The sequence below is a fragment of the Mauremys reevesii genome, linkage group 15 (assembly GCF_016161935.1).
Source record: "Mauremys reevesii isolate NIE-2019 linkage group 15, ASM1616193v1, whole genome shotgun sequence".
NCBI classification, from domain to species: Eukaryota; Metazoa; Chordata; order Testudines; family Geoemydidae; genus Mauremys; species Mauremys reevesii.
Genome location: NC_052637.1, coordinates 5,334,409 through 5,477,689, shown reverse-complemented (window position 1 = coordinate 5,477,689; position 143,281 = coordinate 5,334,409). Strand labels below are relative to the sequence as shown.

The 143,281-nt window shown below is 49.1% G+C and overlaps 3 protein-coding genes across 3 annotated transcripts in view; 2 read left to right on the top strand and 1 right to left on the bottom strand.

Moving 5' to 3' along the window:
• The window catches only part of LOC120383964 (E3 ubiquitin-protein ligase TRIM39-like), a 9,491-nt gene extending 3,645 nt beyond the window's left edge, over positions 1 to 5,846 (top strand). Inside the window, exons 4-6 of the mRNA XM_039502288.1 lie at positions 149 to 171; positions 271 to 374; positions 5,214 to 5,846. Coding sequence (XP_039358222.1) covers positions 149 to 171; positions 271 to 374; positions 5,214 to 5,773 — 687 coding nt within the window. The 3' untranslated portion in view covers positions 5,774 to 5,846. The remainder of the gene's footprint in view (positions 1 to 148; positions 172 to 270; positions 375 to 5,213) is intronic.
• Positions 5,847 to 27,718: 21,872 nt separating this feature from the next.
• On the bottom strand, positions 27,719 to 63,428 carry LOC120383954 (butyrophilin subfamily 1 member A1-like). Its single transcript, XM_039502277.1, has 9 exons — positions 63,409 to 63,428; positions 62,113 to 62,229; positions 44,984 to 45,331; positions 39,484 to 39,765; positions 33,875 to 33,979; positions 31,899 to 31,919; positions 31,294 to 31,314; positions 31,156 to 31,182; positions 27,719 to 28,266 (listed from the first exon to the last, which is right to left on the bottom strand). The coding sequence occupies exons 2-9, from the start codon at positions 62,216 to 62,218 to the stop codon at positions 27,740 to 27,742; spliced, it is 1,437 nt and encodes a 478-aa protein (XP_039358211.1). The 5' UTR covers positions 62,219 to 62,229; positions 63,409 to 63,428; the 3' UTR covers positions 27,719 to 27,739.
• Positions 63,429 to 69,652: 6,224 nt separating this feature from the next.
• LOC120383980 (butyrophilin subfamily 1 member A1-like) lies at positions 69,653 to 134,214 on the top strand. Its single transcript, XM_039502314.1, has 8 exons — positions 69,653 to 69,770; positions 101,857 to 101,973; positions 103,194 to 103,541; positions 110,956 to 111,237; positions 113,060 to 113,176; positions 119,441 to 119,461; positions 119,564 to 119,590; positions 133,541 to 134,214. Exons 2-8 carry the CDS (start codon positions 101,868 to 101,870, stop codon positions 134,089 to 134,091), a joined length of 1,452 nt encoding a protein of 483 aa, XP_039358248.1. The 5' UTR covers positions 69,653 to 69,770; positions 101,857 to 101,867; the 3' UTR covers positions 134,092 to 134,214.
• The last annotated feature ends 9,067 nt before the right edge of the window (positions 134,215 to 143,281 follow it).

The window sequence follows — 143,281 nt, the reverse complement described above, 5'->3', positions numbered from 1 at the left end:
AATAGTGTACGAGATTTTACCACAAAACAGTGAAGCCTGGGAGGGTTGATCTAGTTTCTAGATGAAAGTTTGATGCCCAGAGTGAAACTCACACAGTTTTATGCACATTGTATTAATACAGAACATTTATTCTCTTTTTTCCTTTCAGGCTGTGAAAAGCACATTGAGCAGGTGTGTTTCCTATGTTCATTGCACTTATATGCTTGGTGGTGGTTCTGGGATGATGTGTGTACAGAGCAGCTGAGTGATGATGGGACGTTTTCTTCATAGGAGTGAGAATGTGAAACTCCAGGAACCAGAAGCTGTTTCTACTGACCTGAAAAACGTGTATAAAATTTCCCTTGACATGAGGGAAGCGCTGCAGAGATTCGGAGGTGAGTGGATTCTACTGGGACATTCAGCTGTGTTGTGCCTGGGGCTCTGGACAGAGCCTGGGACCCCAGGACACGCTTGCACCCAGCTGACAGGCTTGTAGCTGTGATAGCTGGAGGCTGATGCGCTGAGTGCTGGTCAGTTTGCCTGCTACCTACAGCCACCTGCTGGTACTTGCCCAGGTGTCTGACCAGGCCCCGTCACTCTGACATCCTGACCCCTCCATGGCTGAGTTACTGGGTGTCCCTGAGACAGGTGCTGTGAGGCCTGGACTGGGCCCATTGTACTGGGAGCTGCAGAGACGGGTAACGGATGACGTGTCTGTGCCTCTCTCCTGGGACACATGAGGGCTGCATTGTGTGGCCACTGCTCAGCACTGCCTCAGCCCCCATTAGCCAAGGCTGGCCCAGCTTTCTGAGCTGGAGGAGGGGCTGGTCTGGCTGCTGTGGTCTGACCTGGGCCGTGTTACTGGGTAACAAGCTGAAGGTGCAGCTGCAGAGGGTCTGTGCCACTAGCAGCGTCCATGAGACAAATGGCTCTGGGCAGAGAGTTCAGGCTGGAGCCAAGTCTCCATTTTCAGCCTGATTTGTGGGGGTGAGATCAGGGGCCCAGGGGGCATTTGTCTGCAAAGGGCAAATTAAACAGCAGCTCTGGAGTGTTTCATAGCTGATGTCCTGAGCCTGGCCTGCCTGTAACTGCGTTTCCGGGAGATGTTGACAGTCTCTCCTTGCAAGTCACTGGGATTGGGGCTCCTAAGTTGCTCAGACAGTTGCTCAGACACGTTGGAGCTGGGTGAAATGTTTTGGACAAATAGTTTATTTGCTGCAAAATTATATTTCTGGTCAACAGAAATTATTCGTGACTCCATGTCGGGTTTGCTGACTGGTTTCAATGAACAGAAAAAGGTGCTGCCTCTTCCCTTGTAGCCTTTAGCCCAGTGGCTGGGCCCTCAGCTGGGAGCCCCAGGTTCAATCCCCCTGTGTGATGCCATGAGAGCTCGAACCGCTGGGCTCCATGTGTCTGATGACGTCCCCCTGTGTCTAAACACTGCCATGGGCACTGGGCCAGAGCGTGGGAGTGAGAATGACTCTGCAGCCCAGTGGGTCGGGCCCCCACCTGGGAGCCCAGAGTCCAGCTCCTCCGCTCCAGTGACCCTGTAATTATGGATCCATAACCCCAGTGTGGGGAGGTGTTACGGCCCCTGGCACAGCAGTGTCTCAGCCATGTCTGCCGGGGTTTCCTTGCACTGATGTAGCTGCACCGGTGCAAACCCCTAGTGCAGACACGCTGTGCAGGTGTGAACTGGGACTGGTCCCCGGTGCAGTTTCTCCCAGATGGAGGGAGCAGTAAGTGGGGAAATGCCCCCTCCTCTCCCCACTGCCCTGGCCTCATTAGCAACAGCCCATTAGTGCGCATTTATACCCCCCGAATCTTCCACTGTAATGCCCCCCAAGTGAGCCCAATCCAGACAACTGCCCCCGTGGGGGTAGGGCTGGGCCGGGCAATGGGAGGGGCTGGCTGTGGGGTTTTCCCGGCTGGAAGGTGGGGCCCGTGGGGCCTGCCAGCATGGAGAGTCCCAGCTGCTCCCCCTGGGGCAGGGCTGCACCCCCAGTGTGTGTGGGGACAGCACCGACCTGCTCTGAGCGAGAAACCAACCACACATGGCCCGAAAGCAGCAGAGATTCCCTGGGGCCTGCCTCTCCCTCCCCCTTCTCTGGCTCCCGCCCCTCCCTTACCCTTCTCCCACCCCTGTGAGGGACCCTGGACCCTGCGTCTATTCTGACCCCTCACCAACATCCCTCCCTCTCTTCTCACTCCCTTTCTGCTCCCCTGGGCCCCTGACCCTCTACTGCCACTTTGCCTCCCTGGCACATGCCCCTGCCCTCCACCCATCTCTGCCCCACTGGAACAGCCCATCCCTTCTCTCCCCCTGTCCTCCTGGCATCTGCCCCTCTCCCCCAAACATCCTCTGCACCCTGGAGCCCACCCATCACTTCACACCCCCACTATGTCCTGGCATCCACCTCTCCCCTTTCCCTCCTCTGTGCCATGTCTCCCACCCCTCCCCTCACCCTCCTCTGCTGTCCTGACTTTCGCCCTTCTTACTCCCCTCAGCCCTCCTGACACCTGCCCCTCTTCCCACCCTCTCTGACCCCTGGCACCCGCCCCTTCCCTCACCCCCCTGTGCCCACCCCTCCTCTAGCCCCACTCTGACCCCCTGGCACCTGCCTCTCCGCAATCCCCTCTGCTAACACCTCCCTCTGCTCACCTGCCCTGCCTCTCACCCCTCTCTGCCCCCCGGTGCTTGTCCCTCCCCTCCTCTGCCCTCCCTGTGCCTGCCCTTCTGCTCAACCCCCTCAGCCCCTGGCACCTGCCCTTTCCCTTCCCCCCGCACTCCCCTCTGCCTGCCCCCTACCGCCTCCTGCCCCCCAACACCTGACCCTCCCTCTTGCCCCTCTGCCACCATCACCCATGCCACCTTCTCTTTATTTGTCACCCCTGCTCCTCCCCTCCCCCTCTGACTCCGTGACTGTCATAAGTAGTTAGTTAAGGGTTAAGGTCTACCTGTAAAGGGTTAACACAGACCTGGTGAAACACCTGACCAAAGGACCAATCAGGGAAGAGAATTTGAAAATCCCAGAGAGCGGGAACTTGGGTCTCTGTGTTCTTTGTTCTGAGTTCTTAGCCGTCTGGACCTACACCAGTCCAGATGTTTAACCAAGTCTGCTCATCTTTCTGAACTAATTTCTTCTATTCAAGCTAGTGAGTATTAGAAGAACTGGGTAATTGCATATAAGAATCCTGTGTCTGCAATTCTGTGTGTTTGCATTGATTATTCGTAATTTTGCCTGTATTGTTTGTACTGAGGAAAAGGGAGAAATTTCTCCAGGGATTAATAAGATTAGACCCTATGAATGTCTATCTTGGATTCATAGAGATTGTGTATTTTTTCTCTTCTTTCTTTTATTCTTTTAATAAACTCTTTTAATTTCAGGACTTGGTTAAGTTCCTTACCTGTGGATTCAGGGGAAGGAAGCTAGGCGCCACTCTGGGGAGACAAGAGTTGTCTCCAAGCAGAGAGAGAGCAGGAGAGGGAGGGGGGAAGTGGGCTGCTTCCCTGTGTGTAGAGATTCAAGGGATTTGAATCTGGGTTCCCCAGGGGAAGCTTGGGGGACAGGCCGTGCGTCAGACACGTTAACCTGACTGGTGGCAGCGAGAAGGAATCCTACCCTAAGGGTTAGGGTGGGGGGAGAATACCTGCGGGTCCCCATCTTTGAACCCACAAGCTCAAAGTGGGGGTGAGATCCCATGACATGGTGGCAGCGGAGTTTCGAACCCATTGTTAGAAGAAATCTTCAGCCAGGTTGGCTGGAGGGAATTGAGTTTCCAACAGGCTTTGTAGAAGCAGTTTTTCTTTTGGGTTGCTTGGACAGGCAGCTTGAGGAAAAAGCAGTTTTCTTTCGGGTGGCATAGAAAAGCACCTTGGAGGAAAAGAAAGTGTGTGCATTCCTTAGGTGGGGGGAAGTGCCCTCACAGGTTTGCTGGGGAGATAAGGAATCTCAAGACAGAGGTTTTTAGCTCTGGTTGCAAGGAGGTGTGTCCCTCCTTTGTGTGATCAGGATTCCTTGGGTGGGGGGAGTGCTCCTCCGAGCTCATCCCGTCCAACAGGGAAAACAGGTTTGGTGAGGAGAGAAGCTCCTGAAGCCAGTTTTTTTTTCCTGTGACTTTTGAAATGCAGAAGCCAGGAAGCCATCACCCATGCCACCTTCTCTTTATTTGTCACCCCTGCTCCTCCCCTCCCCCTCTGACTCCGTGACACCTGCACCCCTCACCACCCCTCCAGTCCCCTGATGCCAGCTCCTCCTCTGCCCCTGGCCCCATCTGCCTCCCTGGTGCAAGTCTCTTCCCTCACGCCCCTTTGTAACGCCTGGTCTCAGCCCTTCCTCTCACCTCAGCACTGCCCCACCCCTCCCCTCACCCTCTCCTAACCTCTGGGCCCCACCCTCCTTTCATCCTCCCTCTGCCCCGCTGGTGCCCACATCTCCCTGCACACGCCTCTGCCCCCTAGGGCCTGCCCTTCTCCACACCCCTCTCTGCCCCCCTTCTGCTCACCTGCTCCTTCACCCCCCATTCTGTCCCTTTGGCACCCGTGCCTGTTAATTCGCCCCCCCCCCCCCCCATGGCTCCACCTCCCCACTCCTCATCTCACCCCCTGGCAGCTCACCCTGCCCTTGATTTCCCCTGCCCCATTGGCGCTCCCCCCTTCCCTCACACCCCTCTGCCCCCTGGGGCCTGCCCCGTCCCTTCCTTCCCTGTGCCCCCTGGGTCCATTGCCTTCTTCTGCCCTAGTGCCCACACCTCCCCTCTCCCCCTGCAGCCCACTGGAACCTGCCCTTCCCTTGACCCCCCTCTGCCTCATGGTGCCTGCCCCATCCCTTGGCCCCGCAGCCTCCTGGGGTCTGTCCCCTTCTGCTCCCATGGAACCCACCCCTCCCCCCACGCCTAGGGAACCTGCCCTTCATCCCCCTCTGTCCTCATGGTGCCTGCCCCTCTTCCCCTCCCTCCACCCCCTCTGCTCCTGTTTCCTCCCCCTCCCGTTTCCTCTCCCAGCATCAGCCTGTCCCCTCCCCTCCCCCCCCACCCCGGACACCTTCCCACCCCTTCCCCCCACCTCCGGCCCTTCCCCCTCATTGTCTCCTCACAGGCAGAGGGGCCCTGACTCCCCTCAGCTAACAACCCCCGTCTCCGCCCCAGTGATTAACCGGGACGCAGGTTAATTTCCCTTTGATCCCAGTGACCAGCCTCTGCCCCCGGCCCTGACTCTGTGACTCTCTCCCCAGTGGACGTGACTCTGGATCCAGACACGGCTCATCCCGACCTCGTCCTGTCTGAGGATTGCAAACGTGTGAGACACGGAGACAAACGCCAGGATCTGCCCAACAACGCTGAGAGATTTGATAGATATTTCGTTGTTCTGGGCGCTGAGGGGTTCACGGGCGGGAGGCGTTACTGGGAGGTGGAGGTGGGAGACAAGACAGGCTGGGACCTGGGGGTTTGTAGGGAATCTGTGGAAAGGAAAGGGGAGAGCACACTCACACCTCGGAATGGATTCTGGGTCGTGGGGCTCTGTGATGAGGGATACGAGGCAGGCACCTCCCCCCTAACCCCCCTCCCCGTGAGCGTCAGGCCCAGCCGGGTGGGGATTTTCCTGAACTATGAGGCGGGCGAGGTCTCGTTTTACAATGTGACTGATAGGTCCCATCTCTTCACTTTCACTGGCACCTTCTCCGGGAAGCTCCGCCCTTATTTCTGTCCCTGGAACAATGCTGGGGGTACAAACGCGGCTCCCCTGATAATCTGCCCGGTCCCAGCTCAGGCCGGAGGGAATCTCTGTCCCTGACAGTGACCCTGTGGCACAGACTGGCCCTTCCCAGCCCTGCTGCTCTTCCCACCCCCAGTGGTGGGGGCCAGTTACTGCAGCAACTGGACTTTCTGTGCTGACCGGACGCTGCCAGTTTCCCTTTTCGACTGGAGATTCCAGTTGAAAACCAGACACCTGGCAACCCCCAGCCCCCACCTTCCCCGTCCCCTGCCCCAGGGGTAGCAGGTGGTGGGGGATGGGGTCATTCACTCCTGTCAGAATTTTCTATCCCTGTGAAATCTCAGTGTAAAATATGAAAGGATAAAGATTATTCTAATTTAGAAAATATTATTGTAACAAGGTGTAAATACAAGAATATTTTAATTTACATTTCAACAGTATTTCAAAATCAAGCATCTAAACATATTTTTAGAAATTGAATTATTTACATTTATTTTTTTATTCTTCCCTCAAATCTATAGTGAAATTTAACTTCTCTAAATAACATCATTTGTATTTCAGCTGTGGAATGCAAGAAATGCAAAATATTTATCTTAACAAAATAAAGTATTAAATTATCAGACTGGGTTGTTCAGTTACTATGTATATGTGTTATTAACATCGCAACTACACACATGTGCAGCTGCTCTCTCTTCCCGCCCCACCTCTCCCCTTTATTGTCTTGACTGGTTCTCTCTGGCAGGCAGGGCACATACACCCACTTCCTGCACTTCATCTTTGAAAATTAATAGTTGAAAAAATGATAGAATTAATTAAGCAATATATTTAACTTAACTCACACAAGATTATATAATAGTCTTTGAACTTCTGTCAGCATTAATTCATGTGATTTTTAACTTTCTAGTTACATATAATCAGTAATCAAGATGTGACCCTTCCTTTCTTTTTCTCACATCAATTAACAAAACACAGACCCTGACATCAAATGCTCTCTTCCTGTTGATAGAAATCTCTTCTACAATCTCAATTTTTTTAGTTTATTTTTCTTTAGAAATATTATTTACAGGCAATGTACTGTCACTGTGCCCTATTGATTTCACTGTACTGCTGGGCTCTTCATGTTCTTGGTTATAAGGACACAACAAATGTAGTTTGATAAAGAAATAGAGAAGGGGTTGTGTTCCTTTACTGAATCTTCACAAATTAACTTAATTGTATTAAAGATGCCGCAGATAATGACACATAACATAAAATTTGGTGAAGCTTTTTGGCAAACCTTTCTTCTCGGCCATAAATCAGTTGGAAGGGTGATATTTTTGTTTTCACATGATGTTTAGAGTTAAAAAAAAATAAAAATAAAGTTACTCCAGGAAATTGATCATAATTCTTCTGGGTTCTGTCCACCACCTTCTGGAATGCTCTGTAAAAATAGTGACAGGTTGGTCTAATTCCTTGAAATTAGCAATTGAACCTAGTTTCTTGAAGAGCTAGCTGAGCAGAGTCTGAGGGAAGGCACATCACATGGCATTGCTAGGACTCCGTTTTGTTTTAAATGTGATGTGTTATGAACATTTTCAATGTAATAATTCAGTTTTAAAGATTTATTCACAAAATGCCATCCATGGCAGAGTGCCCTAAACTTACCTTGATTATTTGAAAATAAATACCCTGAAATTATCTTTTAATGGATTAATTTGTGCTTTTTATCCAGGCTACTGGTGTCTAGGTGGCATGGGATCCTGAAGCTATGTGTTTTTCCTAATTTTTAACACAGGGAAATATTAATCTAAAAATAAAAAATTGCCCCCTAAAATTTCCTTCAGAAATATCTGTCTTCCTTTCCTTGTTTCTCTCTTTATTATGTGTAATTACTGTGGTTTCTTATCTAATTTATTGTGTTATTACATGGTAAAATATATTAATATACAACATGGTTTTTACTATCTGGCGACATAAAAATGTGTTGTCACTCATGATTTACAGCATGAAGTGTCATGAAGAGATTGCAGGCAATGTTCATTTTTTAATTATTAACTATTAATGGGCTCCCCCATCAGTTCCTGCAACCCCTAGCTGGCAGATCTCTGTGTGAATGAAGCAGCCTGCAGTCCGCCAGGGAACCTCCACCAAGTGTCTTTATGACTTTTTTGGTACATTGCAACATAGCAGCAGTTACGAGGAGCCCCCTTCCTACTCCCTGAATCAGACTTTTATACTGCTGCTTTCTTCTCAGTGCTGAGCTATTGACCTCATCAGGCTCCGTACAGGTGCAAGTGATCCCCTCTGCCCTTCCAAACCCAACAGGGCCGCCCAGAGGGGGGGGGGGGGCAAAGGGGGCAATTTGCCCCGGGCTCCGCAGGGGCCCCAAGAGAACAGCGGAGGCTCCCGCCTCCGCCCCTCTCCTGGAGCCTCAGCGCATCAAGCGCCGAGTCTCCGCCGGGGCCCCTGAGCCCCGCCCCGCTCCGAGCCGCGTGGTCAGGGGGCGGGGCTGGGAGCTCCAATGGGGCCTGAGCTCCCTCCGCTCGGCGTGGAGCTCCCAGCCCCACCCCCTCACCACGCGGCTCTGAGCGGGACGGAGCTCAGGCCCCGGCGGCCACACGCTGCGGCTGTTCCGGCGAGGCGCTGAGACTCCGGGTGAGGAGGGAGTCGGGGGTAAGAAGCTGGGGCCGGGAGTGGGAGGGCCTGCGTTCCCCCTGCCACCCAACTCCTGGGTGGCAGACTCCCCCTCTCCCTGGCCTGAGGAGGCCGGAGCCTGTTGTTACTGCTCAGCCCTGCCCGAGGGCCCGAACCCAGACTTAGCGGGGTTGCCCCCCCTGAGCCAGGGCCAGGCTAACCGTAGTTCGGCCGGCTACAGCAAGGGCTGCCGAGGAAGGGACCCCCTGGCCGGGCCAATTCCCCGGAACCATTGGTGTGTAGTAAGCTGGTGTGGCTCCCCGCCACCCCGGAGAGGGTCGAGCCCTGGCGAACTCTTGTACACGTGGTACCAGAATTGGGGATCTCATCCCTTGAACCCTGTGAGAAGGGAGAGCCACCCCCAGAGAACCATGGAGATGGAGCCATGGGTGGCAAGTTTGTAGAAATTTTGGTGGTGCCCAGAACCCGCCCCCCTAACTCCGCCCCCTCAAACTCTGCTCCCACCTGCCTAAGGCTCTGGGCGGGGTTTCGGGGGGAGGTATGGGGTGCAGGTCCTGGGCTGGGGATTGGGGTGCAGGCTTTGGGATGGAGTTTGGGTGCTGGGTCGGGGGTGGGGGGGGGGGTGTTGGAGGGGGTGTGGGGTGCTGGCTCTGGGTGGGAGTTTGGGTGCTGGGTGCAGGCTCCGGGCTGGGGCAGGGCGTGGGTGTGCAGGAGGGGGTGAGGGGTGCAGGCTCTGGGCTGGGGGGGGGGGTGTCGGATGGGGGAGGTGGTGCACACTCTGGGAGGGAGTTTGGGGATAGGAGGGAGTGCAGGGTGCGGGCGGTGGGGCTGAGGATGAGGGGTTCATGCTGTGGGGGTCAGGGCTGGGGCTGAGGATTAGGGTGCGGGAGGATGAGGGCTCTGGCTGGGGCTGAGGATTAGGGTGCAGGGGGATGAGGGGTTCATGATGTGGGGGTGCTCAGGGCTGGGGCTGAGGATCAGGGTGTGGGAGGATGAGGGCTCTGGCTGGGGCTGAGGGGTTTGGGGCATTGGGGAGGCTCAGGGCGAGGGCGGAAGGGCAGGGTAAGGGCAGCCTGCCTTGCCATTAGTGAAGGGCAGGCGCTAGGACCCTGCGGCAGCAGACAGCAGTTCTGCCAGGAGCTGATCTCCGGCAGCACAGAGCAGGCAGGGGAGAGGCGCGTGCTGCTTTTTGTCAGGCAGGGATGCGGCGTGGCGGGGGGGGGGACGGGGAACACGCAGGGGGAGGGGTGGCAGGCAGGGGCTGGGACCTGCTCCAGGCAGGGACGCGGTGGGGCGGGGGACCCAGCTCCAAATATTGCTGGAGCAGGGCCCCCGGCCCTGAATATTGCTGGAGCCCGGACACCGCACACATATATAACCTGCCGCCCATGGATGGAGCGACTGTTTAAGCTGCTGACGGAGAATCAAGAGCAGCAGCAGCAGGCAGCTGCCCAGCTCCAACATCAACAACAGCGGGACACTGCCCAACTCCAGCAGCAGCAACAGCTCATTCAGCAGTTGAGAGTCCAGCTGCAACAGCTGGTGACAGCGTTACCGCAACCCATAGACCCAGCCCGGGGATGGGTATGGGTCACCACGCCCTGCCACCCCAGTGCGACTAACCAAGATGGGTCCCGACGATGACCCCGAGGCATTCTTGGGTGGGCCCAGGACCAATGGGCCACTCTTTTGACCCCATACCTAACAGGGACTGCCCAGACAGCATACCGGGGGCTGGCGACGGAAGAGGCAAGGGATTAGAGCCGGGTAAAGGCCACAATCTTGAATGCTTTAGATGTCAGCCCACAGACTTTTCGGCAGCAGTTCCGGAACCAGACATACCCCACGGGCACCAGACCCCAGCTGGTGGCCCAAGCCCTGAAGGAGGTATGTAGGCAGTGATGAGCTGCCAAAATCTTAACAACCGGTTCCCTATAAAAAGTTCTGATTTAAGGGGGGGAGAGCGGGGGAAGGGCCAGGGGAGAGATCCTCGTGGGGCTGGGGGCCCCTGCAGGGCCTGGGCCAATTGCCCCACTTGCCCCCTCCCCTCCCTCTGGCCAGCTCTGGAGCTTGCAGCAGCCCCCTCCCCCCCCCCACACACACCTTGCTGGGCCATTCAAAAAGTGGCAGCAGGACGTCTCTGGAGCTCAGCTGAGCTGCCCAGCTGGTGCCGGCGGCTGGCCACGCTGCAGCTGGGGGGAAGCGGGGGAAGGGCCGGGGGAGCCTCAGCCTCCCCAGCTGGGAATCCTGGGAGCAACAGGATGGTCCAGCCTGCGGACCAGAGTTCTTTGCCCACCCCCTGGCCCTTTAACAACCGGTTCTCCAGGGATGTCTAATTTTAGCAACCGGTGCTTGGGAACCTGTGGGAACCTGCTCCAGCTCACCACTGCATGTAGGCGGTGGCTACAGCTGGAGACAAGGATGGCAGAGGAGGTTACGGAACAAGTCATCCTGGAACAGTTTGTGCACACCCTACTGGCCCGAGGATGGGCCTGGGTGCCCCGCCATCGGCCGGTGACGTTAGCCGTGGCTGTCTCGCTGATGGAGGACTTTCTCGCAGCTAAAACGCCCGTGGGGCCTGCCTTCCGAACTCAAAACCCAGGGCCCGAACGCCCTCATGCTGAAAGAAAAGGGGACGCTCTGACCGGGCCGCGGAGCCTTGGCTGTGGGCAGGAGGCCTGCCCGGAACCTCGGTTCAGGCATCCGGAACCTTCTCCTCAGCCTGGACCGGCGCCCCCCGTGCCGAGTGCCGCGAGGGTCCACCAGAGTCCCCCTAGGAGTCCGAGGGGAGCACCCTCCAGGGGCGGTTGCCCTGAACTCGGACCCTGTTTCCATTGTGGGAATTCAGGACACTTGCAGCGGGACTGCATGGAAATGGACTGCAGTTTCGGGAAGATCTGTGCAGGGGACACCAGGGCTCGGCTACCACAGGCTCCCAAGATCATGGTCCCGGTAGTGGTTGGGGACCATGCCACCCAGGCTCTGATCGACTCCAGCTGTGGCCAGATACTGATTCACCAGGCTTTGGGACCCCAGGCGGACCCCCACCTGGGAACAATTCACCTGCAATGCATCCATGGGGATGTCTGGCCTTACCCTAGTGCTTGGGTCCCGTTAACAGTGGCTGGCATCACCCGACGAATCGTTGTTGGCCTAGCTCCTCGACTTGCATAGCCGATGATCCTTGGCCGAGACTGGCCTGCCTTTGAGGAGGTCCTCCGGTCGACCCCGGTGCTGGAGGGGGAGTGCCAGGAGGCCCTACCGGAAGAGGAGTGCGGGACTCCAGGAAACAAAGCAGGGACCGAAGAAACCGACAATCCCCAGCTGGGGCCTGTGGTCAAACCCCTCCTCCATACGGATTTTTGCCATGACCAGAGGGCTCACCCTACCCTTAGCCAGGACTATGAACAGCTAGTGGCAGTCGATGGGACCATCATCGACCCCCAGCGCGCAACCCAGTGGCCCCACTTTGAACTACGCCAGGACCGCCTTTACCGGATCGACCGTGACCCCCGCGTAAAGGAACCCCAAACACAGCTGCTGGTACCGCAGTGTCACCGGCAAGCTGTAATGAAGCTGGCGCATGACATCCCAGCTGCCGGGCAGCTGGGCCATGAGAAGACCCTCACCCGGATTTTGACGTGGTTCTTCTGGCCCGGCGTTCACCAGGAGGTGAGGAACTATTGTAGCTCCTGCCTGGAGTACCAGTTAGCCACTCCCCCCGCGAGTGCCCAGGGCACGGCTTGTCCCCATTCCTATAATAGAGACGCCTTTTGAACGAGTGGCCATGGACCTGATGGGCCCGTTCCCAAAAAGGGCTTCAGGGTTCCAGTATGTACTGGTCATTGTCGACTACGCCACCCGTTTCCCCGAGGCCATTCCATTGCAGAGCACCACCGCCCGGACCATTGCCGGGGAACTGGTGAAGGTCTTTGCTTGGGTGGGCCTGCCCCGAGAAATCTTAACAGATCAAGGCACCAATTTCATCTCCAGGTTGTTACAGCAGGTCTGCGAGTTCCTGGGGGTTAAACAATTACGCACCTCCGTCTACCACCCGCAGACGGACGGGCTGGTGGAACGATTCAACCGGACCCTCAAGGAGATGCTGCGGAAGTTCCCCCCAGGAGAGTTACGCTAGTGGGACCAGTTTCTCCCTCCCCTGCTGCTAGCCATCAGTGAGGTACCCCAGTCATCAATCAAGTTTTCCCCATTTGAGCTGTTGTATGGGCACCGTCCGCGGGGCCTGTTGGACTTAATGCAGGAGATGGGAGCAATCCCCCTCTCCAGCCCAGGGACTCCTGAAGTATGTCCTCCAGCTGCAGGAGTACTTTGCTCAGGCAGGGGCCCTGGCTCGTGAAAACTTAAAGGCTGCACAGGACAGGCAGGAACAAACTTATAACCAGGAGGCGCAGGTGTGTGATTTTGAACCTGGGGATCAGGTCCTGCTCCTCCTGCCCTCAAGCGAGTCGAAGCTACTGGCCCGTTGGCAGGACCCTATGAGGTAGCTCGGAAGGTTGGGCCCGTCACTTACGAGATCCACCAACTCGACCGGCGGAAGAAGACCCAGCGATACCACGTGAATCTGATGAAACCGTGGTGGAAGCGGGAGGGCCTGCTGATTAACCCTTACCTGCCAGAGCCTGAACTGGGTCCCCGTGCACCCCAGACGGAGGGCCCTGCTGCTCTCCTGCTCGGCAACACCCTTACGGAAGAGCATCGCAAGCAGGCCAAATGTCTCCTGCAGGCTATCCAGGGAACCTTCACGGCCCTACCTGGATACACAACCCTAGTCTATCACTCTATTCAGACTGAGCCAGGGAAGGTAATCCGGGAAATGACCAGGCCACTGCCATACCGGATGCGACAAGAGGTGGAGGAAGAGGTACAGGCCATGCTGGCCTTAGGAGTCATTGAGCCGTCTCAGAGTGAGTGGCGTAGCCCAGTGGTCTTGTACCCAAGCCCGACAGCACCCGCCGGTTTTGTATAGACTTCCGGCGGGTGAATGCCATCTCACGGTTTGACACCTATTCTATGCCCCGCATGGATGAGCTGCTTGGCCGCCTACGAGAGGCCCGGTTCATCACCACCCTCGACCTCAGTAAAGGGTACTGGCAGATCCCGCTCGATGACCCCTATCATAGGTTTATTCCCCACTTTGAACTTTAGCGTCCAAAAGGTGGGGACCTGCATGTACTCTTCTAAGTTTAGATCCTAGCTTAGATCTGATAGTACTGCCACCAACCAAAAATATAGTGTTTTGGTACACTTTCTGTTCCCCCCAAAACTTTCCCTGGGGAACACAGATCCAAACTCCTTGGCTCTTAACACAAGGAGAAATTAACCCTTCCCCTCCTTCCCCGACTTTCCTCCCTGGGTTGCCTTGAGAGGCTCCACACGGATTCAAACTCCTTGAATCTAAAACAAAGAGGGATTCACCTTCCCCTCCTCTTTCCCCCCTCCCACCTATTCCTAGTGAGTCAGACTAATCCCCTGAGGTCTCAAACAAGGGAAAAAATCAATTAGGTTCTTAAAAAGAAAAGCTTTTAATTAAAGAAAGAAAAAGTAAAAACTATCTCTGTAATATCAGGATGGAAATGCTTACAGGGTATACAGCTTATAAAAACTAAAGGGACTCCCCCACCCCTTCTAGCATAAGCACAAGTAACAGCAAAAAAAAAAAAAAATTTCTCCAGCAAACACACATTTGCAAATACAGAAATCAATCAAAAGACTAATCCGCCTTTTCTAATACTCACTATATTGAACAGAAGAGAATATTTCAGGAAGCTTGGAGAGCCTGGATGTACGTCTGGCCTCTCTTAATCTCAAGAGAGAACAGCCCCCAAAACAAAGAACACAAAACAAAGACTTCCCTCCACCGAGATTTGAAAGTATCTTGTCCCCTTATTGGTCCTCTGGTCAGGTGTCAGCCAGGTCTACTGAGCTTGTTAACCCTTTACAGGTAAAAGAGACATTAACCCTTAACTATCTGTTTATGACAACCCCTCTAAGGAAAAGACGGCGTTCGCCACTCCGACGGAACTCTACCAGTTTACGCAGATGCCTTTCGGCCTCCATGGAGCCCCGGCGACATTCCAGCGGCTAATGGATTGCCTAATACGGCCCCATCGAGACTATACGGCAGCTTATCTGGACGATGTCGTGGTCTATAGCCGCCACTGGGAAGACCACCTGGATCGGGTATGTCATAGGTTTATTCCCCACTTTGAACTTTAGCATCCACAAGATGGGGACCTGCATGGACTCCTCTAAACTTAAATCCTAGTTTAGATCTGGTAAAGCTGCCACCAGCTAGAAATTCCAGTGTCTAACACACTCCCTGTTCCCCCCAAAACTTTCCCTGGGAAACACAGATCTCAACTTCCTTGGATCTTAACACAAAGGGAAATAAACCATTCCCCCCACCTCCTTCCCCCTCCCCTAGTCGTTGGGAGAGATTACATTGATTCAAACTCCTTGAATCAAAACAAAGAGGGATCCCCTATCCCCCTTCCCCTGAGATTCCAAACAAGGGAAGAAATCAATCAGGTTCTAAAAAGAAAAGGAAAAAAAAGAAAGTACACTATATCTGTAACACCAGGATGAAAAATATACAGGGTCTATCTTATAAACCTGGAGAGACTTCCCCCCCCCCCCCCCCCGCTCCTTTCTCAGAATAATCAAAGTAACAGCAAACAGAAATAAAGATATTTCTCCAGCATGTCTGACAGTTCCTGGGGCTCGTCGGGTACTATCGGCAGTTCATCCCCCAGTTTGCTTCCATCGCAGCGCCCTTAACAGGACTGTTGACAAAGAAGAGCCCCCGGCAGGTACGGTGGGCCCCGGAATGTGAAAATACCTTCCGGACACTCCAGACATGTCTCTGCCAAGAGCTGGTCCTATACAGCCCGGACTTCCGCCAGCGGTTCATCCTCCAGACGGATGCCTCAGAGGTGGGGCTGGGGGCCATCCTGTCCCAAGAAGTTGATGGAGAGGACCACACGGTTCTTTATCTCAGCCAGAAATTATTTCCCTGGGAGAAGAACTACGCTGTGGTTGAGAAAGAGGCACTGGCCGTGAAGTGGGCCTGTGACGCCCTACGCTACTACCTCCTTGGGGCTCCATTCACACTAGTCACAGACCACCCCCCCCTCCGATGGTTGATGAAAATGAAAAATAATAACAACCGATTACTGCAATGGTATCTGGCCTTACAACCCTATGTGTTCACCATCCAGCACAGGGCTGGTAAGGAACATGCGAATGCAGACTTTCTGTCCCGCCTCGGAGGGATGGAAGAGCCTGGCCCCGCCGAGCGGGAGCCAGACTTGAGAGGGGTGTGTGTGTGTAGTGAGGCGGTGTGGCTCCCCGCCGCCCCGGAGGAGAAAGAGCCCATCCAGAAGCCAGAGTGGGCGGAGCTAGGGAGCTCTGAGCCTGCCTCACAGAGGCTCAGGCGGTGACCCGGAACTACAAAGGCCGGCCCTCAGAGCTCAGTAGGAGCCCAGCCGCCAGAAAGAGCAGACGTCCCTAGTGGAGCCTGCGACTGGGAAACTCCTGTGGCCTGAGGCGGCTGCCCAGACTGGCCAGGCCTGCCCCACGCCCATTATCCAGAGGAGTTGCCGGAGCTACAGACCAACCCTGCCCCGATGAACCTATGCTCCTGGATCCTCCAGAGGCCAACACCAGGACCCAGGAAAGGCCCGAGGGGGAGTATGGAAGTAGCCTGGGGGCAGCTGACCCTGGTCTAGCTGCAGCACTACCAGAGCCTATGTCGGTCTATTGTGGCCAGGATCCCCACTGACTAAGCAGCGGATCTTCAGCCGCTGCTAGGGCCCCGGGCTGGGATGCAGTAGAGTGGGAGGGCCTGCGTCCCCACTGCCACCCAACTCCTGGGTGGCAGACTCCCCCTCTCCCTGGCCTGAGGAGGCCGGAGCCTGTTGTTACTGCTCAGCCCTGCCTGAGGGCCTGAGCCCCCTGACTCAGCATTTGTTGCCCTGCCCTGACCTAGGGCTGGGCTTAAGACTATTGTTACTGCTCAGCCCTGCCCAAGGGCCTGAACCCAGACTTCGCGGTGTCACCCTGCCCTGAGCCAGGGCCGGGCTAACCGCAGTTCGGCCGGCTACAGCAAGGACTGCCGAGGAAGGGACCCCCTGGCCTGGCCAATTCCCTGGAACCAACAGGGTGTAGTGAGCCGGCGTGGCTCCTCGCTGCCCCGGAGAGGGTTGAGCCCCGGCGAACTCTTGTACACCATATGCAAACTATTCAGCTGCGTAGGGCACCTGGAAATTTGGGGCACCAAATTGCCACAAATTTCCTGGTGCCCCACTGTCATGGACTTACAAATCGTGCCTACTCGTGGGCCTGTGCGGTTTGGGGTGGGGGGGGGAGGAATGCTCCTTCCAATGAGACAGCCCTTTTCCCAGGGGTCCGCTCTCTCTCAGGGTTGGCCCCTCCACCTCCTAGAGCTGCACCTCTCTGAGCCTTCGCACGTCTGTCTCTGTCGTGGGCCCACTCGGGGAGTCCACTCGCTCCGGACCCCCCAGGGTCTCCACCCTCCAAAGGGGATGATGCAACCCTGTTCTCTAGACCGGAGTGACTCTCAGCCAGTGTAAAAGAGGAAGGTTTATTGAGCATTGAACACAGCACAGGAAACTCTTTGACCCTCAGGCCTGGCCTCCCTCAGCACATCCCAGTCTCCCCTGCATTCAGGTGGACTCTGCTTGTTTCCCCTCTCCAGCCTGGAGCCCCTCTGCTTCCCAGCTGGGCATCTGATATCACCGGCCCCAGGCCCCGCTTCTGTCCATTGTCTTCTTTCCAGGTAAATAGAGTCATCTGGCCTCCTCTCCTCTCTGCCCTCCTCTGGCTGGAACCAGCGGGTTAGGTCATGGAGTCCTCTCTTTGCAGCCCATTGTCCTCCCACTGGCCAGAACCGGCTGTGTCGTCAGGTCACCAATCTCTGGGGTGTCCCTCCTCCAGGCCATTGGCTGGGGTCCCAAGTTCCCTCTCTGGTCCTCTGCCACAACAAACTCCCTCTCCCCTCACCTCGTTAAACCACTAACAGCCAGGGGCACTGAGTCCCGCTCCCTGTGCATGCAAACCATTGGAAAACCATGAAAATATAAGAAAATCCCCCATTTTGTCACACCTACGCAGCTGTGTGCTGCTCCAGAAGCCAGCCTGATCCCCTGGCCGGCTGAGCCAACCAGGAAAGCTGCCCCTACCCCCACTCCACCCCCGGCCTGACTCTTCCCCAAAGCCCCTGCCCCCACCCTGCCTCTTCCTGCCCCTGCTTCGCCCCAGCCCTGCCTTCATTCCACCCCTTCCCCTGAGCTACATCCCGGGCACAGCAGCAGGGGTCAGGCCCATCCTGCACTCAGCAGGTGCAGGGGCGGCTCTAGGAATTTGGCTGCCCCAAGCACGGCGGCATGCGGCAGGGGGCGCTCTGCCGGTCGCCGGTCCTGCGGCTCCGGGGGACCTCTTGCAGACTTGCCTGCGGAGGGTGCGCTGGTCCCGCGGCTCCAGTGGAGCATCCGCAGGCATGCCTGCGGGAGGTCCACCCGAGCCGCGGGACCAGCGCACCCTCCACTGTCGTGCCTGCGGGAGGTCCCCCGGAGCCGCAGGACCAACACACCCTCCGCAGTCATGCCTGCGGGAGGTCCGCTGGTCCCGCGGCTCCAGTGGACCTCCCGCAGGCATGACTGCGGAAGGTCCGCCGGTGCCGCCTGCCGCCCTCCCGGCAAAATGCCGCCCCAAGCTCGCGCTTGGCGCGTTGGGGTCTTGAGCCGGCCCTGAGCAGATGGCAGGAAGTGGAGTGACCCGGCCCCAGCCTGCTCCGCTCTGCCAGCTCCCAGCTGTGCTGCCGGTGAGTGCTTGGGAGTGGTTCCCTCCCACCCCCCAAGTCCCACTCCCCGGATGCTCAGAGCAGAAGCAGTGTTGCAAAAAAGAGCTTCATGAGACCAAAATACAGAAGAAAGAAATAATGGGGGTTGGGGCACTTGCTGAGCTGGAAACTTTGCCGAAGGATATTAAGGAGACGCCTGGGAAGGAGGGTGAGAATCACAGCTGCTGACTCCTACTGTGTCTTCCCTACCTGGTCTTTAGGCTCTTTAAGACTCATGTTTTTCTGGTGCTTGTGTAACCCACTGGTGTGTGTGTGTTACAGCTTCCCCGTGTGCTGATCTGTAGGTGATATGAGCTGTTACCGCTCTGAAGGGTTGAATATTTAACATAAACTGTGGTAGCCTGTGCTTTAAGCTCAAGGGGTCCCTGGTTCAATCCTGGGTATGTCAGCCAAGAAGGCAGCTGTCACACCTATTCTTAGCCTACTCCTTCTTTTTCCCTGAAGTCTCCCCAGCTGTAGTGGGCTCCTGGGTCTCTGCAGATGGCTGCGGGTGTTGGGGAGCTGGCGCTGGGGCTCCTGTGTTGTACAGGGGATGGGCTAACCAGATAACTTGTTTCCAAACCTCTCAGGCCACTTGTCCAGTCTGGCTGCAGGAGGGGATTTGATGACAGACTGAGGGGGCCTGGGAGAGTCTGGGGATCAGCCACCTGGGATCAGAAATGGAAATACAGCTGTGGTGTGACTGGGATCACAGAGGGAGGGGCATGGTGAGGTTGCTGAATTAGGGCAAATTGCAAAGAATGGGGCAGACAATCCCCCAAACTGGTGGATATTCCAATACTTAAGCCTGGTCTACACTAGGCGTTTAAACTGGTTTTAGGAGCGTAAAACCGATTTAACGCCACAACCGTCCACACTAGGAGGCACCATATATCGATTTTAATGGCTCTTTAAACCGGTTTCTGTACTCCTCCCTAACGAGAGGAGTAACGCTAGTATCGGTATTAAAATATCGGATTAGGGTTAGTGTGGACGCTGATCGACGGCATTGGCCTCCGGGAGCTATCCCACAGTGCACCAGTGACCGCTCTGGACAGCATTCTGAACTCGGATGCACTGGCCAGGTAGACAGGAAAAGCCCCGCGAACTTTTGAAATTCATTTCCTGCTTCCCCAGCGTGTAGATCTCATCAGCACAGGTGACCACGCACAGCTCATCAGCACAGTTAACAATGCAGTCTCCTGAGAATCGTAAAAGAGCCCCAGCATGGACTGCACGGGAGGTACTGGATCTGATCGCTATCTGGGGAGAGGATTCAGTGCTAACAGAACTGCGTTCCAAAAGACGAAATGAAAAAGTATTTGAAAGAATTTCTAAGGCTATGACGGATAAAGGCCACAGCCGGGACTCAGTGCAGTGCAGAGTGAAAGTTAAGGAGCTCAGACAAGGCTACCAGAAAACCAAAGAAGCAAATGGAAGGTCCGGGGCAGGTCGAAAAACATGCCGCTTCTATGCTGAGCTGCATGCAATTTTAGGGGGCTGTGCCACAAGTACCCCACCCCTGATCATGGATTCCGAGGTGGGGGTTGTAATCTCTGCCATGGCTGAGGATTATGCAGACGGGGAAGATGAAGATGAAGAAGAGGAGGAAGACCTAGCAGAGAGCACACAGCACTCCGTGAGCCCCAGCAGCCAGGAGCTTTTTATCACCCTGACGGAATTACTGTCCTCCCAGCCCTCACAAGCCACTATCCCAGACAATGACGCCATGGAAGGGAGCTCTGGTGAGTGTACCTTTGCAAATAGCAAACATTGTTTTTTAAGCAAGCCTTTTTTAATGATTGATTTGCCCTGAGGACTTGGGATGCATTCGCAGACAGTATAGTTACTTAGAAAAGTTTGTTAACATGTCCGGGGATTGAGAGGAAATCCTCCAGGGACATCTCGATGAAGCGCTCCTGTAGGTACTCCAGAAGCCTTTGCAGAAGGTTTCTGGGCAAGGCAGCCTTGTTCCGCCCACTGTGGTAGGACACTTTACCACGCCATGCATGTAGCAAGTAATCAGGTATCATTGCGTGGCAAAGCATAGCAGCGTATGGTCCCGGTGACTGCTGGCATTCAAGAAGCATCCGTTCTTTATCTTGTTCTGTTATCCTCAGCAAAGTGATATCGTTCAGGATAACCTGGTTAAAAATCAGGAATTTAAGTAAGGGGGGTGGCCATTTTTCTACTGAGTTCGTGGACTGCATCAGCTTAAAAAAAAAACTTTCCTGCACGTAGCGAAGCGGGGGGAGGGGAGGAGTGAAATGCCGATGATCTTTTCTGTGTTTGGTAACCGGCGATCTTCCCCAAGGTACCAGACACGCAGTGGGGGGGGGGTGGGAAGGTTGTTGATTAGCAGGGAGCTAGCGTGGTATTAGCCATGCGTTGGGGGGGAGGGGTAAATCACTACAGAAGCCGAAAGACAGTGGCTTACCATGGCCGCATGCAAGCTGAATTCTGATGCCTGGACCTGTGTCTGTGAGATCTGTAACTCCAGAGCTGCAGGCACTCACTATTAAGATGAAAAATGCGACCTTGTAGGGAAATCACATGTGCTAGGTGAATACTGCTTTTCACTGTGAAAGAGTATAACCATTGTTCTGTAAAATGTATCTTTCTAAATATTTATCTCCCTCATGCAGCTGCAAATTTTTCAACCATCCCTCCTCCATCCCAAAGGCTAGCACAGATAAGGCGGAGGAAAAAGAAGACGCGAGATGAGATGTTCTCGGATATTATGGAAGTTACACGCAATGAAAGAGCTCATCTGAATGAGTGGAAGGACGTGGTTTCAAATTACAGGAAAGAGGCCAGTGAACGTGAGGACAGGAGGGATGAACGTGAGGACAGGAGGGACAACCGAGATGAGAGGTGGCGGCAGGAAGACCGGCAGGAAAATCAGCGGTGGCGGCAGGAAGATCAGCGGTGGCGGGATGCAACTCTGGGGCTGCTGCGTGATCAAACTGACATGCTCCAGCGTCTTGTGGAGCTTCAGGAACGGCAGCAGGATCACAGAGTGCCGCTGCAGCCCCTGTATAACCACCCTCAACCCTCACCATGTTCCACATCCTCCTCACCCAGACGTGTAAGAACGCGTGGGGGGAGGCTCCGTGCACCCGCCCACTCCACCCCCGTGGACAGCCCAACCAGAAGGATGTCGTTACTGTGAATTTTTTTTTTAATGGCCTTCTCCATCCCTCCTTTCCTCCTCCCAAACCACACCCTTACTTCTCTCCCTCTTTTTATAATGAATCAATAAAGAATTCATGCTTTTTAAATGAGAGTGACTTTATTTGCATAAGTAAGCTGTACTCGAAGGGGGTGGGGGAGTTGCTTACAGGGACTGAGTCAATCAAGGGGGTTGGGTGTTCATCAACAAACACAGCAGTCACACTGTACCCTGGCCATTGATGAAGCTCGTTTTCAAAGCTTCTCTGATGCGCACCGCTTCCTGGTGTGCTCTTCTAATCTCCCTGGTGTCTGGCTGTGCATAATCAGCGGCCAGGTGATTTGCCTCAGCCTCCCACCCCGCCATAAAGGTCTCCCCCTTACTCTCACAGAGATTGTGGAGAATACAGCAAGCAGTAATAACATAGGGGACATTGGTTTGGCTGAGGTCTGAGCGAGTCAGTAATGTCCGCCAGTGCGCCTTTAAATGGCCAAATGCACATTCCACCACCATTCTGCACTTGCTCAGCCTGTAATTGAACAGATCCTGACCACTGTCCAGGCTGCCTGTGTATGGCTTCATGAGCCATGGCATCAAGGGGTAGGCTGGGTCCCCCAGGATAACGACAGGCATTTCAACATCCCCAACTGTTATTTTCTGGTCTGGGAAGTAATTCCCTTGCTGCAGCCGTTTAAACAGAGTAGTGCTTCTGAAGATGCGAGCGTCATGAACCCTCCCTGGCCATCCCACGTGGATGTTTGTGAAACGTCCCTTGTGATCTACCAGTGCTTGCAGCACCATTGAAAAGTACCCCTTGCAGTTTACGTACTGGGTGCCCTGGTGCTGCGGTGCCAAGATAGGGATATGGGTTCCATCTATCGCCCCCCCCAGTTAGGGAATCCCATTGCAGCAAAGCCATCCACTATGGCCTGCACGTTTCCCAGAGTCACAACCTTTCGTAGCAGCAGCTTAGTGATTGCTTTGGCTACTTGCATCACAGCAGCCCCCACAGTAGATTTTCCAACTCCAAATTGATTCCCGACTGACCGGTAGCTGTCTGGCATTGCAAGCTTCCACAGGGCTATCGCCACTCGCTTCTCTACTGTGAGGGCTGCTCTCATCTTGGTATTATGGCGTTTCAGGGCAGGGGCAAGCAAGTCACAAAGTTCCATGAAAGTGCCCTTACGCATGCGAAAGTTTCGCAGCCACTGGGAATCGTCCCACACCTGCAACACAATGCGGTCCCACCAGTCAGTGCTTGTTTCCCGGGCCCAAAATCGGCGTTCAATGGATAGAATCTGCCCCATTACCATCAGGATCTCCAAAGCGCAGGGGCCCGCGGTTTGAGAGAATTCTGTGTCTACGTCCTCATCACTGTCATCGCCGCGCTGCCGTATCCGCCTCCTCCTCGCCTCGGATTGAAGGTCCTGGTTCACCATAGACTGCACGAGAGTGCGCGAGGTGTTTAAAACATTCACGATTGCGGTATGGAGCTGAGCAGGGTCCATGCTTGCTGTGCTATGGCGTCTGCACAGTTCACCAAGCAAAAAAGGCGCGAAACGGTTGTCTGCTGCTCAGGGAGGGAGGGGTGAGGCTGTACCCAGAACCACCCGCGACAATGATTTTTGCCCCATCAGGCACTGGGATCTCAACCCGGAAATGCCAAGGGGCGGGGGAGGCTGCGGGAACTATGGGATAGCTACGGGATAGCTACCCACAGTGCAACGCTCCAGAAATCGACGCTAGCCTCGGACCATGGACGCACACCACCGATTTAATGTGTTTAGTGTGGCCGCGCGCACTCGATTTTATAAAATCTGTTTTACAAAACCGGTTTATGCAAATTCGGAATAGTCCCGTAGTGTAGACGTACCCTTAGATTTATCAAGCAAGCACAAAACAGATTCTACAATACCTTACTGGCTATGCAGAGGCCAAAGCACAATTCCCTTAAAGCAACCCACCCTTGGGCTCCCTCCCAGACAATCAAGTCAAATATGATGAAGATTACTGAAAATCTTGTTCATCATATTTAAAGTTCTATCAGTCCCAAAGGATCGGATACATCACCCACCAAGTCAATGAATGAATATTTCAGTTCTTACCCAAATACACACTTACAGCCAATTCTTTTAAAATTTATTAAAACAAAAGAGAAGAGAGAGAGTATTGGTTAAAAGATCAGTATGCATACAGACATGAGTACAGTTCTGAGATCAGTTTCATAGTAGAGATGGTAAGCTTCAGTGTTGCAAAGAGTTCTTTCAGAATTAGTCCATAGGTTCAGTCCAATATCCAATACCAGGGTGATCCAATACCTGCTGCTCTGAGGCCCCAGGCCCACTGCTCAGACACTCCCACTGCTCTGGTGCTCCCCAGGGCCTGTTGCTCAGGCGCTCCCAGGGGCCAGCTGCCTGGGGTTGCTAGAGCAGCAGCTGGTGTGGCTGGCCCCAGGGACAGCCTGAATGGCAGGCCCTGGGGCTGCTCCCGCAGCAGCCAATGCAGCTGGTCACAGGGCACCTGAGAAGGTGGCCCCAGGGCCAACTGCTCTGGCAGCTCTGGGGTCAGTCGCACCAGCCACTGCAGCTGCGAAAGTCACGGAGTTCGCAGAAACAGGGCCGGCTCCAGGCACCAGCCTACCAAGCATGTGCTTGGGGCGGCACCTTGGGGGCGGCGGCGATCGGGTTTGTTTTTGTTGTTTCTGGTTTGGCCAGGTGGCGTGGGGAGGACTTGGGTGGCGTGGACGCGGCCCTGGGGTGGGGACTTGGGCAGCGCGGCACGATACTCGGGGCGGGGACTTGGGCGGTGCTGGCGGGCGCTGGGGTGGGCACTTGGCCGGTGCGATGCGACGCGCGCTGGGGCGGGACTTGGGTGGTGCAACGCTCAGGGGAGCAGGGACGTGGGCAGTGCGATGCAACGCTTGGAGGAGCGGGACTTGGGCGGCACTACACAGCACTGGGGGGGCGGGGACTTGGGCGGCGCGACGCGGCGCTGGGGGGGCGGGGACTTGGGCGGTGCGACGAGGCACGGGGGGGCGGGGACTTGGGCGGTGCGACGCTGGGGGGGGTGGGGACTTGGGCGGTGCGACACGACGCTCAGGGAGGGGCAGGGCGGCGCTCTTTTTTTTTTTGCTTGGGGCGGCAAAAATGTTAGAGCCGGGCCTGCGCAGAAAGTCATGGAATCCGTGACTTCCATAACCTCTGTAACAGAATCGCAGCCATAATCACCAGTAATTAGCTACTTGCATTTACATAAGGCAATCGCTTATCTCCCACCATATGCACGTAGTGATTTACGATATACTTCAAAGAGAAATCAATACAGTGATGTCACTATATTTACAATTCATTTAAGTGTTAAACTCTTCTTTTAATCTCTGAATTAACAGAACACAGCATAGACAGGAACGAATTGATTACATTGCCAACCTCTAACAATATATATGTAAACACATATGTAAAAACATGAACTACTAATGTGTCTCTAAAGGTTGAATCTGGGTCAATTAGCCTGCAGGTTGCTTAATGCTTTCTGGCCCCATGTCACAATCCCAACATGGGATTGGTATAGAAGGGAGTAATAAGAGCTCCTGAATACACTTAAGGAACTCCTAATCTCGATATGAACTCTGTTTACATTGAATTCTTTGTAAGGCCTAATTATTGATGTGTTCTCTGGCCCAAGTTGATAATTCAGTCAGTACTTTGGTAAACACGTTAGTGATTTCGGGATTTGGGCTATGTGTTAACTTAACCTAGACATCAGTGTTCTTCAGAGAGCACTTACTCTGACATTTAGCTTATCCCTGTTTATTTCTGTGTCTCTTCCACTCTCCTCTGATCCTTGTCACAGATCATTCCCCCTCGTGTTCTCCATTCTTTTCCCTGAGCTTATCCCTTCCCCTCTCACTGCCTCAGGCTGTTTCTCCTCTTCACAGTGTTTTCCTTTCATTATTTTCATATCTATTTTTCACTCTTTCTCCAGAACTCTGTTTATTTGGTTTTACTTCATCTTTTCCTTGTGTTTCTTCTATTCCCTCTGGTTCAACCCACTCTGGCTCCCCACCTCTCACAGTGTTTCCAACCCCAGAAGTTAAAAATCAGGAGTCAGAACTCAAATTGACCCCAAAACTATGAGATTAAAAATAATGTATTCTGATTTATATTTTGATTTTTGAACTCCCCCTGCCCATCCCCCATTTGTGTGACAATTAGTGTTGCCAGCTCTCCCGTAGTGACAGCGGAAGGTGACTTTGGCCCCTGCGGCAGGAACTCTGGCTGGGAGACCCCAATGAGCTCTAATGACACAGATTTGTACAAATGCTCCCCGCGGTCTCTGCTGTGTAAATTCCAGCCTCTCCCCCAACACTAATTACATAGTTTTGTGTCCCTGCCACCCCCACATATGCCTGTCCCCGACCTGGCTGTTAATTCTACCCCCTGTCCAGCCCTGACATCTGCCCCTCAGACACATTCTGCGCCTCCTGCAGCTCCAGGAGTTCTTCACCCCTCCCCCCATCCCTGGTGCTGCAGGAATGGAGGGGAGCAGCTTCCAGGGGTTATAGAGATGATGAACAAGAGGTCTGGGTAGGTGGAAGTCCTCCAGGATCATAGATTCTGGGATTACTGCACAGTAGCATAGCTGGGGGGGAGCAGGGGAGTGGCTGCTCCTCCACTGAGCACATTCTCAAAAGTGGCTCCTTAAGTGCTGACTCCCTGGGTGTTCTTTAGTACTTAGTGTACCTTTTTATAGGGCTATGCTTGCTTCTTATTCCTCTTTGGCCATAGAAGAGCTGTCCTTTGTGCATCAACTATGTCCCATAGTATCCTCCTCTGATGGATTAGGGCTAGATATGTACACCTTATGAATTCTGCTTGATATTCTGAAGCTGATTATGCAAACCTGCTCTATTATGAAGGTCTCTCTACAAGTGGAGCCAGTACTGCGGACAGGCCCTGGAGCACTTATGCACCCAACAGATGCATTAAGAAAGTGATTAGGACTTAACGACCCTATTCAGGTGTAAACATCTGGGATAATGAGTGAGCTGCATCCTTAGAAAACCAGTTTAACTGACTCTAGGAGGAAGGGGGAGGGAAGGTAGGAGCATTGGAAAACTGTCCCAGGAGGAGAACAAATAGGAGTCATACAGGAAGAGAAAGCACTGGGTAGGAAAGAGCAAGGTTACAGAAGCTAAGTAACGGGGCTCCAGCAAGAGAGGTCACTCAGCACCAGGGCTTGAATTGTGCCAGAATATTCTGAAACACCATTCTATACATTTTTGAGGGGCTGGAATGGCATTTGGGTACTGCCAGTATCACTTAGTGGTGGAATTGGACAGCTGTTCCAAGGGGAAGGTTAGCTCACTGGTTTGAGCATTGGCCTGCTAAACCCAGTGCTGGGAGTTCCGCTCTTGAGGGGGCCACTTAGAGATCTGGGACAAAATCAGCACTTGGTCCTGCTAGTGAAGGTAGGGGGCTGGACTCAATGACCTATCAGGGTCCCTTCCAGTTCTATGAGATAGATATATCTCCATATATTAACACCCCCCCCCCTTTTTTTTAAAGGATGGAAGTGCATTTTTTAAAAAAAAATTCTTCGCTGTTTCGCAGCAGGTGGCACCTTTTTTTTATGTGTTTGCTCCCCCTGCTCTTAGACCTGGCTACGGCACTGTTACTGCAGCTAGAGAACCCTTTAAAAAAAATTCTCACTGGACTTCCCCCTTGTATCGGCGACACCAACTTAGCCCAGATCCCCAGAGTCCTCCTGGCCATAGAGGACAATGACAAACAGGCTGCAAAATCCTTAGAGAAGCCAATATAATTTCTTTATCTTGATCACTCCCTGCCCCTTATGGTTTAACAGTCCAAAGACCTCCACTGAGCCACTGAAACTGCATGGTAGAAAGTCTGCATCAAGACAGCAAAGACTAGGGTGTCTGAGGCTAGAGAAGCTGATCTCAGACCAGGGCCGGCTTTAGGAAGTGCAGGGCCCAATTAGAACAGTTTTGATGGGGCCCCGGCAGGGATGACTTAAAAAACAAAACAAAACACCACATATAAAAAAACATGTGGGGCTTGTACTCACAGGGCAGTGCTCCGCCTCCAAGTCTTTGGCGGCACTTCGGCGGCAGGTCCTTCACTCGCTCCAGGTCTTCAGCGGCACTGAAGGACCTGCCGCTGAAGTGCCACCGAAGACCTGGAGCGCCGCCAGGTGAGTAAAAATTAAAAAGGCGCCTCTAGCCAGGGAAGGGATTCTCACTGGGCACGGGGCCTGATTCGGGGGAATTGGTGGAATTGGCCTAAAGCCGGCCCTGCTCAGAGGCACCAGTGGGATGTTCTCCCCCATACACCATATCTCAATGAGACAGGCTGATCCGGGATCCTATCCCCACCAAGAGCCAGGGTTGGATTTTCTCCCCAGGGATAGATCCTGGTGGGAAAGTGAAGATCGGGGCCTCGTCACCAGCATCGATAAATGTCACCTGCCCCTGTTCACAGTCCAGACAAACCCGGATCCTGCTGGGGGTCCGGCTCAGGGACAGAGGAGTCATAGGGGAGGTGAGAGCCTGGAACTGACCCCCAGGCCGCCCAACAGCCCAGATCCCCCCCTCAGGGCTATGGCTGATCCATCCCTTCCTCTCCACAGCTTCTTTAGCCACCCCCACAGCCCAGTATCCCCCATCCCCGACCTCCACCTCCATCTCCACCTCCCAGTAATGTCTCCCCGAGTTGAATCCCTCACAGCCCAACACACAGGCCCAAGAATCAAATCTCTCAGAGTTGTTAGGCAGATCCTGCCCTGTTTCTGCCCATCTCACACTTTTCTGATCCGCAGACACGATAAGTAGGGGATGAGCTGTGTCTGGATCCAGAGTCACATTCGCTGTTGGGAGAGAGAATCCAAGTGTTAGAGACAGAAGTCAGCCCTGGGGGAGGGCTTGATGGTATTAGTGACAGAATCTGCCCCAGCTGGAGAGTGACTCAAGGAATCTCCTTCCTGTAGGACATACCCAGCTCTGAGATTTGAGTAATGTGCAGTGGAAATTCACTCCCCTCATACAGACAGGTCACTGACAAAGTCAAAGGAATGGCTAGGGCAGGCCTGAGACTTATAATATTTCCCACCTTCTCTCACCTCCTCTAAGGGAGGAGACTAGAGATCCTGTTATCATAGGCAGGCCTAGTAGATTGTGTGGAAGCTAACTATCCATAGTAATAACTCAATAACAGCATTGCCCTGCTGTGCCCCTCCTTCCCTCCATCCTTATATTTAAAGTCTTGGAGCTTGGATGTCTTCATCTTGCCACATATTCATCCTTTCTTTCAGTTCAAGGTCAGAAACAGCCATTCTATTCTGATGTGCATCTCCCTCAATCACTTCTCTTGAGGCTGTTCCATGGTGTGTAAATAATTAAAGAGTCATTGGGTCACAGTGAGAAAGAGAGAAAGCTTGAGAAAGACTCTATAGCCTTGTATTTGGGGCACTCATTCTGCATATGGAAGACCTCGGAGCCACACACCCTGCTCCAATGACTCTAATTGTTTACTCCAAAGTAGAACAGGTTCAACGGGAGATGTGGAGGGAGCCCCCCATTTGAAACTCCATAGCCTTGGTGGTTGGGGTCACCACTGAAATGTGGCAGATCTGTGTTCAAATCCTTTCACCATCTCCAGCAGATGGTGGACTTGAACCATTGGTTTCTCATGTGAGTAACCTAATCCCTGGGCTAAAAGTTATGAGGGATGGGATTTGCCTTGATTCTTCCAAAAAATTGCATAGACACAACTCCAGCTGAGGGTTTGCAGCTGAGAATTGCAAGCAGAGGGACGTGCTTCCCTGTATCTTGGACTTAGGTGTCAAACTCCTTGAGATGTGTGAAGCTTAGGACACACCCCTCTCCTCAGCATACCCCACTGGCTAACTTAGGTGGGTCCCTGCCTAACATGCTGACTTGAACGTGCATTCTAATCATAGGTGCCTCTCTCTCTCTCGCTTTCTCTTCCCATTTATTCTATAGGGGGCTTGAGCACCTTACTACAGCTTTTTGAATCCCAGTGATTTTTTAGGTACCATGGATTTATATAGAGGCAAATATGATATTTTCTGTCTTAGTATCTATCCCTCACTTTTTTGACTGCCACTGCACATTGAGTGGATATTTTCAGAGAACTATCCACAATGATTCCAATATCTCTTTTTTGAGTGGTAACAGCTAATTTAGACCCCATCATTTTATATGTATAGTTGGGATTATGTTTTCCAATGTGCATTACTTTGCATTTATCAACATTGAATATCATCTGCCATTTTGTTGCCATCACCCAGTTTTGAGAGATCCTTTTGTATCTCTTCTCAGTCTGCCTGGTCTTAACTATCTTGAGTAGTTTTGTATCATCTGAATATTTTGCCACCTCACTGTTTATCCCTTTTCCCAGATCATGTATGAATATGTTTAACAGGACTGGTCCCAGTACAGACCCCTGGAGGACACCACTATTTACATCTCTCCATTTTGAAAACTGACCATTTATTCCTACCCTTTGTTTCCTATCTTTTAACCAGTTATTGATCCATGAGATAACTTTCCCTCTTATCCCATGACTTCTTAATGTTATGTCCTTGAACAAGGCCAGCCTTCCTCCCCTGAGCCATCTAGTCCCACTGTATTCACTATTACTGAACATGACAGCAAATGGAGGGATGGCCATATTCTCCACTTTCAAGCTCTGGAACTGTATCTCACTGTATTTTTTAAAAAAACCTGGCTATGGTTTGTCCAGATTTCTGGAGAGGAGATTGAGGTTCTTCCTTTAAACGTATGCAGAAATATCACTATATAGGCATAGAATATTCAGTAATTTAACGTAAATGGCATTTAGAGAGTATTGTTGCTCCTTTTAGCATGAGCAGTTGGGAGAACAACTAGGAAGAGAAATTGATGATATGAGTCAGAACTTTCTTAGGTGCAATCCTGTTTATTTACAAAGAATGTACAAAAAGTCCCTGTCCCTGAACATAGTAGGACCCAACAGGAGGCAGTTCCCTTTTTCAGGTATCCATGCCTGCCTTCCAGCCTGTCCTGAGTCCCAAGGAGTTGTGGCTATTCTCTCTCAGGGCCATACTGATGACTGCTTTTTGGGCTTTCACCTGACTTGTGTCTCGGCTCTGGTTGCTTTGTTTCTAACCCACAAAGAGACACACACAGCTCCAACCAATGTACACCCCAACCCCTGCATTTTCAATCTGTCCCCATGGAAACCCTTGAGCTCACATGGGTTGGCCTCTCCCCATGCTTTCATGTGACCATATTCCTGGGGCGGTGGTCAACACTGTCTCAGACAGCACCACATAAAGTAGCATTTAATTGCTCCTCTACTTAGCCTGAATGAAAGGAGCTCAATACACCCATCAACTTCAACCAGATCAATAATTGGTGACAGCCATTTACATCTTTGAGGATGGCAAACCCCCTGCCTGCATCTCAGCTCTGTCCATCCTCCCAATATAGTGCCACACTCAGTCATAGCCCATGTACCATCCTGAGCATGTACTTGTTAAGGACAATATTATTTCATTATTTTCCATATTTCCAAAGGGAGTATTTAGTTCTGGAGCTCATTTTGGGCAATTGCCTTCACCATTCAAATTCCCACCAGAGAAAATAATAAAAATCCCTTATTTTAAATAGTTCTTGATGAATTAATAAAAAGGAACCGGGATCTTTGTGGGGTGCTGAGATCTGGACATTAATTAAATCTGAGCTTTAATTACCTGCATCATTTAAGGATCTTCTCCAGTCTGAAAGCAAACACATAGATGAAAATGAAAATGAAAATTCATCTAGATGGGTGCAGTATCAGTAAGATTCATTATCACTGAAAAGACTGTTAGAGAAAGAGAAAATCTTACCAAGTTCTGTTTGAAGTTTAGCTACACAATGAACAGAAAGAAATGGACATCAAGTAAGAACTTCTCTCTCAAGGTGAAAATAATTCCAGTCCAGGCCTCCCAAACCATCTGTTACAAAGGTCATTCATTCAGGCTCTGATCAGAGATTTTGCAAGAAAATTGTCCCCACTAACCCATGGGCAGCATATAGGACAGCTCTGAAGTTCCTCAGTGGCCAATATTTCAGCATGGCCTGGGCTAAAGGTTGCAACTCATATGCACCTCTTACTGAATCTACATAATCCTGATCCCAGTGGACACAGCCCTACTGCCCCTCTCCCAGTGGCTGCTTTATGAGACTACTATAGAGCCCATCTGTGCTACATGGAAAAGATTAAAAAAATCCCCAAGTCATCATCATATGGCACCTCCAGTCAATGTAAATTTCAACCTTCATGAATATACATTTTAAATATTGTTTTCCTTATGAATTCCAATTGGCTACATACTGAATTGCATATTATGCTTATTGATGTTGCATATGATTTTCAAGTTGACATTGCCCTTTTAACTAAAAACATTCTTCACATAATACAACTTCACAGGAATGGCAAAACTGAACTTACTGTTGTTTTCAAGATGTTTCCCTAAAAAAGAAGCAAACAGTTAAACATACATTAATAGATTTTTTTGTGTGTGCGTTGAGATTTAGAGGTTTATAATAAGAATTCTAATTAAAAATAAGAATCAGAAATATTTAATTAATACTAATTATGAAAGAATTTAATTCAGCAAAGCCCTTAGATTAGTGTTTCACTTCAATTTTGTGCCTATGTTCCCTTGAAGTTTAAGTTAATCATATGCTTAATGCTCTGATTCTGCGAACACTTCTGCATGTGCTTACCTTTACTACCCTGATTAGTCCCATTACAGTTAATGAGGCTTCTTAGGGTAATAGTGTTAAGCACATGCATGAGTATTTGCCTAAGTGTATTGGTGGGTAAGGATGGATGCAGATGTTGAGGGCCTTACAGAATTGGGACCTAATCCTGCTTTCCTGCGCACTCTAACCTTCCATTGACTTCACTGAGAACAGTGGGTGTGTGAGCAATAACAGATCAAGCCATATAATTATTAATACTAATATTCTGATTATATGACTTCTGGTATTTAATGTTTCTCTAGTTAATAACATTTCTGTACCACCTTAAAGCATACAGTAAGCACTTGGTCAACATTTTCAAAAGTGGATGCCAAAATTGAAGCTAGTTGAGCAATGGAAACATTATTTTAAAAATCTAAATTTTTGAATTTTTTTCCATTCACAGGGTTTGAAATGGACCAAATCTTTCATTATTTTTACATTTTTTCCATTAAATATATAATTTATTTCAAATTTTGAAAATCCACAAATGCATTCCCCAACTCTTCCTCCACCCTCTTCCCCCCCCAACACTGCCTTCAGTAACATAAATTACATACAGTTCTTTTTAATCGCATTTTCCTTTTTCTTATTTTCCTTCTCTTTCCCTTAACCAGTTCTAGAAAGTTTCAAACTTTGCAAAGTATGGAAAAGTTACAGGGTGGCAAAAGGGAAAAATAAATTCTAACTGATAATCCGGATCTTTTCAAAACTTGAGTATCTTTTCTACGAGTTACTCCATTGAAATCAATGGGACTACACATGTCCTTAAAGTTAATCATGTTTCAGCACATTGCTGGATTGAGGCCAGATTGCTCAGTACTTTACAGGATCACACTCTAGTCATAAGTGCTGTGACTGAGGTGTAAGTAGAAGAGCTGTGTTTAAAGTCCTATTTACAATCATCTCAATTTGCCTTTTGGTGCAACACTTCTCATGAGTAGTTTCAGGCCACTCACATTTTTTTTAATATATTGTAATACAAAACCCTTCAAGTTTTTTAAATTGATGTCTTCACTGATGAGACGTTTGAGGGGATTATTAGCACCCTGCTAACAGAAAAATAAAAATCAATAAACAACAGAATTCTTATGAATATCATCCACAGTGAGGAATGTTTATTTACATATTTATTTATTTCTCTCAAAGGGAATTGAGATCAATCAATCAGGGCCAGCCACTGATTTTGCAGGGCCCTATCTGGAGTCAGACATAGCGGACAAAGGATGGTATCTCACGAGGAAGGGATATTGGGATGAGGATATAGAAGGTTGCTTTAGGCTGAGAGATCTCACTGTAAGGGCAGAGGGAGGATTTTCATTTATTCAGATACCAGTTGATGACTGTATCAGGTCATTATCAGGACTAGACCTTCAAATAAATCAGATACAAACTGAATAATTAATTTTCATGCCAAGCTACTGTGATTGGACATTCATAATTACACAGTTTATGACTATGTTCAGGTTAATTTCAGTTTCACAATAGACACACAATGGAGAAACTTACTTTTATGAAAATGACCACTAAAGTTTATCCATCCACTTCATTATCTCCCCACGCTCTTTCCTTCTGTCTATTCTGTCCCTGCCCCTGCCGTCCTTTGTATCCAACCCAAACACTTTATCTTAGGAGAAAACGTTTCTCATTTCATTATATTTTTTTACTTTAGTATTTTACCTTTTAATCTGAAGAGATAAGCAGTGAGACCAATGAAACCAACTAAAACCACCAGAATCACACACAGCGCCACCATCCAGGGAGAGACTCTTGGGAAAAAGGGATCTGGAAAAAACAAAACAAACAAACAACGCCCCCCCTCCCCCCGATTCATGTTAGCTGGGAATCACTGATGAAAATCAAGTACTTTTATTCCAGATACAGTAGAACCTCAGAGTTTTGAACACCTCAGGAATGGAGGTTGTCCATAACTCTGAAATATTCTGTAACTCTGAACAAGAGGTTATGGACTTCAGCCATGGGGAGTTGGGGTTACAGCTGCAGGGTGGAGGGGGACAGTTGGGGCTTCTCTGACCCTTGGGCTGCCAGGGCTTCAGGTGGGGGGCTGATGTCTTCTGCCCAGCGGGAGCACCGAGGCTCAGGGATTTAGACTTGGGGGAATGCTGGGGCTCGGGGCTTCAGCCCCGTGGCTCGGCTTCTGATTTCATCCTCACGGGGGGTGCCGGGGCTCGGGGCTCGCCACAGCTTAGTTCCCAGCTTCAGCAGGGGTGGAGGGGAGATGGGGCTTGGGGCTTTAGCAACAGTGGGAGTGCTGGGGCTAAAATCGGCGCTCCCCTCATAGCTAAAGCCCCGAATCCCAGTGTCCCCCACAAGGCTGAAGTCGACAACAGATCTGCGGGGCTGAAGCCCTGAGCCCCAGTGGGGCTGAAGCTGGGAGTGGAGCCATGGGGCTGAACAGTAATTGCTGCAGTTTTTTTGTCTGTGCTGCTGCCTGATTGATTACTACTGGTTCCAGAGTGTGTCTGGTTGACTGGTAAGTCCATAACTCTGGTGTTCATATCTTTGAGTTTCTACTGTATATATATCAGGAGGATTTGTTTGATATAAGGGGAAAATATGCACTGCAAAACACAGCAGAAAATGATTTGTACATATGATTTCAGCTAACAGAATTTGGAAAGATTTTAATGATATATACAGACAAAGAAAATTATATTATACATATACCACACAGGGAACAAAGGGTAGGAATAAATGGTAAATTTTCAGAATGGAGATGGGTAACTAGTGGTGTTCCCCAAGGGTCAGTCCTAGGACTAATCCTATTTAACTTATTTATAAATGATCTGGAGAAAGGGGTAAACAGTGAGGTGGCAACAGGGCCGCCGGGGGGGGCAAGTGGGGCAATTAGCCCCAGGCCCCCATGAGAGATTTTTGGGGCCCCTGGAGCGGGGTCCTTCACTTGCTCCAGGGGCCCTGGAAAACTCTTGCAGGGCCCGGGCCCCCAGAGCTTCTTCCGCTCCGGGTCTTCAGCGGCGGGGGGTCCTTCCAACACCAAATTACCGTCAAAGTGGGACCACCGCCGAAGTGCCGGGTCTTCAGTGGTAATTCAGCAGCAGGGGGCCCCTGCCGCGGTTCATCGGGGCACTTCGGTGTGGATCCCGGAGAGGAAGGACCCTCGCTGCCGAATTACTGCCAAAGCAAGGGCCCCACGCCGCCGAAGACCCCAGGCCCCCTGAATCCTCTGAGCGGCCCTGGGTGGCAAAGTTTGCAGATGATACTAAACTGCTCAAGATAGTTAAGGCCAAAGCAGACTGTGAAGAACTTCAAAAAGATCTCACAAGACTAAGTGATTGGGCAACAAAATGGCAAATTAAATTTAATGTGGATAAATGTAAAGTAATGCACACTGGAAAAAATAACTCCAACTATACATACAATATGATGGGGGCTAATTTAGCTACAGCTAATCAGGAAAGAGATCTTGGAGTCATCGTGGATAGTTCTCTGAAGACGCCCATGCAGTGTGCTGCAGCAGTCAAAAAAGCGAACAGGATGTTAGGAATCATTAAAAAGGGGATAGAGAATAAGATGGAGAATATATTATTGCCCTTATATAAATCCATGGTGCGCCCACATCTTGAATACTGTGTACAGTTATGGTCTCCTCATCTCAAAAAATATATACTGGTGTTAGAAAAGGTTCAGAGAAGGGCAACTAAAATGATTAGGGGTTTGGAATGGGTCCCATATGAGGAGAGATTAAAGAGACTAGGACTTTTCAGCTTGGAAAAGAGAAGACTAAGGGGGGATATGATAGAGGTATATAAAATCATGAGCGGTGTGGAGAAAGTAGATAAGGAAAAGTTATTTACTTGTTCCTATAATGTAAGAATTAGGGGCCATCAAATGAAATTAACAGGCAGCAGGTTTAAAACAAATAAAAGGAAGTTCTTCTTCACATAGCGTCTAGTCAACCTGTGGAAGTCCTTGCCTGAGGCGGTTGAGAAGGCTAAGACTATAACAGGATTTAAAAGAGAACTGGGTAAATTCCTGGAGATTAAGTCCATTAATGGCTATTAGCCAGGATGGGTAAGGAATGGTGTCCCTAGCCTCTGTTTGTCAGAGGGTGGAGATGGATGGCAGGAGAGAGATCACTTGATCATTGCCTGTTAGGCTCACTCCCTCTGGGGCACCTGGCATTGGCCGCTGTCAGCAGACAGGATACTGGGCTGGATGGACATTTGGTCTGACCCGGTAGGGCCATTCTTATGTTCTTGTGGAAGGATGAAAGCAGCTTTCTTTGTATATTTATTATCAACATATTAGAGGACGTGGACAAGAGTGGCAAGACTGAACAGTAATGTCACAGGTGCTAGCAAGAGCCTTCTTCTGGCCTCCCACTGGGACAGCTGTGAGGGGAATCCATACCCCTGTGCTATGGTCCCTAGAGTGTGCTAAGCTTCTGGAGCATCAATGGACTCCGGCCACTGCCCCAATCTTGGGATCCTTAGGCACAGTCTCAGGCCCAGACCTGCAATCTGGCCCCCTCCTCCCCCACGTGATGGAACCTGCTCCCAGCTGTCTAGCCCTTCTGGGAGCAGTGCTCACCTTTCAGACTGTCCAGTAGTTAAACACACCCTCTCCCAGAACTCTATCCAACAGCTGTGAAGCTCCTGGTTTACTGTTTAACTCTCCCATGGCCACCGTGGTGGTTGTGAACATGTAACACATACTGGTAGTCAGACTTTCTACTGATTTTAACACTCAGTCATGTGCAGTGCAGGGAATACAGATCATATAGAAAACAATAAACCATCCTAAATCCATTATCCCTCACTAGCTCACCCTTCCTGTGGGAGTCCTTGGGGGACCATCTATGTTCTGTCATGCAGGCAGGGTCCTCTGCCCCCTTTGCCTACCCTGCCCTAACAGCAACCTCCCTTATCTTAATCCAGTGCAAAATGGCTCTCTCCCCAGTTTCCCCTTGTGAGTCATAGAATCATAGAAGATTAGGATTGGAAGAGACCTCAGGAGGTATCTAGTCCAACCCCCTGCTCAAAGCAGGACCAACACCAACTAAATCATCCCAGCCAGGGCTTTGTCAAGCCAGGTCTTAAAAACCTCTAAGGAAGGAGATTCCACCACCTCCCTAGGTAACCTATTCCAGTGCTTCACCACCCTCCTAGCGACATAGTGTTTCCTAATATCCAACCTAAACCTCCCCCTCTGCAACTTGAGACATTGCTCCTTGTTCTGTCATCTGCCACCACTGAGAACAGCCGAGCTCCATCCTCTTTGGAACCCCCCTTCAGGTAGTTGAAGCCTACTATCATATCCCCTCTCACTCTTCTCTTCTGCAGACTAAACAAGCCCAGTTCCCTTAGCCTCTCCTCGTAAGTCATGTGCTCCAGCCCCCTAATAATTTTCGTTGCTCTCCGCTGGACTCTCTCCAATTTGTCCACATCCTTTCTGTAGTGGGAGGCCCAAAACTGAACACAATACTCCAGATGTGGCCTACCAGTGCCGAATAGAGGGGAATAATCACTTCCCTTGATCTGCTGGCAATGCTCCTACTAATGCAGTCCCTTTATAGACTCCTGTTGGGGGTCACATGCTTCATTTGTTCTGTCTTTTGGTAACTTTCCACATCTCCCAGCCTCGTCCTCACCCCATAGACAAGAGGAGGAAATGTCTTCTCCCAGCTACAGCAAAGCCATTGTTCCAAGGGGGTTTACACTGAATAGATGATAACTGAGTGCTCATTTGTCATTGTCTCTGGACTGGCAGAGATGTGACACAATCCTGCTAAATCATGGTGGATCCACCAGCTAGAAGCTTTCCATGACACAGTAGTTTCATCATACAACTTCATAAAATTATCCACAGTTCAGAAGTGGTACAGACAGAAATCCCAAATCATCTCAGAAACATCAAAACAAAACCCCAGAACCTCAAGGGGCCATGGAACCAGCTGGGGATCACCAAAGTGCAGCAAACTCCAGTCATGCACTCTTCTACCCCAAGAACACTGGGACCCCTAGCACAGGAAGTGCAGATGGCACAGAGCTGATTATACCATCTTAATGCTACCTGAGAATTCTTCTTTTTGCCACCATATCAGTATATAGGGGGGCAGAAAAGGCAGAATCTCAGGTCCATTATGCTCTGTTCATCATATGTAAAGTTAATATTTTGTCACAATTATTTTTAGTAAAAATCACAGAAAGATCACAGGCAATAAAGAAAAATTCAGGGAAGCTCGTGACATGTTTGTGACTTTTTTTTTTTAATAAACGAGAAGTGACTATCTGGGTGGGGGGAAGGGCTGGCAACTCAAAGCTTCGGGCCCCTGCCACTCACAGCGTCTGACAACTGCGGGACTCCGCAGCCCCCAGCGGCTGACAGCTCTAACCCCACCATCTGGAGCATGGGGCTGAAGCTGAAGTGGAAAATGCCACAGAGGTCTCTGAAAGTCATGGAATCCATGACATCAGTGACAAAAATCTTATCCTTCATCATATTTAACACTATTCATCATCTGCCAATCCATTATGAGGCAGGACGACTAGTCTATCCCATCCACCCTCTCAGTTTGGGTTGGAAACTTCACTTGCATAGTCACCAGGGGCGGCTCTAGACCCCAGTGCGCCAAGCAGGCGCGTGGGGCGGCCCTTTCCCGGGGGGGGGGGCGGCATTTGGCTCCGGTGGACCTGCCGCAGGCATGCCTGCGGGAGGTCCACCGGAGCCCGGGAAGAGCGGAGCTGCCGCAGGCATGACTGCGGCGGGTGCCGTGGTCCCGCGGCTCCAGTTGACCTGCCGCAGTCATGCCTGCGGGAGCTCAACCGGAGCCGCGGGAAGAGGGGACCCGCCGTGGGACCGGGGAAGGGCGGCGCAGCGCACCGCGCTGCTTGGGGCAGCCTGATTTCTAGAGCCGCCCCTGATAGTCACCTCACTAATTTAAGTACGTTATACCCACCTTCCAAACCCAGACAAAATGCTCATTTATAAACAACCCATTGTCCAATAACTGGCTATGCCCCAGAACTTGACTTTCCTTATTCATCAAACAATATTAATTCATTACTATCTTACCAGGAACAAGAGAAGAGCATTGAAATATCTTTAGAACTTAATATACTTCACTTGCATTCAATGGCTGGAAAAAAAATCTAAAATGTAGAAGCACCTATGAGCCTATTAAATTCTTATTTGTTTCACTGTAACTTTAATTGGCATAGACATATTTTAGCTTTAATGTTATTCAGTAAACTTAATTTAGTTAAATGCTTTGCTGATTACACTGGGTGGTTTTGATGTTAACTAACCTGATATAAAAATTGTTGATTCTTTTTCATGGTTGAAGTGAGTGTTCCTGATGAGGCAGGATATGTTCTGGTTTGAATTCTCTGTTATAATAATAGAAGTCTGTGTTTCAAAGAGGCCACTCTCTCCTCTGGATTTTGACTCAGAAAAAGAAGGTAAATGCTGCCCGCTGAGACTTCGCCAAAGGACCTCGGGCTCTGGATACCATCCTGATGACTGACACATGACTCGAATCCCTCCTTCTTGGTATCCATCAACAGACATGAGAGGGTTGGAGCCTAAGCCTGGAAAAGAATGGGACAAATCTATGATAATTCTATATGTTTTATCAGGGGAGCTGGTAGTGACCCCTATTTTTAGGTTGTCTCACATTTTCACATTATACAGGATTCTGGTGACCCGTTAATTGGCAAGCTGTCATACCCCCACTGTTTGAAACAGGCCTTTGATATTCAGTCAGGTGCCAGCCCTCAGCCTAGGGAAGTACCTCTCCTTACTCCCATGTAATTTCAGTCAGGTTTTGCTGAGAATAAACTTAAAATTGCCATTTCCTTTCTTTCACTTGTGTTGCTCCTGACAGAGTGATAACTAATACTTTCGTAAAGACCATGCTCACACAGCTACACAGTACCCTGTGCTGTGAGAATGCCTTGGAGCTGACAAAGTGGATATTCACCCACAAAAGCTCATGCTCTAAAACGTCTGTTAGTCTATAAGGTGCCACAGGATTCTTTGCTGCTTTTACAGATCCAGATACAGCTACCCCTCTGATACTTGGAGCTGACAGAGCAGTTGTAGCAGTGTTGTTTCCTCCAACCACCTCTGGACCCAACACTCTGGGATGCTCATCTCCCCATGCTAAGGGCCCCATATGAGCTCCCCAGACTTTCAGTGGTGGGGACAGACAGAGGCATACTGGTTTTCACCTGACCATCCCCGCATCCAATACCTCGACTCAGTGGCCTATACTCTGCTCCACACTTCGGGAGGTCAGTCTGTGGCTGCTACTGCTGTGAGACCTGGAGTTCAAATGGTAGTTGACTATGTTGCAATGGTGAAGGTTGAGAGCTCACAACGTACTGATTATGTGTGATGATGGTGTTCTTACAGATGCACATTATAAAATACAGTTTCACATTTTTCATAAACCACTAGGAGATTATGTACCAAAAACTCTATTAACAAAATTGTATTTAGATTGGAAAATCAGGCCCTTAATAGTTAGGACATTCCAGAGTGAAGGTGGCCTGTATAACCTTAATTCTCATGCTTTGCGTGTAGGCATTCTGATGCAGTCTTTAATTACATCAGCACACACTATTATTTCCACCGGACCCCTGCCTCATTTAGGAACACTAAAGAACAGGGGGAGGTGCAACTGTAAATCAACCCTTTCCTAACATTCGAGTGCTTCACAGTGCACCCTAAATAACATTCTTTTTACTTGGTATTTAAAATATAAACATTCAGCACAAAGGCTAAGTTTTTATTAGGGCAGTTAACTCATGTGATTAACTCAAAAAATTAATCATGATTAAAAAAGAGTAATCATGATTAATCGCAATTTTAATCACACTTTTAAAAATAGAATGCCCATTGAAATTTATTAAATATTTTGGATGTTTTTCTACATTTTCAAATATATTGATTTCAGTTACAACACAGAATACAGAGTGTACAGTGCTTATTTTATATTATTTTGTATTACAAATATTTGCACTGTAAAAGTGATAAAATAAATAGTATTTTTCAATTTACCTCATACAAGTGCAATATCTTTATTGTGAAAGTGCAATTTACAAATATAGATTTTCTTTGTTACATAATTGCAATCCAAAACAATGTAAAACTTTAGAGCCTACAAGTCCACTCAGTCCTACTTCTTCTTCAGCCAATTGCTAAGACAAAAAAGTTTATTTACATTTACAGGAGATAATGCTGCCCTCTTCTTATTTACAAAGTCACCAGAAAGTGAGAACAGGTGTTTGCATGGCACTTTTGTATACAACATTGCAAATGAAGGGTATGCTTGTGTTCATTTTAAACAAAATGTAATTTAGAAGGTACTTATGCATAAGGAAGCATGCTGCAGCTCACCACCATAGGAACATTCTAGAAAAGGCCAAGGGGAGTGGGGCGAGCCCAACATGTGGAATGGAGAAGTATAAGCATGTGATGAACAAATCCATATATGGAAAGGTTAAATATGATTGGTTAGAGGTTTGAGTTATGTAACTTGTTATGTAACTGCCATGTGCTATAAAATAGCAATGAGGTGGGGGGGGGTGCCTTGCTGGAAGAACTTTGGCTGATTTTTGTACCAGGGGCTCTCCCTTTGTGCACGTTGAATAAAGTCTTGTTGAATTGAATTGGACTGAATTGAATTGAATCAAAGACCCTTGATTCTGCCTGGCATCGGACTCATTTGGGAACCACAAAATCCCAACACAAGGTACTTATGTGCCAGAGGCACATGCTTCCATGCTGATGACACTCGGTAAAAAATTTGTGTTAATTAAATTTGTGACTGAACTCCTTGGGGGAGAATTGTATGTCTCCTGCTCCTTGTTTTACCTGCATTCTGCCATGTATTTCATGTCATAGCAGTCTCAGAGGATGACCCAGCACATGTTGTTTGCTTTAAGAACACTTTCACTGCAGATTTGACAGAACACAAAGAAGATACCAATGTGAGATTTCTAAAGATAGCTACAGCACTTGACCCAAGGTTTAAGAATCTGAAGTGCCTTCCAAAATCTGAGGGGGATGAGGTGTGGAACATGCTTTCAGAAGTTTTAAAAGAGCAACACTCTGATGCAGAAACAACTGAACCCAAGCCACCAAAAAGGGAAATCAGCCGTCTCCTGGTGACATCTGACTCAGATGATGAAAATGAACATGCATCGGTCCGCACTGCTTTGGATTGTTATCGAAAAAATCCATCATCAGCATGGACGCATATTCTCTGGAATGGTGGTTGAAGCATGAAGGGACATGTGAATCTTTAGTGCATCTAACATCTGTGATGCCGGCTTCAATGATGCCATGCGAACACCTATTCTCACTCTCAGGTGATATTGTAAACAAGAAGCGGGCAGCGTTATCTCCTGCAAATGTAAACAAACTTGTTTGTCTGAGTGATTGGTGTGAACAAGAAGTAGGGCTGAGTGGACTCATGGGCTCCAAAGTTTTCTACTGTTTTATTTTTTAATGCAGTTATTTTTTGTACATAATTCTACATTTGTAAGTTCACCTTTCATGAAAAAGAGCATTACAATACTTGTATTAGGTGAACTGAAAAATATTATTTCTTTTGTTTTTTACAGTACAAATATTTGTAATAAAAATAAAGTGAGCACTGTACACTTTGTATTCTGTGTTGTAATTGAAATCAGTATATTTGAAAATGTAGAAAACATCCAAAATATTTTAAAAAATTAATCTCAATTAATCATGTGGTTAATCGCACTGTTAAACAATAAGAGAATACCATTTATTTAATCGCTTGACAGTCCTAGTTTTTATACCTTCATTAGAAGGAAATACAATAATTTATTTCCAAATTCAAAATAGCCTTGAATGCAGGAAACTATATTAATACTTTAAAAAGAAACAACCCCCGCCACCAAAACCACACCAAACCAACCAACCAATCAAAACATGGCTAAAGATAGAGCTGGTCAAAGAAGGGGGGGCATAATTTTTAAAACTGATCCCCATCTCTGTTATACAATCGATTCCGACTCTACATAATCACTTTTAAGTGTCTTAAAATCCAAAACAGTTCCCGGAGAAAAAATTCATTGAAGAGATGTTAAGTGCTAAAGAGCATATTCAAACAATACAGAACTTAAAAGGAAATAACTAGTTAAGTATTTAATTCTAACAATCACCACACATCCAGACATTCATCTTACCTAGCACACCTTGATTTAGTCCAGGGGTCGGCAACCGTTCAGAAGTGGTGTGCCGAGTCTTCATTTATTCACTCTATTTTAAGGTTTAATGTGCCAGTAATACATTTCAACATTTTTAGAAGGTCTCTTTCTATAAGTCTTTAATATATAACTAAACTATTGTTATATGTAAAGTAAATAAGGTTTTAAAAATGTTTAAGAAGCTTCATTTAAAATGAAATTAAAATGCAGAGTCCCCCAGACTGGTGGCCAGGACCCGGGCAGCGTGAATGCTACTGAAAATAAGCTCACGTGCCACCTTCGGCACGCATGCTATAGGTTGCCTACCCGATTTAGTCCAATAATGCAAGAGCATTCAACTAAAATAACTACTGTTTTAACTAAACCTACATAACTTATTTTGTTGCATCACCTGTGTATAGAGAAGCCTTGGATATTAATAATATCACCAATTAGCACTCAGTTTCAACCTCACTTCTTTGGGGAAGATGGCTGGTAAAATGGTCATAATAATGCAGTTTCAGCCACAACTTTTTACTTCACTTTTTTCCCCTAAATCCTTTTCTGTCAGGTTTTGGAATGGAATTACGACTGGTAAGTGCTGATATCAGTAGTTAATATCTTCTAGTGATGGATTCAGGAAAGGTGGCCAGTGCTGATTTCATTATTATATCTATCAGCAGCCTGTTTATGTCACACACCATGTTTAATTTCTAGTGTCTCATAGGGGCGAACAAATTGTCTGTACATGATTTTGCTCTTTCCTCTCTGAGACCCCACAGTGTAGTTCTAAGTGATTTTTCTTCCTTCCTGCAATGTTCTGTATGGTTCAGTCTTAGTTTGTCACTGCTTCTGTTATAACTGAGAGTGACTGAAAGTCATCATGGATTGCTGCACTACTCATTTTACTTTGATACTCATCAAGGGATGCTGTGGAATTCTCATCACAGGAGGTTTTTAGGAACAGGTTGGGCAAATACCTGTCAGGAATGTCCTAGGTATACTTAACCCTGCCTCAGCATGGGAGGATGGACTAGATGACTTGTTGAGGTCCCTTCCAGGCTGACATTTCTATGAGCCTATGTATCTCCTCTTCATTTAATAATAGTTTGTCTGTCTCTGTTTTCTCACTGTCTAACAATGGTTGGGACTTTAGCAGTAAGCTGGGTTAGAATAAAAAAGAGAAAGATTGAAATGTTGGTGGTCAGGAGAAACCTTTAGAGGAGTAGTCAGTGTCAATCTATCATTTCCATGATGGATGAGAGCCTCAAACTCTTACTGGATCCTTTGCTAGTTCAGGGTTTTCATACAACCATATGGTTGTATAACTTCTCTCTAATATGGTGACATGCCTATCCTGCAGTCCTTATTGTCCAACTTGGACAATGAAGAGTATAAAAAAATACCTCTAATACAGAAACATACAGGTTGGAAGCTTCCAGCTTATTTGCTAAAGTTATACACTAAGGCTGCGTCTGCTACTAGGAAATAACTGACAGCAAATAAGGAATTCTGGGAAGTGATATTCAAATGGCGGGGGGGTGGAGTGCAGTCTCAGGATAAAATATCAATACAGTTTACTGACCTGCTACCTTCAGTTCCAATACAGCTTCTCCATAAAAAGAACTTGATTGAAAAAAACATGTATATTGTCCTTCGTCAGAGGGTCTGATATTGTGTATCCTCAAGGAAACATTTCCATCTTTGATGCTGTCTCTCAGAAATTCTGTCCTTCCCTGATATTCTGACATCTGCAAAACATTCAGTTCCTTCCCATGCCGATACAGGTGCACGACTGAGGAGAACTGGTATCTGAACCATCTCACCTCCATGTTCTCTGCACTCATCTTAGGGGACAGGTGACAGGGTAACACAATCTCCTCACCTGCAGTGGCTATTATGGGGTGGTCAGGTCCAATCACTTGAAAGTGAGCTGTGGAATGTACCAATAAACAAACAAACAGAGAGATTGAGAGCGAGATTGAGAATTGTATCTAGTAAGTCAATGAAAAGTCAACAATAATTTCTGGGGGATGTAGCCCTGAGGATTAATCTGTTGGTCTGTATAAAATGTCTTTTTGATAAAAGTGTGTAGGCTGCATAGATTAATAGAATTTGCAATAGCTTTAATGCAAGATACCTAGAAACTTCTAGACCAGACATTCTGGCCTATTTCCTCTGTGATGCTGAAAGCAACCTTTAAGACCCTTACTCAGAAAAGTGATACTAGGAAACAAACCTACGCAAATTGTCTAGGGACTTTCTGAATATCTGCTAACCTTTCACCTAGTTAGGTGCAAAAGTAGGGTATTTCTGCCCACAAAATATAACAAGTCTACCACAAAATACGTAGATAGTTGTCATTAGTACGTACACAAAGGTCAGCCTATGAAAACAGGTACCCTCACCTTTCCATGGGGGAAAGACAAATTTGGGCATAGGAGGAAAGATTTCTCCCTATAAAAGTTGTGATAATCCACCATTAGGGCGGGCGATACATCTCTCTGTTTCCTGGTCGTCTCAACCTGCTTCGAAGCCTTTTCCTCCTACGAAAGCTGTCAATGCTAGTCGTAGTATTAATTCTTTTCAAAGTTGTGAGTATGAAATAATTCTTAATTTCTACTTCACCTCTAAGCATCTATGCTAAGAAGGGTTTAATTTACAACCAGTTTCTTTATAACTATACTTCCTCTAGCAGAGGTGTGAAATTCACTTTAGTACTCTTTGCTGCAGAGTGCATTTAGAACTGTATAATATCATATCATATCTCTTAAAGAACTGTGATATTTTGTAACTTTGTAATCTCATACTGCTTTTAACATTTTACATTTACTTCTTGTTTCATTGATTTTAAATAAAAGGTCTTGTTTGACTAAACTTTGTCTCAGTGTAAATTCCTGTTAGACCCCAATCTCCTTGTATTAAATTCTGTGAAGCCTGATTCAAGATGAACTTTTATCTTCTGATCACACATATTGGCGAGCCATACCCATATTATTAATATCTATTAATTATTACTAACCTTCTTAATTAATTAGACAATTAATTATTAAATAAAACTAAATTAAGTGGATAAATTCCACTGTCCCTACTAACCCTCCCCAAATCAGGCAACAGACTGGCGAGCCAGCCAGGAGGAGATTTAAGGAGTGTGACAGGAATTTCAGGGAATTTCTTTGAACCGTAAGTAAATAGTTAATTTCAGTAAAATTCTGAACTCTTATTCTTAAACCAGAGACAACTTCCTGTGATTATTGTTGCTGGCAGTACGCCCAGTATTTCCGTTTTGTATTGTGGTTAAGCAATCTTAAGGTCTTTACTTTCACTTTTGCCTAAAGGTTTTGTATTGATAACTGAATATTAAAGTAATATTGTTTTAAAGTGATAAGCGCGCACAGAAAGGGGTTTTTTATATGTTGAAGAAGTTAATGAATGGTACCAAATAAAATAATTCGCAGTAGCATTGGATCCGATGACCCACACTAGTGGTGGCGGGGAGTTAATAAAGCAAGGTATTCATAGCCGCCAGAAAGGCCTCAATCAGTCAGAACTTGAATAGTTCAAAGATACCTTATCTTAGTCCCATTAACTCTTCCGGACTGCACCTCTGATCCGTCTGCCTCAGTATTCCCCGATATTTGGCAGGTCCCGACAGAGGGGAAAGACCTCTCGATCTGCTATAAGCCATCGAGAGAAGAGAGAAGAGAGTATCCCCCACTCCCTCTATTTACTTGGGACTTTTATGATACAGTGTTTAAACCGGTGTACAAGGGGTATTATCCTGTTGTTTCTGTGAAGGGACGCCTTCTATATCAGAGTAAATCAACAGAAGATTGATTCTAGTGAATATACTAGACAATACTAGATTCTAGTGAAAATACTAGGAAAAGAAAGAGATGAATTCTCTATTTCGTAGTAAGAGTGTTAAAAGTGAAGATAGGACAGGAGTGGAGTGTGTTGGAATTTCTAGCAGTTTAGCTTTGGAAAACTTTGCTAGGAAATATATTCAGGAACATGGTGGAGGTTTGGAGCAGCTGAGAAATAATGAAATGATTTCTGAGCAGAGAAACCCGTGGGGTTTTGTGAGTAATGTATTTGAGGATGAAACAGAGCAGAAAAAGAAAAGAGCTAAGGTGGTGAAGGGAATAGCTGTTGAATGCTTGCTTGTAGCTTGTAGTTCATTGGGAAAGAAATTGGATAAAAAGATGGAGTTACTCAGGGAAGTTCAGCAGATGCTGGTAGCCTATAGAGTGGACCGTGGTCGGCTGTTGGAAAAGATTAAAGAACTAGAAAAGGGAGAAAATAGAGCAGAGGAAGTTGAAGAATTGATTCCCATTCCTATTGGTATGGTGGACCCGACAGAGGTAGAAAATCATATTGGACCAGTGACTAGAAGTAAAACAAGAGAATTAGCTGAAGCAGACACAGTACCTTCAGAAGCGAATCTTGAATCTGTAGAGTCAGAAGAGGAAATTGGCAGTGCAGAGAAAACTGACAGTCTGCCGATAAGAGACGGAAGTTCTGAAGTGACAGTTCAGGAGGCGGAGATAAGTGTCACAGTCAGTGAAGCAGTTAGTGACACAAACAGAGAAGCAGAGAAAGAGGAAAAGATCTCTACTTCTGTAGAGACAGCTTCTGTGAGTGTACCTTTAGAATCGGTCATTGTTCAAGGGTTGGAAGAGGCTGTATCACAGGTAACACAGGTAGCTAATGCATGTGATGTAGTGATCTCTAAGTTACAAAGAGAGCTACAACAACAAGCAGGGAATAGAATTCCTGCTCCTCCACCCAATGTTACATTAGCACCATATAGAGTAGAAAATCCAGTCCCTTTGGGTGGACATTTATTGGCATTCGGGCAATCAACATTGCCTAGACTCCAGGAATTTCGTGGGTCCTCTACACCCCCGTGGTATATGCTGGTATCACCTAGTGTATCAGTAGAACGCCCTACCACGCCAGACTAAGGGATGTGGACTAAGGGATGTCCTGCGTCAGTGTGGAGACACTTTGAATGTAACCCATAGACATTTCATGGAAAATTATCCTAGATACCCAGGATTATCTCCAGTGGAAAGTTTTGATGGTTCAGATGAGGAAAATGTGAATCCAGGTAGAAGGAGGCAAGGAATAGAAATTGTAGATTTAAGCTCAGATGAAAGCTCAGATGAAAGCTCAGATTCAGATCCAGAAGAAGGAACTGCAGGTTCCAATTCTGATTGTCCTGTAGCAGTTGTTACAGATATTAAAACCTTAGACCTGGTAGCTAAGCAAGTAGGAATGATGGAGGATTCTTCAGTTGCTATGCATGCACAACGTGTGCAGGAGACAGCAAAAGTGTTTGGCTTACCAAGGGAAGATTGGGTTAAAATCTTACAACTCACAGTGAATCGAGCATTGTGGAGTACTTTGCCACTTAAGTTTAGGGTAGGAGAGAAAAGTTTTCAAGAGACAGTAGCCCTATTGGAACATAATCAGCACCCAGGGCAAGCTGGAGTAGCAATTCTGTCTAACCTAAAACAGAAACCTAATGAAACTCCACATCAGTTTCATTTGCGGTTAAGTGCAGCTTGGCGGAGTCATATCAAAGAGGAAACAGACGAACTGCCATACATCAGTTTGCTAGTTAATAATTCTCTTCCTCAGTTAAGAGAAATGGTTAATATGCATATCACTGATGATATTTCTTTAAAAAGAACATTAGCCTTATTGGCTAAAGCACATGCACAGGGAGGCTCTAAATTAGGTCGGCGTGGAGCCCCGGTTGCAGTACTTCAGGAACCACAAACTAATCCTACGGTGAGGATTGAGGGACCTCAACCTCAGCCAGGATTAGGACGAGGAGTTCCTAAATTCCCTAAGTATCAACGTTGGCAAAATGACCCTAACCCACGTAATAACCCTGGACCTTCGAGTGGCCAGGCCCCTCGACAGGGTTATGCGTTTGGATCCTATGCAGGAGCCCGGGATCGTGTTCCTTTCTTTTCAGATGCTGCACAGAACAGTTCACGTCTGCAGAGACCTAAATCACCGCCTTTGCACAAAACTGAGGACTCAGTTGTGAAAATGTTTAAAACAGTGCAACAGACGCTTGAGGCTCAACGACGGGCTATCCGAGAACTTCATGCCCGTGTGAATGAGCTGATGATGATGGAAGGCCAAGGCTCAGCAACCTTGAACCGTCCAGTGGCCTCCGTCGATCCATCCCTTTTTCCCAGTGGACAGCCACTCCTCCAGAATTGGCTGCCTCTGAGGAGATAGAGGAGGAACCCCTTGATTATCTGACAGCATATGCTGCATGACTACAAACAACCCCGAGTGTAGTCATAACCCCTGTAGGCAGAGATACAAGTGGAAGACCCACCATATCTGCAGTGATAGAGGGACTAGACAGGAATCTCATTATAGATACTGGAGCAGCAATCAGTATTCTCCATGTCGAGGATCCTAGATCCTCTCCTCTATCATCAGGATGTACCAAGACACTTGCAACTTTTAAGTAGTAATCAGGTTACTACCACACTTTCTACACCCCTTGAAGTACAAATAGGTCACCTAAGAAAGAATCATACTTTTGCATTAATGAAGTTAGCAGACCCAAATAATTCCTTATTGGGAACTGATTTCTTATACAAACAGGGATGTGTTCTTGATTTGTGTAACCAATTATTGTGTCTTTCAGTAGAACAGGAAAAGGATGACTCTCCAATAGTCATACCTGAGTGTGGCATGGTATCTCCAGTGGAGGACTTTGAACCTGAAGGGTATGATTTGGACAAAATAGTGGCTAAACATGCAGACCAACCTGAGTTACAGGCATTACTGTACAAACATGCAGATGCCTTTGCTAAACACAAACATGACTGTGGATGCATGGCCGTCACTATTGTTGTGGAAGGAGGAGAAATTTCAGCCCAAAAACAGTATCCTTACCCAGAACAAGCAAATCCCTACATAGAAAAGACTATTAAATCCTTGTTGACACAGGGAGTACTACGAAAATGTACTTCCACTGCAAATTCACCTATTTGGCCTGTTAAGAAACCGGATGGTTCGTGGCGTCTCACAATAGATTACAGACGCCTAAACCAGGTCACACCAACTTGTGCCCCCACAGTGGCCAAAATGCCAGATCTAATCAAATCTTTTGATCCAGAGGCTGTATGGTTTACTGTATTAGATATCAGTAACAGCTTTTGGACATTACCATTGGCACACATTTCACAGTACCGTTTTGCATTTAGTTTTCAGGAGTGCAATATTCTTGGACACGTTTGCCCCAGGGATATAAAAACTCTCCAGCTCTATTCCATGCACAAATGAGACGGATACTGTCATCATTTTCTAAACCAAATGTTCTATTTCAATATGTAGATGATCTGTGTTTAGCAACACAGACGAAAGAGGAGCATTTAGAAAGACTTGACGAGCTCCTGCAAATTCTAAAAGAAGCAGGGTTAAAGTGCAATCCAGCCAAGGCTCAGCTAATGGCTAATTGTGTCTCTTTCTTGGGCCTCACCCTGACAAAATGGGGTAGAACCCCAGCGCAACAGAAGGTGGATGCAATTCAAACATTGCCTTTACCACAGGAACCTACGGCTTTAAGAGCTTTCCTAGGTTTAACTGGGTACCACAGGGATTTCATCCCTAATTTTGCTTCTATTGCAGGTCCTTTGTACCAACTTCTAAAGAAAGGTGTACAGTGGGAATGGTCTGAGCAACACACGGAGGCAGTCTCCCAACTAAAACAGGCCATTATCAAGGCTCCGGTGTTGATCACACCAAATCCTGAAATACCCTATCATCTGGAGGTAGCGGTGAGTGTTAATGCGTTGGCGGCTGTGGCCTCACAAGAAAGGCATGGGAAAATCAGACCTGTGGCCTATGCCTCACGTTTAATGTCATCAATTGAACTCAAATATGACAATTGTGAAAAGTATCTATTGGCAACCAGTTGGGCCATACAACACTTTTCTTTTCTAATTGGCCTCAGCCCGATCATATTACACTCATCGCACACTCCTCTTCAGTTTTTACTGTCCAATAGGGTAAAAGATGGGCAGTTTCAAATGCTCGCCTTGCTCACTGGGCATTATTACTGCAAGGAAAGATATTGCAGTCAAACCTATTAGGACACCATCCTTGTTACCAACAGCTCTATTGTATCAGGGAGAGCCACACAAGTGTCCCAACTTTGATCAATTGGATCTAAGGGGGGAGGAAAAACAAAAGCTCTTTCAACCTTTAATCCAGGAGACAGATCCCATTAATAGGTATAAATTCTTTGTTGATGGTTCTAGTTATTACCATCAAGGCAAACCCTATACTGGGTTCGGAATCTATGCAGTTCCCCCTGAGGGGAAAGGAGAGCCTTGGGAAAAGGCATATTCATGCACTCCACATTCGGCTCAATATGCAGAATTAGCTGCAGTGGCTTGTGTGTTGGAGTACTGTGTGCAGTTCTCCATCACCACCACATACCAAGATATCTGTCTGTTTTCAGACTCTGCATGGGTATGCAATTCTCTCACAGAGTTCCTACCATATTGGGAAACAAATGGTTTTACATCTTCTGATGGCACACCTATTAGGTATGCATCACTGATGAGATACATCCATTGGTTAACAGTAATAGTTACTGTTTCAGAGCAGCCAATCAAAATAAAAAAAGTAAAAGCTCACTGGAAATTAGACCCTTATGCTATGGAAAATGAGAAAGCTGATAAATTGGCCCGTGAAGGAGCCCGATCAGGAGAATTTTGGGAAAGTAAGGATCAGGAGTATTCTGTTATTACCCCTAATCCTAAATGTCCTATAGCTGCAACTAAATTGGTACAACCCAATATACCAGATCTAAAAGACATGCGAAAATTGGATAAGGACATAATAAAAGTAATTTTAGAGCTTTCCAAAATAGACAAAGAGGGATCACTAACAATAGACCCTTTGTACAAACGACATGAACAGCAGTTACAAGTCGTAGATGGAGTTCTCATGTATACAGGAGGTCCTTTCCCTGTGTGGGTAGTTCCAGCTCACCTACGAAGGGAAATGATGTACATGGTCCATGACACTCCTACAGGAGGACATCAGGGAGTGGACAAAACTGTCCAACGTCTTGCATCTGTAGGGTGGTGGCCACTTCTTAGGATGGATGTGCAACAATATTGTGAAAATTGTCTGGCATGTGCCCAAGCTAATCCTACTCCATCCAAAAGAAATGCACCACTAAGATCCCAGGTGTATGAAGGTCCGTGGATGGCTTTGCAGATTGACTTTGTAGGTCCTTTGCCAAGGACCCAAAGAGGTAACCAATATCTATTGGTGATTATCGATCCTTTCTCAAAGTGGATAGAGGCATTTCCTCTTAAAGCCAATACTGCAAAAGCCACTGCCAAGGTCTTGGTAGAACAAGTCTTCTCTCGCTGGGGGATCCTGCAAAGGTAGAATCAGACCAGGGATCACATTTTACAGGACAGTTCTTTAGGGATTGTCTTAAATTGATGGGAGTCCTGAGAGACTACACATCCCATACAGACCACAGTCATCTGGGATGGTGGAACGAACCAATCGGACTATAAAAGTGATGTTGAGGAAACTGGTTGATGCCAATGGACGTAACTGGGACACCCTCATGCCTTTAATTTTAATGGCATTGAGGGCAACACCGGCTGCATCTACTGATAAAACACCTTTGAAGTGATGACAGGCCGAACAATGAGATTACCAGAACATTTAATTTGGCAAGCTAGTGGCACTCAATTAGAGGGAATAAAAATGGATACCTACCTGCAAAATCTGCAAAAACATTTAAATCACATTCATTTGCAGGTAGCTGCTAAATTGGGAAAATCCAGACGTAAGGCAAAGGCTTACTTTGACAAAAACCAGAGAGAGAATACTTGGGAGGTAGGAGATCAAGTAATGTTATTGTCATATAAGTCACCAGAACATGGGTTGTGTAATCGATGGATTGGACCTTTCCAAATCATTGATAAACTCAGTTCAGCAGTATATAAGATCAGAGTAACAGGAGGAAAGCATAATAGAGATAAGATTTATCATGCTAACCAGTTAAAGCTGTATCGATCGTCCAGGTCGCAGGAGCAACTTCCTCCTCAGGACTTAAGTGATCAGACGAAATCGCAACAATTGGAGCCCAGCAGTTTGCAACCATGAAATTGACATTGACATTTTTGACTTATTACACCCTTATTGTTGCTCTAAGGGTAGGACTATGCCAAAATATTAAGTCTGAAACCGAACTATTGCAACCCCAGGAAACCAGACGACCGGATCGCACTCAGTTGTCTGAGCCCAAGCAACAGAACATACCAACAAAGAAGGAACGGACTATTATACTTAATCCAGAACTGGTCAACAACCTGATTCAACAGGTTAAGGGAATTCGGGGGGAGGATGTTACTTTTGAATATCAATTGGAAAAAGTAACTGCACTACCCTCTAGTGGTTGGAAAAGGATATGGCCCTTGGATGAGAATTCAAAGGGGGGTGGTTGCAAGACGTTTATAAATTCAACTTCCCTAAAACATGGTATAGCTTATGGAACTTGGAAAAATAAAGCTAGCTGTAATAATTTGATAACAGGGGGAAGTTTAACCTTGTATAAGCTTGAATATGAGGATCAAGGGCGATATGAGGTGCTCATCATAGTTACCTTTCAAACCAAAACAGGAAACAAAAATTATGTCCAGAATATGACATTTGAACTTAGAGTTCAGGACCCAGTTATTGACTATGATGTTGATCAGTCAAGAACAAATGATGTAAATTGTCCAGTATTAAACCCAGGACCTGTCAGTGGTCTTACCACAACACCCATGATGGGAAAAATAATTAATCAAGTTCAATTTATGCATATTCCTGTAGTGCTAAATTTGTCTAATTGGTACTTGGGAGAATTTAGCTATTGTCAGCATACCAAAGTAGCTTCCTTTTTCTCAGTACGACTTGTGGATAGGATTGTAGCCTATCAGCAACGAGTGCGGGATATTGTTCTGTTGAAGGATGATGAAGTCCCTAAGTCACCAACTCTTAGGAGAAAACGTAGCTTAAATCTCCTTGGAGGTTTAGGATCCCTAACAGGACTATTTGGTGCAGGAATGTCAATTTGGAACCAGGCGGATATTGGAAAAATCCGCAAGCATATAGATTATGTGTTAAAAGAGGAAGCTAACCGAGTAGTCAATCCAATGTTACAGGGAATAAAGGGATTGGCACAGGAAGAACGATTTACTGTTTATAATATGCATGATATCACCCAATTGTTTAATGAAACTCAACAGAAAATTAATCAATTAATTGCTTTAAACAATGATCAGAAAAGAGATCAGCATTTGGGGAAAGAAATTATATGTTCTGCATATGGGGAATATGTTGTAAGCACAATTACTGATGCATTGCGATCCTAAAATTAGGAGAAGTCCCTGACTTAATTAAGGATGAACAATTAATGAGTTGGTATTGTCCTAAATGTTTTCAAAAGCTGGAAAAGGAAAGATCCACTTGTTTGGATGTATGCCAGCATTTGTCAGTGGGTGCTATGAGAGAGATAGGATCTGTGACACCTCACCCCAACCGAGACAGTTGTTCTCTTACAAAAGATTGTATGATGGCACGGTCTTTGTATGTCTCATTCATGGTCTCGTTACCAGTGTTTGACCCAGACAGAGATGTGTACAGGCAATTGGCTGCTATCCATTCTATAGGTCACCTCGAAGATGACATCTACAGGGAACGCGTTAATGCACCTCCCCTGGTAGTCTATCACACTCCAACTCAGACTTGGAAGGTACCACAGATGGCCTGTTGTTCTGAAAAAGGACCCCAGTATATCTGTAGGTGTAATGTGTTTGAAACAGACACTGTTTTGTGTGGACTACAGGGAGAGAAAGCACAGAATTCATCATCGTCATGCCTGGTGAGGCTGACCACATGGAAGACTCCGATGGAGAGGGTGACCTATGCTGGAAGGAACCAATTTTGCGTGGTTACCAACCAAAAGAGGTACCAGTATGGTCCCTTGGAGTGTCCTGTCACAGAGCCAAATTTCTGTTTTACCCCAGAGCAACCCACGGTAATAGGAAATCAAGTTATTTCCCCTATTCCTATTTTTGAGAACATTACCATTATTCAGTCTAACCCTGATTACCAGAATTTAACTATTCAAAGTACACCTACTTTTCTGGCTTATATTCCACCATTAGGGTTGCAACTGAAATCCTTAATGACTCGTAAAGAGACTCACCTCATTCAAATTACTAACAATATGGATGAAGCCCAACAAGTTATTACCCAATTAATGAATGAAGGGAATGAGTCTGCAACAACTTCTAAAGAAAATTTTGGATTAGAAGTATGGATAATTATCCAAGGAATTGGGATTGTGATTAATTTCCTTATGTTAGGTTATATGCTGTATAAACGCAACAAACCCAAGCCAAAAACTAGGCAGAGACCTGGACAGACACCCAGACAATCCCCTAAACAAATGCACAGACGAGCACCATCTGGGGATAAAGATGAATATATATACATGGTGCCCATTCCTGATACATACCAAAATTTGCCCAGGTATGAAACTAAAAAGGGCCCCACAGATATTAAGTCCTAGGTGACGGGTTTCTTTATGTAAACCACCCCACAAAGGGGGCGTGTAGCCCTGAGGATTAATCTGTTGGTCTGTATAAAATGTCTTTTTGATAAAAGTGTGTAGGCTGCATAGATTAATAGAATTTGCAATAGCTTTAATGCAAGATACCTAGAAACTTCTAGACCAGACATTCTGGCCTATTTCCTCTGTGATGCTGAAAGCAACCTTTAAGACCCTTACTCAGAAAAGTGATACTAGGAAACAAACCTACGCAAATTGTCTAGGGACTTTCTGAATATCTGCTAACCTTTCACCTAGTTAGGTGCAAAAGTAGGGTATTTCTGCCCACAAAATATAACAAGTCTACCACAAAATACGTAGATAGTTGTCATTAGTACGTACACAAAGGTCAGCCTATGAAAACAGGTACCCTCACCTTTCCATGGGGGAAAGACAAATTTGGGCATAGGAGGAAAGATTTCTCCCTATAAAAGTTGTGATAATCCACCATTAGGGCGGGCGATACATCTCTCTGTTTCCTGGTCGTCTCAACCTGCTTCGAAGCCTTTTCCTCCTACGAAAGCTGTCAATGCTAGTCGTAGTATTAATTCTTTTCAAAGTTGTGAGTATGAAATAATTCTTAATTTCTACTTCATCTCTAAGCATCTATGCTAAGAAGGGTTTAATTTACAACCAGTTTCTTTATAACTATACTTCCTCTAGCAGAGGTGTGAAATTCACTTTAGTACTCTTTGCTGCAGAGTGCATTTAGAACTGTATAATATCATATCATATCTCTTAAAGAACTGTGATATTTTGTAACTTTGTAATCTCATACTGCTTTTAACATTTTACATTTACTTCTTGTTTCATTGATTTTAAATAAAAGGTCTTGTTTGACTAAACTTTGTCTCAGTGTAAATTCCTGTTAGACCCCAATCTCCTTGTATTAAATTCTGTGAAGCCTGATTCAAGACGAACTTTTATCTTCTGATCACACATATTGGTGAGCCATACCCATATTATTAATATCTATTAATTATTACTAACCTTCTTAATTAATTAGACAATTAATTATTAAATAAAACTAAATTAAGTGGATAAATTCCACTGTCCCTACTAACCCTCCCCAAATCAGGCAACAGGGAGGAGGAGCAGCCCATTGTAGGGACAGAAACAGCTGCTCTCCTGACACCCACGTTTGTGGGACTCTGTGGTGGGGCACACAAACCCCACACTCGCCAGGTATGGCTTATTGTGGGCCCAATCAGCCCCACCTCTCCCCACTGCACCTGCAGTTGGTGCCAGGGAAGGGGTTAAAAGGGCAGAGCCCAGCTCAGTTTATGGCTGCCCCGGAGAGAGAGCAGATCTCCAGCTTTCACTCAGAGAGGCCTGGCTGGGCCAGGAACTCACTAGACACTGCCGCTGGCCAGAGCTTCCCTAAGGGAAGCTGGGTCTGTCACTAGACAATGGTTTGATTTGTCACTGGTGACTGACCTGCTGGCACTGAGTAAACCTGCGGCTGGTGGTGCTGTGCCTGAAGGGGGCAGCAGCTAAATAAAGCCCTTTCATGTCCTTTCACCTGAATAAGGAGCCAGTGGTGGTTTGTCACCAATTCAGTAGTGACCTGGTCACACGTGGTGAAAAATGTGGGCATTGATCTAAGGCTTGTGGAGGCAAGAAGCCCAACTGGCCCATATCAGTGACCCCCTCAAGGCCTGATGGGGTGGTTTGGTGCCACATGGATCTGGACTTGGAGTTAAAGTAGATGGTGGAGAACCACCAGCAGCAGGCCAACCAGGAGCAACAACAGCAGCAGCTGCTGCTGTAACAGCTGGTGTCCCAGCCACAACAGCCATTGCTGAGCAACAACAATAGCAACGGATCTGGGAGCTGGTGGCCCAGAAACAGTAACAGTGGCAGTGCCTGGTTCAGCAAGTTCTGACTTTCTTACCACCTCCAGAGTGACTGGGCTGCAGGCCCCATCCCACTGACTCCAGTTGTGCCAGTAAAACTTACTCAGATAGGCCCAGAGGATGACACTGAGGCCTCTCTCGTGACTTTTGAGTGGGTTGCCATGGTGGCACAGTGGCTGCCCGAGCAATGGGCCATGGTTGGCTCAATATTTAACCAGGGCAGCACAGGACACATAATGAGGCCTTGATATGGTTGTGGTCATGGACTATGCCCAGGTCAAAATGGCCATTTTGGATGCCTGGACGTCACTGACAGCACCAAGCACCAACACTTTTGGGAACAAGAGTATCCCTGAGGAGCCCAGCCTGTGTGGTGGCCCAGAAGCTTTGGCACCTGTACTGGTGGTGGCTGAAGTCAGAGATATTATCCAGTGCTGAAGTTGTGGAACTCATCCTGATGGATCACTCTGCAAAAATATTCCCAGAGTGTGTGTGTAGGGTGTGTGTGTGGGGGGGAGAGATTGAGTGCTAAAGCATGTGGCAGCTGAACCTGTCAGACTAATGTAAAATCGTATGGCTGCCAAGGCTGCTTCAGAGACAAGTAGGAAGAGCCCTGTGGAGGCCAGAAGATAGCTCAAGAAGAAGGGAAAATTGGGTAGGGAGACTAGCATCTCAGGGGCAGGATCCCTGGTACAAAGTTGCTGCCCTCATCAGGCTCCAGGAATCTGGGAGGCCCTAGCTGGTTCCAGTAGAATCCAGGTTGTGGGGAAGGATCTGTCTGAAGGGTTGGGCCAAATTCTAACCTCACCCACCAGAGACTGGTGACTGGCTTTTCATATGGGTGGCCCAGTAACCTGTGCCATGACTGGCCTCATAAAGAGTGAAACTACAGGCAGGTCTGGAGAGTAGAAAGCTGGCCACACACACTGAACCTAGCCAAGCTGATCATTTTCATCCAGATAAATAGGGCTGAGGTGGTAAAATGGGTTGATTCAGGTCATGGTCAAACCCTAATCTGGGACCACTTGGTACAGGTTACTGGGCTCACTGAGGAGACCATTTACTGACGGTGCATCCATGGCAATGTGAAGCCTGACCCAAGTGCCCAGATCCATCTGGCTACAGGGGAATGTCTGGGTCCCTACCAGTGGGATTGGCCTCAACCTTCCCTCATCCAGTCATTCTGGGCTGAGAATGGGAGTACTTTGGGGAGGTACTGATGAGCCTCCAGATACTCCAACCCTAGCTTCCCCTGTGAAGGGGATCCAGGAACCTGGCAATCAGAAGAGTCAGGGCTGATAACGGGGAATCATGAACACCAGGTTGCTCCCCCAGATTCCAAACCAGGCAATGCGCCAACTGCAGCTCCCCTGGGGAAACTGGACATCTTTTCATAAAGCTCCGACTTTGTGGGAGAACAGACTTCTGAAAATGGTGCCCTGTCTGAAAGAGGTGGCAGCTGAAAAAACCTTTTGTTTTCTGAAATGAAACTGGGGACCCAGTGCTGGTTCGTCTCCAGCTCAGAAGCAAGATGGTCACAGATTCCTTCTTCCTAATTCCTCCACTTCACTTACAAGTGGGAGGCAGTGAACAGGTCCCCAGGCAAAGTACACTAGTAATGACACAGCTCAGCTAGTTTCACATCAGGCGGATTGAACTGAGCTCCAATTCATCTCAGACCAGGCTCTGCTGGTTACTCATTGGGGAGTGCGGGGTAGAAGATATAATTACAGGTCATTTTCAGTGAAGAGTCCAGTCTTGGGAACTCATTTCCCTCTGTGTCTGATGGAGATTAAGTCTGTTGACCTTCAGGACACACAGTCAGGCCTATATCTTCTCCTAGGCTTTGAGAACAGGGTGAACTGAGGATGGTGTAGGTGGTAGGATAGCCCACTTTCCAATTTGTGAAAAACAAGAACTGAGAGTTGGAATTGCCGCCACCCCTTTTCCTCTTTCCCTGCCCGCCACTTACTGCTCTCTCCACCCAGGGCCGGCTCTAGGCACCAGCCTACCAAGCACGTGCTTGGGGTGGCACCTTGGGAGGGGGTGGCGATCAGGTTTTGGTTTTGTTGTTTTTGGTTTGGACAGGTGGCGCTGGGGCGGGGCGGGGACTTGGGTGGCGCGATGCGACGCTCGGGGGCGGGGACTTGGGTGCTGTGACGCGGCGCTTGGAGGGGTGGGGACTTGGGCGCTGCGACGCGGCGTGATGTAGCGCATGGGAGTCGGGGACTTGAGCGGCGCGGCGCGATGTAGCGCTGGGGGGGCGGGGACTTGGGCGGCGCGGCGCAATGTAGCGCTGGGGGGGCGGGGACTTGGGCGGCGCGACGTAGTGCTCAGGGAGGGGTTGGGCTGCACTCTTTTTTTTTTGCTTGGGGCGGCAGAAATGTTAGAGCCAGCCCTGTCTCCACCTCCTTTCCCCGAGGGCAAAGCAGGGCTCTACGGGGGAGAAGTGACTGGAGCAGGGTGGGGGAGGAAGAGCTGAACTCCAGGGGTGGGAGTGACTGGGGCAGGACAGGGGAGGGAGAGCCGAGCTCCAGGGGTGGGGGCGACTAGGGCAGGACAGGGGAGGGAGAGCTGAGCTCCAGGGGTGGGGGGGAGTGACTGGGGCAGGATGGGGAAGGGAGAGGCAAGCTCTATGGGTGTGGGGGTGGCTGGGGCAGGATGGGGAAGGAAGAGTCAGTCTCCAGGGGTGGAAGAGTGACTGGGGCAGGACGGGGGAGGGAGAGTCACAATCCAGGCATGGTAATGACTGGGGCAGGATGGGGAAGGAAAAGCCATGTTCCAGGGGTGAAGCAGTGACTAGTGTAGGATGGAGGAGGCAGAGCCGAGCTCCAGGGATATAGGGGTGACTGGGGCAGGAGGTGGGAGGGAGAGCCGAGCACGAGGGGTGGAGGAGTGATTAGGGGAGGATGGGTGAGAGAGACCTGTGCTCGAGGGGTGCGGGTGACGTGATGTCACGGAACATACAAAAGTCAGGGCCCTGCACCCCCGACTTCCTGCGATTCACCTGACTCTCAGCCAGCCAGTAAAACAGAAGGTTTATTAGATGACAGGAACACGGTCCAAAACAGAGCTTGTAGGTACAGAAAACAGAGCCCCTCAGTCAGGTCCATCTTCGGGGGTAGGGAGCCCAGACCCCAGTTCTGGGCCTCCCTCTGTTTCCCCAGCTAGCTCCAAACTGAAAAGCCCCATCCAGCAGTCTCACCCAGTCACACCCCCTGGCCGCTCCTCCAGCCTTTGTCCAGTTTCCCGGGCAGAAGGTGTCATCTGGCACCAACCCGCTCCTGGGCTCAGGTTACCTGCTCACATATCACCCCTCAGGTGAAGTCACACTCTGATATCCCACTACCAGCCAGCACCAATGCAGACAATACCAGTAAAACTCCCATGCAACATTTCCAGGTCAATACTCACAACTCCTTATCCTGTCACACATGGGAAGGATGGGTGAGGGAGAGCCAAGCTCCAGGGGTGGGGATGACTGAGGCAGGATTGGGGGGAGAGTTGAGCTCCAGGGGTGGGGGTGACTGGGGCAGTAGGGGAAGAGAGAGCTGAGCTCCAGGGGTGGAAGGGTGACTGGGGCAGGATGGGGGAAGATGAACCAAGCTCCAGAGGTGGAGGTGACTGGGGCAGGATGTGGGGGGAGAACCGAGCTCCAGGGATGGTGGAGTGACTGGGGCAGGATGGCGGAGGGAGAGTCATGCTCAAGGGGTGGAGGGTGACTGGGGAAGGATGGGGGCAGCATCCTAGGGGCGGGACACCAGTTGGCTGAGAAAGAAGCTGGGTGGTGAGTCCTGCCACCAGCCCCACTCCTCAAATGCTCTTCACGATCCCTCTGCTCGGGCGCTGGCCTTCAGTACCTCTCTCTGCTAGAGCCAGGCAGTTGCTGGGAGCTCCTCCAGCTCCAGCAGGAGCTGCTCTTCCTGCCTTCCCAGCGGTGTCTGGTGTCTGGTGAGTAGTGCTGACTGGACACTGTCAGGTCCCCTTTTCAACTGGACTTTCCAGTTGAAAACCAGACACCCGGCAACCCTGGGATATATGGATTTTTCCAGGTACAGGGAGAGTGTCAGTTTTCATGTAAAATCATTTGGTTTTACACTTGAATGGTGGAATCGACACACTTAGCTGAGCCAATAATTTGCACAAGGAACACAAAATACATTGAAAGAGTGGGAAAATTACTACCTGATTCCAGTGTGTGAGCAGGTAGCAAAATGAAGAAGATGATGTAACCAGCCAGAGAAGAGCTCACAATGGAGACCTGGAGGCATGTGAAAAACCTCATCTTCATTGTAACTTGTTCTGAATGACAGAATTAAAAGAGAAAAATTAACATATTGCAGAGACAAGTCAAATATCATCCTGGACTTTAAAGACTAGAATATTCTAAAACAGAACATATTATATAAACCCCAGTGTAGATAGATGTTACCAGTGAACCCACTTATTTAAACTTATTCATTAGTAAAACTTTAATGAACATTTGTGATTTAAAAACCAAACAAGACATATTGAATGGGAACTTGTAGTGTGAAGCGTTAATCTGTTGCAATGTGCAGGGCTTGAATTGGACCAGTTCATGCTAAGTCAGAGACCTCACACTCTTTTTAGGCTCCCATCTTCTCTAGAATATCAGCTTCCTTTTAAAGTCACTCTCTAGCCCTTATAGTTATAAATAAAACCTTCAAAACACGAGACAAGTGTAGAATGATGCAGCAATTCCTGCCTGTATTTGTAAAAAACTTGAAACAAGAGCTGCGAGAGGACTGAGCTGCCCCATTCATCTCATCATCAATGTGACAAATCCCAAAGGGGTGTAGCCTCCTTGCAGATCAAGAGCCACCCAGGCCTGTCAAATTCATTACACCTAAGACATCACTGTCATTATATGTTGAGTAAGGTATCAAATGAAAACATATTGAAATGGTTATCAGATTCATTGTGTGATGAATGTCTTGTTTTAAAGTCTTGTGAAGACCAAGATTATAACAGGGTTCAAAAAGAACTAGATAAATTCATGGAGGATAGGTCCATAGATGGCTATTAGCCAAGATAGACAGGGATGGTGTCCCTAGCATCTGTTTGCAAGAAGCTGGGACTGGACGACAGGGGATGGATCACTTGATGATTCCCTGTTCTGTTCATTCCCTCTGGGACACCTGGCATTGGCCACTGTCGGAAGACAGGATACTGGGCTAGGTGGACCTTTGGTCTGACTCAGTATGGCCATTCTTATGTTCTTATTATGTATGCATGGATCACAATTAAATGGTTACTTCTGTATACTGAAAATATACTCTAATCATGAAGACAGGCAGGGTTGGTAAACAAGTTGGTCCCAGACTAAGGCATGGTGAGTGGCCTGTCTGCCTGGGTCTCAAATGTAAATGGAGCAGGGTGAGCCAAAGACAATGAGAGTTATATTTGCACACTCACTGAACAGGAAGAGCAGAAGAATGAGATAGTCTGTCATTTACTCACCAGCAGGAGAGGAGACCTTTGTCCGGGGAAACCCTTCTAAGGATACAGTTCAAAGTCTTACTGGACTGTAAGAAGGGGGGAAACTGTGGGGTTATCCTTCACTGAGGGAACAATGAGATTGGTGCTTCTTTGAAATCCATGAAAGCTGGATCCTGGTCTGGAGGTGGTGGGGACAGATGGGCCTGTGACACTGAGAAGAGGATTTAGGTGAGAAAACTGCCTTAGAAAAGGTGTGTAACCTGTTAAGTTTTAGTCACTAGAAAGTGTAACATTACTTTTATTTCATTTTCAACCATTTTCTGTTTCTATTCTTTTTCTTGCTTCGTATCACTTAAATCTCTGTCCTTTGATAATAAACCTCTTTATTTTACCATAAATATAGCTCAGTGCCGTTATATTAAGTAGAGCGCTTATTCCTGGTTAAGTCAGGAAAGCTGGTGTGTATGCTTTAGAGACAGTGGATTTGGTAATTGCTGTAAACATCCAATGATGGGGCTGGATGCTGCAGGGAGATTCTTCTAGGGAGTTTAGGAAGTAAAGTGCAGCCAGGTTTAACCTACAAGGCAAAGCAAGGACTGGCAGAGGCCTGAAGATTTTGCTCATGTGGCTACCAGATTGGGATGACAGGGAGCTGTCCCTCAGTTTAGCACCAGCAGATCCCACTTTTGCTAGGACAGAGGGATAACAGGGAGACTTACAGTTCTGGATGCCCTGAGAAGGCATCACACAAAGCCACCCACACATACACATCTGACTGGTGAAACTCAAAGGCCATGTGAAAGTAGAATGAGTTATATTGTAAAAATAAGAATGGATTAAAGAAATGTTGTATGTACCTTTAAGCAGAAATAAGAAATGTTGAAATACAGGTGCCAGGAAAAGAAACATTAGGGATAAACAATGGTGCTAATGGCGAAACATTAACAGAAGATCGGTAATAGTTAGTAAGGAAATAAGATATGCATGCCTAGCCCAGGTAAACTTATCTGATTCTGCTTCCTTTGTTAGCTTGTTAAGTTCTCACCCTTTTATCTGTATAAATAAAATAGTTTGTGTCTTGCATGGTGCTCACATTATCTGGGTGTTATTAGCAGAGCGCTTTGCTAATAAAACAGAGTGGTCTGACAAACTGTGAGTCCTGAGTCTAACTTTGACAATTTGGAGGTTCCACCGAGATGGCAACCGTCTTCACTGGGGCCGTGTGATTCCTGACCGTTTTGTGGGATGACCGTGGCAACCGGCACCTGGGCATTTGGCTTGAGCGGTCCTCCACCAGAACGGAAAGGCGCACGACCACAGTGAAGTCTACGCCATTGAACCTGTTGGTTCCCACTCTGTTCTGGTAGGGATCCCGGGATCTGACATCAGGAATCTGGTCAGGTAATTATTTCTGTGTTTTGTCCGGACTGAGGACTGTCCTGTCTCTGTGTCTATCCATCCTCCTGTAGAGTGTTTGAGTCTGGGTGCCATCTCCGTCCGGGGATCGGCCGACCAAGGGGTTCCTGTCCCCGCGGTCTGAGTGGAATCTGCACAATCGCAGCCGCACCGCACTTTGGGTAAAACCCCTGGTGTGAAAGCAAGGGCGATTGAGGCAGTAGCCTGTGGGCTCCTTTTGTGTGTTGTACCAGGCACCGCTCTGACGAACCCGAATTTCCTCCTTGTGCGATTGGTGTGTGAAGTCCTCCTGTATGGGTAACCAGACGTCTAAGTCGGGACAGTTCCCTAAATGAACGCCGGCTCATTTTACGTATTTAGGATGGGTCCAGACTCCTGTAAGAAGGGTCCGGACTCCTGTAAATTTCTGGAAAAATGGTCTAGGCTAACTCAAGGGGATCCCAAAACTCAGTGGCCACTGTTAAAATCTTGGAACAAAAACCGAGTGGACGTCTTAAAGGACAAACTCGGCCAACCTAAAACTAAATTGGCTAAAGAAGAGGTTAATTGTTTCATTCAGTGGTGGGAAGAGGCAAATCATAGCTGGACAAAATCAAAAACTCGCCTCTCTCAAATATTCAAATAATAAGTTAAAAGCTTTATTAAAAGCCTCCTCTCCCGCCACCAGACCGAGTGCTCCCCTTTACCCTGTTCTCAAAAACCCACCCCAGATCGATCCAACCCCCTTAATACTCCCATCCCATTGTAAAAAGGACAAAAAGCCCCTTGTTCTGTTCCCCTTTGTTGTCTGCCTCAGAAACTGATTCTTTAGTGTTCCACTACCAATTCTGCAAGGAGGGTGGGCTCCTCAACTAGCCCCCAGCCTCCCTGGTCCCTTTCCTTAAACATTTCGTTCAAAATTGTGAAGTGACCACAATATCACTCACAAACGGTTCATTGGAAAAAAGCAGGATCAGGCCCAGAAAAGCAGGCAAGCAACAGATAAAGAAACTGAAAAACAGGTTGGAAGCCCTGAGGGCCTAGTGTCAGGAGTAAGGAAAGCAGTAAGTGCAGGCATGAACCCCTGGAACAATACTTAAAATGGTGAAATCTGAGGTGTGATAAAGGTGTTATTTTGGGAGATAAACAAGTGATTTAAGGAAAGAGAGTGAAAAGTTAACTCTACAAAGGCTGGAGAGAATTACACAGTTAAACTTTGTGAAAATGTTAAAAAGGACCATGTTAAAGAGAGAGAATTCTTGGTTTCTTTGCAGCCGTTCTGAAGGGAAAATGGGCCCTTTTCCAGAAGAATGCCTGTAAATAATCCAAATATATATACAGCTATGTAAAAACAAAGCAGTGTAAAGGAATGTTAAGGAAAAGAAAATGTGTATGTATCTATTTGTCTGTGAAAATATGTAAAGTTCTAAGAATCTAAACCAGCACATCTGGTTTGTAAAACTCCTGTTTTGTAGGTGTAAGATAAATTGTTTTTGTTTTTGTTTTTAATGCCACTAAAAATTCATTTGATTCTTTAATTTAAAGTTTCAAAACTGATAAACCTTTTTGCAAGACACAGGTAATTAGCCTTGTTTGGCTTTGGGATTTAGCATTTAACCCTTAAGGGGTAATTTGATTCTTTATAAAATTTAAAATGTTTTTAAGTAAAGATCAAGTCATGGCTGCAATAGGACAGTCAAAATCAGGAGAATAGGGAGAGATTCTGGAGTCTTTTTGTTTGGTTGGTTGGTTTTTTTGGTAACAATAGCAGATAAGAGCTGTAGTGAAAGAATAAGAAATTAACAGTGACCCTCTGAAGCAACAGCAGAGGTGAGGTGCACAAAACAAAAAGAAGCAAGGTTACAACACTGAGCCTTAAAATGGCTCTGTGTAATCAGACTGTCACTTTGATAAGTGTACATGAAAACTCTGTAAAAACAAAAGAAACAGTTACACCTTATGCAGGGCCGGCTCTAGGTTTTTTGCTGCCCCAAGCAAAAAAGATTTTGGCTGCCCCCTACCTCTCCCCCCCTGCTACCCCAGCCCTTGGTTCTTTCTCCCCCCCCCCCCACCTGCACACCCAGCAGCCCCACCCCAGCCCCCGCCCCAAAAACGTGCTCTCCTCAATCACCACCGCCATCCCCGGTTACACTTGCAGTGGGGTTCAAACCGGGTCTCCAATTTTTATTTCACTTTAATAAAAATCTTATCCCCTCGTCCCCTGCAACCCTATCTTTAGTGCTCCACATGCACATGGAAGGCATAGGGACTAACCCTCAAACCTTGTACCCGGAAAGGAATGGTGTCAAGGTTCCTTCCCCACTCTGAACTTTAGGGTACAGATGTGGGGGACCTGCATGAGGAGCTCTAAGCTCAATTACCAGCTTAGATCTGGTCTGGCTGCCACCATTCACAAGCACTCCCTTCCTTGGGTAGCCTTGAGAAACTTCACCAATTTCTGGTGAACACAGATCCAAACCCCTTGGATCTTAAAACAAGGAAAAATTAACCATCCTCCTTCCTTTTTCCCACCAACTCCTGGTGGATCCAGATCCAACCCACTTGGATCTAAAAACAGGGAAAAAATCAATCAGGTATTAAGAAAAAGGCTTTTAATTAAAGAAAAGAAAGGTAAAAGAAACCCCCCTGGGAGAGATTAGCATACCAGCTACTCTCACAGACAACAGATTCAAAACACAGAGGATGTTCCCCTGGGCAAAAACTTAGTACACCAATGAAAATACCCAAATACCCAATTTGATTCTACCTCTAATCACACAAGACAGGTTACAAAGAAATAAACATAAACCTATTTATCCCTTTCTAAAACTTACTACTCTGATAAGAGGCTGGTTCCTTGATCTTTTTCATTCTGGCTGAAACTGAAAAATAAACAAAGGAAAAATCCTCCTTCCTTTTGAAACATCTTGTTCCCCCATTGGTTCCTCTGGTCAGGTGTGAGCTAGGCTAGGTGAACTTCTTAACCCTTTGCAGGTAAAAGAGGCATTAACCCATAACTATCTGTTTATGACAGATGGGGATCTAGTAAAGAGGGTTCAGGCAGAGGAGCAGGTGTGCGGGTGCTGGGGGCTCTACACTGGCAGAGAAGTGGCGTGTGATGTACTCACAGAGGAGGTGGAGGAGAGAGGGTATCGGGAGGGTCTCAGGAGAAAAGGTGCAGGAGGAGAGGGCTGGGGGAAGGTACAAGGGGAGAGGTGCAGGGAAAGAGAGAGTACAAGAGGAAGGGGTGCAGCGAAGGAGTGATAGGGGGAAGTACAAGTGGAGGGGCTGGGAGTGGGATGGGGGGTGCGAGGGCTGAGAGGGGCAGGCACTGACAGCTGCTTCCCCAGCTCCGTGCAGGAAGAGCTAAGAGGACGGCCGCTGACCTCAGGGGCCCACGCCAGGGGAGTCCCCTGGTGGGGCAGTATCTGCTGCCCTGCTTGGAGCTGGGCTCTGCCTCTCGCCTCCCAGGGCAGGCAGCACAGGACTGAGGCGGGAAGGTGCACGGCGGGCTGGGTCCGGGGCAGGAGGTGGCAGCTCCTGGCAGCTCGGGCTGCCCAGCCACTCGCCCTGTCAGCGAGCCGATCTGCGCCCCTGCACAGCCCGGCGGCGCACTGCACAGCCCACTCGGGTGGGGAAACGCCGCGCCGCCCTGGGGAGACTCAGAGCAGAGCAGCAGAGCAGCAGCGGCAGCAGGACGACTCCCCCCACCCTGCACCCTGGGCCCTGCTTCCCTCCCTCCCCTGCTCCTTACCCACAGGCTGGGCTGCAGTTCAGGCTGCCCTGCCGCTGGGGAGCCAGAGCATCATCCCCGGAGCTGAGCCTCCCGCTGCCGCAGCCGGGCTCAGCTCCAGGATGATGCTCAGGCCGCCTGAACTGCAGTCCAGCCTGGGCAACTCAGGCTGCCATGAGCGCCATCTAGCGACTGAATTCAGAACTGCAGGGTCAGTTCCAGCTCAGCCTGAAAGGTTCAGCTGAACATCTTGGTTCAGGGCCGGCTCCTGGCTTTTTGTGCCCCCAGCAAAAAAAAAAAAAAAGCGGGGAGGTGGGGCTGGAGTGCCGCCCTTTGAAAGTGCTGCCCCAAGCATATGCTTGGAGCGCTGGTGCCTAGAGCCGGCCCTGCCTGCACCCAAACTCCTCCCAGAGCCTTAGGCAGGCGGGGAGGGGGACTTGGACCCGTTCTGAGCACCACCAAAATTATCCAAACCTGCCACCTCTGGGAGAGGCCCAGGGAAAGGGCTGGGGCCAGGCAGGAAAGTGACTCTGCACCAACAGCCCCTTCTTGCCCCAGCTCTGCTCCCAAGTGGTGGTGGGGGGGGTTGTGAGTCCTAGAGCTGCGGCCCTCCCTCAGCGCCCCCGCTCCTCAGCGCCTACAGGAGCCGAGCCTGCTCCAGCCTGCCTGAGTCACATTCAGTGCGTTCTGATTCGCCCACCCACGCTGCATTGATCAGCTGTTGCTTCTCGCCACCCCCTTTCCCACTCCGGATTTCAGCTCCCTCCCTGGCAGCATCCCCTCCCCTTCCACCTTCCTCATTCTGCCTCCATCCAGGACGGTGGCATGGGGGGGGGGGGGGGAACTGGCTGGTGCTTTTTGCTGCTGTTGCGTTATGTCCCCCGCCGGGGAGGTGCTGGGCAGGGGAATTACTGACAACCCAGCGATCCCGGGGGGGCAGGAACAGCAGCTGGGGGGGGGGGGTCACTGACACCCCTGCACTGGCTCACCTGGCAAACTGCCCCTGCCAGGCCCATCCCCCCAGCTCCGGACCCTGCGGGGGCTGGGGGGGCTGGTACTTTAAGAGGAATTTGCTCCGCCCCAACCAGCCAGGGACACGGACCGTTACTTTCACTTTTGAAGCGTTTATAAGGCCCAGGCTGGGGGGCTCGGCCCCGTCAATTCAGCTATAGATGTAACACCGGTAACGCTGACGGATCCGGTCCCAAACCCTCCGGCTCCGTGACCCGTGTGCGGAACTGGGGCTGCAGCCTCGGTGAGTGACCGGGGGACCAGGGCCGGATTTAGGGGCAGGTAACCGAAGCGACTGCCTGGGCGCCAGGCTGGGGGGCGCCGGGCTCGGGGGCTGTTTGTTGTCAGCGAGAAAAGGAAAAATCGAACGTTTGACGTGAAATGTTTCCGCTTTTCCTGCGCTCTGCAGGAATTTGCTGCTTAGGATGCGCTCTGCAGCCACACACAAACTGAGCATGCTCAGTAACATCTGCTGAAGCCACCGCCCTTCACCTGGCCCTTATTAGGGATGAGATTCTGCTTGTGGCTTTTTTACAAGGGTTAAAAATGGGCAAAGGGGCCAATCGGAGCAGGGGAGTGGCCAGGGTCTGAGCAGGGGGCGAAAATTGACTGGTCGGGGGGGTCAAGCAGCTAAAAGCAGGGTTAGGAAGGGGCTGAAGGGCAAAATCAGGGATGGGGGTGGAAGGAGCCGGAGTTAAGTCCAGGGGTGAGGGGGTGCCAGTGGGTAAAACCCCGGCACAGGCAGGGGCAGAGGGGTGGGTGCAGCAGAGGGGATTGTTTATTTCCCCTCTCACAGACAAAAACCTCTCAGCATCGGCTTCCCAGGGCTGGGTTCTTAAAGGCACAGGCATCCCAATGCCTAGTCACTGCAGCTTAACCTACTGAGCTGCTGCAGCAGAAGACTTTATTCAGTGAGACTAGGCCTTCCCTACAGCCTCCCAGACTTAGTGAGGGACAATGGGGCCGGGGAGGTATTATGTCATTCAATCATTCAACCCATAAAGTAGCACACATTCTGCCACACTGAACCCCCCCAAACAGTAACCTAGCTAATAATAATAATAAATAATAATTTCAACTCATATAATTAATGAAAAATGTGTGTATACTGTATATGAGATGATATGAGAAATGAAAATGAGCTTGCTTTGGGATTTTACAAGGCACTTATATCATTTAAACATATTTGGTACCTTGAGTAATGATAATACTTCTTGTAAATCACATAAATAGGGGTCTCATGGTCCCCTTCCCTCATCCATTGCAAAGGCACAGGGGTTATTGCTGGCTGCCCTAGGGCTGCAGAAAACCCTATGGGCAAAACATATGGAAAGAACAGGATCAACTTATACAGAGGGCTGAGGGGGGACTCCCATAGTGCATTAACTAACACTTAATAAATACATCAAAATTAAACATATTACAGAGATAAGAGCTTGTCATGACAGATTTTACTTCATGAGAAGGTCCAGAGAGAGAAGACCCAGAGGGAGTAATGGGAGGGGCAATCCTAGGGAGACCAAAGGGGCTGGTAGAGGGAGCAGACAGAAAACAAGGGTAGAGGTAGAGGCAGAGTCACTGCAGGGTTGACCCAGTCTTCTGCCTCTCCCTGTGGGTGGAAACACTGATCACTGTCACTATAGGAGGGAACAGTAGAATGGATTGCCCAGAAGAATGAATGACTTGAAGACAATTTCCTGAGAGACCCTTACCCTTGCAGAGCTTTTCTGGCTCCGACCTTTACATTTCTACACAGGGTGGTTTTGCTGTCGAAGAAAAACTCAGTTCTCACTTTTATGTTTAGGTGCAGCAAAAACAAATACTTTATTATAATACTCTAGTGAACACAAGAGGGAGAGAGTGTCAGGAACTGGGTTGCCCCTTGTCCTGGACGGATCTCTCTCAATTAGTAAACAATTCATAACAATCTTTATACCTTTCTAGCAGACAATGATTAGCATACTTGGAGACATTGAAGATAAACATTTGCATTTGTTTATACATAAGCCTATTCGCTATCTTATTTGTCTGCAATACTAGAACAGAAAACAAGACTGCAATTCACAAGGTCGTAACGACTTTTCACACAATTCACTCTGCACCAGATACAGGGTAACATCTTAACCTCGGCTAATTAGCTAACATACATTAAGATCCCTTCAAACCTCTATTAATTAATTCTTGGCCTCCACACTCCCCCCTTTTGTACTTTTAGTACAACAAATACCTCAAATCTCAATTTGCATTAAATCATGGATCTCAGAGTCTACAGGAGACATGGCAACATTAGGGGTTTTCATGGGATGTAATGACAATGAATGATTAGTATGAACATGAAAAGTATTATTACCATCATTACGTCTATTACAACAACAACAACAATAACATAATCCCACACCAACTAACAACACTACAAACAATAACATCCCCATAGGAATAAAATAATGGGGTTGTCGTACAGTTTCGGTAACAAAGCACAATATATCAAACTTAGTACATAAAGTAGATACTCTATAAGCTGTATGAAAGGCATTCTGTTCAGCATGATATATATTCTGAAGCATGTGAATTTGTCCTTGCAACGCAGAGATTCTGCGAACCTCTGGCAACAATGAAAGCAAATTCTGAAACCGATCAGGTACTACTCTAGTCCAATTAAAATATACCTGAAATCTAAGAGCTACATGTAACATTCTATCTGCAGGCCAGTAAATGATATGATTGCCTGCAGCAGTGGTAAGATTAATATGTATATCTTGTAACGTGGTGGTATTAACGTAAACACAGCTATCATTAGCCTGAAAAAGTGGGTGTCCTGTAAGGGTAGTTCCTTGACCACTACCCTCCCAGCAAATATGGTCATAAACAGTGACAACTTCCCCTGGCTCCAGTTTCCGTATACACTGAAGCTGTGGTGGTTCTAACGGCCAAAATGTCCATAAATTCCCTAACCCCATCCAAACATCAGCTGTAAGCCCTGGAGCACTAACTAAAAAGCGATTAGGAGAATCAGGTGGCCTCACTTCACAGATATCTCGGTGAATCACCCAATCCCACATGCATCCTCCCCATGGACCCGGCAGGATTCGGTATGTGGGAGCCCACACCCCCTTAACCGGTCCATATGCTTGGAAGGAGCACTGTGAACGTCCACACTTCCATCCAGAAAGTCTCCAAGTATGTCTCCATGGCCACAGATCAGATGGTACTCCTGACGTGTCTGTAAGGGCAGTGGGCCAAGCTTGGTGCACTAGATCATTCCGAATGGCCATCAGCTGGTCATTCAGGAAATCCTGAATTTCCGAACATGCTAGATCCCACTGCAATGCCTTCCCAGCCTCAGTGATATTCAGTACCATCTCTCTCAATAAATTCTGGGTCAGAGAACTAAGGGCGGAAATGACATGTAACTCACCCACCCCAGTTTGTACTTGTGTTAGCTGTGCCCCAGAAATCAGGCCGGTGGCCTTTTCTAATTGGCCCAATTTCTCATCATAAGAACATAAGAACATAAGAAAGGCCGTACCGGGTCAGACCAAAGGTCCATCCAGCCCAGTATCTGTCTACCGACAGTGGCCAATGCCAGGTGCCCCTGAGGGAGTGAACCTAACAGGCAATGATCAAGTGATCTCTCTCCTGCCATCCATCTCCATCCTCTGACGAACAGAGGCTAGGGACACCAATCTTACCCATCCTGGCTAATAGCCATTTATGGACTTAGCCACCATGAATTTATCCAGTCCCCTTTTAAACATTGTTATAGTCCTAGCCCTCACAACCTCCTCAGGTAAGGAGTTCCACAAGTTGACTGTGCGCTGCGTGAAGAAGAACTTCCTTTTATTTGTTTTAAACCTGCTGCCTATTAATTTCATTTGGTGACCCCTAGTTCTTGTATTATGGGAATAAGTAAATAACTTTTCCTTATCCACTTTCTCAACATCACTCATGATTTTATATACCTCTATCATGTCCCCCCTTAGTCTTCTCTTTTCCAAACTGAAGAGTCCTAGCCTCTTTAATCTTTCCTCATATGGGACCTTCTCTAAACCCCTAATCATTTTAGTTGCTCTTTTCTGAACCTTTTCTAGTGCTAGAATATCTTTTTGAGGTGAGGAGACCACATCTGTACACAGTATTCAAGATGTGGGCGTACCATGGATTTATATAAGGGCAATAATATATTCTCAGTCTTATTCTCTATCCCCTTTTTAATGATTCCTAACATCCTGTTTGCTTTTTTGACCGCCTCTGCACACTGCGTGGACATCTTCAGAGAACTATCCACGATAACTCCAAGATCTTTTTCCTGTCTCGTTGTAGCTAAATTAGCCCCCATCATGTTGTATGTATAGTTGGGGTTATTTTTTCCAATGTGCATTACTTTACATTTATCCACATTAAATTTCATTTGCCATTTTGTTGCCCAATCACTTAGTTTTGTGAGATCTTTTTGAAGTTCTTCACAATCTGCTTTGGTCTTAACTATCTTGAGTAGTTTAGTATCATCTGCAAACTTTGCCACCTCACTGTTTACCCCTTTCTCCAGGTCATTTATGAATAAATTGAATAGGATTGGTCCTAGGACTGACCACTGGGGAACACCACTAGTTACCCCTCTCCATTCTGAGAATTTACCATTAATTCCTACCCTTTGTTCCCTGTCCTTTAACCAGTTCTCAATCCATGAAAGGACCTTTCCTTTTATCCCATGACAGCTTAATTTACGTAAGAGCCTTTGGTGAGGGACCTTGTCAAAGGCTTTCTGGAAATCTAAGTACACTATGTCCACCGGATCCCCCTTGTCCACATGTTTGTTGACCCCTTCAAAGAACTCTAATAGATTAGTAAGACACGATTTCCCTTTACAGAAACCATGTTGACTATTGCTCAAGAGTTTGTTTTTCATCATGTTCCTGGGTCTTAAAAATATTCCAAACAGCAGCTGCAGAATTGGCCCCATCCTACAAGGATCCGGCTAGATCCCTCTTCTTTCTAGAGGAAATAACCCAGGCCCTCTGTTGTGCTAATCTAATGGCAGCCCCTTGTGAACAATTTGGATATGTAGAGGTGATCTGAAAACTAGCTAAAGGCAATGTAAACTTCACAGTCCCTAGTGTAGTGTTAAGTACAGTCCACCGATATTCTGGCACATTTCCCCTCAGCGTAGGTCTATACCACATCTGCTGGTTGTAGACCTTCATATATTTCTGAGAGGTATTAATATCAATAGCATAAGAGGGAGTGTATTGCAATAAAGTACAGGTCACATTATCAGTCACCGGAATGGTCTCAATACAGGTAAAATTTCCAGTAGCAGAACAAACTCTTTGGGTAGTCGTTTGATTATTCACTAATTGAGTAACCAAATAACAATAAGGGCCTCTTTCAGGTAACATAGCACAAATTCCAGGAATAACCATCATATCTACTTCACTATGGAACCCATCAATTTCATTTATAAAATCTTGGGGCTGATGTGCAGTAATATTATGGATCCCTATTTCCACTGATCCATTCGTTTTCCACTCAATGGTTCTCTCATATGAAGTTTGGTGAACTTTAAAAAATAGGCTTTCTGAGCAATATTCTAATAAATCACTAAGATGGGAAGGTCTGGGCCAACGAATCTCATTAGAATATACAATTTCGTTTACATCTGGATAAATTACAGAAGTGACGGCCAGGGTTGAGGGGCTAGTGGGGGTAACCTTTGTGGTAGCAAGATGCTTTTGGTAGTCATTATCTGAAAGCCAATTAGGGAGGGCAGTACAGCCCCAGGGTACTTGTCCATAAGCACAGAGCCCTGCCCTGGAAGAAATCCAAGCCACCATTCAACCCCACATGCCCAAGCACGCCCCCACAGTTCCCTCCTTGCCAATAAACGATGCTTCGTTTCTTCCACCAGGGCCAGTTCATAATGTCTCTTTTAGTCAGGAATCCCTGGACTCTGGAGGAGTTTGCAGAACGAATGTATCTTCTTCTCTTCCCCAAAAACAATCGTGGTCTAGCATGATAAAGGGAAGAGGGTTGTAATGTGGGGATTCCTTTAGAAAAATCCAAAGGCACAGTAGGTCCGTCAGAGGACAAGGGAGAGGTCACCAGTACATCACCTTGTCCTCTTTTTCCGCTGTCCAGCAGGAACAGCAGGGCTAGAAGAAGGAGCACGTTGATCATCAGTAGGTGTGTCCTCCCGAGGTGGAGGGGTCTTTTTGCAGTGCGATGCATGGGTCCAGGCAGGTAGTCCTTGACACTTCACAGCAGTGTTGGTAGTCAACAGGACTTGGAAAGGGCCTTTCCAGCGTGGAGCCAGGGCAGTCTTTCGTTGATGGACCTTTATGTAGACCCAGTCTCCCGGTTCCAACGAGTGGCAAGGTTGCACAGGATCCTTCGGTAAGGCTTCCTTCACCTGTGTATAAAAAGACTTAACACATTTCATTAGTGCCTGACAATACTTAAGCTTTATGTCATCCATCAAATGAATGTCCATCTGAGCTAAGGTCAGTGGGGGTGCAGTTGGTAGTCGCATCGGGTGTCCTGTCAAAATCTCATGAGGGCTGAGTCCAGTCTTTCGATTGGGAATGGCTCTCATACTCATCAATGCCAAGGGAAGGGCATCTGGCCACTTTAAGTTTGTTTCAGCACAAATCTTGGCCAGTTTATTTTTTAAAATCCCGTTCTGGCGTTCCACTGTCCCAGCAGATTGTGGGTGATGAGGGCAGTGAAGGTTGTGTTGGATCTGCAAAGTTGCACATAACTCCTTTACAATCTGTCCAGTAAAGTGAGTTCCACAATCACTGTTGATACTCACAGGAATGCCAAAACGAGGGACAAAATCCTTAAGCAGAAGTTTCACAACAGTCCTGGCATCTGCCTTCCTGCAGGGAAAAGCTTCAACCCAATTGGTAAATACATCAACTAAAACTAATACATATTCATAACCACAACATTTAGACATTTGAATAAAATCAATCTGAATATTTACAAAAGGTCCCCAAGGAGGAGGGTGGGCTGCCTGCTTAGCTTTAACAGCTTTACCAATGTTGTGTTGTTGACAAATCACACAGTGTTGACAGTAGGAATGGGCAACAGAAGGGAAAATGGGTGCAAACCAATCTCGGGCAACTACAGCAACCATCCCCCCTTTGCTCACGTGTGCCATCCCATGGTATATGCGAGCAAGATAGGGCAATAACATCTTTGGTGCCACCAGGCGACCATCCGGGGCACGCCAAAGATGATCAGAATGTAAAATGCAGCCAGCAGCACTCCAAGAGTGCTTCTCGGTTCTCAATGCTGCCTCCTGGATCTTAGCCAGATCGTCAAGGGAGGCCAGTGAAGGCTGCTCTATCAGTACACAGGAATGTGCAGCCTGAGGTGCAGAAAGGGCTGCTGCTTTGGCTGCAAAGTCTGCCAAAGCATTTCCACGGGTAACTTCATCATGAGGGGTCTTGTGAGCAGTACATTTAACAACAGCAATAGCTTTAGGCAACAAAAGAGCATCCAAAAGAGCAGAAACATAAAAACCATTCTTAATAGGAGAACCAGTGGATGTAAGGAAGCCTCTATATTTTCAAAGCAATCCAAAATCATGAACCACCCCAAAAGCATAATGAGAATCCGTATAGATAGTGACCGTTTGATCTCTAGCCAGAACACAAGCTCGAGTCAAAGCCACAAGTTCAGCTACTTGAGAGGAAAACACTGAAGAAAGGAAAGCACTTTCAACAACAGCACAGGTAGTGCAGACAGCATAACCAGCAACTAATTTTCCCTTAGAATCTCGCAAACACGAGCCATCCACAAAGTAAAGGAGATCAGGATTCTGCAAAGGCACATCCAGTAAATCATCCCTAGGACGAGTAAGAACAGACGTTACAAATACACAATCATGCGGGTCTCCATCATCAGGCCCAGGCAACAAAGAGGCTGGATTAAGAACAGGGCAACGAGCCAAAGTAATATGAGAGGAAGATAGCAAAACCAGCTCATATTTGATAAGACGAGAAGTGGATAAATGCTGCGTCCTAGATTTTAACAAGAGTGCAGCCACAGCATGCGGAACACACACACGCAAAGGAGAACCCAAGACAATAGAGTCAGATAACTGAACAGAAAGGGCCGCGGCCGCTACAGCCCGTAAACAGGGGGGAAATCCTACCGCCACAGCGTCTAGGGCAGTACTGTAGTAAGCAATTGGACGGTGTTTGTCTCCGTGCTTTTGCGTTAGTACAGCCAAAGCAAACCCATTACGCTCATGACAGAAAAGAGTAAATGGTTTAGTATAATCAGGAAGTCCCAGGGCCGGAGCAGTAGATAGTCTCTGTTTAATAGCAACAAAAGCACTTTCAGCCTCTGGAGGCCAAGGAAGAGGTTCAGGGGTACCAGACTTAGTCAGATCCTGCAAGGGTTTAATCACTGTTGCATAACCTAAAATCCACTGTCTGCAATATCCAGTCATGCCCAGAAAAGTACGCATTTGAGAAACAGTACTAGGCCTAGGCATATTTAAAAGAGCTGAAACACGAGAGTCTGATAAATGACGCTTGCCATGAGAAATATCATGACCAAGATAATAAACCTTGGGTTGACACAGTTGGAGTTTCTCCTGGGATACTTTGTGACCTTTGGCAGCTAAAGCAGTTAAAAGTGTCAGAGTATCAGTTTTACAAGATTCAAAAGAGAAAGACGCCAGCAAAAGGTCATCCACATACTGTATAAGAACTGATTTTCCAGGGAAAACCACATCATCCAGATCCTTCTTTAGGATCTGAGAAAACAGGGATGGAGATTCAGTATACCCTTGGGGTAACCTGGTCCAGGTATACTGACATCCTTTATAAGTAAAGGCAAACAAATACTGACTATCCGGGTGAATTGGAATTGAAAAAAAAGCTGAACACAAATCTACAACAGAAAAATAAGTGGCTGACGGTGGAATACAAGAAAGAATGGTAGCTGGATTTGGAACCACTGGAAAAGAAGGCAAAACCACAGCATTAATAGCGCGAAGGTCTTGAACAAACCGATAGGTATTCCTTCCTGGCTTCTTTACAGGAAAGATAGGAGTATTACAAGAACTAATAGTGGGAACAATAATACCCTGTTGCAATAAAGATTCTATAACTGGAGCTATGCCTGCCACTGCTTCAGGACGCAGTGGGTATTGTGGAATCCTTGGCAAAAGCTTAGCAGGGTCCACAAGAATCTTAACCAGTTCGGCAGTTCTAATCTGTCCCACCTCATTTGCATGACGAGACCAGAGATGGGGGGGCACTTGTGACAACAAATGTACAAGGTCAGAGCTGAGTGGAGACTTCGACGCAGCTGGCTCGGATATATGGAGTGTGGCCAACACCAGGTTAGTATTCTCATCAGGAACCTGTAAGAATACGCCATCTGGTGTACAGTAAATGGTACAACCTAATTTACACAACAGATCTCTTCCCAGCAAATTCACAGGAGAAGTAGAACTGAGTAGAAAGGAATGTTTATCTTCTAGAGGGCCAAGACAAATTTCGAGGGGTACTGAGACAGGATGTGAAACAGGACAGTTCGAAATGCCCACAGCACTAACAGACAAAGTGGACAAAGGAACAGAGGGAAACTCTGAGGATCTCAGAGCAGACCTACTAGCCCCAGTGTCCACAAGACAAGTAACAGATTTACCAGCAATATTACAATCAACAAATGGGCCTTCTTGATTAATAGGAATTAAAGGATTCATGATGCAGTTACGTTTCCTCAGGCTGTCCTAGTAAGAGGTTCCTTGTGGGGAGAATACAGGAGCTTCAGGATTTGGGAACTGAGTAGGATTTTGAGCTAACCGATTTGGACACTCATTCCTCCAGTGTCCCTCCTGACCACAAAAGTGGCACGCAGTGCTCCCAGTCGGGGCAGGAGTCTGGGCAGGATATGAGGAACCCCTTCCCATACCTCGCCCACGAGCTCGTCCCCGTCCTCTTCTCATTCCCCCACGACCCCTGAGCTGATAAGTTTGTAACTGTAAAGCCATAAGTTTTGTTTCACTAGTTTCTTTCTTCTGGTCTATGCAAGCCGTACAATGATTTGCAACTGTCACCAATTCCGAAAGGGGTTTAGTTTGCCAGCCAATACAAATAGTTCTCAATGGTTGCTGAACCTTTGGCAAGAGTCCCTGAACAAAAGCAGCTCCTACCGCTTCCCTGGCATTATCAGCTGGATCAGTAATTCCTGAATGCTGTTCAAAGACCTTTGTTAGTCTATCAAGATAATCAGCAGGGGATTCTCCCTTATTTTGTTTACAATTCGCAATCTTAGTCCAATCTGTTTTCTTAGGACAAACTTCTGAAATAGAGGTCAAGAGACGATTCCTAGCCTCTGTCAAAGCATCCCCAATACCAGGGTCGGCATCAGGCCAAGCTGCCTGTCTGTTAAGTCGTTGCTGAACTTCAGCTGGCAGTACTGCTCGTAAAAGCTGATTAATATCTGCCCAAGATGGATTATAGCACTGAATCACTGTCTGGAGCTCTTCTCTAAACTTTACCGGCTCCTCCCTGATTTTAGGAAATTCTTTCACCAAGTTTCTAAGATCTCCAGGCGTCCAAGGGGCATGTACCTTAACCAACCCCCCTAGAGCCCCAGCTCCAGGCAAGTCTCGTAAAGGAGCCTGGAGTGCCTGTGTCGTGCTTCTAAGAAAGTAGCCGGCATTGTTACCAGCAGAAGCAGGGTTAACCGGACTACTGGTGTCAGTGAGTAAGGAAGAAGATAATTCTTCCGAAGAAGGAGAATGAACAACTTGTGCAGTTGATATTTGCGGCGGCGAGACAACCACTGCCTGCACAGCCCGAGAAGGGGGGGCCGTGGGGGGAACTGGCAGCGGCTGTGGAATGCTGCTAAAAAAATCCACTATATCTTCTGTAGTCTCCTCCTCACTTTCAGGTTGAACTAATTGAGGATAAAGAGATGCAGAGGGCTGCACTGAAGCAGGAAGACCTTTGGATGTCTTACATTTAAGTTTTAAATCCTGTACTTCAATTTTTAATTTATCTTGGGAGTCCTTCAGACTCCGCACTCGAGACTCATGGAGTCTCTTTGTTGCTTCCTCCCACCAAGACAGAAACTGCTCGCACTGCGCAGCAGAGGCGTGTGATTTAAGGGTTTCTCTGAGGTATGTAAGTTTATCTAATTCAAAGGTACCTTCTAATGGGCATTGTTTAAATGAATTTTCACGCGTGTATAGAGTCCAATCATTTAAATACCTGCAGGTTTGAGGACCATAATGTACGTACATGTAATATGCAGGGGTACCCTTAGGGGGTAAGGTGGAAAGTTTAGACTGTCCCTCCCCCATGTTCCAATCACACAAACTCAGAGGGGTTCCCTGTCCGCGCTCGCAGACCAGAATCTAAGGAGTTCTCCCTACAGGGTACTCACATACAGGAGAGACTCACAAGAAAGACTACGACCCTCGTACATCTCCTTTCAGCAAAGAGCGTTGGCTAAAGACTCCATTTCCGGGAGATAAAGCCGTATACTCTAATTGCTTCCAGGGAGACGATCAGATTGTCAGTAGCCCACACAGAAGGGAAAGGGGAGGGAAGATGGGTGCACACACTCCTAGACCCAGGCAGCTTCCTCGCCGGACTATGCCAAGCTGAGTCAGCCCACCGTGGGTCGGATCTCCTAAAGATCCACTAGTTACTGGGCTTGCGTTAGACTACTCCTGATCATTAGCAATCGCTTCACAGGGTAATCTGGGCGTCTTCCAGCAACAAACACTCACACAGGTAAACACACACACACACACCAAGGCCTCTTATCCTTTTTTTAACCCTTTTTTAACCTTTTTATCTCTTTTTAAAATTTGTTCTTTTTATCTTTTTTTTTTTTTTAACCAAGATGCATCGTTACCTGGTCCGGACCAATACTATGAGGTGGTATGACAACCCCTCTTGAGGCGGTAAAACAAAAACCCCTCAGCACCGGTGCATTCTAATGCATTTACCTATGCATTACCTCATGCATTACCTTATGCATGTACCTGTTGGCCAACTCAGCAGTTCCCAGTACTGCTATAAACTAACCTTATTGGGGCCTCTTCCCAATACCACTCTGCATTTGATCCTGCTGCACAGTCAATAAGTTCAGATGGCGTGAGCCCAGCAGAAACAGATGTCCCCCACAGACAGTCCTCCTCCGATACCCCAATAGAGATTTCAAAAGGTCTCTTACCTCTATTGTGGCGCCATGGGGTTCGAAGGGGAACGATCCGTAGCAGCCGTCTGTGTGTCCGTGGGCGTTGCCATCCCGGACGAGCCCCCAAATTGTCGAAGAAAAACTCAGTTCTCACTTTTATGTTTAGGTGCAGCAAAAACAAATACTTTATTATAATACTCTAGTGAACACAAGAGGGAGAGAGTGTCAGGAACTGGGTTGCCCCTTGTCCTGGACGGATCTCTCTCAATTAGTAAACAATTCATAACAATCTTTATACCTTTCTAGCAGACAATGATTAGCATACTTGGAGACGTTGAAGATAAACATTTGCATTTGTTTATACATAAGCCTATTCGCTATCTTATTTGTCTGCAATACTAGAACAGAAAACAAGACTGCAATTCACAAGGTCGTAACGACTTTTCACACAATTCACTCTGCACCAGATACAGGGTAACATCTTAACCTCTGCTAATTAGCTAACATACATTAAGATCCCTTCAAACCTCTATTAATTAATTCTTGGCCTCCACATTGCCCACAGAAATAAAAATCTGCACATCTTCCATGTGGTTTTGGACTAATGGAAAAACAGGTACAATTCAAGTGACTTTTTAAATTGCCTATAAAACCGAGTTAACAAAATAAATGAGCTTATGAACAATCAGAAAATCTACTTCTCAAGTTAAAAAAACTATAACTGGACTTCTTGGCAAAGACATTCTAAGTTTTCTTACAGGAGAAGTCACAAACTGTCTGGAAAGGAAGAGTAGACTGAATTACTTGCCTCAGTGAAATTAAATACCCAGAGAATTGCTGGGCCTGTGATGATGATAACCAGGGCTTGCTCCCCTGTGGCTCCCTTTCCCCCCCCCCCCCCCCGCACACTGTGCTGTGGCGGCACTTCCAGGCAGGTCTGCATCTGCAAGCAGACACCGCCACAGGTGCAGCTCCCACTGGCCATGCTGGCCAATAGACTGGGAGCCTCCCGGCCAATAGACTGGGAGCATGGGTTGGGGTGGGGGCAAAGGCAAAGGGGGAGATTGTAGGGAGCTCTGGAGTGGGGGAGGGGAGTTGTTTGGCAAAAAGGGGGGGGCTCTCTGGAGAGGAGTGACGGGGCACAGGGTCATTGGGGGTCTCTCGGGGAGGCAGAGGGTTGTGTGGGTCTTTGTGGGGTGTGTTATACAGACAAACCCATACAGGATCATTTTAGGGGTCAAGACAAAGATGCCACATTTATTATTGATCTGTAACTATTAGCAAATTACGCACACACACACACACACACAAAATGTAGCTGCTGGATAGTTACCGGTCCTGATTGTAGCTTGAGTTCACAGGTCCTGGCTCGTGGCAGCTAACTGGCCAGGAAAGCTGAGCACGAGGAGGAGCCGGGTCTCTGTTGGGTGCGCACCGATGCTCCTTGATGTTGATAGCAGAACGTTACCCAAAGTCTCTCATCTCACCCTTCCGTTTTATAGGCTTTTAGTTCGGATTCAAAGTCTCTAGGCCTCTGGGTGATCACCCGTCAATTGCAGGCGTGACTGTCAGCCTGGGACCTGGCTTTGATCTTCCTTCTGTTGTTTCTTTTGTCCTTTTCTTTTTAGGGTGGATGCTTCTTGCTTTGTTTAGGGCTGTTGTCTAGTTCTTCAGCCATTGGTATTTGAACTTTATCTCATCAGTACGGGCTGGTGCTGAAGGTTGATTCTGTCACCCACACATACCTCATTCACACATCTCAACTAGACTAATAAAATTACAGTATGGCTTGCAAAAATGGAGGCTGCAGCACAAGCCTTCTACAAAATGGAGTACGCATTTTAAAATGGGTTTTGAATTACAATATTGCACAGAAGTTATATTGTAAGTAAAATGGCAAGTGTAATGAAATGGTGAACAGGAGTTACAATGATACAGTGAATAACTAAAAACAATTTCATTCACATCGGTTCTACATTGTCCCCCTTTTGACCTTCAATCCAGGGGCATTGAATGGGTCACACTTTATGCAATTGTTTTAAGGCTACATATTGGGAAACAATGTGAGCTTGTGGTTTTAGCTTAAAATACAGACTTTTCATCCAGCAGCACATACCACACATTATAATTAACATTAAGCTTATCAGAATAAAGAAAACAACAATTGGATGTAACATAATTGTTAAAGTTGAAGACCAAGGGGGGGACCATCCCTTTAAAATATCATACCAATGGTGCATCATGATTTGTTCTGCTTGTGCAGATACTCTTAATATTTCAGATCCCTGATGTAAAATAGCCAAACTGCATGTTTGAACCTGGGTCAGTGTGGTTTCAGTCAGTTGGCTAACTTGTTCATTTGTACAGATTTGTCCAATTGACTTCCAAAGTGAAGTTAAAGTTTAGAATATTACTGGTATCCAGCATGTTAGTTCTTTTATCCTCATGAGTTGGGAAGTAATAGGTTAAACGGGTGGGAGTTTTTAACATAGTTATATTACACATACACTGTTTTACGGGCGGTTCTGAGATGTATTTGTCTTGCCATACAAGCCTCTCTAATCCAATGGCACAGACACAACTTTTCCTATCAAAATACACTTTTGTGGTACTGTTATCTAGTTCATCCCAGTAACAAGTTGCCAAGCTTTTATGTTGTAAGGAGCAGGGCTCTTCTAATTTTGGTAAGGGGGGACATACCCATTGTTGTGCAGTCCACCTGGAACACAAGCGATGGTCTATGATTTCCCCTTGTTCATTTAAATACGTCCCCACCAATCGAGGAGCCCAAAGATGTCTGCCTTGAAGAACTGGGAGGGCTATGAAGGGCCACAGAGTAACTTTATATTTGTGTGGTTGGACCCGTATAGTGATGTGCCCCATGAGGGTTGATGTGTACATGTTTGATTCCAGGGCCTTGTACCATCCAGAAACATAAGGGAGGGAAAGGTTATTTTTATGTTTTGTCAGCAGAGGAGTTAAGACTGTCATATCTTTAGCTCGTACCCAGTCCATTTCCCTTTCTGTCAGCATAATAGCTAATATTTGTTGTTCAGAACACCACAATGCTAACGCTGTTTTGTTCGTTATGTCCCTCATGGTGGCATATTGAGCCCAGAACGCCTGGTTAATATGTTTCCAAGTATGTCATTGCAAGTTCATTGTGTCTGCCCCAGTTTGCACCAATTCAGCGATCTGGTGCTCTTGCCCCTGGGCAATAGTACGATGCAATATTTCTACCACACTGGCCTTATTTTTCAGTGCTTCTAGATCTACCAAATTTAGAATTCTGGTCCCTGTTCCTATACCTCCTAACAAGGTATCTGTTGTCCCTCGTCGCTGACGCGGGAAGGGATGCTCTGGTTGTAAGGATTTGAACCATGCTTCAAAGAGGGGGGAGCTATAGTGTGCACATTCTGGCCGAGTTAGAGTTAAATTATTCCTGGTCCAGTTTATTGAAAGGTGTAAGGTTACAATTAATGGCGCCACTTGTGCCTCTGTGGGAGGCTGCATCTTAAGCAAATGAGGACAGGGTACTTTTATGGGTTGTGGACCATTTAAAAACAGTACTGTGGTACTTCCTACTAATTTGGTTTCATTCACCCATACTGTTATTGTCCGGGTCTCTAGGGGTCCTGGTTTAAAGGGTGGGAATGTATGGTATCCAGGGAGGACGGGGTGACAATGATGATTGTAATCTACTATAGGCTGGATAGGTGAGCTAACCTCAAATATACAATCATGGTCATAAGGTGTGATATTTACCCAGACATGTAATGTAAGTAGTTCAAAGGGTCCATGTAATGTATGGTTAAATATTGGTACAATTTGGATCTGGTTTCCAGTGGTAAAATTAAACCACTGGATCCCCCAATGTGCATTGGATGTCCCCAAGGTGTATAATTGTGCCAGGAATCCCCAAAATAGTAACATTTTTGCTTCCAGCGGAGTTCTCCTGTAAACGCTTGTGCAATTTGTGAGAGGGAAATAAAATTGTTGATTAGTTTATGATACCAGTATTCTGATTGGAGGCAATCAGCTGAAGCTCTCTAGATTCCTTATAAGGGATTCGATGCTAGTGATACCTACAAAGGGATGAAGCACATGCTATTAAGAAAACAGTTTTATCTGGGATACATGGACCCATTTAAGTTTACCATCTTTCTCAATGCGATATACCAGAGGACTGAGATGATCAACTATGGAATATGGACCCACCCATTTAGATTCTAAGGTGTGATCCTTCTTACCCAATTTTAAATACATTACTTGATCTCCAACCTCCTATAAAGTGGGTTCATTGGTTCTTTGTTTTTGCATTTTCTCATTCATATGTTCAATAGCCTGATTGATCCTGTACTGTAATGTGGTTTTATCCTCTTGTAATTGCTTTAGCCATTGGAAATAATCATTCTGGGTGGCTGTAGGATGATCCTCTGGGTGTATAGTAAAATGTTTAGGATCAATCATTAACTTCATTGGTTGTCCAAAAAGAATTTGATATGGCTGGATCTTAGTTCTCAGCCTGTCACTACTGTGAATGGCAGCTAAGATAAGAGGTAGTTTCTCAGGCCAGTCCTTACCAGTATGGTTTACTACTTTTCGCAGTGCCTCCTTAATTGTGCCTTTCCACCTGGCCAGAGGACTGGGGTCGGTATGGAATGTGGAATTTCTGGGTGATCCCTAGGGCTTGTAACATCATTGTGAAAATTTGTCCCACAAATGCACTTCCATTACACTGCTCTACAGCCAAAATGCTTCTGAAATAAATGTAGTCAAACTTTACAAATTCTGGGTCACTGAGAACGAAAATGATGCTTAAAATTGTTGATTGGCTCTAGTTTTCAAGTTATGCTATTGGGTCAGTATATACGACCCATGACTTGGGAATGGCAGAGGATAAGTGAGTTATAAAGGGAAGGGATCTCAATTTAAACCAGAAATGACTAAAATACATCTTTGACTAGATCTATGAATAAATCTATGACTGGCTTTGGACAGTACTTGCTTTTTAGGCAAAACAATGAATGATGCAATCTGAAGCTGGTATTGCGTCATACATGATATGAATTGCATCATTTTATTCCTAGAAGTCATGGATGATGCAATCATAACGAAGCTTACATCACTCTGCTGAACAAATTGCCCTATATCAGCTCTAGAAATCATACAGTGTCGTGCTCTCTTATTTGTCAGTGTTTGATTTTGCAAAGGGACACATTTCTGTCTAGCCAAAGTGAGCAGAGATGCCTCGTACTTGTGTGAACAGTGCAGATAACTTCTGCTATGTTTGTGGTGAAGTGACTTTTGCATCACAAAAGCGCAGTATAACCACTATGGTTAAGAAAACCTATCACCTTTATTTTGGCTGCAAAATTGGAGATCAGGACAAGAGGTGGGCCCCACACATATGGAGCAACACTTGTGCAACAAATCTTTGCCAGTGGTTGAACAGGAAAAGAAAATCTATGCCTTTTGCAGTGCCAATGATTTGGAGAGAGCCAACAGATCATACCAGCAATTGTTACTCCTGCATGGTGCCTCCAGTTTGGAAAGGTGTGTCAAAGAAGAAAAAGTGGACTGTGCATTATCCAAATATTCCATCAGCTATACGCCCAGTACCCCATGGAGAAGGACTGCCGGTTCCTGATGCACCAGAATCATTCTCACTTGAGTCAGATGAGAAAGAGGAAGAGGATGAAACTTCTGGTCCTGAACCATTAATGTCACAGGACCCACATTTTCTCCCATCCTCCTCCTCTGAACCACACCTCATAACACAAGGTGAACGGAATGACCTTGTCAGGGATTTGGAACTACCCAAGAGTAAGGCAGAGCTGTTGGGCTCCAGACTACAGCAGTGGAATCTCCTGGCAGGTGATGTTAGGGTTTCCATGTTCCGTGACTGTCAAAAGGATCTTGTCCCATTCTTCTTCATGGAAGGTGATCTTGTAGCCTGCAACAACATCGATGGTGTGATGGCAGCCCTCAACATCGTTCACGATCCAGATGGGTGGAGACTGTTCATTGATTCATCGAAGACGAGTCTTAAAGCTGTTTTACTGCATAATGGCAATGTTTTGCCATCAATTCCAGTTGGTCATGCAGTCCATATGAAGGAAACCTATGACAACATGAAACAACTTTTGAGGTGCATAAACTATGACCAACATCAGTGGCAGCTTTGTGGCGATTTGAAGGTTGTTGCTCTCTAGCTTGGTCTGCAGACTGGATACACAAAGTACTGCTGTTTTCTCTGCGAATGGGATAGTCGTGCGAGAGATTCCCACTACATCAAGAAAGATTGGCCACTCCGACAGTCATTGGAGCCTGGGAGGAAAAGTGTTCAGCATCCACCACTTGTTGAATCAAGGAAGATTTTGTTACCACCCTTACACATCAAGATGGGTCTGATGAAGGACTTTGTCAAGGCCATTGACAAAACACAAGCAGCTTTCAAGTACCTCCGTGGAAAATTTCCAAGGTTAAGTGAAGCTAAGATAAAGGAAGGTGTCTTTGTTGGTCCTCAGATTCGTGAACTTCTTCGAGATGATGCATTTGACCATGCACTGCGTGGCAAGGAAAAGACGGCATGGAAAGCCTTCCAGTTAGTGGCAATAAATTTTCTCGGAAACAACAAGGCAGACAACTACAGGTTGTTGGTGGAAAACCTCCTCAAGGCATTCAAAAGCCTTGGTTGCAACGTGTCACTAAAGATACATTTTTTGCACTCTCATCTAGATTTTTTTCCACTGAACTGCGGAGCAGTGAGCGACGAGTACGGCGAGCGATTTCACCAGGTCATTGAAACAATGGAGAAACGCTATCAGGGCAAATGGCGCCCATCAATGCTTGCAGACTATTGCTGGACAGTGAAAAGAGATGCTCCATTTAATGAATACAAGAGACAAGCCAAGAAGCGCCGAGTAGACTCTGAATAGGACTAAACTATGTACATAATAGTTTTTTGCCTTTTGTTTCATAATAAATTTTATTTATATAACCCTTTTGCTGATTTTTAAAGTGTTACATAGACAGGACAGGTGAAATATTATAATGTAAAGCAACCATAAACACATGAAAAGACCTAGGTTTACAATTTATGATTAAAACTCTACTATCTACACAATATACATAGACATAAAATGTAAAAACTTAAACACCTTAGAAACAGTAGCCAATCAGTTGTTTTAATTGTCATATTTGAATTCAGCACATCAAAATACATAATAAATAGCACATTTTATCTCTGAAGCAGACGACTTCTCAATAATTGTAGATCAGTGTTATCTGAGTCTATGACCTCAGGGGTTCCATATCTGCACACCACTTCAGTTAAGAGCTTTTTAGCTGCAGTCCTAGCACTGTTATCCCTAATGGGGAATGCTTCCACCCATCCTGAAAATGAATCTATAATAACCAGCAAATATTGGAATCCTTCTTTACTTCTAGGCAACTTATCAATAAAATCCATCTGTATTCTGTGCCATGGTCCCAACCGTCTCTGGTGCATCATTGGTAGCCAGTGCGGGGGACAGGCTTTGTCCTTTGCACAGCGCACACAATTTTGCACCCACGTTTTTACATCATCCTCCACCCCTTCCCAGTCTGCTACCTGCCTTAGCCTCCTTAAGGTCCCTTTGTCCCCTCATGCATGAACTGATGTGCCACGCTGATTAGCTCCTGCCGTTCCGTCTTTCCTGGAGTTTGGCTGCAATGATTACTGACATCGCTAGATGGCAGCAGAGTGTCAGAAATGAGCTCGCTAGCGCGGTTCTGACTTCTAGTTACAACCACTACGTTCTGCTGCTGGGCCAGAGGTGTAGCGAGCGCCCTCCGTACCTCCGACCGAAGGGGGCCCCGCAAGGAAGGGGGCCCCTAAAAGTGGCAAAAAAATGTAAGGTATAACTAGGTAAGTGACATTTATTGACGCTAGTGCACAATCCATGTCGGTTTTACTAACAAAACCGTGAAGTCATTATGATATATCATAATGCTATTGGCTACATCAGTTGTCTGTCGGTCAGTTTCGAATTTTAGTTGGACCCATTCAAAGAATGTGTATTTGCGTTCATAATGGCGGTCGGCGGATAAATGTTATTAATTTAGTTGTTTAGTTTTTTATCATTTCCAACGCAGAAGCGTGCTTTGTGATGTCTAAGAGAACGTATAAGAGCGGAGCTAGTAAACGAAAGGCGGCAAAAGATGCCGAGAAGGAACTTGAGAAAATTCCAAAGTTGTCAACGTATTTTGTGCTGCAATCCAACGTACAGGTACAGGCACATGAAACGGACAGCACTAGCAGCGACGAATCGTATCCAGAAGTGCTTCAAGTGAGGTCGAAGGTGAAGCCAGTTGTTCTACCAAACAAACTGTGACAGATATTCCAGCTGCTGCTGGGAAAGAAGTATCTGAATCTGAACCACTGACTGATGATCCAGGAGAATGGCCATCTATAATATCGGACAGGCAAGTGTGTGATGTTGTTGGACGTGGCCCACCACAGCAGAATGAAAGTTACGAATTTCCATTTAACGAGAAAAGACGGAGGTTCACAAGTATTCATTTCTATCGAACCATGGCAAATGGCGAGAAAATAAGACGTTCATGGTTAATGTACTCAGTTCAGAAAGATGCCATTTTTTGTTTTTGTTGTAAATTATTTGGCACTGGCGACATACCGCTACGTCGTGGAACATCTGCTTGGAAAGCACTGTCAAAAAGACTTCAGCACATGAAACAGGCAAAGGTCATCAAGACTGTATGGTGAAATGGTTTGACCTTCGGTCAGGCATAGTAAACCATACATCTATTGACCAACTCGAATTGCAGGCTTTTCTGAAAGAAAGAGATTTCTGGAGAAATGTTGTCAAACACATGGTTGATGTCGTTATTTTCTTGTCCAAAAGAAACTTGGCATTTCGAGGAAGTAATGAAAAGCTCGGCGATCCTTCAAATTGCAACTTTTTGGGACTGTTTGAATTGCTTGCAAAGTATGATACTGTCCTCAGCAAACTTTTACAGACGATTAAGAAGGCAGAGACACATGTTCAGTACCTCAGTCCACAGATCCAAAACGAGCTGATTCAACTTGTTGCCAGTAACATTCAAGAGGCCAATATAGTGCAGCTTAAAAAAGCAAAATATTATTCAGTTATTTTGGTGGACTGTACTCCCGACGTGTCACATGAAGAACAGATGTCTGTGGTGTTACGCTTTGTTGAATGCAACAGTGAAGGTGGTGTCAATATTCGTGAAGCATTTGTTGGTTTTCTTAATGTTCATGATACAACTGGCGAGGGCTTATTGGAAGCGTTTCTTGAAAAGGCAAATAACTTAGGAATAGACATTGCTGACATGAGAGGCCAAGCTTATGATAACAGCGCAAATATGAGAGGAAAGAATAAAGGAGTTCAAGCCCGCATGCTAGAAATAAATGACCGTGCCTTGTATGTACCATGTGGAGCTCACACTTGGAATCTTGTGATCTCAGATGCGGCAAAGTCATCGAAATATGCCGTTGACTTTTTTGGTCTGATTAACAGAATATATGTTATCTTTTCTTCTTCACCTTCACGTTGGGATATATTTCAAGAACATATGCCAATATCTGTTAAAGGGTTATCGGACACTTCTTGTTGGGAGTCTAGAATTGATGCTGTGAAGCCATTGCGTTATCACCTTGAAGAATTGTGCAATGCTTTGTCATCTTTGCGAGAATATGCGCTCGAAAAGAAAGATGGCAATACAGCAACAGAAGCCAGTGCGCTTTTAGACCATGTTACTACGTGACCTTTTGTTCTGACTGTGTACACGTGGTACGATATACTATTTCACGTCAATAAAACCAGCAAATTAATTCAGTCACCAGATGTGTCAATTGACGTACTGCAGGCAGAAGTCGGTGCTACAATGAAGTTTTTGGAAGACTATCGAAATACAGGATATAACTCTGTGGTCACAAATACACGTGAAATAGCAGAACATATGGGTATTGAGCAGGTGTTTCCAGAAACCAGGGTGCAACGTAAGAAGAGAATGTTTGATTACGAATGTGCTGATGATTCGAGTCGTCTTTCTGCCGAAGAAAAATTCAAATCGCAGTTCTTTCTTGTTCTCACTGATCAGGCCATATCTTCCGTTTCGTCACGATTTGACCAACTCGTGGAGTGGTATAAGGTGTTTGGATTTCTGTACAACGCTAACAGCCTGAAGCAGTGTCACAGAGAAAATGAACTGGAGAATCACAGCAAAAATTTTGAAAGAAAAATGGGAGACATTGATGCCAACAAACTCATAATGGAATTGAATTGTTTTATTTATGTCATCGAGAAAGAGAGAGGACTTGTCACGACAAACAATTTTTTAACGTACGTATACAAGAACAGCCTTCAGGAGATATATCCGAATCTTTGCATTTGCATCAGAATTCTTCTGACCACACCAGTTACTGTCGCCGGTGCTGAAAGGAGCTTCAGCAGAATGAAACTGATTAAGAATATCCTGCGCTCAACCATGACAGATGACAGGCTTTCTGCGCTTGCAGTTATCTCAATCGAAAATAAGATTGCCAGATCTCTGGACTATGATGCATTGATTAACCAATTTGCAGAGAACAAGGCTCGAAAGAAGTGCTTTGCGTAAATACGGAATACATGTACACTGTAGGCCTATGTATACATAATATGAACCCTGTATATTGTATAAAATAAATACCGTATTCCAGTTTCTGCATTGTAAGGGGACATATGTTCGGAGGGGGCCACGTTCTTTGTTGCTACGGCCCTGTGCTGGGCGATGGCATCGGCTCGGCTGTTCCACATGGCTTCAGCACTGCGCTCTCTGCTGTGAGCTTTAACGTGCCGGATTTTTAACTGATTGGGGTTCCTTATCACCTAAGCATGGATCCATTTCCATTTGTCTAGGTATGCTATCTCCTTTCCATCTGCTCCCTGCCAATTATTCTGTTGCCAGTCAAACATCCAATACTGTATGCCTTTCATGCAAAAATCACTGTCTGCATAGATATAGATCAGTCTGGGAGAGGATTCATATAACTTTAACACTTGATATATGGCATGGAGCTCCACATGTTGGGCTGAGCCATGATCCAAATACCCTTGAATCACTTCCTCCTCTAGGTTTATAGCAGCATACTTAATATACCGTTTCCCTTTAATTACTACCGAGCTGCCATCGGTAAACCAGATATGCTTCTCCTGCCCTGCTGTGTCTAAATCCCTTAAGGGGGGCGCCTCCACCAGTGCAATTCTCTGTTCTAAAGTAATCTCGGGACATTCATGCTTAGTCCCTTTTTCAATTAAAGCATGAGTCAATAAATCAGGTTTAGATACTGTTTCGGTAACGACCCCTCTATTGACCAGGATGAGGGTCCATTGAGCCATGCGTGTATTGGAGACCTTACTCCCGATCAATTTGCCAGATAAGATATATTTGAGCGGAGTATGAGTACTTTGAATTGTGATAGGTGCTGTGCTCGTGAGAGGTTCAAAGGACTGGATTGCCCAAACGGCTGCTAAACATTCACGCTCACAGGGGTCAAAATTCAGCTCAGCACCTTGAAGTTTTTTAGAATCCCATGCTACAGGCACTAGTTTGCCTTCCTCATTGCTTTGTAAGAGAGTAGCCAATGCAACCTCATTTGCAGTTAGTCTGATAACAAAGGGTTTTGATTCATCAGGGAAGCGTAAAGCCGGGCTGTGACAGCCTCTTGTTTTAAGGTATTTAAGGCGGACTCTTGTTCTGGTCCCCATTCCCATTGTGTCTTTTTCTTTAATAACTTCCATAAGGGAAGTGTGATCTCTGCATATTTATGGATATGTGGCCCTAGGAAATTGAACCCAACCAACAGAACTCGTAAAGAGTGCACATCTGTAGGGGCGGACATATCCAGTAATGCTTTCACCTTGCACTGATCCACTTGCCTCCTCCTCCTTCCCAATCACTATACCTAAGTAAGTGACCTGTGGTTGCACCAATTGTGCTTTTCTAAATGTACCTTAAACCCTGTTTTTGGATTAATGCCAAAACATTTTCACTAAATTATTTTACTTGTTCCCTGGTGTTCCCAAAAATCAGAATATCATCAACATAGGAGAAGACAAATGATCTTTCCTGCTGGTTCAGACGATCCAACATATCTACCACATATCTACCAATAGTGGGGGAATCTTGAAAACCCTGTGGTAGTCGGCAAAACGTAAATTGTTGGTGGTTTATGGTGAATGCAAACCTATCCTGGGACTCTGGGTGTAGGGGTATAGCAAAACAGCAGTTAGCCAAATCGATCACTGAGAAGTATTTGGAGGTGGCTTGTACTTTCTGTATAACCTGTGTCATGTCTGCCATGGGTACAGACCCTTTATTAATCCTCCTATAGTCTATAGTTAACCACCAGGACTTTCCGTCTACCTTTAGAGTTGTCGAAGAAAACTCAGTTCTCGCTTTTTGTTTGGGTGCAGCAAAATTAAATACTTTATTATTTCTCCAGTAATTACCATGGAGGGAGAGAGTGCCATAGGACACAGGGTCCTGGACAGGTCTCTCAACTGGTAAACAATTACATCAAGCCTTTATACCATTATTTCAGACGATTTCTAGCAATAATACAGACAGTAAAAAGCAACAAATACATTTTGTTTATACATAAGCTTTTCTGCTATCTCACTAGAAAAACAAGACTGCAAGACTGCACATTGCAAGGTCGTAATAACTTTCACACAATTCACTCTGTCTTACATTATCTTGCTTCCTCACGTCACCAGGGTCACAGTTAACCTAACTCATGCTAACTAACATTCATTAAGATCTCTTCAAAGGAGAGTTAGTTTTTCTAATAACTCCTGTTGTTCCAAGTCCTGTACAGTCTGAATCAGTTGGACTTCTGCTTCCTTTGGGTAGGGATATTGTTTTTGAGGGGGTACCAGTTCACCTACGATCTTAACACAGGCATTGATCTTTCCACAGTCTGTTTTACTTTGAGTCCAGACTGTGGGGAATTTTGAGCGCCACTCCTCGGCTTGCTCTGTAGTGAGAGCAGCAACACGTTTACCTCCCCCTTTGGTTACAATGAGATTCTGCTTTTCCTGGTCAGAGCAGTTGGAGGGGATTTCTAGTTTCCATAATATGCCCCCAGGTAAATCGATTATTATGTTGTTTTGATACAGCCAATCTGCTCCTAAAATAATTTTGTCAGTCATGTCAGGGGTCTGAATTAAGTTCCCTTTTGTTCTAAAACCTTGTATTGAGAATGGGACCTGTGCCCATTCCCAGCCTGTACTTGGCTTTCCCTGAAAAGATTTTAAAGTGACTTGCTTTACTCTCTCCTCTGCCTGTGGAGCAGTTTTAATTAAAGAGACAGCAGCCCCAGTATCAATCAAAGCTAGTGCAGGAGTGCGATTCTCCTGCTGGACATAAATGTGCGGTCTCCCTCCAGAGTCCCAGGACATTTTACCGATGAGCCCCCATTGCTGCGCTCCTGTATTATGTGGGGTGCTCATGTCCAGCAGGCCCCCCAGTCCCAGTTGCTCGGGGGGCACTTGCGGCTATGCTAGTTACACGCTCCTGATTCTCTTGTGCTTGTAAGGCTTCTTGGACTAGATCTCGAGTTGGGGCTCCATCCCAGCGCTAGCGACCTCAGGAGCCCCCTATTCCCATATTGCCACTCTCATTGGAGTAAGTTATTTGCTCAAGCGCAGCCACAAAGGGAGCCCTTCCTTTTTTTACTTGGAGTGCGGGGCCGGAATGAGTGGTGATCTGTTTGATCCCATCTCGGAGCTCAGTCATGCTCGCGGGCTGGTTAGGTGCCCAGACGCTGAGCTTATTGGCATAGTAAGGGAGAAGAGTCGCAGCACAGTCCCTCAGGGCATCTGTGCCGTATGCTACAGTGTCAGGGTTATTTGCAGGGGCTCCTTGGGCATCTTCAGGGCGGGTGATGCCTGCCATGACCTGCATAAGTCCCCAGCGGGATAGGTACCCTTCAGGGTCTTCATTAGGTTCCTGCATCATGCTAGCCGCATTAGATGTCGGCGACCCATTTGTTCCCCTAGGCTTGCAAACAGGGGTATGAAAGTATTGTTCTCCCTGCTTTCTCTTATCACCCAATCAATGACTCCCTGTAATTCGGGTGCTGCACCGGCGGTCATGAGGCGTTTAAGCTCAGGGACTGTTAAATCTTCTCTGCCTGCCAATTGCAGCACACGCAAAGTCCATTTTGATAAATTTTCCCGGTTAAGGGGTCCAAGCATTTTTGCCATCGCTTGGAGATCAGCTGCTGATACGGGGACGGTTGTAGTAGCTGTGCTAGTCCCTGCAGCTGTGTCTGTTCTTGTTACAGTAACTCTGTTAATGGCTGCAACCGGCCTGTGGGGCTCAGGATTGCTGCTCCGTATCTCTCTTTCCCATACCTCGCTAGATTCCCTCGGGGCATCTTCCCAGTCAGGGACGTCACTCTGGGGATCAAAGTCGCACTCTCCTGCCGTTACCGCTGATGTTACCGCTGCTATCTGGCAGCTTGCGAATCCCAGCCTTTGTTTAAGGTGCTGGATAAGGGACTCGCATCGGCTGTGATTAGCGGGGAGAGCTTTACTTTGTTCTATGGTTAACCTCTTTACCATGCCTTGCAATACTTGATTTCCTTTTTCTATTTTTTCCTTTTCCCCGACCTGTTCCTCTAACTTCTTTTCTCTTTGTTTGCCCTCCCTGATTGCCTCCCGGAGAGGGTCTAACTGGCTTTGCACCCCCCGTCGCTATCACTTTCCATCTGTCTGCCTCTTTTTGCATATGAGTGAGTTTTTCATGCAGGGAGGCATTCTCCTCCTGGCAGGATGCCAAGCGGGAGTATAAATCCCTGCATTCGTCCCACAAAAGCCAGATTGCTGCTGAATCCCTTTTAGTTGGAGTAGGCTTGTACAGGATTATATACCTTGCCAGCCTATCCTCCAAATCTGAAATAGTACACACATCTCCCAGCCCCCCTTCAGTCCACGGGCTGTGTCCAAACCTCTGTAGTACTTGTTTAAAGGGTGTGGGTTCTTGGACAAAAGACAGCGTTCCCTGTTTTTCTCTAAAGATGTCTTTAGACTGTGTCTTCCTAAACATTTTCCCTAACAAGTGTGCCATAACCAAGAACAACACAGGAAACCAAACTGATACATATCAGAACACTATAACCTCCAATTCCTAAAGGACTGACTTACAAATAGCAATTTTCCCTTTTTAACTCCTGAAGGAACAACTTAACCTTCTCTGGGCCAGAGGGAGAGACACTAAGCCTCCCTCTGTATTACTCTGCCCCCTACCACTGAGGGTTCATACACCAATTATACAAATTTGATGGAGCTACAAACTTCTCTGGAAGACATAGTGGAGTACAAGCTTTGCTCAGAAAAAAATGTAACTCTAATCTCTTCAATACACACTGCAGAGGCCTTATGCTCCAACTAGCGCTAGTATGAGCTGCAGAATCTTCACACGGCATTTAAAAAGCTATACATTGAATCAGGTATTGGGGGTAGCCAATAATAAAAGAAGACTAAAAGATTTATTTGGGCATAAGCTTCCATGGGTGAAAAACCCACTTCAGTTGCGTGGAGTGAAAATTACAGATGCAGGCATTATTATACTGACACATGAAGAGAAGGGAGTTACCTCACAAGTAGAGAACCAGTGTTGACAGGGCCAACTCAATCAGGATGGATGTCGTCCACTCCCAATAATTGAGGCGGAGGTGTCAATACCAAGAGCCCGGGAAAGTTGCTTTTGTAGTGAGCCAGCCACTCCCAGTCCCTATTCAAGCCCTTACAATGTTTACACAAGCCCCATTGATCCTAACTTCCCTCTGTTTGTGAAAATCTCTCCTTCCAAATGTAAACTGCACCTGTCTGGCCCTCAAGGCCCTTTGCATTCCGGGGTGGGGGGTGGGGAGGGGAGATACTCACCCCAAGGGAGGGCAGGGGAGGCGGCTGCTGTTTCCCTCAGGGAGGTTTCTGGCAGGGAGGGAGGAGCTTTACCTCTCACTGGCAGGCTATCAGGGGTTGCCACCAAATGCAGGTGCTCAGTGAGTGACTCACCTGCCAGCCCTGCTCTCACCTACTTCCTCTCAGTGTGGCTGCACTTTGGGCTGCTGTCCTGGCCTGAGGCAGGTTACAGCCACTTCACCTTGTCACAGTCCAGAGCCAGCCACAGCTTCCACCACCGCTATGTGGTGTGAGCCCTGAGTGAAGTCAGCCCTTGTCAGAAGCCCCCTGCACTTCCCAGCCTCTTGCGGGCGCCAGGGGCCATAGGGGCCTAGGGCCACGTTTCCAAGAGAGCTCAGCTTTGAACTGCTCCCAGGCAGGCGCCTGTGTGACATGGGCAGGTTTCTGGGGGCTCTGAGCAGCCGCACTCGAAAGGGCAGGGCGGGCGGTGACGCACCCCTTACAGGACTGGATTGCACCCAAAATATCACAGACACTGCAGAAAAGGGTCACAAACATGATTTGGGGGCTGGAGCAAACGTCTCACAGTAGGAGACGGAAGGAGATCGATCTGTTCAGTTTAGCAAAGAGAAGAGTAAGAGTACGTCTACACTACAGGATTATTCTGTTTTTACATAAACCGGTTTTGTAAAACAGATTGTATAAAGTGGAGTGCATGCGGCCACACTAAGCACATTAATTCGGTGGTGTGCATCCATGGTCCGAGGCTAGCGTCGATTTCTGGAGCGTTGCACTGTGGGTAGCTATTCTGTAGCTATCCCATGGTTCCCGCAGTCTCCCCCGCCCCTTGGAATTCTGGGTTGAGATCCCAGTGCCTGATGGGGCAAAAATCATTGTCGCAGGTGGTTCTGGGTAAATGTCGTCAGTCATTCCTTCCTCCGGGAAAGCAACGGCAGACAATCATTTCGCACCCTTTTTCCCTGGATTGCCCTGGCAGATGCCATAGCATGGCAACCGTGGAGCCTGTTTTGCCTTTTGACACTGTCACCATATGTGTACTGGATGCCACTGACAGAGGCGATACTGCAGCGCAATGCAGCAGCATTCATTTGCTTTTGCATGATAGTAGAGACAGTTATCAGCTGTTCTGTACTGTGTGCTGCCATTGTAAATTGGCAATGAGATGATGGTTATCAGTCATTCTGTACTGTCTGCTGCTGTCATGGGTGCCCGTGGCTGAAGTTGGCTGGGGGTGCAAAGACAAAAATGGGAATGACTCCCCAAGTCACCTCCTTTATGGTATCTAAAAATAGTCAGTCCTGCCTAGAATATGGGGCAAGTGTACTAGAGAACCAGAGAGCACAGCTGCTCCATATCAGATCCTGCAGAAATGATGAGCTGCATGCCATTCACAGAGGGTGCCCCTGCAACAACCCCACCTGTTGCTTCCCTCCTCCCCCAAACTTCCTGGGCTACCATGGCAGTGTCCCCGCCATTTGTGTCATGAAGTAATAAAGAATGCAGGAATAAGAAACAGTGACTTGTTAGTGAGATAAAATGAGGGTGAGGCAGCCCCCAGCTGCTATGATAGTCCAGGCAGGACATTAAACGGTGCCGGGGAGAGGAGCCCAGCATCCCGCTACTGTGATAGTTCAGGCAGGACATTAAGCAGTGTGGGGGAGAGGAGCCCAGCATCCCACTGCTATGATAGTCCAGGCAGGAGATTAAGCAGTGTGGGGGAGAGGAGCTGAGCATCCTGCTGCTATGATAGTCCAGGCAGGACATTAAGCGGTGTGGGGGACAGGAGCCCAGCATCCTGCTGCTATGATAGTCCAGGCAGTACAGAATCTTTTCTTTACACATGAAAGGGAAGGGGCTGATGGAGCTCAATCCCCAGTTGCTATGATGAGGATGGTTACCAGCCGTTCTGTACCATCTACTGGGAATTACCAGGAATCATTCCAATTTTTACCCAGGAGCCCCCTGCCAGCCAGGAGCACTCACAGGCTGATGATGACAATGGATAGCAGACATATTGCACCATCTGGGGGGAGGGGAGGGGAGCAGATACTGCTCTTCACTGCCACAGCATCGCATCTACCAGCAGCATTCAGTACACATAGGGTGACATTGAAAAAAGTCAAGAAACAATTTTTTTCCCTTTTCTTTCACGTGGGGGTGGGGGAGTAAATTGACGAGCTATACCCTGAACCACGCTGGACAATGTGTTTGAACCTACAGGCATTAGGAGCTCAGCCAAGAATGCAAATACTTTTTGGAGACTGCTGTGGACTGTGGGATAGCTGGAGTCTTCAGTACCCCCTCCCTCCCTCCATGAGTGTCCATTTGACTCTTTGGCTTTCCATTACGCTTGTCACGCAGCACTGTGTAGCCTGGAGATTTTTTTCAAATGCTTTGGCATTTCGTCTTCTGTAACGGAGCTGTGATAGAACAGATTTGTCTCCCCATACAGCGATCAGATCCAGTATCTCCCGTACGGTCCATGCTGGAGCTCTTTTTGGATTTGGGACTGCATGGCCACCCGCGCTGATCAGTGCTCCACACTGGGCAAACAGGAAATGAAATTCAAAAGTTCGCGGGGCTTTTCCTGTCTACCTGGCCAGTGCATCTGAGTTCAGATTGCTGTCCAGAGCGGTCACAATGATGCACTGTGGGATACCGCCCAGAGGCCAATACCGTCAATTTGCGGCCACACTAACCCTAATCCGATATGGTAATACCGATTTTAGCACTACTCCTCTCGTAGGGAAGGAGTACAGAAACCGATTTAAAGAGCCCTTTATATCGATATAAAGGGCCTCGTAGTGTGGATGGGTGCGGCGTTAAATCAGTTTAACACTGCTAAAATCGGTTTAAACGCATAGTGTAAACCAGCCCTGAGAGGTGACTTTCTGTCATGGATTCACAAGGCCTGGTCTGTGCCCTGGCCTTCAGCCAGGCCCTTGAGAGTGACCCCTTGATTGTGCTAGACCCCACAATCCACACAATTCCACAGAGGCAAGTCCATGGCTTCAGTGACTCAGAAACTGGGCCTTTGAGCACCAGCGATCCCTGGCTTTCTCCATGGCTCCCTGAAGCAAGTCCAACGAGCCAGACTCCTGCAGGAGACTTGTTCTACCCCTTCAGGGCTCAATGTTCTCAGGGAGTATCTGCAGTGACACCAGGCAGCCTTTTCCACACCAACTAACAATGTGTTAGTCCCCTGGCCTATAGAGTCTGAAAGTCCTTAGGTCAGCACAGAGAAGCAAAGTTTAAGAGAGGGTTCAGCCTGGCCAGAGCTGGGGGTCTGCTGAGCAGGGCTGCTGGAGGCTCCAGCTTGACTCACTCTCTCCCTGTCCCTTTTTGTCTCTCAGTCCCAAGTGAGTTCCTGTGTATCTGTCAGCCCAGCCCTTTAACACAGACCCCTGACACCTTCTCCCTTTGTGCTCCAGCTCTGGGCTATTGCTCCTCTTCCCTGTAGAGAGGTGGGGGGAAGAAACTTGGTGTAGGAGTTGATGCTCATTCATTGAGGCTTCCCATTGTCTTTTCAAAAGCCTCCATTGATATGGGTTGATTCCAGCCCAGACAGTCCGAGTGACTCTACATCTCAGATACCCTAGCCTGCTTGGCCACGTCCCAGTGAGAGAAGCAATGCTTTCCCCCAAAGCAGCAGCGATGCCAAGGGGATTGGTACAGAGACCTACTGATTGTTCATAGAAATATTTCAGTAAAATTCCCCACCTCTCACATCTTCATGGAGAAAACACAGGGTACTAAAGGGCTCTTTAATATAGTGGAGAAAGTCATAACAAGAACCAATGGCTGGAAGTTAAAACTGGACTAATTCTAATTAGAAATAAGGCACAGAATTGTAACCGTGAGGGTGATTAATCACTGGAACAAACTACCAAGGGAACTGGTGAATTGTCCATCTCTTGCTGTCTTCAGATAAAGACTTGGTGGCTTTCTGGAAGATGCTTCAGTCGAACACAAGTTTGGGCTCAGTACAGGGGTAAATGGGTGAGAGTCTTTGGCCTGTGGCACATATAGACTAGATGTCCTAATGGTCCTCTCTGACCTTAGTCTATGAATATTGGGAAGTGGGCTAATGTAAACGTAACTGATCCATGGACCAGGGCTATGAAAGTCAGACAACCTGGCACTGTCACTGCATCCCACTCACTCGCTGTCTGGTTTGTTATTTCTCCTGTTCCCCAGACCAAGCTACGATGACGGGGAAGGTTCCCTCGTTCTCCCCCGGCTCCACAGTGAGCTCCGCTCTGCCTGGCTACGTCGCTCTCTGCCTCGCTCTACAGGTTCACAGGCTGGAGTCAGGTAGGAGCTCCAACCTCCTCATTCATGCTGCACTAGGCACATCTGACTAGGGCTCAGAGCTAGACCTCATCTCACAGTGAGGATATTTGCTGGCTTCTTCATTCTGTGCCTTAAGTGAACCCCTTATATTGTCCCACCCACCCCTGGGGCTGGCTCCACAGCTACTTGGGCATTTTGGTTCCCCCCGCTGTGGTTTCCATCCTGTTAATTTAACCAGCTCTCTCGGTCTCTCCTGATGCTGAGTCTCTGCACCGAGACCCCCACATCCTGTGCAGTTCCACAGTGACCAGTTCTCTGTTTCCTGCACTTTTCAATCTGCCTCCTTCTCTCTCTCTCTCCACTCTCTGACCTCTGACTTTACCTTTAAAGCCATTGCCTGCATAGTGATGATCTGTTTTCATATCTTTACACCTTGTCAGCCTTTACACCACCCCTTCTGCAGATAACGAGGCCCCTGTGCTGGAGCAGCACGAAAAGGCCTTGGTGTATCAGAGACCCAGGCCCCAGGGTGTCCATGAGAAGTTAGAGCTTTATTCAGAGATAATAGGGACAGTGTATGACACTCACATGTGAACTCTGTGTGACAGATGCTGCAGCCACATGCAGCATTTTGGGGACTATCAAATTCACGTTATGCATGTTCTGTTTATTTGTGTCCCCTTTATCAATGGTATCTATACATGTTATGTGTATCTTTGTGGGCTCGGGATTGTAATCTATGCCATGGGGGAGGGTTACCCCATCTCCTTCAGAATTTGCCAACCATGGGGGGTAATTACTTGAGGGACAGGTAACAGCTCCAGAGAAGTACCACCCCTCAGGAGAATTGCATAAACTGGGTTAGACCAGGTCCCAGAAGCCCAAGAGAACAAAGATTTTTGGTATAAAAGCTGAATTTGAACTGACCAGAGGCCCGAGATCTTGGGCTGCAAAGTGACAGGACCTGTTAACCAAGAGGACAAACCCTTAGAGAAAGGTTGGAAAGACTTTGGAATCTACCAGAGAGTCCCATGTGTCAGATGAGAATTCTTTGGGATAAGTGTAATGTGTATTCAGACCTTTTATTGATTTATGGTAAATTTTTCTCTGTCGGGCTTTTGTCTTTAAATGGTCTCACTTCTAAATCAGGGCACTCTCTTACTGTGTGTCTTACTGCTGAATTAATGTTACCCCCAGCCCCTCACCAATTAAATTTCCTTTTTTTACTGTACATTTCACAGCACAATTCACAGTGACTGGACCTGACCACCCAGTCACTGCCTCCGTAGGTGGGGAAGCCGTCCTGCCTTGCCACCTCTCCCCCAGGATGAGCGCTGAGAACATGGAGGTGAGATGGTTCCGATCCCAGTTCTCTCCATCTGTGCACCTGTACCGTGATGGGCAGGATCAGTATGGAGAGCAGATGCCGGAATATCGAGAAAGAACTGAGCTCTTGAAAGACAACATCACCAATGGGAGAGTTTCCCTGAGAATACGCAATATCCGACTCTCCGATGATGGGCCGTATGTGTGTTTTTTTCAGTCTGGTGACTCTTATGAAAATGCTGTATTGGAACTGCAGGTGGAAGGTCAGTAACTTCTGATGATTTAATATCTTCAGTTGGGTAATAAGTGGAGTCACAGGGTTAATTGTGAGATGACACAGTTTTTCTCAGTATAGTGAGGCAGTAACTGTGCTCTGGATAAGGTTGATTCTAGTTTGCTGTTTAATATCCATTTTTTCTAAAAGCAGCAAAGAGTCCTGTGGCACCTTATAGACGAACAGACATATTGGAGCATGAGCTTTCCTGGGTGAATACCCACTTTGTCGGATCCAACGAAGTGGGTATTGACCCACGAAAGCTCATGCTCCAATATGTCTGTTAGTCTATAAGGTGCCACAGGACTCTTTGCTGCTTTTACAGATCCAGACTAACACGGCTACCCCTCTGATACTTGACATTTTTCTAAGTTCTCTATAATTCACATGCAGACTCAGATTGTTTTGAAAACTGCTGTGACTCATTGGAGTCTGGGGTCGGGTTAGTGGCCCATATTTGAGGTCTTTAGAACAAGGAATTAATGAGACACACAAATACCCCTAAACAGTCAGGTGGCATTAACATGTTGTGGTTATTACAACTATTTTGTGCGCATCTGGGGATGAACAATGACTCTGATCCTCCCCAAACTGATGCCATCAGCTGGGATTGATCTCGGCTCGTGTCTGGCCCCTTCAGGGTAACAGTGATTGATACACAGGGCCCTGTAGCCCAGACCCTGGGAGAACTGAGAAATTCCCCGCCCCCAGCACACGTAGAGGCAGGAGACCTGACCCCTGAAGGTGCTGTCAGAGAGACCAGCAAGGGGACAGAGGTGCAGCTAGTTCTGTAACCATGACATGAGGTTTAGGTCAGATGTAGCGAACTCCTGGTCTCCATTCAAACACTGAGCCTGCTGCACACAAACCACCCCTGACTTGCAAAATGTTATCGCCTCGTCTCCCTTGCCCTGAGGATTCCTTGTGGGATGTTGCCTTCACTTACCTCTCACCAAGCCCTAGAGATCCCTGACATATCTGACACCAGACTGCTGACAATACCCATGGCAAGGAGTCTGTGCCCTGCTACCAGGGCCGGCTCTACAGTTTTTGCCGCCCCAAGCAGCACGCTGAATTGCCGCCCTGGGCTGGGGGGGGGCAGTCCGTGTGCCCTTAGGGACCCAGGCGCGCCTAAGGGCTCTGGGATCCCCGCTGCGGCGGGGAGCCCAGAGCCTTTTAAATCCCAGCCGCGGCTGGGAATCAGAGGGCTCGGGCTGCCCGCTGCAGCGGTGAGCCCAGAGCCTTTTAAATCCCAGCAGCGGCTGGGAATCAGAGGGCTCCGGGCTGCCCGCGGCGGGGAGCCCAGAGCCTTTTAAATCCCAGCCGCGGCTGGGAATCAGAGGGCGGGCTGCCCGCGGGGCAGGAGCCCAGAGCCTTTAACTCCCAGCCGCGGCTGGGAATCAGAGGCTCGGGCTGCCCGCGGGGGCAGGGAGCCCAGAGCCTTTTAACTCCCAGCCGCGGCTGGGAATCAGAGGGCTCTGGCTGCCCGCGGGGGCAGGGAGCCCAGAGCCTTTTAACTCCCAGCCGCGGCTGGGAATCAGAGGGCTCTGGCTGCCCGCGGGGGCAGGGAGCCCAGAGCCTTTTAACTCCCAGCCGCGGCTGGGAATCAGAGGGCTGCCCGCGGGGGCAGGGAGCCCAGAGCCTTTTAACTCCCAGCCGCGGCTGGGAATCAGAGGGCTCTGGCTGCCCGGGGGGGCAGGGAGCCCAGAACCTTGTCCAGCCGCGGCTGGGACTCCGAGGTCTCGGGCTGCCCGCGGGGGCAGGGAGCCCAGAGCCTTTTAACTCCCAGCCGCGGCTGGGAATCAGAGGGCTCTGGCTGCCCGCGGGGGCAGGGAGCCCAGAGCCTTTTAACTCCCAGCCGCGGCTGGGAATCAGAGGGCTCAGGCTGCCCGCGGCGGGGAGCACAGATGCTTTTAATTCCCAGCCGCGGCTGGGAATCTGAGGGATCGGGCTGCCCGCGGGGGCAGGGAGCCCAGAACCTTTTAACTCCCAGCCGCGGCTGGGAGTCAGAAGGCTCTGATTCCCAGCAGCGGCTGGGATTTAAAAGGCTCTGCGCTGCCCGCTGCGGCGGGCAGCTCAGAGCCTTCTGACTCCCAGCCGAGGCTGGATTTGCTGGCGGGGCGGCGCTTTGGCGGTTGCGGGTCGGCGGCTCCCCGCAGGCATGCCTGGGAGGTCCACCGGGCCATCTGCCGCCCTCCCAGGATGCCGCCAGCGGCGCTTGGCCCGCTGGTGCCTAGAGCCGCCCCTGGTTGTGTCAGTAGCAGGCAGGGGCGGCTCTAGGCACCAGCGGGCCAAGCGCCCGCTTGGGGCGGCATCCTGGGGAGGGCGGCAGATGGCCCCGGTGGACCTCCCGCAGGCATGCCTGCGGGGGAGCCGCCGACCCGCAACCGCCAAAGCGCCGCCCCCAGCAAATCCTAGCCTCGGCTGGGAGTCAGAAGGCTCTGAGCTGCCCGCCGCAGCGGGCAGCGCAGAGCCTTTTAAATCCCAGCCGCTGCTGGGAATCAGAGCCTTCTGACTCCCAGCCGCGGCTGGGAGTTAAGAGGGTCTGGGCTCCCTGCCCCCGCGGGCAGCCCGAGCCCTCTGATTCCCAGCCGCGGCTGGGAGTTAAAAGGCTCTGGGCTCCCTGCCCCCGCGGGCAGCCCGAGCCCTCTGATTCCCAGCCGCGGCTGGGAGTTAAAAGGCTCTGGGCTCCCTGCCCCCGCGGGCAGCCAGAGCCCTCTGATTCCCAGCCGCGGCTGGGAGTTAAAAGGCTCTGGGCTCCCTGCCCCCGCGGGCAGCCAGAGCCCTCTGATTCCCAGCCGCGGCTGGGAGTTAAAAGGCTCTGGGCTCCCGGCCCACGCGGGCAGCCAGAGCCCTCAGATTCCCAGCAGCGGGTGGGAGTTTAATGGCTCTGGTCTCCCTGCCCCCGCGGGCAGCCAGAGCCCTCTGATTCCCAGCCGCGGCTGGGAGTTAGGCTCTGGGCTCCCTGCCCCGCGGGCAGCCAGAGCCTCTGATTCCCAGCCGCGGCTGGGAGTTAAAGGCTCTGGGCTCCTGCCCCGCGGGCAGCCAGAGCCTCTGATTCCCAGCCGCGGCTGGGAGTTAAAGGCTCTGGGCTCCTGCCCCGCGGGCAGCCCGGAGCCTCTCTGATTCCCAGCCGCGGCTGGGAGTTAAAGGCTCTGGGCTCCTGCCCCGCGGGCAGCCCGAGCCCTCTGATTCCCAGCCGCGGCTGGGATTTAAAAGGCTCTGGGCTCCCCGCCGCGGGCAGCCCGAGCCCTCTGATTCCCAGCCGCGGCTGGGAGTTAAAAGGCTCTGGGCTCCCTGCCCCCGCGGGCAGCCCGAGCCCTCTGATTCCCAGCCGCGGCTGGGATTTAAAAGGCTCTGGGCTCCCCGCCCCGGCGGGCAGCCCGGAGCCCTCTGATTCCCGGCCGCGGCTGGGAGTTAAAAGGCTCTGGGCTCCCCGCCCCGGCGGGCAGCCCGGAGCCCTCTGATTCCCAGCCGCTGCTGGGATTTAAAAGGCTCTGGGCTCACCGCTGCAGCGGGCAGCCCGAGCCCTCTGATTCCCAGCCGCGGCTGGGATTTAAAAGGCTCTGGGCTCCCCGCCGCAGCGGGGATCCCAGAGCCCTTAGGCGCGCCTGGGTCCCTAAGGGCACACGGACTGCCCCCCCCAGCCCAGGGCGGCAATTCAGCGTGCTGCTTGGGGCGGCAAAAACTGTAGAGCCGGCCCTGGACACAACCTGCACAACTCAGCACTGAAATGAGGCATGATCGATCCCTCAAGGTACACCTGCATCTCTCTGCATATCACAGTGACAGCTCTGCCAATAGACTCCAAATAATCCCCTCCACTAGTCATTACAGCTACACCAAGAACAGTGCATGCAGCTTTAGTGCATGCAGCCAGTTCCCAGTGGTTATTACCATCTCCAAATGGGTAGAGTTAAGGTTGTTTGGGTTTTTACCTTCACTGTGGATTTCCTGGCTTTAGAGGTCTGAGTTTTGCTGAATGCAGCATTCTGGAAGGGTAGGAGATAATACAGAGTTAAGGTTGCCTGGAGGTAACTAACTTTTTTGTCAGTGAATAGACATGAGGCAGGATTACAGGAAGGTGGCATTGTTTGTGTTGTGTTCCACTGATTTGAATTGCAGCATGTATCTGCCTGCAGGGCAGCTGCATTCCCTGTGTTCAGTGTAGCTGTACTGACCAGTGGAGAGAGTAGTGGGGACAGGGTCTCAGAGCTGTCACTGTGCTATGGAAGGGCAGGAGATAATATCACCAGGCAGCCTGAACTCTGTGCTAACCAAGGTTTTGTCAGTGAATTTTCTGGATTTTTTTTTTTAACAGAAGGGGAAACATTTGTTGTAGGAGTTAGTGGCCATGTAGGTGATTGTAGTTCTCACCTAGGTTTGCAGTTGCTACACGACTGGGCCTAGGTAATAACCGAAAGCGTAATATGGTGCTTTTCCATTAGTAGACCTGAAAGAGCTTCACATGATTATCCCCATTTTACAGATGGGAAACTTAGGCACAGAGCAGAGAAGTGAGTTGCCCAAGGTCACCCAGCCGGTCAGTAGCAGAGCGAGGAATAGTCCCAGTCCTGGGAACTCTCTGTTAGGCCACTCAGTTGCTCCATGGTTGCTCACTGCCCCTCCCCCCTGTATGTTCTGTGATAGTGCATTGGGGATAACGGTCGTGTTTTGCAATGTTTGCAGTGGTTAGCTGGTAACAGGGCTGGTGAGAGAAATCTCATCCCAGGTCCCTGCCCCAACACCTGGACAGTTTTATTACACAGCAGCTACTTTAAGCATTTGAGAGGAGACTTGTGTGTCTGTCTCCTTCTCCACCATCCCCCACAACATGTAGCTCCCCTCTGCCCTGCGTTTCTGAGGGCCCACATCACAGGCAGCAGCTTATTGATTGGCCCCACACTCCATCGGTTATGTAGCCTGAGCTGCACACTGAGCTGGGCTCCTCACCCCAACTACCAGACCTAGCTGGGCCCCCTGCCTCTGGTCCAGCCAGACTTCCCCAGGACCCCAGCCATGTTGCAGGCCCACCCAGTCCAACTCCCCCTCCCCCACACACTCTGGCAACCCCACACAGGGGCGATGTGTATTTTAACTATTCATGTCCTGCATTTAAGATGTTTACATTTTCATCACATTCAGCCCCCACCCCACTCGCCCTTGATCACAGATCATACAAGGGGGTTAGACACCCCAAGAATGACAGGGTCTCCCAGATCCCAGGACATACAGTGGGAAGAAAAAGGAATTCAAATCTCTGCAAAAGGGTAGGGCTCCCCCAGATCCCAGAATGGGAAAAGGGAGAATTTGGTGCTGACAGGACTCCCTGCCCCTAAACCTACAACTTCTACTGCCAACACTCACCATATCAAATACCTCCCACCCCACTCCTTCCCCTTACCTGAGGAGGCCCCAACCCTTTTTCCTCCCTTACCACCCATTCCCATTTATCCCCCTCCTCATAATACCCACATGCCTTGCTGCAGACCCAACTCCTGTTCCCATCTCCTCCTCCATCCCCATCACCCCTCCCAGCGAGTGTTTGCCGTGTAATTTATTTCTTTTCAAATATAGTTTCAGCATGTTCAGAATTATCTCCTGGATACAGATTACAGCTCAAAAAAGAAAATCAAAACAAAAAATCCACCCAGCTTGAAATAGGCCTTGTCTACGCTGCCAAGTTTGGTTGACAAAAGTTACGCTGACAATGAAAAAGCACCATTATAATGTAACCCTTCTGCCAGCTGGAGTGGGCAGCAAGAAGGGCTGGGTTCAATATCCAGGGGGTTCCTTTTCGACAATAGAACCAAAACCGCTTGAGCCCCCACCCAGTAAGGTGGGAAAATTTCACTCTACCCTCTGGGCACTTCTAAGAGGCAATTCTTCCCCTCTCGCAAGCACAGAGTCTGAGATAGAAATAGTTTCTTTAATAAAAGTAACCTAGCATTAATCTGAGAAAACAGCACAAGTGATATTCATGAACTCAAAAGCATCAGCAAGATGAGTCGCTGCTCCCGCCGGCCGGATTAAGATCATTCAGATTAAGTTCATTTTATTTCAGTTTAGCTCACCAGTAAAAGTGTGATCTGGGGCAGAAGGCATTACCTTAACCCTACATTTTTTTGTTATCTAATGTCTGTATTTTGTGGTGTGAGTGTGGGTGTGTTTCTTGTCTCTCAGTGAAGTCCAGTTGTCTGCTGCCAACTTCTGTGCTCTGGAAGGGTACAAGGCACAGCTGAGGCAACCTGGACTCCCCAGTAACAAAGTTTTTGGTAGTGAATTAATTTAATGTTTGTCTATACCAGGGGCGGGCAAACTTTTTGGCCTGAGGATTGCATCGGGTTTCAGAAAATTAATGGAGGACTGGTTAGAGGAGGCTGTGCCTCCGCCAACATTCTGACCCCTCCCTGCTTCTCATCCCCTGACTGCCTCCCCGGGACTCCTGCCCCATCCAAATCCCCCTGTTCCCTGACGGCCCCCCTGAAACCCCTGCCCTATCCACCCCCCTGCTCTCTGTCCCTTGACCGCCCCTAGACTTCCTGCCCCTAACTGCCCCCTGCGGCCAAATCCAACCCCCCCCCTTCCTGACTGCCCCCCTGTGATCCCTGCCCCATCCAACCCCTCTGTTCCCTGCCCTCTGACTGCCCCAGCCCCAGACCATCCCCCAAATGCTCCTGCCCACTATCCAACCCTCCTCCCTCACTCCCTGCCCCCTTACAGCGCTGCCTGGAGCATCGATGGCTGGCGGTGCAGCTGCACCAGGACAGGCAGCCGTGCTGCCCAGCTGGAGCCAGCCACGCACCGCGCAGCACAGAGCACCGGATCAGGCCAGGCTCTGCAGCGGCGCTGCTCCAGGAGCTCACAGCGCCACCACCCAGAGCATTGCGCCGGCGGTGCAGTGAGCTGAGGCTGTGGGGGAGGGGGAACAGCGGGGAAGGGGCTGGTGGCGAGCCTGCCGGGCAGGAGGGTGCCGCGGGCTGGATGTAGCCCGGGGGCCGCAGTTTGCCCTCCTCTGGTCTATACATACACATGAACTGGTTACAATGAAGTAGTGCAAAACCCTACATGAACGCTCTTAAATGGTTTGGAAATGGTTTATATTAATTAAGCTTGAGTCGATTCCTTCTTGATTTAAGAGTGTCCACCAGGGGTTTGCACTGGTTTAAAAAAAAACAAAAACTTTAACGAAACTGGAGCAAGTTTGTGCATAGAACAGCCCTGACATTAAGATTAATTCTATCAAATTGGAATCTGATCAGATTAACGGACCAGCTGCACTTGTGGACTCACATTCAATTCTCAGTTTAATAGGAAATGGCTTTTGATAACTGAGTAATAAAACGTTTGGCTCATTACTGGGCACTGTAGGATTATCACAAGTTCATTTATTTCTTCTGTAGGTTTGGGCTCTGCTCCTGTCATCTCTGTGGAGGGACATCAGGACGGAGGGATCCGGGTGGTGTGTCGATCAGCCGGATGGTACCCAGAGCCCAAGGCTCAGTGGAGAGATCTCCAGGGGCAGATCTTACCATCAGCCTCTGAAAAAATATCCCCAGAGGCCAATGGCCTGTTTCAAGCAGAGATTGCCATTGTTCTAACTGAAGAGTCCAACCAGAAAGTGTCCTGCTCTGTCAGAACCCCCCGACTCAACCAGGAGAGAGAGTCAGCGATTTCCATAGCAGGTCAGTGCCCGTCTGTGCTGCACATGGATAGATTGAGACGCTGCAGACATGAGCAGAGAGTGTTTATCATTGTGTCTCCTGTTTATTGGCCTGAACCTTCAATGTGCTGAGCACGTCTTGGAAAGTCCTGAATAACCTCAGTTCTCTTTGGATATGTCTACACTGCAATTCAAAACCCGCTGGTGACCCAGGCCAGCTGGCTCAGGCTAAGGGCCTGTTAAATTGTGGTATAGATGTCTGAGCTTGGGCTGGACCCTGCTACATGCACTAACATTTCTATGCTGTGCTGTGATCTACCCCACTTTAAAACGGGAACAGATCAAAGTGCACCAGGGAACTTTTAGTGCAGTGCAGCAGGGTTCACACAGCCAGTTAGAGCTCAGCAGGCCAGTGCACAGTGGATTTACACCCCAGCCTGCCGCACACTAACTGTGCCTATAGACGCCACCATAGAGCAAGGTGGGTGAATTGTGCCTGCTGCCTTAGGGAGACGCCTCCCTCTCTGTTTGGGGTTCTTGTGTATTCAGGTTCTGGATTCTAAGAAATAAAGTCATGATACACTGCGACCTTCCAGCAGGAGTATTTATGTTTGTATCTCACTGTGTGTGTGTGTGTGTGTGTGTGTGTGTGTGTGTGTGTGTGTGTGTGTGTGTGTGTGTGTGTGTGTGTATACGCGCACACGCTGTGAACATCACAATTCTCTGTGGGGGTGGGGGAGGGAATTCTCCTTTGTTCTCAGTGAGAGTTGTGGGTGCTAAATATTTATGAAAATCTGGGTAATAAAGTCACTTTTCCTGACTAGCACAAGAGAGCCCTGAATATGGCCTGAGCGTTGCTACTTAGATTACATCTGAAAATACCAGCAATAAAAGTTCAGGCCCCAAATATGCAGAAACAAAATCTTACCTAAGAGCACCTTAATTTTTAGAAAAAAAGGTTGTGATTTTATGTGTTATCTACCAAATAACGTGGTTACTATCGAATGAATATTTCATCACTATAAGAGCAAGAACTTTGTATTTGTAAAGCACTATTTGTCTGAGGTCTCATAGTGCTGCACTGCTGGTTAGTCTACGATATGCCCAGTATTACCTGATTGTTCACAGCACACACGGAGAGTTAGAAACAAAACATAAATTCTGTTCCTGAAAGGCTGCTCTAGGCTGGCTCTTTGCAGACTAACTGCAGAGGACCCAGATGCACGCTCCCTACAGAGCCCCTTAGCCTGCAAGTAGGACCAGGAATCCCCTCAGGATTTCAAGTGTGAGCTTGTAATTTTTACACAGTTTTCAATACATCACACTAATCACTTAGCAAGGACCCTCTAGACAGCCATTGCTCGAAACCCAGGGAAGAGGAATCTGGAGGAATTATGACTCTGAATCTCCAGGCTCAACTTTTGTTTTTATTAAAATCCTGCATTAACATATTTTGGGCCAGATTCTTTCATGTGGCTGAGGAGAGTCGGGGGTGTCAGGAAGCTGGTCACAACTCTCTGATTCTGAGGGCTACTCTGCACTGGCTGCAGCTTGGGGATCACTTAGAGCAACGTAGGGAATGCCTGAACGTATGTCAGTGGGGATAGGGGCAGCATAATGGAGCTGCAGCCGACCCCCCAGCATGCCCTCTCCCATTTATGAACCATGTTCAGTAACCAGGCTAACTTGGGCTCTCACTGGTTTAATAATAAAGCACAAAGCAGCCACATCTCCCTGTGTATTTCCCTGTGAGATTCTTTTAACTAGTCACAGTGTCACCTTTGTCAATGTCCTGCCTTCATTCTGCGCGTTTGCTCCTAAGTCAATGGCACTTTCTCTTGCAGAGCTGTTTTTCCCGCGAGTCAGTCCCTGGATGGTGGCTCTGGGTGTGATCCTGGCTCTCCTGGCTGTTCTCATTCCCCTGGCCAGTTACTGCTTCTGGAGGCAGCACAGAGCAAAAGGTGAAGTAACAAGAGGCGGGAACTTGGTGAGAGAGAGAGAGAGCGAGAGAGAGAGAAACAGAGATTAAAAAAAAAAAAGAGGAGTCCTTGTGGCTCCTTAGAGACTAAGGGCTTGGCTACACTTACAAATTTGCAGTGCTGCAGCAGGGTGTGAAAACACACCCTCTGCAGCGCTGCAAATTGCGGCGCTACAAAGCGCCAGCGTAGTCGAAGCCCCAGCGCTGGGAGCCGCGCTCCCAGCGCTGTCCGTTATTCCCCACAGGGAGGTGGAGTACGGACAGCGCTGGGAGAGCTCTCTCCCAGCGCTGGCGCTTTGACTACACTTAGTGCTTCAAAGCGCTGCCGCGGCAGAGCTTTGAAGCGCTAAGTGTAGCCACAGCCTAACAAATTTATTTGGGCATAAGCTTCCATGGGCTAAAACCCACTTCATCAGATGCATGGCGTGAAAATACAGGAGCAGGTATAAATACACAGCACGTGAAAAGATGGGAGTTGCCTTACCAAGTATGAGGTCAGTCTAACAAGACAATTCAATTAACAGCAGGATACCAAGGGAGGAAAAACCACTTTTATAGGGATAATGAGACTGGCCCATTTCAAACAGTTGACAAGAAGGTGTGAGTAACAGCAGGGGGAAATTAGGTTTTGTAATGAACCATCCACTCTTAGTCTTTATTCAGGCCTAATCTGATGGTGTCCAGTTTGCAAATTAATTCCAGTTCTGCAGTTTCTCGTTGGAGTCTGTTTTTGAAGTTTTTTTTGTTGTAGAATTGCCACTTTGAGGTCTGTTATTGAGTGACCAGAGAGATTGAAGTGTTCTCCTATTGGTTTTTGAATGATATAATTCCTGATGTCAGATTTGTGTCCATTTATAAATAAATGAACAAAGAGCCCCCTCCTACACCGAAACTCCATCCTGGAATGTGTACCCCGAACCTCCTCCTGCACCCCAACCCCCTGTCCCATCCGTGGTCCCACCCCAGGGCCCAGACCCCCAGCTGGAGCCCACATCCCAACTCCCTGCCCAGCCCTAAGCAACCTCCTGCACTCCAAACCCCTTTGCCCCAGCCTGGAGCCTTCTCCTGCACCCAAAACCCCTCATCCCAAGCCCACACTTCCAGACAGAGCCCTCACCTCCTCCCACACCTCAACCCCCTGCCCCAACCTGGAGCCCCATCCCGCACTCTGAACCCCTCATTTCTTGCACCACTCCAGAGCCTAGGGGAATCCCCGAGCCTCCGCGCCCTGCCCCCTGCCTGTGGGTCAGTGGCCCCTGATAGAAAAACGTTCCCCACCCCTGCTTTAACAGATACGTTATGTGGGTTGAGTCCATGTTTAGGTGCCAGGGATTAACTAATTTTGAGTTGTATGTAAAGTTTTTGTATATGCCCAGAGAGAGCTATGTTGGGCTCATTTCCAAACACTAAACAATCAGAACAATTAACTGTCACTGTCTTGTTCCCTGGGCCTTTCAGAGAATTCTCCGCACCAACTGCCCTGGTGAGCTGTGGCTAGGATGTTGTAATAACACAAACACACTCAGGATTTGCACGGCTGGTCTGACACGCTGCTCACACTGGGCACGATGCTCTAGCTCAGGCTGTGCTCAGCAGTGATAGTGACCTGAGCATCCAGCTTAGGAAGGGCACCTCCACCCCATTCTTTGCTGGGACACCCACTATCTACCACTATTCCCCCTAGGGGGGGCTCTTCCCTGTTATCCCTAGGACCAAGGGGCAGACACCATCCACAAGATCAGGATCTGGCCTAGGATGGAGCCAGCAAGACCCTGTTCCTTATCCAGCCCAGGTTGAAGTCCCATTCCCATCGCTCTCTTCCCTCCCCCATCCCCACAGTCGGGAGCTGGGGCCATTCAAGGGATGGGCACAGAGGGCACCAGACAGGGAACTCGATAAACAGAGACCTTCCTTCCCACAACAGCCATATCTGTTATGAGTGGGTCTAGGACTCAAGCAGCAGGGTCAGTTGCTCTGACCCATAGAGGCCACACCCTGTGGTGACAGGCTGAACCACCCATCGCTGCAGTTCAGCCCCAGGCAGCAGGGGCACAGAGGGCAGAGGTCTCCACAGACAGACCTATCTGTGTGACCCATTTGTCTGGCTCTTTGTTTCTCCGTCTCAAAACTACAGCGGAGCTGCGTTCAACAGTAATGGGAACTTCACCCTACACGTGATGGAATGAAATCCAACCTCTCGCCCTTTTCTCTCTCTCTGTCGCACTGACACAGATGGGCTGTGAAGGGGAAGGGGCTGAGCAGCTCTGTCTAGCAGCCCACATGTGCCAGGCTCATTGCTGGAGACTATAAGACTTGTCCAGTATTTAACAGGATCTCTCACTTGGGATCCCCCCTTCCACAGCCATGTATAGAGGGAAGGGGCAGGATTTCACCCACAGTGACCATGTGCTGTGTGTTTATGTGCGTGTGTTTGCTCTCCTCTCCAGGAGGCATTTCGTATTGGGGGAGGGGAGGGAAAGGGAAATGTATCTCCTCTCTCCCTTCCTGGTTTAGCATAAAAGTGGTCGCTCTGTATTTGGATGGAGGGAATTGAATTCACTGTTCCTCACCCCAGTAACCTTTGATGACAGGTAGCTGCCCCACTGCCTTCTGCCCCAGAATCTACCATTGCCCCCCCCCCCCCACTATCAGTCCTTGCATCCAGCTGTGAGGGAGAAGCACAGAAGTTGGATGTTTCTGTTAAAATGATCAGCAGTGAGATAATTGCAAATGGTGACAATTAAATTGTCATTGATCAGGCTTTAATGTCAGCATCCCAGCCCCACAGCGCTGCCTGCAGACTCAGGTAGATCTCAGTGGGCTGGTGCACTGCTTACACCCAGGTCACTTGCTCAATGCTATCTTCATACCCAGAAAGGCTGGACACCTTTTAATAAATGGAGCATGAGATTTTCACCCAGCCTTCAACCCCTTTATGGTCAGTAAAAGGACCAAAACAGTGCAACTGGGCTCCAGAAGGCCTGGATCCAGCTGAGGGAGGATTCCTCCAGTGCAGGCAGTGCAGAGAACAGCTGCAGGCTGCCCTCTGAGGACCCACTCACAAGCCCTATTGTAGGGGTGTAGGGAAGATGGGGCTGGGAACAAGAGGGGGGTGTCGGGGCAGGACCACAGCGCATGGTGCTGCAGAGATTCTGGGTCGTGCTGCTGCCCATATGCTCCCAGGGAGCTGCTGTAACTAAAGGCACAAGCTAAGCCAGAAAAACTCACTCTTATTATGGAATAAGTGTATCATATGGAGCATTATGCTGGTATAACATGAGTGGTTTAAATGCCCAGCTTATTTTACACTTGTGTTACTTTGCCCTGCAGACAAGCCCTGAGTTACAGCGGGGGCTGCTTTGGCATCCAGACAACCCAGGGTCAGGAGGATACAGGGCAGCGCTTAAAGCTGCCTGAGCCCTCAAGTGCCCCTGGGCTGCAGGTTCTGAGCACAGATTCTCACGCTGAGAGTTTAGATCACATTGAGCAGAGGGGTCCACAGGGTCACCCAGGTCTTTTTCCTGAGTATTTTAAAGCCAATAACCTGCATGCGCAGGTCTGATTATCCTTGTAACGTGCGTTACCTCCCATTCATCAACACTGAATTTCATCAGCCATCCGGTTATCCAAGCTTGGTGCCTCTGAAATAACTCAGACGTCTTTGGTAACCTAAATCATTGTGTGTTAGCTGCACATTTTGCCACTTTAGGGCTTATCCTTTGTTCCAAGTCACTGATAAATAGACCAGGGGCTCTCAAACTTCATTGCACCGTGACCCCCTTCTGACAACTACAATTACTACACGACCCCAGGACGTTGGAAGCCAGGGCCAAAGCTGAATCCCAAGTGCTTCCGTCCCAGACAGGGGGGCCTGTAATCTGCCCCCCAGTGCCCAGGGCTGAAGCGCTCGGGCTTCAGCTTCAGCCCCAGGTAGTGGGACTCCCAGGCCCCAGCAACTCTAAGCCACCCCTGGCAACTCCATTAAAACGGGGTCTTGACCCACAGTTTGAGAACCACTGAAATAGACTAAATACCCAACTTTGAGGCTCCCCACTGCTAACCTTTTTCCATATAAAAATTGACCATTTATTCCTGCTCTTTGTTTTCTGTCATTTAGCTTGTTTCTGATCCAGGACAACACTTTACCCCTCACCCCATGATGACTTAGGCTATGTCTGCACTACAGAGCTTCTAATGCCACAGCTGTACCGATGCAGCCGGACCACTGTAAGATCTCTAGTGGAGTCACTCTGTGCCGACGAGAGAGAGTTCTCCCATCGGCATAATGATTCACGTCCAGTGGGCAGTGATAGCTATGTGGGCAGGAGAGTTTCTTCCACCGACATAGTGCTGTGCACTCTAACACTTATGCCGGTGTAAATTATTTCACTCAGGGGGTGGAATATTCACACTTCTGAGTGACTTAATTTTTGGAGCCAAAAGTGGTAGTGTAGGCAGCCTTAGTTTCCTTAATAACCTTTTGTGAGAAACTTCTTCAAAGACTTTGAAAGGCCACATCAGTTATGCCATTGGGTTCTCCTTTGTGCCATACTGGACTGACAAACTCACCAACATTTAATCGATTAGTGACACACAAACCTAGTCTACTCTAGGAATTTATACTGGTGTAGCTACGTTTTTCTGGAGTGTGAATCCACACCCCTGAGAGATGCAGTTTATATTTACCAAGCTAACCCCTGGTGTAGACAGTGCTAGGTCAACGGAAGGCGGGTTACGGGGAGGTGGGTTACCTATGACAATGGGGGAATCCCTCCCCTCAGCATAGGTGGTGTCTATGCCAGGGGTCGGCAACCTTTCAGAAGGAGCTGTGCCAAGTCTTCATTTATTCACTCTAATTTAAGGTTTCGTGTGCCATTTTAACGTTTTTAGAAGGTCTCTTTCTAGAAGTCTATAATATGTAACTAAACTATTGTTGTATGTAAAGTAAATAAGGTTTTTAAAATATTTAAGAAGCTTCATTTAAAATTAAATTAAAATGCAGAGCCCCCCCAGACCGGTGGCCAGGACCCGGGCAGTGAGAGTGCCACTGAAAATCATCTCGGGTGCCTCCTTTGGCATGTGTGCCATAGGTTGCCTACCCCTGGTCTATGCCAAAGCCCCTCAGCAGCAGTGGTGCAGCTGCACTGCTGTAGGGGTTTAACTGTGGACATACCCACAGTTTTCTTTTCCAGCTGTGCTGGTTGGACTTTTCCCCATCATTCTCATACAGCTGGTTTAGAATTCTGGTTTAGTTCTTGTTTCAGCCAGTTTACCAGGCACTGAGGTAAGGCTCACTGGACCGTAATTCTCAGAATTACTCTGGCCAAATTTTTAAAGCTGGGGACAACATTCCCAACCCTCTGAATCTCCGGGAGTGTAGCTGATTTTAATGAGAGATGTGTATTATTGTTAGCAGCTCAGCCATATCGTCTGACGTCATTTCAGAACTCTTGGGCGTTTGCCACCTAGCAGGGATTTATGCTGCTCAGGGTGGCTGCTGGCTCTTTAACTTATCACTTGTTCCAGTATCTCCTCTTCACACCTCAATCCCTGATATTCATTTCCTGAACAGAGCAGCTCCAGGGCAGGTCTCTCCCCAACATTCTCTGTGGTGGAAACTGATGCAAAGAAATCAGTCTCTCAGCATTGTCCTTACCCTCCTCAATTGCTCCCTTTCCTCCCTGCTGATCCAGGGAACCTATCGATTCTCTCACAGCCTTCCTGATACTGATGGACTGAAATATTTCCCTGGTATTTGTTTTATCTCTCTGGATGTTCACTCTCCTAATTCCATTTTAGCCTCCTAATTCCCATCGTGCACTTCACCGGATGTACTGCATGCTCCTTTCTGCAGGCTTCACAGGGTCAATATTTTCCACTTGCTGAGGGATCCCTGTTTGGCTCTAACAACCCCTTGCACCTTGCCAGGTGGGGTTACAATATTTCTCCCCTTGCTGATTGCTTTGCTGCTCAGGAGGTGCCAGGCTCTGGTTGCTGATGTAGCCTCCAGGCTGAGTCTAAGGATTTTAACTTCCCTGCTTTAAAGTCTTTTTGACTCACTTCACATTATCTTGCAGAAGAGATATTAGGGTGACCAGACAGCAAGTGTGAAAAATCAGGATAGGGGATGGGAGGTAATAGGCACCTATATAAGACAAAGCCCCAAATATCAGGACTGTCCCTATAAAATGGGAACATCTGGTCACTTTATGTGATATTAACTCATTTCTCTTGGTTTTATTTTTAGACAAACTCCAGGCTGAGCTCAGTAAGTTCCATTCCCCCCGTATCACCCTGTGTGACATTGTCTCCTGCTCAGTGTGTCTGTGTTCAGGGGTATTCTCACCCCTCTGTCTGTGTTTGGTTGCAGGGTGGAGACGTGCCCAGATCTACTCAGGTACTGTACATACCGATGGTGTTTTATCCATGGTGAGACCCACCTCCCTCTGGGAGCTCTCTGCTCCTTTCCCTGCACAGAGCATTTTCCTATGACATTCAATAGGCTGGACACTGCAATGTCACTGGGGTGGAGGGAAAGGGGCAGACAAAACCCAGGTTTCTTGTCCATCATTTGCTCTGAACTGCTCAGCTCTCTCTTCCCAGCAGCAGGGTTTCTATGCTCAGACTGGGCTTTAGCCCACAATTTCCTTCTAGCATAGCAGGCCCAGACAGGAGCTGTTCAGTGTCCCCCTGGATCTGGGGGGAGGAAGGCCCTGTCCCCACTGCAAGGGCAGACAGGTTTTTATAACCAGCTTGTGATGCTGCCCTGACCCAGTTGCAACAAATTGTGCCCCCATGGCAACTTTTCTGCCTCACAGCCGTGGCTGAGGGGTGTGTGTGTGTTTGTACCCAGCCTGCAGCCTGACCCTGTGTGTGCCCTGGTGCAGGCTGGGAGAGTCTGGCAGCTCCAGCAGGGATCAGAGAGCCCAGAGGCCATGCACACACATTGCAGCACCACTGGCCCAGGGGTCCATGCACTCCGGGGTATCCTACCGCACAGAGCTGGGAGGGACAGGGGCGCCCAGGGCAGTTACACAAACACCACTGCAGGTCCTGTTAGGGTCGCCACCTCTGAGGTGCAACAAAACAGGAAACCTGCCTGCTTCATGTACACCCCCTGTCCCCTCACCCGGGCACTGTCTCCCCATCTGAATCCCGGGAGAGGGCACCAGCCCCCAGAGGCTCCTGCTCCTGGATTGCCCCAAGTACCAACCTCACTCAGCGGGACAGGGCACCAGATCTACCCCGCTGCCCCCGGCAGTGACCCCCATAGCTGGTACCTGCATGGTGGTGACTGGGCCCTGCTGGCCCTGCCCTCCTGATCTCACTCACTGCTCCAAGATGCCCCATCTCTGCAGCTCCCAGGCACTCTGCACCCAGAGGTCCCTTTGCATAGGCACCACCACCCCACAGCTCCCCCGCTACAGCCACTGACACACCTGGGACTTGTCATGTCCTGGGCAGACTCACAGATTTCCCAGGAGAGTGACATGGGCAAAGGGACAATCCTGGGAAAACCTGGACAGGTCGGGTTGACAACTTTCTAATCTCCCAAAACCGAACACCCCTGTCCCACCCCTGCCCTGAGGTCCTGCCCCTGCCCTTCCTCTTCTCTGATGCCCAGTCCATCCCCCCTCCCTCTGTCGCTTGCTCTCCCCTCCCTCAGTCACTTTCACTGGGCTGACGCAGGGGTTTGGGGTGTGGGAGGGGGGTTAGGTCTCCAGCTGGGGGTGCGGGCTCTGGGGTGGGGCCAGGGATGAGGGGTTTGGGGTGAAGGAGGGGGCTCCGGGCTGGGGCAGGGTGTTGGGGTGTTGGTGGGAATGAGTGGTGTGGGCTCCAGGAGGGAGTTTGGATGCGGGAGTGGACTCAGGCCTGGGGCGGGGAGTTTGGATTGTGGGTTTTTGTATTCTAATGAAGGAACCACACTCAAACTTTGGTTCCTTAACATCCCACCACTTGTCTGTGAAAGCCTTATATTTTGCTTGATTCCGTTCAACTGTTTTTTTGCACATCATCCTTGGTAGGTGCCTCAGGTCGTGCCTTTAACAATCCAACAATGTTCAGTTTAGTATTCATCTGTTTCCCACGTAGTAACTCTGTGGGTGATCTTTGTGTTGTGGCATGTCGGGTAGCCCGGAATGCGTGCAAGAAATCGGTAGTGAAGGGTATCCACAATCGCCCTTCCAGTTCAGCTGTTTGCAAACTCTCTTTCAAACGTCTGTTAAACCGTTCGATTTCCCCATTGGCGTGAGGGTAATATAGGGATGACCTTCTGTGTAAAATGTTCCTCTCTGCAGACTCTGCTAGAAAAGTTTCAAACTCCAGGGAAGTAAATTGGTGGCCACTTCCAGGAGCTGCACGGATCTAGGGCAGGCAGGGAGCCTGCCTTAGCCCTGGGCCCCTGCTGCGCCACTGACCAGACTTTTAATGTCCCAGTCGGTGGTGCCAACCAGAGCTGCCAGGGTCCCTTTTCGACCAGGCATTCCAATAAAAAACCGGACGCCTGGTGACCCTATGGACAGGTGCCAACCCTAGGTCCTGTCCACACGGCCCAGTAACACCAGTGGTGAGTTCCAGCCAGTTCGCACCAGTTCGCACGAACCGGTTATTAAATTTAGAAGCCTTTTTAGAACCGGTTGTTCCAGGACAACCAGGTTCTAAAAAGTTTTTAAATTTAACAAAGGCTCGGGCAGCTGTCCACCCGGCCCCCAGCCCCAGCTCACCTCCCCCTCTCCCCTGAACGCTCCACCCTCCTTCTCCTCCCCCTCCCCTGCTTCCCGCGAATCAGATGTTCGCGGAAAGCCTGAAACGAGGAGCAGGCAGGTAAGCCGGGTGGGGGGGACGGCGCACGTGGCCCAGTCCAGCTCCACTTGAGCGGCTCCTCCTGGCCCCGGCCAAGCTTCCCAGCCCAGTCCCGGCGAAGCACCCCTGGCTTGGGCTGGTCCCGGCTGAGCGGCTCCGACCCGGCCCAGCTCGGGACTCGCGTCACCAGCTCCAGTGCCGGCCCGGGGAGTCGGGTCCCGCGGCTCCGGCTGAGCGGCTCCAGCCCCGGTGCCGGCCCGGGGAGTCGGGTCCCGCGGCTCCGGCCGAGCGGCTCCAGCCCCGGTGCCGGCCCGGGGAGTCGGGTCCCGCGGCCCGCCGAGCGGCTCCAGCCCCGTGCCGCCCGGGAGTCGGGCCGAGCGGCTCCAGCCCCGTGCCGCCCGGGAGTCGGGTCCCGCGCCCGCCGAGCGGCTCCAGCCCGGTGCCGCCCGGGAGTCGGGTCCCGCGCCCGCCGAGCGGCTCCAGCCCCGTGCCGCCCGGGAGTCGGGTCCCGCGGCTCCGGCCGCGCGGCTCCCGCCCCGGTGCCGGCCCGGGGCGTCGGGTCCCGCGGCTCCGGCCGAGCGGCTCCAGCCCCGGTGCCGGCCCGGGGAGTCGGGTCCCGCGGCTCCGGCCGAGCGGTTCTAGCCCTGGTGCCGGCCCGGGGAGTCGGGCCCCGTGGTTCCAGCTGAGCGGCTCTGGCCCCGGCCTGGCCCGGGGAGTCAGGCCCCGCGGTTCCGGCCGAGTGGTGCCTGCTCTGGCCTGGCCCGGCTCAGGGAGTCGGGTCCCGCGGCTCCGGCCGAGCGGTTCTAGCCCTGGTGCCGGCCCGGGGAGTCGGGCCCCGTGGTTCCAGCTGAGCGGCTCCGGCCCCGGCCTGGCCCGGGGAGTCAGGCCCCGCGGTTCCGGCCGAGTGGTGCCTGCTCTGGCCTGGCCCGGCTCGGGGAGTTGGGCTCCGCGGCGCCAGTCGTGGTCCCGGCGGAGTGGACCCGGTCCCCGCCCCAGGCAGTGTGATAAGGGGGCAGGGAGGAGGTGTTCGGTGGGTTGTGAGGGGGGTGGATAGGGGTCAGAGCGGTCAGAGGCAGGGGCGGCTCTAGGAATTTGGCCGCCCCAAGCAGTCATGCCGGCGGGAGGTGCTGGTCCCGCGGCTCGGGTAGACCTCCCGCAGGCATGACTGCGGAGGGGCCGCTGGGCCCGCGGCTCTAGTGGAGCATCCGCAGGCATGCCTGCGGGAGGTCCACCCGCGCCCCGGTACCTGCGCCCCCACCGCAGTCATGCCTGCGGGAGGTCCGCGGTCCCGCGGCTCCGTTGGACCTCCCGCAGGCATGACTGCGGATGCTCCACTAGAGCCACGGGACCAGCGCACCCTCCGCAGTCATGCCTGCGGGAGGTCCGCTGTCCCGCGGCTCTGTTGGACCTCCCGCAGGCATGACTGCGGAAGGTCCGCTGGACCCGCCTGCCCCCCTGCCGGCAAAATGCCGCCCCACGCGCGCGCTTGGCACGCTGGGCTTTGGAGCCGGCCCTGGTCAGAGGGCAGGGAACAGGGTGATTGAATGGGGGCAAGGGTCTCGGGGAGCAGTCAGGAAAGAGCAGGGTTGGATGAGGTGGTGGGGGCACTCAGGGACAGAGAGAAGGGGTGGTTGGGTGGGGTAGGGGTCCTGGGGGGCCATCGAGAATGAGAGGAGGGGTTGGGTGGGACGGCAAGGGGCAGTCAGGGGACAGGGAAGGGGGGGATGGTCAGGGGTCCCGGGGGGTGTGTTTCAAGGAACATGAGGGGTTGGATGGGGCACGACCCCCCCCCCCGGGCGGGCACGACCCCCTCATGAGGCGAGGAGGAGGGAACCTGTTGTTAATATTTTGGCAGCTCATCACTGAGTAACACCCAGCTGAGCCGGGTACAGGCAGCCACATGCCAGCCCAGGCCCCTGGCAGGGACGCTGAGCTGCCAGCTGCCATGGTCACTAACAGTGTTAACTCTGTCACCTGCCACTCACCAGGCTTAGAGCCCCCAGGGCCCTGGGCCCAGGAACTGCTGTAACCTAGAACCAGAGCAATGCAGGGCTGGAAGGGACCTCGAGAGGTCACCTAGTCCAGCCCCCCACGCTAGGCCAGAGACTAGACTATCCCTGGCAGGGATTTGTCCAACCTGTTCTTACAAACCTCCAGTGATGGGGATCCCACAACCTTCCCTGGAGCCGGGTCCAGAGCTTCACTGCCCTGAGAATTAGCAAGTGTTTCTTCATCTCCAGCCTCAACCTCCCTTGCTGCAGATTGTGCCCATTGCTCCTTGGACAGGCCCTCGCCCTGCCTGCTGGGGCACTGGCTGTGTCACCAAGCCTGAGCATCACTGTTATTGCTCTGAATGGCTGGCGGCGCTGGGCTGGCTCAGGGGGGCAGTGAGGGCATCTGGGGCCTTTCACTCCCCAGTCACCGATCCCAGCCCAGGCTCAGAGTCCAGTTCCCAGCGGACAGGAGCTCACATCGTAACTCACTTTAACGGCAGCCTCACCGGCCACCTCCGCAGGGAGGCCAAGGCCTTAGTGGGCCCCGGGGCGATTCCTCCCCCGTGAGAGGCTCTGGCAGATGTCAGGGCTGAGCCATGTTAACAGGACAGTGAGGGGCGCACACGGCTGCTGTGATGTCCTCGTACCCTCGATACACAGACCTCCAGCAGCCGGGGTGTAAACCCCACTCGTACCCCCAGCACTGAACTCACTGACACTGCCCCAAGGCCCCTCTCCTCCTGGGGTTGGGGAGTGATAAGGGGAACTGGAAGAGGGGGTCCAGGGGCCATGGCCCCATCACTTTTACCAATGGGAGGGCTGTTCCCTCCCACTTTTTACCAGCTGGGGGACGGGGCTGAGAGTAGAGACCAGGGGGTCAGGGTGTGGGGAAGAGGTGGGGTGAAGGCAGGGGCTCAGGAAGAAGGGGCAGTGTGAGAGCGAGGGTTCAGGGGTGCAGGGACAGGAGCTCAAGGAGAAGGGCTGGCACGAGTGGGTGACCCCTCTACTTTTAGGGAGCTTCCTTCACTCCTAGGGAGAGCACCATCCCGGATCCTGATCCACGGGCACATCTGTGTATTGGCCGGGTGTACAGAGCTCTCTGTGTGGAGACACTTTCACCCTCACCCAGGAACCTGTGCTGGGAGGTCCCACTGCCCAGGAGGCCGAGGGCTCTCACTCCCCTGCCGTGGGGGTGAAGGGAGGGGACCTGGGGCTGCTGTTCCCCATCCCAGAAAGGGGCTGAAGGGGATGTGGACACAGACCATGTCCCCTCTTGCTCTGTGAGGGGCAGACCCGGCTCCACCCTGGGCTTCAGAGCCTGAGCTCCAGCCAGAGCCTGAACATCTTTGTGGCTATTTTTAATTCCAAAGAGGGAGCCCCGTAAGCCTGAATCTGTCCACCCTGTTCCAAGACTCGCTGCTGCAGGCTGTGTAGAAGGACCCAAAGTGTCTCCAGAGTCTGGGTGTGGAAGTTCCCAGCGTGTCTTTCCCAGGGATGGTTAATGAGAGCGAGGGGGATGGCTGGCACAGTCGTTAGATGGAGACACCTGAGCCCTTGGGGCTCTGAGACGGTCTCTGTGACTGTTATCCGCTCTGGGAGATGCCCAGGTGCAGCTGCAGAGGGTCTGTGCCGCTAGCAGCGTCCATGGGACAAATGGCTCTGGGCACAGAGTTCAGGCTGGAGCCGAGTCTCCATTTTCAGCCTGATTTGTGGGGGTGAGATCAGGGGCTCAGGGGGCATTTGTCTGCAAAGGGCAAATTAAACAGCAGCTCTGGAGTGTTTCATCACTGATGTCCTGAGCCTGGCCTGCCTGTACCTGCGTTTCTGGGGATGTTGACAGTCTCTCATTGCAGGTCACTGGGATTGGGGCTCCTAAGTTGCTCAGACAGGTTTGCAGTGGAGTTGGGTGAAATGTTTTGGACAAATAGTTTATTTGCTGCAAAATTATATTTCGGGTCAAGAGAAACTATTCGCGAATCCATGTCGGGTTTGCTGACTGGTTTCAATGAACAGACAAAGGTGCCATCGCTTCCCTTGTAGCCTTTAGCCCAGGGGCTGGGCCCTCAGCTGGGAGCCCCAGGTTCCATCCCCCCGTGTGATGCCATGAGAGCTGGAACCGCTGGGCTCCAGGTGTCTGATGACGTCCCCCTGTGTCTAAACACTGCCATGGGCACTGGGCCAGAGCGTGGGGGTGAGAATGACTCTGCAGCCCAGTGGGTTGGGCCCCCACCTGGGAGCCCAGAGTCCAGCTCCCCTGCTCCAGTGACCCTGTAATTATTGATCCATAACCCCAGTGAAGGGAGGGGTTACGGCCCCTGGCACAGCAGTATCTCAGCCATGTCTGCTGGGGTTTCCTTGCACTGGTGTAGCTGCACCAGTGCAAACCCCTAGTGCAGACGCGCTGTGCAGGTGTGAACTGGGCCTGGTCCCCGGTGCAGCTTCTCCCAGATGGAGGGGGCAGTAAGTGAGGAAATGCCCCCTCCCCTCCCCACTGCCCTGGCCTCATTAGCAACAGCCCATTAGTGCGCATTTATACCCCCTCCTGCGAATCTTCCACTGTACTGCCCCCCAAGTGAGCCCAATCCAGACAACTGCCCCTGTGGGGATGGGCTGGGCAAGGGGAGGGGCTGGCTGTGCAGTTTTCCTGGCTGGAAGGTGGGGTCCGTGGGGCCTGCCAGCATGGAGAGTCCCTGCTGCTCCCCCTGGGACAGGGCTGCACCCCCAGTGTGTGTGGGGACAGCACCAACCTGCTCTGAGCGAGAAACCAACCCCACATGGCCCCAAAGCAACAGAGATTCCCTGGGGCCTGCCTCTCCCTCCCCACTCTCTGGCTCCCGCCCCTCCCTTACCCTTCCCCCACCCCTATGAGGGACCCTGGACCCTGCGTCTCTTCCGACCCCTCAACAACATCCCTCCCTCTCTTCTCACTCCCTTTCTGCTCCCCTGGTCCCCTGTCCCTCTACTCCCACTTTGCCTCCCTGGCACATGCCCCTGCCCTCCACCCATCTCTGCCCCACTGGAACAGCCCATCCCTTTTCCCCCTGCCCTCCTGGCATCTGCCCCTCTCCCCCAAACATCCTCTGCACCCTGGAGCCCTCCCATCACTTCACACCCCCGCTATGCCCTGGCATCCACCTCTCCCCTTTCCCTCCTTTGTGCCATGTCTCCCACCCCTCCCCTCACCCTCCTCTGCTGTCCTGACTTTCACCCTTCTCACTCCCCTCACCCCTCCTCTCCCCACCCTCTCTGACCCCTGGCACCCGCCCCTTCCCTCGTCCCCCTGTGCCCACCCCTCCTCTAGCCCCACTCTGACCCCCTGGCACCTGCCTCTCCCCAATCCCCTCTCCTAACACCTCCGTCTACCCACCTGCCCTGCCTCTCACCCCTCTCTGCCCCCTGGTGCTTCTCCCTCCCTCCTCTGCCCTCCCTGTGCCTGCCCTTCTGCTGAACCCCCTCAATCCCCTGGCACCTGCCCTTTCCCTTCCCCCTGCACCCTCCTGCTGCCTGCCCCTTTCCTCCAGGGCCGGCTCTAACATTTTTGCCGCCCCAAGCAAAACAAAAAAAAAGAGCGCCGCCCTGCCCCTGCGAGCGCCGCCCGATCCCTCCCTGAGCGTTGCGTCACACCACCCAAGTCCCCGCCCCCCCAAGCGCCGCGTTGCAGCGCCCAAGTCCCCGCCCTCCCAGCGCTGCGTCGTGTCCCCCAAGTCCCCGCCCCCCTGCACCACGTCACACCACCCAGGTCCCCGCCCCCCCCAGCGCTGTGTCGTGCCGCCCCAGTCCTCGCCCCGAGCGCCGCGCCGCACCGCCCAAGTCCTCGCCCCCGAGCGCTGCACCGCCCAAGTCCCCGCCCCGAGGGTCGCACTGCCCAAGTCATAGACTTTAAGGTCAGAAGGGACCATTACGATCATCTAGTCTGACCTCCTGCACTATGCAGGCCACAGAATCTCACCCATTCACTTCTATAACAACCCCCTAACCTATGTCTGAGGGCTTGGCTACACTTACAAGTTGCAGCGCTGGGAGTTACAGCGCTGCTCATGCAGCTGTGTAAGGGCCAGCGCTGGAGTGTGGCCACACTGACAGCTACCAGCGCTGCAGTGTGGCCACACTTGCAGCACTTTCCAGCGCTGTATTGAGAGGTGCATTGTGGGCAGCTATCCCACAGACCACCTAGTCCCGCTTTTGGCGCCGCTTTGGCGCTGAGTATTGTGGGAAGGGGAAGGAAGTGTGCGGTCATTCCGCTTCCTGTTTGCCAGCGCCCGTGGTGCATCGCTTCACATCCCAGCATTCATTCCGCAGCGCTTTGGCGCCATTGTGAGTGTCTTTCTGTTACTCTCTGTGAATCGCGATTTCTGTGGCAAATGGAGCCCGATCTGCTGAGGACTCTGCTGATGAGTGTCACCAGCACAACACGTTTGGCAGTCGAGCTATTCCTTCAGCTCCAAAGTGACAGTGAGGAGTCCGACGATGATATCAATATGGATTTGTCTGCCGCGTGTGACACTACAGTGCTTGCGGCATTCACGGAAATGCTCAGCACCGTTGAACGCCGCTTTGGGCTCGGGAAACAAGCACTGAGTGGTGGGATCACATCGTCATGGAAGTCTGGGATGACGAGCAGTGGCTGCAGAACTTTCGTATGAGAAAAGCCACTTTCATGGGACTGTGTGCTGAGCTCGCCCCCACTCTGCGGCGCAAGGACACAAGATTGAGAGCTGCCCTGACGGTGGAAAAGCGGGTGGCTATTGCAATCTGGAAGCTGGCAACTCCAGACAGCTACCGGTCGGTCGGGAACCAGTTTGGAGTGGGAAAGTCGACCGTGGGAATCGTTTTGATGCAAGTTTGCAAGGCAATTAATCGCATCCTGCTAAGAAAGACCGTGACTCCGGGGAGCGTGCAGGACATTGTGGATGGCTTTGCACAAATGGGTTTCCCTAACTGTGGAGGGGCGATAGATGGTACGCATATTCCTATTCTGCCCCACCTGGCATCAGAGTACGTTAATCGTAAGGGGTATTTCTCTATGGTTCTCCAGGCGCTTGTGGATCACCGCGGGCGTTTCATTGACATTTACACAGGCTGGCCTGGAAAGGTGCATGATGCACGCATCTTTCGGAACAGTGGCCTGTTCAGGAAGATGCAGGCAGGGACTTTTTTCCCAGACAGGAAGATCACAGTAGGGGATGTCGAAATGCCCACTGTGATCCTTGGAGACCCCGCATACCCGTTACTGCCTTGGCTCATGAAACCCTATACAGGGAAGCTTGACAGGAGCAAGGACCGGTTCAACTACAGGCTGAGCCGGTGCAGAATGACTGTGGAGTGTGCTTTGGGCGTTTAAAGGCTCGCTGGAGATGTTTGTATGGGAAGCTAGACTTGGGGAAAGCAGCATCCCGCGGTTATAAGCGCTTGCTGTACCCTCCATAATATTTGTGAAGGGAAGGGTGAAACATTCAGTGAGGCATGGACCACCGAGGTTCAAGTCCTGGAGGCTGAATATGCACAGCCAGAGAGCAGGGCTAATAGAGAGGCCCAGCACAGGGCTTCAAGGATTAGGGATGCCTTGAGGGAAGAATTTGAGGCTGAAAGCCAACAGTAATGTTTGCTGCCTTGCATGGGAGTGAATTGCACTGCTTACACTGTTATTCTATTATCCATAATAATAATATGATTTGCAGTGCCTCTTTCTTTACTGGGCTAAGGTATCTTTCACTATCTGCTATAATAAAGACTGTTTTCAAAGCCAAGAATTGTTTTATTGAAAAGAAAAACTTCCTTGACAGACAGACAGACACACAACATTTCATTAACACAAGAGGGCAAGGGTGTGGGTTGGTGAACTGTACAGTCACAAGTTTGCATATGCCATGTCTGGATTGCTGTTTAATGAATCCTGCACTTCAGGGTGCATATACTGCATGGTGATGGGGTTGAATGCAGAGGGTAAGGGTGGTGGTAGGTATCAGGGCTGGTTGGGGAACGTACAGGTGTTGGAGGCAGCTGGTGGTGGTAAGAGCCTGGATGCTGGGGAAAGGTGGTTTGAGCTGACATTGGGGCACAAGGCACAAAGGACGGGGCGGGTGGGGGAGTAGCACGGTAGTGCTCTGCTTGCATGGCAACGAGTGACTCTATAGACTCCGCTTGGCGCTCCAGGATGCTTAGCAGCCGCTCCGTGCTTTTCCTCTTGGCCACTGCATTTCTCTTGCGGGTCCTGCTTTCTTTCTCTCGCCACTCCTTCAATTCTTTTCTCTGTAGCAGAGTGCTGAAGAACAGTTTTCAGCATGTCCTCTTTGCTCTTTCGGGATTTTTCTCAAATTTTGAAGCCTCTGTGATGTTGAACATCTGGGCAGTCCAGTCAAGGTCACTGTAGACAAATGACAACATTTAACACGGGCAGCATTGTATCCACTATCTCCAGACATGAATTGTTACACTGAGGGAGTTCTCACTTGCAAGTTCTCACTTGCATTCTTTATCCCAAAAGGAAAACACAACAGAAGCCACGAAATGGTGAGTGAGGAGTGTTTACTTATATAGGGAGAAGAGGGGCTTGAGTGAGAGGGGAGCTGGTTGCTTCGGGTAATCTGGAGTGCTAGAGGGGTTGAGTGAAGATGCAGATGCAGGGGTGATCTTATCTCCCTATCTCTTCACTAAAGAGTCTCCCAACATTTTCACAGGACTTAATCCTGGAAGATGTTTCCCTACTGCGAGTCACTAGGGAACAGCGGGGCTCTTTTAGAGCAATGTGGATTCCGCCCGGGACCCTATGCGGCGTGCCTGTGTTCAGAAATGGTCCCCTGGCCGAAGAGTGGCGCGGACGCGTCACCGTCACTGGGACAAGGGACACAGTGGCTCTGCCTATAAACCTGCGCAGGCATATTGCCCACGCTCTGGATGAAGCTTTTGCTGAGATAACTGAAGCAGATTACCGCGACGTGATAGACCACATCAACGGGCTATTCCACATCTAGACGCTGCCATGCATGCATCCATAACCCCCCTGCCTCTCCAGAAACATTTCCACCCAGAAAATAAAAGCCGCTTACCGGTACCCCGCTCCTCTGCTTGTCCTTCTGCAACTGCTGGCTGCTGCGATTGGGTACTTTCCTCCTGGCTTGAGAAGAGCTCCTGGCTGCATGCCTCCAGGGAATCTGCGGTTTCTTCCCCCATCCCAGGAGCTTCACTCGCGGTTTCCTCTCCCCCCCCCGCAGCCTCCTCCTCCTCCTGTCCCCCAGCCTGCTCAGAAGTGTCCATCGTTACCCTGGGATTGGCAGTGGGGTCACCCCCAAGTATGTTGTCCATCTCCAAGTAAAAACGGCAGGTCGTTGGAGCAGCTCCGGATCTGCGATTACCCTCGCGGGCTTTGTAATAGGCACTCCGCAGCTCTTTAACTTTCACCCTGCATTGTAGTGCGTCCCGTTGATGGCCCCTATCCAGCATGTCCCTTGCTATCTGCTCAAAGATATCGTAATTCCTACGGCCGGAGCGCAGCTGTGCCTGAACAGACGCCTCACCCCAAACACTGATGAGGTCCTGCAATTCACCTGTGCTCCATGCTGGGGCTCGTTTGCACAGGAGGCATGGTTACCTGTAACCTGTAACTGATTAACTGATTGCACTCCACACCTGGCTGCAGCAAACAGGAAGGAGATTTTTAAATTTCCCGGGGCATTTAAAGGGCGGGTCACCTGAGGCAAGAGCAGTAGAGTGCAAACTGATGTGCAGAGTGGCTGAACAGGAATTCTGGGATAGCTCCTTATTCCCTGGAGGACAGGTAAAGCGCTGGTGAGTGTCCACACCTGCTGAGCAGCGCTGGTGTCACCAGCGCTGCACTCCTTATACCCCAACCCGGATGGGTTTTCAGCCAGCGCTGCAACCAGGGAGTTGCAGCGCTGGTTGTGCCCTGCAAGTGTGGACGGGGTGTTAATTGCAGCGCTGGAAAGCCTCCACCAGCGCTGCAACTTGTAAGTGTAGCCAAGCCCTGAGTAACCTATTCTGTCTCAGTCCCTTTAATTAAAAAATTGTGTTTTTTTCATAGAAACTATATTTTCCTTGTAGAGACAAAGGGAAGGTGATTCCAACGCAGTTCTGGAGGAGAAGGGAACGTTTTCAGCATCACTAAATTATCCCCATCCCCCCGCACCACATCTCGCTGCCCAAGTCCCCGCCCCCCTGAGCATCGCGTGGGGCCGCCCAAGTCCCCGTCCCCCCCGAGCGTCGCGTTGCACCACCCAAGTCCCGACCCCCCAAGCGCCGTGTTATGACGCCCAAGTCCCTACCCCCCAGCACTGGCCAAGTCCCCCCCGCGCCCCAGTGCCACCTGGCCAAACCAAAAACAACAAAAACAAACCCTGATCGCCGCCCCCTCCCAAGGTGCCGTGCTTGGTAGGCTGGTGCCTGGAGCTGGCCCTGCTTCCCTCCCTCCCCTGTCCCCCAACACCTGACACACCCTTTGTCCCCTTCCTTTTTGGTCCCCAGCCCCTCCCCACCCTCTCCCCACTGACCCTGCTCTCCTCTCGCCCCTCTGACACCATCACCCAAGCAACCTTCTCCTTATTTCTCACCCCTGCCCCTCCCCTCCCCTCTGGCCCCGTGACCCCTGCCCCCCTCACCACCCTCCAGTCCCCTGGTGCCAGCTCCTCCTCTGCCCCAAGTCCCAGCTCTACCCTGGCACCATCTGCCTCCCTGGTGCCTGCTGTTTCCTTTGCCCCCTCTGCCTGCCTGGTGCAAGTCCCTTCCCTCACCCCCCTGGTCTCAGCCCTTCCCCTCACCTCAGCACTGCCACACCCCTCCCCTCCCCTCACCCTCTCCTAACTTCTGGGTTCCACTCCTCCCTCCATCCTCCCTTTGCCCCCTGGTGCCCACATCTCCCTGCACACTCTTCTGCCCCCCTAGGGCCTGCCCTTCTCCACACCCCTCTCTCTGCCCCCTTCTGCTCACCTGCTCCCTCACCCCCCATTCTGCCCCTTTGGCACCAGTGCCTGTTCATTCGCTCCCCCGCACCATGGTTGCACCTCCCCCACTCCTCATCTCACCCCCCTGGCAGCTCACCCGCCCCTTGATTTCCCTCACCCCCCTCTGACCGCTGGTGCCTGCCCCTTCCCTTGCTTCCCTGTGCCCCCTGGGGTCCGTCCTCTTTTTCTGCCCTGGTGCCCACCCCTCCCCTCACCCCTGCAGCCCCCTGGAACCTGCCCTTCCCTTCACACCCCTGTCCTCCTGGTGCCCCTACCTTCCCTTATCACCCCATAGCCCTTGTACCTGCCCCACCCCCTGTCCCTCCCTCCCCTCTCTGCTCCTGTCACCTCCCCCTCCCCTTTCCTCTCCCAGCATCAGTCTGTCACCTCCCCTCCCCCACCTCCCCTGACACCTTCCAACCCCTCCCCTGCTCCTCCTGCCCTTTCCCCTCATTGTCTCCCCACAGGCAGAGGGGCCCTGACTCCCCTCAGGCCACAACCCCCGGCCCAGTGATTAACGGGAACACAGGTTAATTTCCCTTTGATCCCAGTGAGCAGCTCCTGCCCCCGGCCCTGACTCTGTGACTCTCTCCCCAGTGGACGTGACTCTGGATCCAGACACTGCAAATCCCTGGCTCGTCCTGTCTGAGGATCGGAAACGTGTGAGACTCAGAGACAGACGACAGGATCTGCCCGACAACCCTGAGAGATTTGATCCTTTTCCTTGTGTCCTGGGCGCTGAGGGGTTCGCGGGCGGGAGGCATTATTGGGAGGTGGAGGTGGGAGACAAGACTGAGTGGGACCTGGGGGTTTGTAGGGAATCTGTGAGCAGGAAGGGGGAGTTGACACACAAAGACTACTGGAGACTCAAACTGAGGGATGTGGAATACTCAGCCTGCACCTCCCCCACGACCCCCCTCCCCGTGAGCGTCAGGCCCAGCCGGGTGGGGATTTTCCTGGACTATGAGGCGGGCGAGGTCTCGTTTTACAATGTGACTGACAGGTCCCATCTCTTCACTTTCATTGGCACCTTCTCCGGGAAGCTCCGCCCTTATTTCTATCCTGGTCTCAACGCTGGGGGTACAAACGCGGCTCCCCTGATAATCTGCCCGGTCCCAGCTCAGGACGGAGGGAATCTCTGTCCCTGACAGTGACCCCGCGGCACAGACTGGCCCCTCCCAGCCCTGCTGCTCTTCCCGCCCCCAGTGGTGGGGGCCAGTTACTGCAGCAACTGGACTTTCTGTACTGACCGGACGCTGCCAGTTTCCCTTTTCAACTAGAGGTCCCAGTCGAAAAACGGACACCTGGGAACCCCCAACCCCTACCTTTCCCATCTCCCGCCCCAGGGGTAGCAGGTGCTGGGGGATGGGGTCATTCACTCCTGACAGAATTTTCTACCCCTGTGAAATCTCAGTGTAAAATATGAAAGAAAAAAGATTATTTTAATTGAGAAAATATTATTGTAACAAGGTGTAAATACAAGAATATTTTAATTAACATTTGAACAGTATTTCAAAAAATAAGCATGTAATAATGGAATTATTTACATTTTTTTATCTTTCCCTCAAATCTATAGTGAAGTTTAACTTCTCTAAATAGTGTCATTAGTATTTCAATTGTGGAATTTCAAGAAATCCTAAATATTTATCTTAACAAAATAAACTATTAAATTGTCAGACTGGGTTGTTCAGTTTGTCAGACTGGGTTGTTTAGTTACAATGTACATGTGTCATAAACATCACAACTACACACATGTGCAGCTGCTCTCTCTCGATCTCCCTCTCCCCCACTCTTTATTGTCTGGACTGGTTCTTTCTGGAAGCCAGGGCACATACAACCACTTCCTGCACTACACCTTTGAAAATTAATAGTTGAAAAATGTTAGAATTAATTAAGCAATATATTTAAGTTAACTCACACAAGATTATATAATAATCTTTGAACTTCTGTCAGCATTAATTCATGTGATTTTTAACTTTCTAGCTACATCTAATTGGGCAATCAAGATATGACCCTTCCTTTCTTTTTCTTACATCAATTAACAAAACACGGTCCCCACCCTCAAATGCTCTCTTCCTATCGATAGAAATCTCTCCTACAATCTCCAGTTTTTAATTTATTTTTCTTTAGACATATTAGTTGCAGACAATGTAATGACAGTGTCCACTGTTGATTTCAGTGTACTGCCAGGCTCTTCATGTTCTTTATTATAAGGACACAACAAATGTAGTTTGATAAAGAAATAGAGAAGGGGTTGTATCCCTCTACTCAGTCATCACAAATTAACTTAATTGTATTAAAGACACTGGCATTTAATTACATATAACATGAAATTTGGTGAAGCTATTTGGCAAACCTTTCTTCTCGGCCATAAATCAGCCGAAAGGGTGATATTTTTGTTGCCATGTGAGGTTTAGAGTACAAAGAAAATAAAGTTTCTCCAGGAAATTCATCACAATTCCTCTGGGTTCTGTCCACCACTTTCTCTAAAGCTCTGTAAAAATAGTGACTGATTGATCTAATTCCTTGACATTAGCTGTTGAACCTAATTTCTTGAATATCTAGCTGAGCAGAGTCTGAGGGGAGGCACATCACATGGCATTGCTAGGACTCCTTTTTGTTTTAAACTTGATGCGTTATGAACATTTTCAATGTAATAATTCAGTTTTGAAGATTTATTCATAATATGCCATCCATGGCAGAGTGCCCTAAACTTACCTTGATTATTTGAATATGAATACCCTAAAATTATCTTATAATGGATTCATTTGTGCTTTTTATCCAGTCTACTGGTGTCTAGATGGCATGGGCTCCTGAAGCTTTGTGTTTTTCCTAATTTTTAACTCAGGGAAATATTAATCTAAAAATAGATAATTTTTCCATAAAATTTCCTTCAGAAATATCTACGTTCCTTTCCCTAGTTCTCACTGAATTATGTGTAGTTACTGTGTTCTCTTATCCAATCATACTGTGTTATTACATGGGGAAATATGTTGGCAAATAGATCAATATACAACATTGTTTTTACTATATGACAAGACACAATAATGTGTTGTCGCTCACAATTTACAGCATGAAGTGTCATGAAGATATTGCAGGCAATGTTCATTTTTAAATTTCTAACTGTGAATGGGCTCCCCCATCAGTTCCTGCAACCCCTGGGCTGGCAGACCTCTGTGTGAATTAAGCAGCAGGCAGGCTGCTGGGGAACTTCCACCAAGCATCTTTATGACTTTTTATGGTGCATCACAACATAGCAGCAGTTACAAGGAGCCGCTTTCCTGCTCCAATTGAGAATTTTATACAGCTGCTTTCTTCTCAGCACTGAGCCAGTGACCTCATCAGGCTCCCTACAGGTGCAAGTGATCCCCTCTGCCCTTCCAAACCCAAACTGCTCAGTCCCTCCTACTCTAACTGCACCCGGTGCCCTGGGTGCTCTCAGTGACCAGGATGCCGGCTTCCAAAGGGCTCAGTTTGTAGCTGCTAACAGCCCCTGTCACATGGTCATGATTGTGTAATTGACCATATAGTCGAAATAACACCCAATGTAAACTGTTACCTCCTTATTCAGTTCAGAACCTAGATCTGCCAGTATCTGCTCTGCACAGCCATGTGGATATATAATTTCACGTCTTCTTCTCCACCTCATGTGCTGTCATAGTTCTAAGTGGAAATTCTTCGACCTCTTTTGAAAAATCATCCGTAGCTGTCAGTACAAACTGGTATCGCTTCTGTGGTACTGGATATAGTCCGATCAAATTTGCTCTCAGAATTTCCCAGGGTTTAACAACCTGTGTGCAAGAACACAGGCTAGAGTTATCATTTGGATCTTTCCTATGACATTTTTATTATAATCCCATGTATAGTAAAGCAAAGTAAACATTATAATGTGGTTTCTATAATAGTTGATGTCTCCACACAGTCAGAATCTAACTTTTGGTGTTTTTCAGACATAAATAAATACAGGCCAAACTTCTGCAACTGAAAACTTGCATAAATACGCTGTCACTGTGCCAGCACAGCGGGCAATAGAAGTGGTTGCTGCACTGTGTTAGAGCTGATTAGAGGCTTTATTGTGCAGCAATAATAAATACAGATCATGATAAACAGTCAGCTTGGCCAATGTTTAAAAACACTTCAGATGTATTTAACATGGGGAAAGATGCAAAGCATTTGATTTAACCAGGAGCCATCTGCTCAGGTCCACTTCATAGCAGGGGTTGTAAAGTTAAGTCCAATCCAAGCAGGACATTTGCCTGGCATGAGATCCTGTATGAACTCCTGCAAAGCATGTGACAGAGACAGCAGGGTGACCAGAACCTTCTGGAACTCCCTGGGTTCTCTGCTGTCTTTCCAATGAAACCAGAGAACGTTGCCCAGAGCAGTCAAAGGTCTCCTTGGAGATCTAAGAGAGACTCAAACCAAGCAGTGGAAACACAAACTGTCTGATGGAACCAGCACAGGATAATTGAAAGGGCCTCAAATGCCACAGCTCTGGACAATTTCTTGTCCCTGAAGAAGTCAAGTCTATTTTAATCTACATTCTGTGCTCCAAGAATTTCTAACTTACCCAGCAAGGCAGAAATAGAACCCAGGTCTCCTGATTCTTAGTCCAGTGCCATAATCATTAGACCATTCTGACTCCCCTGGAACATGGTTTCTTTACACCCTCCGTGCTGGGCCAAGGGACAGTCCCTCCGGATGTGTCCCATCTCCCGGCAGAGGTAGCACCAGGCCTCCCCCGTGGAATAATGCACTTGGTAGTGGGCTCCATGGTAGGGGACGAGGAAGAACCCCTCGAGAGCCTCTCCATCACACGCCGCCGGCAGCAGTTGAAGCTGCATCTGCCGGCGGAACGAGAGGATGTGATGGAGGGCGAGGTCTTTGCAGCCCAATGGAAGAGGGCTGATAACAGAGATTGGTCGCCCCAGGGTAGAAAGGGCAGGCAGCAGGGTGGCATTGGGCAGGAAGGGAGGGACGGAGGTCAGGACTAACTGGACACCCAGGTCTTCCAATGGCTCCAGGGAGCCAAACACGCTCCCACCACCAGGCCCTTCTCCTCCTGAGTGCAGGGCCGGCTCCAGACCCCAGCGCACCAAGCGTGCGCGTGGGGCGGCATTTTACAGGCAGGGCGGCAGGCGGGTCCAGCGGACCTTCCACAGTCATGCCTGCGGGAGGTCCACCGGAGCCGTGGGACCAGCAACCCTCCGCAGCTGCGGGAGGTCTACCCAAGCCACAGGACGAGCGCCCTCTCCGCAGTCATGCCCGCGGGAGGTCCGCTGCTCCCGGGGCTCCGGTGCACCTCCCGCAGGCATGACTGCTTGGGGCAGCCAAATTACTAGAGCCGCCCCTGCCTGAGCGGCAGCCTCCGATGCTAGGAAGAAGCCGACCTTTCCGTACATTTTGGAGGCCGCCTCGATGGCAGTGGGCTTCACTACCCTCACCAATTCAGTACGTACGTCTCCACTTGGGGCGAGGCAGGCACCAGGAGGCAATGCACGCCATGCTTCCTGTTCAAGGTGGGGGGCCCGGCCGCTATAGATGGTAGCAGAGGCAGTGGTCGGAGGAGATGATGTAGTGGCAGGTGGGGGGGGGTCACCGCCACCTGTGCGTATGCCCTGGGGGTTCGGGGAGGGGCATCTGCAGAGCTGGTAGAAAGAGCAGCGGGGAGGATGGCTCGGCCATAGAACATGTGTATAACACAGGCCCTAGAACGTCACCGAGTGCTTCCTCCAGAAAACCTATAATGTGACTGAGCCAGAGCACATCTTCTGGAAAGACATCTACATACATCAGAGCCAGCTGGTAAGAAAAAATCTTTCTTCTGCAGTGACGTGAAGTTAAAGAACATGGAGAAGAAGAAAACTTCTACTCGGGTTGTTACTGGAGCTGAAGCAGAGAGGCCAGGACATACACGGCTGGGGCCCAGGACTGACTATCAGCAGATCTGCCATTTTCTATTCCTGGCTTTTTGACCATGAGCGAATCTCTTTGCTTCTGTGTCCCTCAGTTTCCACAACTATAACATGAAGCTAATCAAGGTTCTGGTTTTTCTCTCTCCTATTTTGCAAGGTGGGAAACTTAGATACATTTTGGGGCCTGTCTACGCTACCGGTCTAGAGTGTCTTTGTAAGCTGATGACCCCCACCTGTTGTTCAGAACCTATGGATAACACAAGCTCCTAAGTTTGTTCTGTGCTTCGCCCCTATGGAACAGCTGGGCTGGGCGGCCTTTTCTCGCTGGGCTCTGCGGAGCAGGTTCTGGGCACTAGGGATATGAAGAGGCTCTCAAGGACTCATTCTTGAAAATAAATATCAATGAACTGCAACGCAATATAAAATCACTGCCACTAACACTGGTGGGTGATAAAATACTAGCAGAGTGGTAATTAATGCTGAGGACAGGGCAGTGATACAGAGCAATTGGATCCCTTGATAAGCTGGACCCATTCAAAGAAAACAAGTTTGAAAAGAACCAAGTGAAAGGTCCTATGCCTAGCAGCAAAGCATGCAGGCCACACCTACAGCATGGGGACGCGTATCCAGGAAAGCACTAACTGTGAAGAGGATTTGGGGGCCAGGCTGGGCAAGCCATTCAACATGAGCACCCAGTGTGATGCTGTGGTGAACAGGGCTAATGCCATCATTAGATGTAGGAAAAGAGCAGTGAGTAGCACAGGGAGGTGACACACCATCAGTAAGACTGATCCTGGAATATTGCATCCAGTTTTGGCATCCACCTTTGAAAAAGATTTTGAAATATTGGCAATGGGGCAGCAAAAAGCAATGAGGGCTGGAGAAAAATGCCTGCTAGTGAGCTATTGAAAAAGCTCAGCCTGTTTAGATTATCAAAAAGATCAGCAGGTGATGTCACTGAAGTGTTGAAGTGACTTCATGGAGAGAAAATATCAGGTATTAAAGGGCTCATTAATCTAGCAAGAAAAGCATAACAAGACCCAGTGGCTAGAAACTCAAAAGAAAACAATTCATATTAGAAATAGGGCACAAATATTCAACAGTGAGGATGAATCACCAAAGGAACAAACTAGAAAGGGAAGTGGTGGGAATTGCCCATTTCTTGATGTCTTCTAATGAAGGCTAGATGCCTTTCTGGAACGTTTTTAGTCAATAACTAGCTACTATGCTATAGCATGTGATATGCAGGGTATCAGATTACATGCTCTAATTGTCTCTTCTGTCCATAAAGTCTGCTAATTTATGAATAATTGAGCATAGCCTGGGGAAGAGCGTCTCATGTTCTACTATGTAGTCGGTGTCATCCCACAATGAAGAGTCATTGAGTGGGCTGATCCAGGGGAAGCAGCTCAAACAGCCAATGTGGCTGGACAGGGGCAGGACATCAGCACTGCAGGGGAGGAGTGGGAGTGGCAGTGACATCACAAGGGCCTTTGGCAGGACCTCAGCCTATTGGACAAAGATGGTGGGGAGGCGATGATCTCACAGAGAGATCTTGACATCAGCCAGGCAGGACAGGGGTGCAGGACAGGGGCAGCCTTGGAGATCCCTGTGGCTTTGCTTCAGCACGTCTCCTTCTCGAGGTCTCTCCTTGAGGACTGAGAGAGAATTCACGGTCACGTATGTGAACGCAAGGAGGAGCCTCTTCGGAGTTTTCTCCTTTTCTTTTCTTGATTTTGCTAGAAAATAGATGTCCCTGTATAGAAGGTAAGAGCCTCCGAGAGGTTTGGAACCTGTTCAGTCTGATCCATCAGGTGCCGGCTGATTTTTAGGAATGGAAAACACTAGATTGTGGGGGCAGCATTTTATTTCCGACCTAGGACTTTGTCCCTTAGAATTACTGGGGACATCGGAGTTTCTCCTTTTTGTTTTCCCTTTTCCTGTCTCTCCCTCCTTTCTCTTCTTCTCTTCATAGAATCATAGAATATCAGGGCTGGAAGGGACCTCAGGAGGTCATCTAGTCCAACCCCCTGCTCAAAACAGGACCAATTCCCAACTTGCATCTTTGTCCTTTTCCCCTGTTCTCCTTTCCCCACCAGGACCTGTCTGTGCATGTGGAGTGATGGGCAGTGGGCTTTGCACTCCAACTTTCATTGAGGGAGGCCCTCCCCAAGACATGTGGCTGGAATAGTGCTCCAAGAGTGACTCCCTCCAGTGGTGACCTGGGACACCTGGTGAGAACTCTCAGCTTTCTGATTCTCAGAGTCTCAATGCTAATTGGGCGAGCATGGGGCTATTGTGAGGGAAGAGACTCAGGTTACTCGCTTTTAAGACCAAGGAAATAAGCCATAACCACACACGTGTTTGATCGCTCTTGCTGCTTTTCTCCATTCACTGTCTTTGAGTAATTCACGATTCTCTCTCTAAGGGGCCAGCTCTTCTAAAATACTTACTGAATAATTAGGTTTTAATAAAGCCATATGCAAACCCATACTTCCACTCACAAAGGAGTCAGGCAGCACCCTACAGAATGGGGGACAGTCCGCTGGAAAGTTGTGACCCTGAAAAGGATTTCGGGGCCATAGTGGATGAGCTGCTCAACATTACCTGTCCATGTGAAACTGTGGTAAAAAAGGTTAAAGCCATTCTTGGATGGACAGAGCAGTGAGTATGGAAAGGGAAGTGATCCAGCATTGGGGAGACTGATATTGGAATGTTGAATCCAGTTCTTGTGTCCACATTTTGAATATTATGTTAAAAATTGGAGAAGATACAGAAAAGATTCATAATTGAGTGATGGGGATGATGCCTTGTAATGAGACACTAAAAAAGCTCAGTCTGTTTAGTATGTACAAAAGAAGAATGAGAGGTAAGTTGCTTGAGTTCATGGAGAGAAAATGTTGAAAATCTAGCAGAGACAGGCATGACAAGACTCCATGGATGGAAGCAGAAATCAGAAAAAGCATAATGACAATCAGACCCAAATTTGTAAGAGGGTGATTCATCATTGGAACAAACTACCAAGAGAAATGATGGCTTCCCCATCTCTTGATATCTTCTAATAAAGACTAAATGCCTTTCTGGAAAATGTTTGAGTAAAAGAAAAACCCAGCTCTTCTGATATACAGGAGGCCTTAGGATACACAGAGGAATCAAATGCTCTAATGGTTCCTTCTGGCCATAAAGTCTACTAACTTATGAAAACCTGATTGTGGCCTGGGGAAGTGCATCTCATGTTCTACTGTGCAGTCGGTGTCATCCCCACAATGAAGAGTCATTGAGTGGGGTTATCCAGGGGAAGCAGCTCAGCCATCCAATGTGGTTGGACAGGGGCAGGACATCAGCACTGCAGGGGAGGGATGGGTATGGCAGTGACATCACAAGGACGTTTGGCAGGACCTCAGCCTATTGGACAAAGGTGGTGGGGAGGCGATGATCTCACACAGGGATCTTGACATCAGCCAGGCAGGACAGGGGTGCAGGACAGGGGCAACCTTGGAGATCTCTGTGGCTTTGCTTCAGCACTTCTCCTTCTCGAGGTCTCTCCTTGAGGACTGAGAGAGAATTCACTGTCACATACATGAGTGCAAGGAGGAGCCTCTTTGGAGTTTTCTCCTTTTCTTTTCTTGATTTTGCTAGAAAACAGACATCCCTGTATAGAAGGTAAGAGCCTCCGAGAGGTTTGGAACCTGTTCAGTCTGATCCAGCAGGTGCCGGCCGAATTCTAGGAATGGAAAACACTAGATTGTGGGGGCAACATTTTATTTCCGTCCTAGGACTTTGTCCCTTAGAATCACTGGGGACATTGGGGTTTCTCCTTTTTGTTTTCCCTTTTCCTCTGTCCCTCCTACCTTTCTCTTCTGGCTTCCTTTGTCCTTTTCTTCTGCTCTCCTCCCACCACCAGAAGCTCTGTGTGTGCAGCGGGAGCCAGGGGGGTTGTGGGAGGCCCTCACAGAGAGGTGAGACTGGAATAGTGCTCCGAGAGTGATCCCCTCGGTGGTGACCTGTGCCATTCTCTGGGCTATTTGATGAGAACCCTTAGCCTCCCACCCCTCAAAGTCTCAACCTTGATTGGCTGAGGAGGGGGCTATTGACAGGGAGGAAACTCTGGTCTTTGTTGTTCTCTTTTATGACCAAGCAAATAAGTCACAACCAGTGATATGTTTGACCAGTGTTGATGCTGCTCTCCATTCATTGTCTGGGAGCAGTTCATGATCCTCTCTAACATTCCAATTCTTCTAAAACACTTGCTGAATAATTACTATGAACAATTGTTGGTCTGTAGCTCATTTGAGAGCAACTCTGCTACTGACTGGCTGCATCAGCTAAGACAAGTCACTGCTCCTTTCTCAGCCTTAGTTTCTCCTTCTGTCAAGTACGAATAACAATCCTCTCCCATGTACCTCGTGATGGGTGGATGATG

Excerpts from the sequence above, each read along its gene's own strand:
- LOC120383980 (XM_039502314.1), top strand. The coding sequence starts at position 101,868 with ATGACGGGGAAGGTTCCCTCGTTCTCCCCCGGCTCCACAGTGAGCTCC. Across the intron at positions 101,974-103,193 it reads GGTTCACAGGCTGGAGTCAG|CACAATTCACAGTGACTGGA; the intron begins GTAGGAGCTCCA and ends TACATTTCACAG. Across the intron at positions 103,542-110,955 it reads ATTGGAACTGCAGGTGGAAG|GTTTGGGCTCTGCTCCTGTC; the intron begins GTCAGTAACTTC and ends TTTCTTCTGTAG.
- LOC120383954 (XM_039502277.1), bottom strand. The coding sequence starts at position 62,218 with ATGAAGATGAGGTTTTTCACATGCCTCCAGGTCTCCATTGTGAGCTCT. Across the intron at positions 39,766-44,983 it reads ATTGGAACTGAAGGTAGCAG|GCTTAGGCTCCAACCCTCTC; the intron begins GTCAGTAAACTG and ends ATTCTTTTCCAG. Across the intron at positions 28,267-31,155 it reads AAGATCCTTAAATGATGCAG|CGAATGTGACTCTGGATCCA; the intron begins GTAATTAAAGCT and ends CTCTCCCAACAG.